Below are 144,179 nucleotides of genomic sequence, written 5' to 3'. Positions count from 1 at the left end.
TTACTGATTTCTCTGCGGCCATGAACTTTAAACTGAATGACTTCAATACGTTCAAAGGCTTCAAAGGTTTTCGCTTGCTGGACAAATAGGAATTGGCTTCGGGAGAATTTATATGATGCTGTAAGAATTCTGCAAATGAATGCAGACTATGAGAACCAAGGGATTCTCCCACGGACATGTACCTGTGACAGCATTAAGGTGCGAGGGAAGGGGAAGAGGTCATATGCATTCTCAGAAGATTTTGAAGATAAATCAGTTTAGAAGACATTGACCTCATCGTGCGAAGACATTCACTCATAGATAGGAGTTGGTTCCAGATTTGTACGAATCCACGGATCAAGTACAAGTGAGGAATCTAACTACTTTGTGAAGCATAAGTGATATTCTAGGCATATTATGAGATGCAGTATGAAGAGATCCAACTTGTGTGAACAGAAACTGCTTGTGGTAGAAAGACAAAGCTATAGGATCAAGGGGCTGTAAAAAGGAAGTTTTATTTACCACACAAAGAACTGCTAGACGGAGTTGGGGAAGAGGAGGCCGAGCAGTTCGATCGTCCGTGCCCTAACTTGGCGACGGGGGACACCTACGGCGACGGCGAGAAGACGATGTCCTGGTCGGCGTGAAGACGGCGTCGGAGAGGTTGCGGCAGCGAAGCGCTTCGTCGCCGGCGTCGTCGAGGGCTAGCGGTGGCGCTAGGGTTCGTGCGAGAGTGGAAGAAGAGATAATGACTGTGGTGAGGCGTGTATTTATAGTACAGGGGCGGCAACTGTTATTACACAGGTGCCCCTGGCGATTCACATCCAAGGGCACGTGGGCCGTCATGCAGCATAATCGAGGGTTGTTCCACGTCCCACGCACGCCTGGATTCGGGTGGTCGTTCCCACTTCTCCGGGTTTCAGGTGAAGGAATGAGCATTGAAAACGGACTTAATGTTTGTCTCTGTATCTTCTGCTGACAAGGACGCAGAGAAGACATTCGACAGTTTCAATAGAATGCATATGATTTGGAGAGATAGAGTTTGAGATAGAAAGCATAGAGAGGTTAGGGTCCGATTCACATTCACTTAGTTCAAAAGATTCAACAAGGAAGACATAGCTATAAGTGAATGCTGTAGAGGACAGAACACTAGTATTATATATAATCAACATAGTGAAGATAATCATGAAGACATGTTGAGATTGAAGCCAAACCAAATGTGAAGACATAGCAAATGTAACACCATGAGTGAACACTTCAAACAGAAAAATTTGGTGGTGGCGTTACCCACCGTATAGGAAGTATTAGACCCAGACACGGCGCACAATTATCGTGGCGCTCCGAAAGTCAAATTCCACATTAATGTATTCACACTTAGAATGTATGTCTTCATTGATTGAAGATATACTTTACTTCGTGTGTTGCACATCTAAGTCATCAATATGCATAAGTGTTAGGATGTGTGCCTGATCACAGGACATTTGAGGATTCCATGATATTTAGCTCACACCGTAACTTGCAAAACCTCTTCTCATCCAAGGGCTTGGTGAAGATATATTCCAATTGCTCTTCAGTGTTGACGTGTATGATATCAATATCTTCCTTCACAACATGATCTCTGAGAAAGTGATGACGAATTTCAATGTGCTTTGTCTTCGAGTGCTGAACTGGGTTGTTGGCAATCTTGATGGCGCTTTCGTTGTCGCAGTAGAGTGGCACTTGCTTCAGATGAATGCCATAGTCCTTGAGTGTTTGCTTCATCCACAGAAGCTGAGCGCAGCAAGATCCAGCAGCAATGTATTCAGATTCAGCAGTGGAGAGAGATACACAGTTCTGCTTCTTTGAAGACCAACATACAAGTGATCGTCCCAGAAAATGACATGTGCCTGATGTAGACTTGCGATCCACCTTGTCACCAGCATAATCAACATCCGAGAATCCAACCAGATCAAACTCTGAGCCCTTTGGATACCATAATCCTAGAGTTGGGGTGTGAGCCAAATATCGAAGAATTCGCTTCACAGCTAAGTGATGCGACTCCTTTGGTGCCGCTTGAAATCGAGCACACATGCAAACACTAAGCATAATATCTGGCCTAGATGCACATAGATAAAGCAAAGAACCAATCATGGAGCGGTATACCTTTTGATCGAACTCTTTACCATTGTCGTCGGGACCCAGATGATGTGGCTGGCATTGGCGTCGTGAAGCCTTTGCAGTCTTGCATACCGAACTTCTTCAGGCAATCTTTGAGATACTTCTCTTGAGATATGAAGATGCCGTTGCGTTGCTGTCGTATTTGGGGACCGAGGAAGAACTTCAGCTCTCCCATCATGGACATCTGATATTGCTCTTGCATCATATATCCAAACTCTTCACTGTACTTCTGATTGGTGCAGCCGAAGATAATGTCATCCACATATATTTGGCACACAAACAGTTCACCATCATATGTCTTCGTGAAGAGAGTGGGGTTAAGGGAACCAGGTATGAAGCCTTTGCTCTTCAGGAAGTATTTGAGTGTGTCATACCAGGCCCGAGGGGCTTGTTTGAGGCCATACAGTGCCTTGTTGAGCTTGTATACCATGTCAGGATGTTTTGGATCTTCAAAGCCAGGCGGTTGTGCAACATACACTTCTTCTTCAATCTTGCCATTGAGAAAGGCGCTCTTCACATCCATTTGATATAGAAGTATGTTATGATGATTTGCATAGGCCAGCAGTATGCGTATGGCTTCAAGTCTAGCCACAGGAGCAAATGTTTCATCGAAGTCAATGCCTTCCACTTGAGTATATCCTTGAGCAACGAGACGAGCTTTGTTTCTGACAACTTGACCATGCTCATCTTGCTTGTTGCGGTATATCCATTTGGTGCCTATTATGTTGTGCTTCGAGGATCAGGACGCTTAACCAGTTCCCATACATTATTCAGCTCAAACTGTTGAAGCTCTTCTTGCATAGCTTGAATCCATTCAGGTTCCATGAAGGCTTCTTCAACTTTCTTGGGTTCTGTTATTGAGACGAATGCGAAGTGCCCACAGAAATTTGCTAGCTGAGTTGCCCTTGACGAGTGAGCGGACCAGGGGCATTGATGCTATCAATTATTCTCTCAATCTGCACTTCATTGGCAACACGAGGATGTACAGGGCGAAGGTTTTGCTCTTGCTGATCATTGTCATTGTTAGTGGGATTGTCTTCAGGCTGAGCATTGTCTTCAGGTTGATCAGGTGCGGTGAGATGATAAGTTCCTCTTCAGGTTGAGCTTCAGAGGGTATGATTTCTCCAGTTCCCATTAGCTTGATTGATTCGCTGGATGGAACTTCATCTAGAACATTTTGGGAGGTGCTCTCTTTGTGAACCGTTAGTCTCATCAAAACCGCACATCCACTGTTTCAACCACTTTATAATGAAAGAGATTGAAGACTCTGTAGGAGTGCGAATCCTTTCCATATCCAAGCATAAAACCCTCATGTGCTTTTGGTGCAAATTTTGAAGTGTGATGTGGATCCTTGATCCAGCACCTGGCTCCAAATACTCTGAAGTAACTGACATTTGGCTTCTTGCCAGTAAGGAGCTCATAAGATGTCTTGTTCAGAAGCTTGTGAAGATAAACACGATTGATTGTATGGCATGCAGTATCAATGGCTTCAGGCTAGAATTTTCTTGGAGTCTTGTATTCATCAAGCATCGTTCGGGCCATCTCAATGAGTGTTCTATTCTTGCGTTCGACGACGCCATTCTGCTGTGGCGTGTACGGGGCTGAGAATTCATGTGTGATGCCCAAGGTATCAAGATATGTATCAAGGCCAGTGTTCTTGAATTCAGTGCCATTGTCACTTCTGATGTGCTTTATCTTGGCGCCATAGTTGTTCATTGCTCGATTGGCGAAGCGTCTGAAGACATCCTGCACTTCAGTCTTGTAGAGGATTATGTGCACCCAAGTATATCTAGAATAATCATCAACAATGACAAAGCCATAGAGACAAGCAGTAGTAGTAAGAGTTGAGTAATGAGTGGGACCGAAAAGATCCATGTGGAGCAGTTCGAAGGGTCGAGTAGTTGTCATGATTGTCTTCGAGGGATGTTTGGCCCTCGTCATCTTTCCTGCTTCACAGGCACCGCATAAGTGATCTTTCTTGAACTTGACGCCCTCGATGCCTATGACATGCTTCTTCTTTGCAAGGGTGTGGAGGTTCCTCATGCCAGCATGCCCTAGCCTCCGATGCCAGAGCCAGCATTCTGAAGCTTTTGCTAGAAGACATACGGCAAGCTGTGGTCCTGCTGAGAAATCTACCACGTACAAATCATCTTTCCGATACCCTTCAAACACTAGAGACTTGTCAGATTCCATTAGAACAAGGCAACGATATTTTCCAAATATTACGATCATGTTCAAATCGCAAAGCATTGAGACAGACATTAAGTTGAAGCCAAGGGATTCAACAAGCATGACTTTATCCATGTGTTGATCCTTTGAGATTGCAACTCTACCTAGACCCAATACCTTACTTTTACCAGTGTCAGCAAATGTGATGTGACTCTTGTCGGATGGACGTAAGGTTGAGTCCATAAGAAGGCTTCTTTTCCAGTCATGTGATTGGTACACCCACTATCAATAATCCATTCTGAAGACGCTGGTGTCGTACCCTACAGTGCAGTTAGGGGGATAGGCTTCACGAAGAGAATTGTGAAGCAAAAACATTTGACGAACCAGTGGGTTATGAAAGCTTAGATCCAGATTAGGACTAATAGGGAGAGTAGCAAGCGATTCAGGAACGAAGTACATAGTAAGACCATTCGGGCATTTGATCTTGCGCCCTACAAGATGTTTAAGGTCCCCAGCAATAGCGTCAGACGATTTTGGTTTTCTGCTGGAGACCTTTCCCTGCAAAAGAGAGTTAAGCTTTCTTAGCCACCCACATCTTCAAGGGTGGCTTAGAAGCAATAAGTCTAAGTGCAGCATCTGAGAACTTTGGCTTTGGAGCCCTAGCAAAACAGTCTTGCAGGCGGACAATAGTACTCATAAGAATAAGCAGAATAGTTCTTGGTCTTATGAACATGGCGGTTTGATGAACCACGCTCATATTCATAGGCCTGAGTATGGTTTCCCTGCAAAACATTTGCGTTAGTGCGACTCAGGTGAGTCCTCTGTCTGTATGAAGCCTTTGGACCGTATGAAGCCTGTGGTCTGGGTTTGTCTTCTTCACCTGTGGTGTCATGATGACATTCACAGGAAGATTTTCCAAACACTTTTTCGGCACCCAGATCTTCTTCATAGGCGGTCCATTCCTGCAGTTAGTACCAATATACCTGGCAAACACTTCACCATTCTGATTCTTAAACAGTTTATAGTTTGCATCAAAGGATTCATCAATGACAATGGGGTTAGCACAAGTGAAGCCAGATAGAGTGGATGGATCTGCTGAAGGTTCCTTTGCAGCAACCCATGTGGTTTTGGGGTACTGCTCAGGTTTCCAGTAAGAGCCATCAGCATTCATTTTCCTTACGAACCCAACACCCTCTTTCCTCGGTTTCGGTTCAAAATCTGCTTTTTGAGGACATCACATAGTGTCTGATGCCCTTTAAGACTTTTGTACATCCCTGTTTCAAGCAATGTCTTCAACCTAGCATTCTCATCAGCAATAGCAGTGGAATCCTCAGCAGAGGGGTTAGTTCCCACATCAACAGTTGAAGATATTGCAACAGTAGCAGTAGTAGAACATTCAGCAACAGTAGTAGCATTATCACGCTCAATGCATTTAAGACATGGTGGTTCAAATCCTTCCTGAGCGGAACTGATCTGTTTGGCGAAGTGACTCATTTTCCTTTTGAAGATCTTCATGAGCCGCTCTCAATTTCTCAAGATCTTGCTTCCTTTGAAGATAATCATAGGAAAGCTTTTCATGAGTTGTTGAGAGCGTTTCATGACGACTTTCAAGTTCCTCATACTTAACGTGAAGATTTTTTATGTCTTCAATTAAGGACTCAGATCGAGTCATTTCAGCGCCTAACAGATCATCGCTTTTGTCTAACAGTTTTTGAATATGTTCCATAGCTTTCTGTTGTTCAGTTGCAATTTTAGCAAGTGTTTTGTAGCTGGGTTGAACCACAATCAGAGTCATCTTCACTAGATGTTTGATAGTGAGTAGTGCGTGTGTTTACCTTGGCACCGCGTGCCATGAAGCAGTAGGTAGGAGCAGAGTAGTCCTTGTCATTTGCATCGTGTCGGTGATGAAGTCATTGTCTTCAAGTGTTGAAGATGGACTTGGCAACGTATGCTGTAGCCAGACTTGCGACGCCAGATCGGACTCCTCCTCAGACTCCACCTCCGCCTCCTCAGAAGCGGACTCCTCCTCTGAATCCATTTCCTTGCCAACAAACGCACGTGCCTTGCCAGATGAGCTCTTCTTGTGTGATGAAGACTTTGAGGAAGACTTGGAAGAAGACTTTGAGTATTTCTTCTTCTTCTTGTCGTCAGAGTCATATTCCTTGCTCTTCTTCTTCTTTTTGTTCTCATTGTCCCACTGCGGACACTCAGAGATGAAGTGGCCAGGTTTCTTGCACTTGTGACATGTTTTCTTCTTGTAGTCATGAGCAGAAGCTTCATCATTCCTTGAGCTTGATCGTGAAGACTTTCTGAAACCTTTCTTCTTGGTGAATTTTTGGAACTTCTTCACAAGCATAGCAAGTTCCTTCCAATGTCTTCAGGATCATCAGAACTGCTGTCAGATTCTTCTTCAGATGAGGAGACAGCTTTTGCCTTCAAGGCACGAGTTCGCCCATAGTTGGACCGTAGATATCTCTTTTCTCAGAAAGCTGAAACTCATGTGTGTTGAGCCTCTCAAGTATGTCAGACGGATCGAGTGTCTTGAAATCAGGACGTTCTTGAATCATCAGGGCTAGGGTGTCAAACGAACTATCAAGTGATTCAGTAGTGTCTTGACGACTTCATGTTTGGTGATCTCAGTAGCGCCGAGGGCTTGAAGCTCATTTGTGATGTCAGTGAGTCGGTCAAATGTGAGCTGGACATTCTCATTGTCATTTCGCTTGAAGTGGTTGAAGAGGTTGCGAAGGACATTGATTCTCTGATCTCTCTGGGTTGAGACGCCTTCATTGACCTTGGAGAGCCAGTCCCAGACCAGCTTAGATGTTTCCAAAGCACTCACACGGCCATACTGTCCTTTGGTCAGATGACCACAGATGATATTCTTGGCAGTAGAGTCCAGTTGAACGAACTTCTTGACATCAGTAGCAGTGACACCTTCTCCAGCCTTGGGAACACCGTTCTTGACGACATACCATAGGTCGACGTCAATGGCTTCAAGATGCATGCGCATCTTATTCTTCCAGTAGGGATATTCAGTTCCATCGAAGACGGGGCACGCAGCGGAGACTTTAATTATCCCTGCAGTCGACATAGCTAAAACTCCAGGTGGTTAAACCGAATCACACAGAACAAGGGAGCACCTTGCTCTGATACCAATTGAAAGTGCGTTATATCGACTAGAGGGGGGGGTGAATAGGCGATTTTTATGAAAGTCTTCAAAACGTGGAAGTTATGAAGACAAACGATAGAAATAAACCTATTACCATGCAGCGGAAGGTAGACTACACTAGGCAAACCATAGTCAAGTATTCAATGGAGTGAAAGCACAATGACTAATAGCAGCAATGTAGTAAGGATCAGGTAGGAAGATATTATGAAGCCAAACAGAACACGCAGTCACTCAGTGAAGATAAAATAGTGCAATCATACAATGACTTCACAAGGACCAACAGTAAGTAAAGGGAAGGAAAGGATGAAACCAGTGACACGTTGAAGACAATGATTTGTTGGACCAGTTCCAGTTGCTGTGACAACTGTACGTCTGGTTAGGGCGGCTAGGTATTTAAACCTGAGGACACACAGTCCCGGACACCCAGTCCTGAACACGCAGCTCAGGACACCCAGTCCTCACCGTATTCCCCTTGAGCTAAGGTCACACAGACCTCGCCCAATCACTCTGGTAAGTCTTCAAGGTAGACTCCCAAACCTTCACAGACTTCGTTCACCGGCAATCCACAATGTCTCTTGGATGCTCAGAACGTGACGCCTAACCGGCTGGAGGATTCACAGTCCTCAAGTGTAATAAGTCTTCAGATCACATAGACAAGAAGACTTAAGTGATGCCTAACACTCTTTGGCTCTGGGTGGTTAGGGCTTTATCCTCGCAAGGAATTCTCTCTCAAAGGCTTCGAGGTGGGTTGCTCTCAAACGACAAAAGCCGTACACTAACTCTGAGCAGCCAACCGTTTATGGTTGTAGGGGGTGGGCTATTTATAGCCACTAGGCAACCCGACCTGATTTGTCCGAAATGACCCTGGGTCACTAAGGAACTGACACGTGTTCCAACGGTCAGATTTCAAACTCACACGACAACTTTACTTGGGCTTCAAGCAAAGCTGACTTGCCCGACTCTGGACAAGATTCGCTCTCAAAGTCTTCACTCGAAGACATAGGTTTTGTTTAAGCATCACTTTAGTCATTCTGACTGGTTCTCTTGGACCCCACTTAACAGTACGGTGGTTCCTATGACTCAACACAGAAGAAAGAGAACTACGAAAGATCTAAGTCTTCGAGCTCCATAGGCTTCATGTGGTGTCTTCTCTTGTCATAGTCTTCAATGTGATATCTTCATATACCACCTTTGACTTCAATGTCTTCATACATTTTTAGGGGTCATCTCTGGTAGGAAAACCGAATCAATGAGGGACTTCTACCTGTGTTATCCTGCAATTCTCACAAACACATTAGTCCCTCAACTAGGTTTGTCGTCAATACTCCAAAACCAACTAGGGGTGGCACTAGATGCACTTACAGGATCCGCCGTCGTGGGTGGCTGGGAGGGCTTACTGGGAGCCGCTGTGGTGAGCGGGCGGAGAGGCGACTGGGACTGGGAGCCGCCGAGGAGAAGTACGGCACGGCGACAGGGTAGGGGAGGGGGCCCGGGAGAGCGAGGGGAAGGGGAAAGGTGGCACTCCAGCGGTCCACCCGCACGGGGGATGGGACGGTCTGGTGATGGAGACGAAACCGTCATTGTGAATTTTGACTCCGAGGGCATAATATAAGACCCCTTTTTTAAGGTCGTATTATTAGATGTTTTTTATAGCTTGCAAAAATGTCTTACTATGAACCAACATGTGGTTGAATAGTTAGGGCGACAATGGTATCCCAACCTATCAGGGATCAATTTCTAATGCTCGCACCTACGGTGACTTCGTAAATCTTAATATAAAATGTCGTGTGTGTGCGTTCATAGAGATGAGTGTATACACGTATGTATGAGCGCTTCTATTTTTACTGTGTTCAAAAGAATTGTCTTATTATAATATTAATATATGGGACGATTTCTTTTCTTGTGTGTACTACCTTTTTTCTTTAGAAAATGCATGGCTTCATCCGACTAAGAGCATCTCCAACAGCCGCGTCAAAAGACGCACGCGCGGTAAACTGAGTTTTTAGCACGCGCGGGACGTTTCGGCGCGCTCCAGCATTGGTGGGAAACTAGCGCGCGGGAATCATATGCATGCTGTCGGCGTACTAGGAACGGGGGTTGAAAGTGCGTTATATCGACTAGAGGGGGGTGAATAGGCGATTTTTTATGAAAGTCTTCAAAACGTGGAAGTTATGAAGACAAACAATAGAAATAAACCTATTACCCTGCAGCGGAAGGTAGACTACACTAGGCAAGCCATAGTCAAGTATTCAATAGAGTGAAAGCACAATGACTAATAGCAGCAATGTAGTAAGGATCAGGTAGGAAGATATTATGAAGCCAAACAGAACACGCAGTCACTCAGTGAAGATAAAAGATAGTGCAATCATACAATGACTTCACAAGGAGTAACAGTACGTAAAGAGAAGGGAAGGATGAAACCAGTGACTCGTTGAAGACAATGATGTGTTGGACCAGTTCCAGTTGCTGTGACAACTGTACGTCTGGTTAGGGCGGCTAGGTATTTAAACCTGAGGACACACAGTCCCGGACACCCAGTCCTGAACACGCAGCTCAGGACACCCAGTCCTCACCGTATTCCCCTTGAGCTAAGGTCACACAGACCTCGCCCAATCACTCTGGTAAGTCTTCAAGGTAGACTCCCAAACCTTCACAGACTTTGTTCACCGGCAATCCACAATGTCTCTTGGATGCTCAGAACGCGACGCCTAACCGGCTGGAGGATTCACAGTCCTCAAGTGTAATAAGTCTTCAGATCACACAGACAAGAAGACTTAAGTGATGCCTAATTCTCTTTGGCTCTGGGTGGTTAGGGCTTTATCCTCGCAAGGAATTCTCTCTCAAAGCTTCGAGGTGGGTTGCTCTCAAACGACAAAAGCCGTACACTCACTCTGAGCAGCCAACCATTTATGGTTGTAGGGGGTGGGCTATTTATAGCCACTAGGCAACCCGACCTGATTTGTCCGAAATGACCCTGGGTCACTAAGGAACTGACACGTGTTCCAACGGTCAGATTTCAAACTCACACGGCAACTTTACTTGGGCTACAAGCAAAGCTGACTTGTCCGACTCTGGACAAGATTCGCTCTCATAGTCTTCACTCGAAGACATAGGTTTTGGTTAAGCATCACTTCAGTCATTCTTGACTGGTTCTCTTGGACCCCACTTAACAGTACGGTGGTTCCTATGACTCAACAAAGAAGAAAAAGAACTACGAAAGATCTAAGTCTTCGAGCTCCATAGGCTTCAAGACATCTTCTCTTGTCATAGTTCAATGTGAATATCTTCATATACCACCTTTGACTTCAATGTCTTCATACATTTTTAGGGGTCATCTCTGGTAGGAAAACCGAATCAATGAGGGACTTCTACCTGTGTTATCCTGCAATTCTCACAAACACATTAGTCCCTCAACTAGGTTTGTCGTCAATACTCCAAAACCAACTAGGGGTGGCACTAGATGCACTTACAATCTCCCCCTTTTTGGTGATTGATGACAAACTAGTTGAAGTTTTCAACGGGGAATATAATATGTGAAATTGTAAAGGATAAGGAATTGTCTTCATAAGTTGCAAGGGCTCCCCCTGAAGATGTGCATATAAGTAATTTGCTTTTGGAATGCAAATGCACATGGCAGGTTGTGCTTGTGGAGATCCTCTTCAACTTATGATGACAATCCACTATGCATGTGAAGGTATGTGAAGATAATGACATGCATAATGGAAAATGGACGTCTGCAAAATGATCTAAGTGCGGAATTTATCGTCGCACATGCGGAATTTATCATCGCATCACAAAATGGCAAATAAGTAGCAGACGACCATCGAGTTTAAGTGTTACAACTCAAAGAACCAAATGTATCAAAACGAGAGTTGTAAACACGAAGCAAAATATAAAGCACCCGCCCATATGGACCCGCTTGAAGACTATCAAACTCATATGCTTCTCCCCCTTTTGTCAGTAAGGACCAAAAAGGTTTGAAGACATAGAGCATCTACTCGTTCCCATGAAGAGTAGGTGAAGCAGCAGGGTCGTTGGTGGTGTTTGGCGGTGCAGAAGAGCTTGGAGCAGAGTCGAAGCGTGCTGAAGGAGGTGGCGGTGAAGTAGCATCGTCTTCATCCTCGATCACTCTGGCATTCACAGTTGCAGCAGAGGAAGAGAACTCAGAGTCTTCAAGAGATGGAGTTCGTCGCAGCACTGCCCTTCGAGGAGGTGTGGAGTCAAACTTGAAGCGCTCAGAGAAGCCATCCTCTTGAAGATCATCTTCAGAACACATCAGCGTCAGCCCTTTCCATGTGCGGCGAGAGGTTTCATGGGCAACAAAGCATTCTTGGTGGCAAGATTGCGAATGCGATTAACATCCACCAAGAGGCTTTGCATTTGATGCTTCAGCCAGTCATGATGCCTATCCTGTTTCTGATGAAGAGCCACAAGAAGCTCTCGGTCATTGAGAACACGAGTGCGCTTCTTGGGTCGTGGAGCAGTTGTAGTGTCAGTGGCTTCAGCGAGAGCAGGATGCGGGGCACGTGTAGTGCCAGCCAAAGGATACACACGAGCGACTGCTTCAACTCCTTCAATGTTCTGAGAAAAACTCTAATGCTCTGCATTCTGAAGACTTAGAGGTTCCTTGGCAGGCTCAGGATAGATGGCTTCAATTAGACATATCCACATCAGGCAGAAAAATCCGATGATTGCGAGCAGATGGCTGATATGAGATAGTGGAGTGAAGTTTGATCAGCCGCATTACCCATGGGGCGTAGAACTTCAAGCCAAACAGATCAGAGCCTGATGCAGCAAGTTGGCGAATGAAGAAGTCCTGTGCATTGAAGCATTTTCCATGAAGAATATAGAAGACCAAAGTCTTCATTGCACCTTCCAGCTTGGCATGTGGAGAGTGCCCTTTGATGGGCCAGAGAGTTCGCCTTATGATGTGATAAATAGTCCTTGGCAGATACTCTAGGTCTTCAACAAAGAACTCTTTGGGATATGCAGCATCTTGGGGTAATGGCTTCATCATACTGAGCATCTGACTCATGTTAGGTTCAGGCCTCTGAAAGATGCTCTCCACAGCTTCACTGTGAAGTTGACAGCCAGATTCGTAGAGATCGCCGGGAGTGGGCAGACCAGTGAGCTCAATGATGTCAAAGGCTTTGGCTTCGTGATGAACGTTTCCTGTCATCCACTCCAGGACCCAAGTCTTCGGATCTCTGTTATACCCGCGGATGTGAAGTGTGGCATAGAATTGGAGCAGCAACTCTTCATTCCAATGCTCTTGGTCAGTGACGAATGGCAGCAATCCAACTTCTTTGAAGCAATCCAGAGCTTCTTCCAGACAGGGCAGACCAGCTATTGCTTCAATGTCAAGACGCTTGTGTGGGAAGATGCGACCTTGATTGTATAGAATGCAGGAGTAATAGCTTCGCTACGGATAGCTCCAGAACCGATCAGATGATATTCTTTCCCTTGAGTAGGGGTTCCTGGAGCTATTGAAGAATGTGTTGTCTGCTCTGAAGCCATTGATATTGAAGGATCCAGGTGCTGATGCAGGACCTAGGAACCTGGGCAATCTTGGGATTGGCTTCTGTACCTGAGGCCTATGCTCAACATGATAGTCGAACTGGGGACCGGCAGCAGGTGCAGGAACAGAAGCAGTGGGATCAGTGGCTTCGCTGACTTCTGGGCTTTTGTGGGTGAGGGCTCCACATTAGCTTCAGCCACGACTGCGTTAGTGGCTTCAGTGGTGTTGGTGGTGGCAGTCTCAAGATTTTCAACCTCCACTTGACGAGCTGGAGGGTCAGTCACAATCACGTTCTCCTCGAGAACAGCGTATTGGTGGGACGGGGGAGTAGGAGCTTCTGGGGTTTCTTCTTCATCGGCTGATGCAGCCAGAATGTCTTCAGCAGCTTTAGCTTCAGACTCAGAGACTGGAGGCCTTGGTCCTTTGCGAAGCCCGCGTAACGCTGACGATGCCTGTGGAGTTGGTGTTGGTTGGGCCTCAAAGTCTTCTTCCTCTTGTGGACGATTAGCCCATGAAGCATCTTGAGAAATTGGCGTCAAGGACGATAGTATGTCTATTATTCTTGGAAGACCCTTTTTGAATACTGCAGGGGCTGTTATTGATTGCACAAAGGCAATGTCACTTTTCATGTTAATGGTAATGAGCATACGGTACACTTTCCGAGGAAACAACCTCAAGTCCAGTATCAATTCTATTGGAAAATTTCAACGATTAATTGGAGGTTTTGAATTCCTCTTCCTACTGTCAAGAAATATGATATTCTTATTGTTGCATGTTGCTCCGTGCTGTTGAGGAAGGACTGCACCATCTTCTACATGGTCATGGTGACCAATGTCTTCAGCAGCGATGGGATCAGCTGCTGGAAAGTCTTCAGCTTCATGAGCCTCTGTGAAAGCAGGCTCATGGATTGTCAGTTGGCTTCAGCGTCAGGACGAACCATGGAAATGGGTTCAACAATCAAAGGCTCTGTGGGAGCAGCCCGTTCTTTCTTGGTCTTCCTCTTCTTCTTGGAGGGGGCAGTAGGAGAGGCTTCAGGATGTTTCCTCTTCCTGGCTTCAGCCTCAGCAGTCCTCGTCTTCTTCAGCTCTGAAGCGGTTGACCGGCTTTTTGGCTTCGAGCCAGTCATTCTAGTTGGGAAGACAATGGGATCTGCTTCCTGCCTTGGTGCGTCGGGTTCAGCCGTAGCGGGCTTCTTCATCTTCTTTGCAGCCATCCTGGGGTCGATGCCAGGACGCCCAAGGGCCTTGCGCTTCTCAGCCTCATTGTAGGCTTGCACACATCTGTCAGCCAGAACCTTCATACGCTCACGAGAACCCTGAGCTTCTGCATGTTTCTTAAGAAAGGCTTCCTTGAGCTCGTGCAGCATAATCTTGAAGTTCTTCACTTCTTGCACGCTGAGCTTGGCCATATGCTTCTTGAACTGAGACTTTTCATAGTCAATCTTTTGCTTCAGTTCGATGATGCGCTGAGCGAGAGCTAGCTCTAAAGCAATGGCGCCATGGAAGGCGACACTGAGGCCAATGGGTAGTTGCAGATCTTCGAAGCTTATGTTTGGCGTGTCAAACCACTCATCAATGAAGCTGTGGATGATTGTTACATCAAAGAGAGGCAGATCATTGAAGATTTCTGCTTCTTCTTTGCTCTTGATGAGTTTCTCAAGAGCGCCATCTGCAAGATCTTCATCATTTGACAGATCAATGGCATCATTGCGCAGAATGGTAGCAGCTGTTAGCTGTTGGCCGGTGTGTGGCAGAGGCATCTTGACCTTCTGGGGCTTGGAGATGCGTGACAAATCTTTAGACTGCACACTGTCTTCAGGAGGTGCAGTTGCCAGAGGCTTCGCCCATGAGATTTTTGGAGCAGAGGCAGGCTTTGAAGCTTTAGGCTGCTTCTTTGGCGTCGGCGCTGCAGGCACTTCATCTGATTCAGCGTCATCTGCAGGCTCATTCACGGCTTCCCTTGAACCAAGATATGGGTGATGAGACCTTCAAGGTTGTAGAAAGGACCGACGACATTGGGTTCTGCATCACGTGTGCCGTCAGCCCTTGGAGCAGAAGGACCAGGGTTGAAGTCTAGTCCCAATGTCTTCTTGTTCTGCTTTGCTGAGTTCTGGGCAAACTGGAAGTTGCGCTTGAACAGAATGTCGTCACGACACCATAGCATGACGATGGGTCAGCATCCGCAGGCTGTGGTCCACGGACCATGCAGGGATAGAAGCCTTGTTCAATGGCTTCATCTCTGGTCCTGGGTTGAAGATTTTTGTAGAGGATGTCTCCCCATGGTCGCTTGATGGCATTCTTTTCAGCATATTCCTTGGTCACAAATCTGTACTTGAACCACTGCTTTTCCCAATAGCGTCGAATCCATTGGATTCGTGTCTTGCGCTAATTGTAATCCTCTTCAGGATCTGTCTTGTACAGCTTTGAGAGGTCATCGGGCAGATCTCTTGATGTTTCTCCTTGACGCTTTCTGCCACCCTTCCTTGCTGATTTTTCTGAAGCCATGAACCTTAATCTGAAAGGCTTCAATACTTCAGAGGCTTCAAATGTTTTAGCTTGCTAGACAAACAGGAACTGGCTTCGGGAGAATTTATGTGATGCTGTAAGAATTCTGCAAATGAATGCAGACTATGAGAACCAAAGGATTCTCCCGCGGACATGTACTTGTGACAGCATTAAGGTGCGAGGGAAGGGGAAGAGGTCATATGTATTCTCAGAAGATTTTGAAGATAAATCAGTTTAGAAGACATTGACCTCATCGTGCAAAGACATTCACTCATAGATAAGGAGTTGGTTCTAGATTTGTACGAATGCACAGATCAGTACAAGTGAGGAATCTAACTACTTTGTGAAGCATAAGTGAATATACTAGGCATGTTATGAGATGCAGTATGAAAGGGATCCAACTTGTGTGAATAGAAACTGCTTGTGGTAGAAAGTGATAAAGCTATAGGATCAAAGGGGGCCGTAAAAAGGAGGTTTTATTTACCACACGAAGAACTGCTAGACGAAGCGGAAGAGGAGGCCGAGCAGTTTGATCTTCCGTGCCCTAACTTGGCGATGGAGGACACCTACGGCGATGGCGGAGAGGACGATGTCCGCGGTCGGCGTGAAGACGGCGTCGGAGAGGTTGCGGCAGCGAAGCGCTTCGTCGCCGGCGTCGTCGAGGCTAGCGGTGGCTAGGGTTCGTGCGAGAGTGGAAGAAGAGATAATGACCTGCTGTGAAGTGTGTATTTATAGGTACAGGGGCGGCACTGCGTTATTACACAGGTGCCCCTGGCGATTCGCATCTGAGGAACACGTGGCCATCATGCAGCATAATTTTGGGGTTTGTTCCACGTCCCACGCACGCCTGGATTGTCGGGTGGTCGTTCCCACTTCTCCGGGTTTCAGGTGGAGGAATGAGCATTGAAAACGGACTTAATGGTTGTCTCTGTATCTTCTGCTGACAAGGACGCAGAGAAGACATTCGACAGTTTCAATAGAATGCATATGATTTGGAGAGATAGAATTTGAGATAGAAAGCATAGAGAGGTTAGGGTCCGATCACATTCACTTAGTTCAAAAGATTCAACAAGAAGACATAGCTATAAGTGAATGCTGTAGAGGACAGAACACTAGTACATATATATCTTCCTTACAACATTGATATTGAAGGATCCAGGTGCTGATGCAGGACCTGGGAACTTGGGCAATCTTGGGATTGACTTCTGTACCTGAGGCCTGTGCTCAACATGATAGTCGAACAGAGGACCGGCAGCAGGCGCAGGAACAGAAGCAGTGGGATCAGTGGCTTCGCTGACTTCTGGTGCTTTTGTTGGTGAGGGCTCCACATTAGCTTCAGCCATGACAGCGTCAGTGGCTTCAGTGGTGTTGGTGGTGGCAGCCTCAAGATTTTCAACCTCCACTTGACGAGCTGGAGGGTCGGTCACAATTACGTTCTCCTCGAGAACCGCTTCTTGGTGGGACAGGGGAGTTGCAGCTTGTGGGACTTCTTCATCGGCTGATGCAGCCGGAATGTCTTCAGAAGCTTCAGCTTTAGACGCAGAGACTGGAGGCCTTGGTCCTTTGCGAAGCCTGCGCAACGCAGGCGACGCCTGTGTAGTTGGAGTTGGCTGGGCCTCAAAGTCTTCTTCCTCTTGTGGGCGATCAGCCCATGAAGCATCCTGAGCAATTGGCGTCAGAGGACGACCAATGCTGATGAGTTCACTGTGCTCGAGCTGAGGAAGGACTGCACCATCTTCTACATGGTCATGGTGACCAATATCTTCAGCAGCGATGGGATCAGCTGCTGGAAAGTCTTCAGCTTCATGAGCCTTTTTGAAACTAGGCTCATGGATTGTCAGTTGGCGTTCAGCGTCAGGACGAACCATGGAAATGGGTTCAACAATCAAAGGCTCTGTGGGAGCAGCCCGTTCTTTCTTGGTCTTCCTCTTCTTCTTGGAGGGGGCAGTAGGAGAGGCTTCAGGATGTTTCCTCTTCCTGGCTTCAGCCTCAGCAGTCCTGTCTTCTTCAGCTCTGAAGCGGTTGACCGGGCTTTTGGCTTCGAGCCAGTCATGCTAGTTGGGAAGACAATGGGGATCTGCCTCCTGCCTTGGTGCTTCAGGTTCAGCCGTAGCGGGCTTCTTCTTCTTCTTTGCAGCCATCCTGGGGTCGATGCCAGGACGCCCAAGGGCCTTGCGCTTCTCAGCCTCATTGTAGGCTTGCACACACCTATCAGCCAGAACCTTCATGCGCTCACGAGAACCCTGAGCTTCTGCACGTTTCATGAGAAAGGCTTCCTTGAGCTCGTGCAGCATAATCTTGAAGTTCTTCACCTCTTGCACGCTGAGCTTTGCCATATGCTTCTGGAACTGAGATTCCTCAAAGTCAATCATCTGCTTCAGTTCAACAATGCACTGGGCGATAGCTAACTCTGAAGCAATGGCGCCATGGAAGGCGACACTGAGGCCAATGGGTAGTTGCAGATCTTCGAAGCTGATGTTTGGCGTGTCAAACCACTCATCAATGAAGTTGTGGATGATTGTTACATCAAAGAGAGGCAGATCATTGAAGATTTCTGCTTCTTCTTTGCTCTTGATGAGTTGCTCAAGAGCGTCATCTGCAAGATCTTCATCACTTGACAGATCAATGGCATCATTGCGCAGAATGGCAGCAGCTGTTAGCTCTTGGCCGGTGTGTGGCAGAGGCATCTTGACCTTCTGGGGCTTGGAGATGCGTGAAATCTTCAGACTGCACACTGTCTTCAGGAGGTGCAGTGCCAGTGGCTTCGCCCGTGAGATTTTTGGTGCAGAGGCAGGCTTTGAAGCTTTTGGCTGCTTCAGCTTTGGCTTCGGTGCTGCAGGCGCTTCATCTGATTCAGCGTCATCTGCAGGCTCATTCACGGCTGTCCCTTGAACCAAGATATGGGTGATGAGACCTTCAAGGTTGTAGAAAGGACCGATGACATTGGGTTCTGCATCACGTGTGCTGTCAGCCCTTGGAGCAGAAGGACCAGGGTTGAAGTCTAGTCCCAATGTCTTCTTGTTCTGCTTTGCTGAGTTCTGGGCAAACTGGAAGTTGCGCTTGAACAGATGTCGTCACGACACCATAGCAGTGACGATGGGTCAGCATCCGCAGGCTGTGGTCCACGGACCATGCAGGGATAGAAGCCTTGTTCAATGGCTTCATCTCTGGTCCTGGGTTGAAGATTTTTGTAGAGGATGTCTCCCCATGGTCGCTTGATGGCATTCTTTTCAGCATATTCCTTGGTCACAAATCTGTACTTGAACCACTGTTCTGCCCAATAGCGTCGAATCCATTGGATTCGTGTCTTGCGCTGATTGTAATCCTCTTCAGGATCTGTCTTGTACAGCTCTGAGAGGTCATCGGGCAGATCTCTTGATGTTTCTCCTCGACGCTTTCTGCCACCCTTCCTTGCTGATTTCTCTGAAGCCATGAACTTTAAACTGAAAGGCTTCAATACGTTCAAAGGCTTCAAAGGTTTTCGCTTGCTGGACAAACAGGAACTGGCTTCGGGAGAATTTATATGATGCTGTAAGAATTCTGCAAATGAATGCAGACTATGAGAACCAAGGGATTCTCCCACGGACATGTACCTGTGACAGCATTAAGGTGCGAGGGAAGGGGAAGAGGTCATATGCATTCTCAGAAGATTTTGAAGATAAATCAGTTTAGAAGACATTGACCTCATCGTGCGAAGACATTCACTCATAGATAAGGAGTTGGTTCCAGATTTGTACGAATCCACAGATCAGTACAAGTGAGGAATCTAACTACTTTGTGAAGCATAAGTGAATATACTAGGCATGTTATGAGATGCAGTATGAAAGAGATCCAACTTGTGTGAATAGAAACTGCTTGTGGTAGAAAGTGATAAAGCTATAGGATCAAAGAGGCCGTAAAAAGGAGGTTTTATTTACCACACGAAGAACTGCTAGACGGAGTGGAAGAGGAGGCCGAGCAGTTCGATCGTCCATGCCCTAACTTGGCGACAGAGGACACCTACGGCGACGGCGGAGAAGGCGATGTCCGCGGTCGGCGTGAAGACGGCGTCGGAGAGGTTGCGGCAGCGAAGCGCTTCGTCGCGGCGTCATCGAGGGCTAGCGGTGGCGCTAGGGTTCGTGCGAGAGTGGAAGAAGAGATAATGACTGCTGTGGGCGATCAGCCCATGAAGCATCCTGAGCAATTGGCGTCAGAGGACGACCAATGCTGATGAGTTCACTGTGCTCGAGCTGAGGAAGGACTGCACCATCTTCTACATGGTCATGGTGACCAATATCTTCAGCAGCGATGGGATCAGCTGCTGGAAAGTCTTCAGCTTCATGAGCCTCTGTGAAAGTAGGCTCATGGATTGTCAGTTGGCGTTCAGCGTCAGGACGAACCATGGAAATGGGTTCAACAATCAAAGGCTCTGTGGGAGCAGCCCGTTCTTTCTTGGTCTTCCTCTTCTTCTTGGAGGGGGCCGTAAAAAGTGGTAGAAAGTGACAAAGCTATAGGATCAACGGGCCGTAAAAAGGAAGTTTTATTTACCACACGAAGAACTGCTAGACGGAGTGGAAGAGGAGGCCGAGCAGTTCGATGTCCGTGCCCTAACTTGGCGACGGAGGACACCTACGGCGACGGCGGAGAGGACGATGTCCGCGGTCGGCGTGAAGACGGCGTCGGAGAGGTTGCGGCAGCGAAGCGCTTCGTCGCCGGCGTCGTCGAGGGCTAGCGGTGGCGCTAGGGTTCGTGCGAGAGTGGAAGAAGAGATAATGACTGTGGTGAGGCGTGTATTTATAGGTACAGGGGCGGCACTGCGTTATTACACAGGTGCCCCTGGCGATTCACATCTGATGGGCACGTGGCCGTCATGCAGCATATCGGGGGTTGTTCCACGTCCCACGCACGCCTGGATTGTCGGGTGGTCGTTCCCACTTCTCCGGGTTTCAGGTGAAGGAATGAGCATTGAAAATGGACTTAATGTTTGTCTCTGTATCTTCTGCTGACAAGGACGCAGAGAAGACATTCGACAGTTTCAATAGAATGCATATGATTTGGAGAGATAGAGTTTGAGATAGAAAGCATAGAGAGGTTAGGGTCCGATCACATTCACTTAGTTCAAAAGATTCAACAAGAAGACATAGCTATAAGTGAATGTTGTAGAGGACAGAACACTAGTATATATATATAATCAACATAGTGAAGATAATCATGAAGACATGTTGAGATTGAAGCCAAACCAAATGTGAAGACATAGCAAATGTAACGCCATGAGTGAAACACTTCAAACAGAAATTTGGTGGTGGCGTTACCCACCGTATAGGAAGTATTAGACCCAGACACGCGCACAATTATCGTGGCGCTCCGAAGTCAAATTCCACATTAATGTATTCACACTTAGAATGTATGTCTTCATTGATTGAAGATATACTTTACTTCGTGTGTTGCACATCTAAGTCATCAATATGCATAAGTGTTAAGAGAGTGTCTGATCACAGGACATTTGAGGATTCCAAGATATTTAGCTCACACCGTAACTTGCAAAATCTCTTCTCATCCAAGGGCTTGGTGAAGATATCTGCCAATTGCTCTTCAGTGTTGACGTGTATGATATCAATATCTCTGAGAAAGTGATGACGAATTTCAATGTGCTTTGTCTTCGAGTGCTGAACTGGGTTGTTGGCAATCTTGATGGCTCTTTCGTTGTCGCAGTAGAGTGGCACTTGCTTCAGATGAATGCCATAGTCCTTGAGTGTTTGCTTCATCCACAGAAGCTGAGCGCAGCAAGATCCAGCAGCAATGTATTCAGATTCAGCAGTGGAGAGAGATACACAGTTCTGCTTCTTTGAAGACCAACATACAAGTGATCGTCCCAGAAAGTGACATGTGCCTGATGTAGACTTGCAATCAACTTTGTCACCAGCATAATCAGCATCCGAGAATCCAACCAAATCAAACTCTGAGCCCTTTGGATACCATAATCCTAGAGTTGGGGTGTGAGCCAAATATCGAAGAATTCGCTTCACAGCTAAGTGATGCGACTCCTTTGGTGCCGCTTGAAATCGAGCACACATGCAAACACTAAGCATAATATCTGGCCTAGATGCACATAGATAAAGCAAAGAACCAATCATGGAGCGGTATACCTTTTGATCGAACTCTTTACCATTGTCGTCGGACCCAGATGATGTTTGGCTGGCATTGGCGTCGTGAAGCCTTTGCAGTCTTGCATACCGAACTTCTTCAGGCAATCTTTGAGATACTTCTCTTGAGATATGAAGATGTCGTTGCGTTGCTGTCGTATTTGAAGACCGAGGAAGAACTTCAGCTCTCCCATCATGGACATCTGATATTGCTCTTGCATCATATATCCAAACTCTTCACTGTACTTCTGATTGGTGCAGCCGAAGATAATGTCATCCACATATATTTGGCACACAAACAGTTCACCATCATATGTCTTCGTGAAGAGAGTGGGGTCGAGGGAACCAGGTATGAAGCCTTTGCTCTTCAGGAAGTATTTGAGTGTGTCATACCAAGCCCGAGGGGCTTGTTTGAGGCCATACAGTGCCTTGTTGAGCTTGTATACCATGTCAGGATGTTTTGGATCTTCAAAGCCAGGCGGTTGTGCAACATACACTTCTTCTTCAATCTTGCCATTGAGAAAAGCGCTCTTCACATCCATTTGATATAGAAGTATGTTATGATGATTTGCATAGGCCAGCAGTATGCGTATGGCTTCAAGTCTAGCCACAGGAGCAAATGTTTCATCGAAGTCAATCCCTTCACTTGAGTATATCCTTGAGCAACGAGACGAGCTTTGTTTCTGACAACTTGACCATGCTCATCTTGCTTGTTGCGGTATATCCATTTGGTGCCTATTATATTGTGCTTGAGGATCAGGATGCTTAACCAGTTCCCATACATTATTCAGCTCAAACTGTTGAAGCTCTTCTTGCATAGCTTGAATCCATTCAGGTTCCATGAAGGCTTCTTCAACTTTCTTGGGTTCTGTTATTGAGACGAATGCGAAGTGCCCACAGAAATTTGCTAGCTGAGTTGCCCTTGAACGAGTGAGCGGACCAGGTGCATTGATGCTATCAATTATTCTCTCAATCTGCACTTCATTGGCAACACGAGGATGTACAGGGCGAAGATTTTGCTCTTGCTGATCATTGTCATTGTTAGGATTGTCTTCAGGCTGAGCATTGTCTTCAGGTTGATCAGGTGCGGAGATGATAAGTTCCTCTTCAGGTTGAGCTTCAGAGGGTATGATTTCTCCAGTTCCCATAAGTTTGATTGATTCACTGGATGGAACTTCATCTAGCACATTTGGCAGGTGCTCTCTTTGTGAACCATTAGTCTCATCGAACCGCACATCCACTGTTTCAACCACTTTATAATGAAAGAGATTGAAGACTCTGTAGGAGTGCGAATCCTTTCCATATCCAAGCATAAAACCCTCATGTGCTTTTGGTGCAAATTTTGAAGTGTGATGTGGATCCTTGATCCAGCACCTGGCGCCAAATACTCTGAAGTAACTGACATTTGGCTTCTTGCCAGTAAGGAGCTCATAAGATGTCTTGTTCAGAAGCTTGTGAAGATAAACACGATTGATTGTACGGCATGCAGTATCAATGGCTTCAGGCCAGAATTTTCTTGGAGTCTTGTATTCATCTAGCATCGTTCGGGCCATCTCAATGAGTGTTCTGTTCTTGCGTTCGACGACGCCATTCTGCTGTGGCGTGTATGGAGCTGAGAATTCTTGTGTGATGCCCAAAGTATCAAGATATGTATCAAGGCCAGCGTTCTTGAATTCAGTGCCATTGTCACTTCTGATGTGCTTTATCTTGGCGCCATAGTTGTTCATTGCTCGATTGGCGAAGCGTTTGAAGACATCCTACACTTCAGTCTTGTAGAGGATTATGTGCACCCAAGTATATCTAGAATAATCATCAACAATGACAAAGCCATAGAGACAAGCAGTAGTAGTAAGAGTTGAGTAATGAGTGGGACCGAAAAGATCCATGTGGAGCAGTTCGAAGGGTCGAGTGGTTTTCATGATTGTCTTTGAGGGATGTTTAGCCCTCGTCATCTTTCCTGCTTCACAGGCACCGCATAAGTGATCTTTCTTGAACTTGACGCCCTCGATGCCTATGACATGCTTCTTCTTTGCATGGGTGTGGAGGTTCCTCATGCCAGCATGCCCTAGCCTCCGATGCCAGAGCCAACATTCTGAAGCTTTTGCTAGAAGACATACGGCAAGCTGTGGTCCTGCTAAGAAATCTACCACGTACAAATCATCTTTCCGATACCCTTCAAACACTAGAGACTTGTCAGATTCCATTAGAACAAGGCAGCGATATTTTCCAAACATTACGATCATGTTCAAATCGCAAAGCATTGAGACAGACATTAAGTTGAAGCCAAGGGATTCAACAAGCATGACTTTATCCATGTGTTGATCCTTTGAGATTGCAACTCTACCTAGACCCAATACCTTACTTTTACCAGTGTCAGCAAATGTGATGTGACTCTTGTCGGATGGACGTAAGGTTGAGTCCATAAGAAGGCTTCTTTTGCCAGTCATGTGATTGGTACACCCACTATCAATAATCCATTCTGAAGACGCTGGTGTCATACCCTACAGTGCAGTTAGGGGGATAGGCTTCACAAAGAGAATTGTGAAGCAAAAACATTTGACGAACCAGTGGGTTATGAAAGCTTAGATCCAGATTAGGACTGATAGGGAGAGTAGCAAGCGATTCAGGAACGAAGTACATAATAAGACCATTCGGGCATTTGATCTTGCGCCCTACAAGATGTTTAAGGTCCCCAGCAATAGCATCAGATGATTTTGGTTTTCTGCTGGAGACCTTTCCCTGCAAAAGAGAGTTAAGCTTTCTTAGCCACCCACATCTTCAAGGGTGGCTTAGAAGCAATAAGTCTAAGTGCAGCGTCTGAGAACTTTGGCTTTGGAGCCCTAGCAAAAAGTCTTGCAGGCGGACAATAGTACTCATAAGAATAAGCAGAATAGTTCTTGGTCTTATGAACATGGCGGTTCGATGAACCGCGCTCATATTCATAGGCCTGAGTATGGTTTCCCTGCAAAACATTTGCGTTAGTGTGACTCAGGTGAGTCCTCTGTCTGTATGAAGCCTTTGGACCGTATGAAGCATGTGGTCTGGGGTTTGTCTTCTTCACTTGTGGTGTCATGATGACATTCACAGGAAGATTCTCCAAACACTTTTTCGGCACCCAGATCTTCTTCATAGGCGGCCCATTCCTGCAGTTAGTACCAATATACCTGGCAAACAATTCACCATTCTAATTCTTAAACAGTTTATAGTTTGCATCAAAGGATTCATCAATGACAATGGAGTTAGCACAAGTGAAGCCAGATAGATTGGATGGATCTGCTGAAGGTTCCTTTGCAGCAACCCATGTGGTTTTGGGGTACTTCTCAGGTTTCCAGTAAGAGCCATCATCATTCATTTTCCTTATGAACCCAACACCCTCTTTCCTAAGGTTTCGGTTCAGGATCTGCCTTTTGAGGACATCACATAGTGTCTGATGCCCTTTGAGACTTTTGTACATCCCTGTTTCAAGCATTGTCTTCAACCTAGCATTCTCATCAGCAATAGCAGTGGTATCCTCAGCAGAGGGGTTAGTTACCACATCAACAGTTGAAGATATTGCAACAGTAGCAGCAGTAGAACACTCAGCAACAGAAGTAGCGTTGTCACGCTCGATGCATTTAAGACATGGTGGTTCAAATCCTTCCTGAGCGGAACTGATCTGTTTGGCGCGAAGTGACTCGTTTTCCTTTTGAAGATCTTCATGAGCCGCTCTCAATTTCTCAAGATCTTGCTTCCTTTGAACATAATCATAGGAAAGCTTTTCATGAGTTGTTGAGAGCGTTTCATGACGACTTTCAAGTTCCTCATACTTAACGTGAAGATTTTTTATGTCTTCAATTAAGGACTCAGATCGAGTCATTTCAGCGCCTAATAGATCATCGCTTTTGTCTAACAGTTTTTGAATATGTTCCGTGGCTTTCTATTGTTCAGTTGCAATTTTAGCAAGTGTTTTGTAGCTGGGTCTTGAACCACAATCAGAGTCATCGCCACTAGATGTTTGATAGTTAGTAGTGCGTGTGTTTACCTTGGCACCGCGTGCCATGAAGCAGTAGGTAGGAGCAGAGTAGTCCTTGTCATTTGCATCGGTGTCGGTGGTGAAGTCATTGCCTTCAGTGTTGAAGATGGACTTGGCAACGTATGCTGTAGCCAGACTTGTAACGCCAGAATAGGACTCCTCCTCAGACTCCACCTCCGCCTCCTCAAAAGCGGACTCCTCCTCTGAATCCATTTCCTTGCCAACAAACGCATGTGCCTTGCCAGATGAGCTCTTCTTGTGTGATGAAGACTTTGAGGAAGACTTGGAAGAAGACTTTGAGTATTTCTTCTCCTTCTTGTCGTCAGAGTCATATTCCTTGCTCTTCTTCTTCTTTTTGTTCTCATTGTCCCACTACGGACACTCAGAGATGAAGTGGCCAGGTTTCTTGCACTTGTGACATGTTTTCTTCTTGTAGTCATGAGCAGAAGCTTCATCATTCCTTGAGCTTGATTGTGAAGACTTTCTGAAACCTTTCTTCTTGGTGAATTTTTGGAACTTCTTCACAAGCATAGCAAGTTCCCTTCCAATGTCTTCAGGATCATCAGAACAGCTGTTAGATTCTTCTTCAGATGAGGAGACAGCTTTTGCCTTCAAGGCACGAGTTCGCCCATAGTTTGGACCGTAGATATCTCTTTTCTCAGAAAGCTGAAACTCATGTGTGTTGACCCTCTCAAGTATGTCAGACGAATCGAGTGTCTTGAAATCAGGACGTTCTTGAATCATCAAGGCTAGGGTGTCAAACGAACTGTCAAGTGATCTCAGTAGTGTCTTGACGACTTCATGCTTGGTAATCTCAGTAGCGCCGAGGGCTTGAAGCTCATTTTTGATGTCAGTGAGTCAATCAAACATGAGATGGACATTCTCATTGTCATTTTGCTTGAAGCGGTTGAATAGGTTGCGAAGAACACTGATTCTCTGATCTCTCTGGGTTGAGACGCCTTCGTTGACCTTGGAGAGCCAGTCCCAGACTAGCTTAGATGTTTCCAAAGCACTCACACGGCCATACTGTCCTTTGGTCAGGTGACCACAGATGATATTCTTGGCAGTAGAGTCCAGTTGAACGAACTTCTTGACATCAGCAGTAGTGACACCTTCTCCAGCCTTGGGAACGCCGTTCTTGATGACATACCATAGGTCGACGTCAATGGCTTCAAGATGCACGCGCATCTTATTCTTCCAGTAGGGATATTCAGTTCCATCGAAGACGGGGCACGCAACGGAGACTTTAATTATCCCTGCAGTCGACATAGCTAAAACTCCAGGTGGTTAAACCGAATCACACAGAACAAGGGAGTACCTTGCTCTGATACCAATTGAAAGTGCGTTATATCGACTAGAGGGGGGGTGAATAGGCAATTTTTATGAAACTCTTCAAAACGTGGAAGTTTCGAAGACAAACGATAGAAATAAACCTATTACCATGCAGCGGAAGGTAGACTACACTAGGCAAACCATAGTCAAGTATTCAATGGAGTGAGAGCACAATGACTAATAGCAGCAATGTAGTAAGGATCACGTAGGAAGATATTATGAAGCCAAACAGAACACACAGTCACTCAGTGAAGACAAAAGATAGTGCAATCATACAATGACTTCACAAGGAGTAACAGTAAGTAAAGGGACGGGAAGGATGAAACCAGTGACTCGTTGAAGACAATGATTTGTTGGACCAGTTCCAGTTGCTGTGACAACTGTACATCTAGTTGGGGCGGCTAGGTATTTAAACCTGAGGACACACAGTCCCGGACACCCAGTCCTGAACACGCAGCTCAGGACACCCAGTCCTCACCGTATTCCCCTTGAGCTAAGGTCACACAGACCTCGCCCAATCACTCTGGTAAGTCTTCAAGGTAGACTCCCATACCTTCACAGATTTCGTTCACCGACGATCCACAATGTCTCTTGGATGCTCAGAACGCGACGCCTAACCGGCTGGAGGATTCACAGTCCTCAAGTGTAATAAGTCTTCAGATCACACAGACAAGAAGACTTAAGTGATGCCTAACACTCTTTGGCTCTGGGTGGTTAGGGCTTTATCCTCGCAAGGAATTCTCTCTCAAAGGCTTCGAGGTGGGTTGCTCTCAAACGACAAAAGCCGTACTCTAACTCTGAGCAGCCAACCGTTTATGGTTGTAGGGGGTGGGCTATTTATAGCCACGAGGCAACCCGACCTGATTTGTCCGAAATGACCCTGGGTCACTAAGGAACTGACACGTGTTCCAACGGTCAGATTTCAAACTCACGCGACAGCTTTACTTGGGCTACAAGCAAAGCTGGCTTGTCCGACTCTGGACAAGATTCGCTCTCATAGTCTTCACTCGAAGACATAGGTTTTGGTTAAGCATCACTTCAGTCATTCTGACTGGTTCTCTTGGACCCCACTTAACAGTATGGTGATTCCTATGACTCAACAAAGAAGAAACAGAACTACAAAAGATCTAAGTCTTCGAGCTCCATAGGCTTCATGCGATGTCTTCTCTTGTCATAGTCTTCAATGAGAATATCTTCATATACCACCTTTGACATCAACGTCTTCATACATTTTTAGGGGTCATCTCTGGTAGGAAAACCGAATCAATGAGGGACTTCTACCTGTGTTATCCTGCAATTCTCACAAACACATTAGTCCCTCAACTAGGTTTGTCATCAATACTCCAAAACCAACTAGGGGTGGCACTAGATGCACTTACAAGTGCGCAAGGCAAATGGGAAGTGGAGGCTATGTATTGATTACACAGATATTTATAAGGCTTGTCCCAAAGACCCCTTCCCGTTGCCGCGCATCGACCAGATTGTTGACTCCACAGCTGGGTGTGATATGTTGTCATTCCTCGATGCCTACTCCGCTACCACCAGATCTTCATGACAAGGGAAGATGAAGAGAAAACGGCATTCATCACCCCATGTGGTACGTATTGCTTTATACGGTTGCCTTTCGGGTTGAAGAGTACTGGTTCAACCTTTGCAAGGGTGGTCTAGATTGGTTTTGAACCCCAGCTCCATAGAAATATGGAAGCTTATATGGATGATATAGTGGTCAAAACCAAGAACAGGGCAACCCTCATATCAGATTTACATGAAACATTTGCAAACCTACGCAAGATCAATCTCAAGCTGAACCTTGAGAAGTGCATCTTCGGCGTCCCGTCTGGCAAGCTTCTCGGGTTCTTTGTGTCACAGCGTGGGATAGAGGCCAATCCGGACAAGATCAAAGCTATAGAGCAGATTGAAGCGCCCAAGCGAGTCAAGGATGTGCATTGGCTTGCTGGTTGCGTTGCCACCATGAGCAGGTTCATTTCCAAGTCCGCCGAGCACGCCCTTCCCTTTTTCAAAATTTTGAAAAAGGCGGGCCCGATGGAGTGGACGCCAGAAGTCGAAGCAGCATTGCAAGATTTGAAGAGGTACCTCTCCTCCGCGCCAATACTAGTTGCGCCTAGGCCACAGGAACCGTTGCTGCTGTACATGGCGGCAACGAACCAGGTGGTCAGTGCCGCACTAGTGGTGCGGAGAGAAATTGATGATGAGGTAATAGCAGCGACGGAGCCCGATGCCGAGACGACGCAGCCAATTGAAGTGCCGCCGAAGAAGAAAATGTTGCAGCACCCGATCTACTTTGTTAGTTCCCTCCTGCAGGGGGCTAGATCGAGGTACTCCGGTGTGCAGAAACTGCTCTTTGGCCTTCTTATGGCCTCGAGGAAGCTGCGTCACTACTTCTAGGAGCACGAAATCACTGTCGTCAGTCGCCTCCCTCTGCAACGGATATTGCACAATCCAGATGCAACGGGAAGGATCGTAGAGTGGGCACTAGAACTGTCCAGCTTTGGCCTCAAGTTTGAGAGTACCTTGACGATTCAAAGCCAAGTCCTGGTGGAGTACATTGCAGAATGGACCGCGACACTTGACGAAGAAACCCAAGAGACTGCTCTCCCTGGCAAGGAGGCAAGTTGCGACTGGATCATGTACTTTGATGGAGCTTTCTCCTTATAGGGCGTTGGGGCTGGCGTACTGCTTGTCGCACCCACCGGAGAGCACCTCAAGTACGTGACCGAGATGCACTTCCCCAGGGAGGTGTCAACAAACAATACGGCTATGTACGAAGGGCTGCTTGCCGGTCTTAGGATCGTGGCGGACCTCAGAATCAAGAAACTCGTCGTCAGAGGCGACTCGCAACTTGTCGTCAAGTAAGTCAACAAGGATTACCAGAGCCCGTTGATGAAGGTCTACGTCGATGAAGTGAGAAAGCTGGAAGAGCGTTTTGACGGTATACAGGCAGAATACGTTCCCAGAGCGGAGAATGATATCGCCGATTACCTATCAAAACGCGCTGCCCTCAAGCTACCTGTGGATCCAGGTACCTTTGTGCTTCGGCTAACTCAGCCATCCGTTGACCCATCAACAGAGCAGAACAAGAGTAGAAAATCAGGGCCCGACATGTACTTTCCCGCCGAGCTCCCCGAAGCCGCCGGCAAGGATGTTGCCGGAGACACTGAGCCTGCCATGGGACGGCTAGCTCCGACAGACCATCAAGCTCTTGCCATGGGGACAGCCGCTCCGATAGCGGAGGAAATGCCTTTAGTCCTTGCCGTCGAGCCCCAGGCTCCAGCATGGGCACAACATACCGTCCGATTCCTCCAAACAGGGGAACTTCCTGAGGAGCAGGAAGAAGCGGAAAAAGTAGCCCGTCGCTCTACTATGTACCAGTTCGTCGATGACGTCCTATACAGAAAGAGGCCAAACGGCGTGAAATTGAAGTGTATCCCTTGAGAGGAAGGACTGGGGCTGTTGGCGGAGATACATGGAGGCATATGTGGATCCCACATCGGGTCATGGGCCCTTGCCGGCAAAGCGTTTCGGCAAGGCTTCTTCTGGCCCACCGCCCTCTAGGATGCGACGACACTAGTCACCAGGTGTGAAGCGTGTCAGTTCCATTCAAAGAAGCTTCATCAGCCAGCTCAAGCCCTTCAAACCATTCCTCTCTCCTGGCCTTTCTCGGTCTGGGAGCTCGACATACTGGGCCCTTTCCCCCGCGCTGTCGGGGGCTTTGAGTACTTGTATGTTGCAATCGACAAGTTCACAAAGTGGCCAGAAGTGGAAGCAGTGAGGAAGGTCACAACACAGTCAGCCGTCAAGTTCTTCAAAGGACTGGTGTGCCGTTTTGGTGTACCCAATAGGGTTATAACCGACAACGGCACACAGTTCACAAGCCACACCTTCATGCAATATATTCAAGACCTCGGCAGCAAGGTCTGTTTCGCTTCTGTTGCTCATCCACGAAGCAATGGTCAACCTGAGAGGGAAAATGCTGAAGTACTGCGAGGCCTGAGGACAAAGACCTTTGACAGACTGCACAAGAGTGGAAGGCGCTGGATTGATGAATTGCCGGTGTTTCTTTGGTCAATCAGAACGACACCAAATCGAGCCACCGGCCAGACACCCTTTGCCCTAGTATACGGGGCAGAAGCAGTTCTCCCCATGGAACTCATATACGGGTCACCTCGAGTACTCGCTTATGACGAGCTTGAGCAAGAGCAATTGAGGCAAGATGACGCAACGCTCCTTGAGGAAGATCATCTTCGGGCGGTTGTGAGAGCAGCGCGCTACCAGCAAGCCTTGCGCCGCTACCATAGCCGCAAGGTTCATGCCCGAAGCTTTGAGGAAGGCGACCTTGTTGTTCAGCGCGTTCAATCGGCCAAGAATTCCAACAAGTTGACGCCAAAGTGGGAAGGCCCTTATCGGGTAATACAAGTCACCAGGCCCGGCACAGTCCGCCTGGAGACCGAATATGCCGTTCCGGTGAGTAACTCCTGGAACATTGAGCATCTTCGCAAGTTTTACCTGTGAGGCGCGGCTTGCCGGGCCCCCCGGCAAGCCACCTTTTGTACGAGCCTTGCCGATGACGCATGTAACCCTTTGTATAAAGCCAGGTGCAGACCCTGAGCATAAGTAAATGAAGCGCTGGTGCCCTAAGTTATAGCATGCATGCTAGGTCGAGTCTCGTCCTTGGTTAGGGTTGATAGTGCTTAGCGGCGAGTAACCCCTAGCTTAGAGGTCGAGTATGCGTCTCTTTGTCTTTCTTTTGTCTTCTTTGGTTCACAGGACACACATATATCCATGCCGAACCACTTGGGGAGAAAAAAAAGAGGAACATACCAACATCTAGCCCCCGGCAAGCCAGTATTGCCGGGGGCTGCAAGAGCAAAGATTCACTCACGGCGAACCAGGGTTGCCGGGGACTACAGCTTCAGATAAGTTCTTCATCCCTTATCATGCATTCCATTATGGACTGAGGTATGTGAAACCTCGTTTTCCCCTAAGCTATCGTGCTCCCATAACTCTAGGCCCTAGGGCTCGTTCCTGGGGCCAAGTTTGGTCGTAGTCGCGGCAGCGAAAGGATGAAACAAGGAGCCTGACCCCGCCTCATCCCTGCCTCCGCCAAAGGTGTGAGGAAGGTCGAGCGCAGTGGGGAAACGGCAAGGCCTGTTGCCGGGCAAGAAAATGTTTATCTTGAAGATATCAAGGATTTACTCCTTGTCGTGGGTTCCACCCGCAAACAAATGACCTGACAAGCATCCCTTTTTCATTAAAAAACATTCCATTCAGGTACAGTCCATAGGGAATGAAAAACATGAATGATGGGATTACAAGTTTTAAGTTCAGCAAAGGCCCGAAGGCTTACAAACTAAAAAGAGATAAGGTGCCCGTAATCCCTTTCTTGTCCCTCTCCTCAGGAGGCAGGTCAAGGAGGCGAAAAGGACAAAAGGAGCGCCTAGGCGCGCTACGGGTGGCAGAAGACACCAAGAGAACATCTTGGTGGCCATCCAAAGGCTGGATGGTGTTGGCGGCGCCAGAAGCAGAGCTCGAAGATGAGGCGGCAGGACGTCAGCATGCGTCGAAGGCATCAGTGCCTGCGTACTCCGACTTGACGGCCTTGCCGCCCGCCCTCTTCCTCTTCCGCAGCCTCCCAACGCCAGCCGCCCAAGGAGACGACCCCGAGAAGTTCAAGGAGCCAGCGACACGGATGATGGGGTCGCCGGTGCCGCACGGAGCGGCAACCGACACCTAATCAGACTCGTCATCCTGCCGCCTACTACCCTTGTCGTCGCTGCCGCTGTCCTCCTCGTCACTCTCGCCCGAGGAGGAGTCTTCACTATCAGAAGAGCTCTCCATGCAGCACCTTGCACGGGTCCCAAAGCACCCGAAGACCTTGACAGAGAGAAGGCCACCCTCCATCCGCTTAAAATGGAGAGTGAGCCCCTCCGTCAAGCGGTGGATACGAGCAAACGTCTTCCATCCCTGACGAAGATACATCACGTGAGGGGCGGGGAAGTCGATGCTGACCCGCGTGCCACTGATCCCGCAGCCCCTCATGTGTAGCCGCAACGACTCCGGCGGATCCAGCTCCATCTCCCGCGCAAATGGAGTCGGGAGACAAAGGCGACGGCACGGCGGCCGGCGCAGCCTGACGAAGAACTCACAAGGGTCATCCCCAACGTGGCCCTCCATTGGAGGAGGAGCTGCTGGCGGAGGCGAGGTCGGCGCGCCACCCCGTCCTCCTCTTCCCCGAGTGCCCCGGCCTCGCCCACGGCCTCGCCCCCTCCCCCTTCCCCTCGCGGCTGGCTCTGCCACTGCAGGCGCAGGAGAAGGAGGGACGTGTTGTCGAGCGGGGATTCTCACCGCCACTATTGAAGAACCGGGATTCCCTCTCTCCATGACGGATGGAAGGGAGGAGCAGAAGCTGAAGGAAGAAGAAGATGAAAGAATGCGGGATGCCATACCCCCTCCCACTCTTTATAAAGGATCGGGGTTGGGGCTCGGCTGCCCCGCTCGGCCAATCAAGATACGGAAGGCGCAGGGAGCCAGGACTAACCCGCCGCCCCAACCAGCGACGACCCGGTTTCCCGCCTCCACCGTTTGCCACCCCAGGCGCATGGGAGACACGTGGCGGACGTGCAGAACCGAGGGGACGGGTGAGACGACCACTCCCCACCCAGTGATCATGGGGAGTGGACGCCTTGAAGACCGCGCCTCAGCCCCATTCAGTAAATGGGCCGCGCCTCCACGCCTCCCTCCGTTTATGGGGAAGGCGCGAACCGCCCCTTTACTATGATGTGACGCATGCCTGCGGGAACCAACCCCATGCATGCCGCCCACGTCACACGCGCCTCCCCACGCCGCGCCACGTGTGGAGTCGTGGGAAGCGCAGCGAGCGAAGAATCTTACCGCGGTAAAAACCGCCCCGCCTTCCCGCGCACCGTTTTTGGGCCTAGCCCAACAACGCATTGCGCTTATGTGTGGCCCAGGCCCGGGGGCTCCTGTCAGTGTACAAAAAGAGGGGTACACTTTTTGTACCCCTATAACTGTGCATGGGCAGTCTGAGCCACGGGCACCACCACACCAAGCAAGGCAAGGGAGGTGAGCCGGGGTAAGACCGAAGCTCAAGAGAACTAGAATGACGCCAAGGCCAAGACCATGAAGAGCAAAGGGGATGAAGCGGACTCCCCCGGCAAGATCCTTGCCGGGAGACAGTTCTAGCAGCCCCGGCAAGACCCTTGCCGCGGCGACTCGTCCCGCGCCTATGGAGCAAATCACCCTTGAGTCCACTGCCCCCAAAGGGCAAGGATTCAGGAGACATCCCCGTGGCGGCATGCAGATCTTTGTGAAGACATTCAAGATCAGATACGCACTAAGGAGGCGACAACCCTTGGCGGGATCCCAGCCGAGGAAGACCACAAGACCCCCGGCAAGCGCCTTGCCGGGGATGACAGCAGGCGCCTCGGCAAGACCCTTGCCGGGGCCCCGGCAAGGCCCTTGCCAAGGACATCCGCAGGACCACCACCAGGCCCGCGCCGACTAAACCTCCACCGCCGTTCGCATGCAGCTGCCGACCCAGCCAGCTGGGCAGGCACCTGCGTGGCGGCATGCAGATCTTCGTGAAGACCCACCACTGCGCCACCTCAGCAGCCTGCCTACCTACATGGCATCGCGGGCGTCGCTGGCCAGGGCGCGTGTCGACACAAGAAGGAGTGGCGACGAACGAGACAGGTTTCTCCTGCGTCCTCGACAAAGTAAGGACACCTAAGCAAGACACATTAAATGCGCCTTGTCATGTGATGCTGTAACGCCCTCGATGCGGCTATATCTCCCACGTGTTGGAGCACGACTTAGAGGCATAACCGCATTGAAAGCAATGTCGCAAGTGAGGTAATCTTCACACAACCCAAGTAATACATAAGGGAAAGAGATACATAGCTGGCTTACAATCGCCACTTCACACAATACATGAATAAAGCATTACATCATCCAAATACAATCAAGGTCCGACTACGGAACCAAAATAAAAGAAGAACCCCAAGTGCGACAAAGGTCCCCGATCGACCCCAACCGGGCTCCACTACTGATCAACTAGAACAAAACAACACAAAGGACAAGATCTTCATCGAGCTCCTCCTGAGCTTGGTTGCGTCACCTGCTCGATAACATCGGCACCTGCAAGCTGGTTTTGGAAGTATCTGTGAGTCACGGGGACTTGGCAATCTCGCACCCTCGCGATCAAGACTATTTAAGCTTATGGGTAAGGTAAAGGTATAAAGTGGAGCTGCAGCAAGCGACTAGCATATATGGTGGCTAACATATTCGGAAAAGAGAGCGAGAAGAGAAGGCAAAAGCACGGTCGAGGAACTATGATCAAGAAGTGATCCTAAAACAACCTAAGTCAAGCATTACTCCAACACCGTGTTCACTTCCCGGACTCCGCCGGAAAGAGACCATCACGGTAACACACGCGGTTGATGTATTTTAATTAAGGTCAACTTCAGGTTTTCTACAACCGGACATTAACAAATTCCCATCTGCCCATAACCGCGGGCACGGCTTTCGAAAGTTCAAATCCCTGCAGGGGTGTCCCAACTTAGCCCATGACAAGCTCTCACGGTCAACGAAGGAATAGACCTCCTCCCGAGACATTCCGATCAGACTCGGTATCCCGGTTCTTCAAGACATCCTCGAAAATGGTAAAACAAGTCCAGCAAGACCACCCGTTGTGCCGACAAATCCTGATAGGAGCTGCACATATCTCGTTCTCAGGGCACACCGGATAAGCTAAGCGTACAGGAGCCGACATAACCCATGTTGCCAAGGGATGGCCCTGCCCGGTGCTCTGGGTTGGACCAACACTCAGAGGAGCACTGGCCCGGGGGTTTAAAATAAAGATGACCCTTGGGCTGGCCTAACCCAAGGGAAAAAGAGACTAGGTGGCAAATGGTAAAACCAATGTTGGGCCTTGCTGGAGGAGTTTTATTCAAAGCAAACTGTCAAGGGGTTCCCATTATAACCCAACCGCGTAAGGAACACGAAATCCGGGAACATAACACCAATATGACGGAAACTAGGGCGGCAAGAGTGGAACAAAACACCAGGCATAAGGCCGAGCCTTCCACCCTTTACCAAGTATATAGATGCATTAACTAAATAAGGTATATTGGGATATCCCAATAAGTAAACATGTTCCAACAAGGAACAACATCTCCATGTTCCAACAAGGAACAAACTTCGATCTTCACCTGCAACTAACAACGCTATAAGAGGGGCTGAGCAAAGCGGTAACATAGCCAATCAACGGTTTGCTGGGACAAGGTGGGTTAGAGGCTTGGTTCAACAATATAGGAGGCATGATAAGCAAGTGGTAGGTATCGCAGCATAGGCATAGCAAAAGAGCGAGCATCTAGCAAGCAAAGATAGAAGTGATTTCGAGGGTATGATCATCTTGCCTGAAATCCCGCAAGGAAGAAGAACGAGTCCATGAAGAAGACAAACGAACGTAGACGAACGGGTCCTCACAAACGCTACGTTACCGAAACCAACCCGAAGAAGCAAACACCGGAAAGAGGCACACAACATAGTAAACAACCAACACATGAACATGGTATGATATGCGGGATGCGATGCATATGCATGATTTGACAAGGAATGATTGAACCTAGCCTCAAATTGGAAATCCAAGTGTGCCACTGGAAAGGTGAGATGAAATCGCTTGAAAGCGATATAAAGATCACCAGAATCGGAGTTATGGTTTGGAAATGGCAAGCTATTCGAATATGACAACGGTCTGCGATAAACAGCAAGTAGTCATCTAAATGCAACAAGTTAAACATGCTACAACACCCAAACATGGCAACAAAATACATGGCAGGGATCCATTCATGATGCTTAACAAAAGACTAGCACTGAGCTACGGCCAATTCATCCATTAATAGGTTCAAACAAGCATGGCAAAAATGCAAACGGTAAACAGGTTTCAGACTTAGTGAAATTGACACTAGTCTGGAATTTCAGATCAGGTAGCACACTTTGGAGCATGAAAACTATATGCTACAGGGCCTGAACATGGCAAAGTAAAGCATGGCATGGAGCTACTAAAAGAGATTAACAAAAGTCCCTTAGTGACCTTGAGCCAAAAGGGATCATAAAATACAATTGCAAGCATGGTAACATGGCAAAAACATAATCAGATCACAGACTTAGTGAAAACTGGAGCATGCTGAAACCGATATCAAGTAGGCATGTTTACGAGCTCGATGCACCTCACTACAGGGCAAGGCATGACAATATAAGCATACACCCATCAAGAATACTCAAAATACAAGCTAGACATGGCAAGAACAATAACATGGCATGCACGGATCAACTACAACATCCTCAGCAAAATCGCTAACAAGTAGACAATCTGCCCAGATTCATGAAATAGCAAAAGTAGAGCTCGATCGACTCAAGCTAGGGTGCTCCATAATTGCAAAAAAACATGGATGGATAGAGCACTACAAGATTAACAAAACATCCTTACTGATCATCCTCAAAAGAGGCACGGATCACTAGGAAACAACATGAACATATGGCATATTGAGATAAACAGATCAAGGACTTAGTGGAAATGCTAAGTCCCTGAAATCAGCATTAACGAATGCACTACTTTGCAAGCTTGTGCTAGTCACCACACACATCACAAATATACATGGATAGCACCTCTGGAAATATGGCAAAACATATAACAAAACACATGTAGAGCTCATGAGCATATCATGCACACAATAATCATGGCAAAAATGACAAATAGCTATTTGATGCAGCAGATCTGACAATTAACTCAAATAGCACTCTTCCAATGGCATTTCGGGTATCAAGATGAACTCAAATGAAAATGATGCAATGAGATAAAATGATGTGCTCTCTGGGACGAACATTTTGATATCCTATACGCGCAAAACGGAGTAACAGGTGCAAAGTTACGGCATGATGAACATGGGCATATGAAACATGGAAATCTCGGGGACTTAAGGAAAATTACCACTCCGAGACAGATCTAGGGTTTTGACCCGGGTGCACGCAGATCGAGGCAGGGCTGGGCCTGCGCCGGAGTTGACACCGGAGAGCAGGGGAGGCGGTGGCCGGCTCGAGGTCGAGGAGGAGGAGGCCGAGGTCGTTGGCCGGAGCTGGTCGCGGCGCTGGCGGCCCCCGCGGCGAGGTTGGGCGGCGGACGACGGACGGAGGCGGGCCGGCTCGCGGTGGCCGGAGCTCGCGGCCGGCGAGGCGCGTGGCGTCGAGCGGAGGTGCGGCGAAGATGCGGCGGGGCTGGAGCGGTCCGGTGGCGGCGCGGGCGCCCTCAGGTGGCGGGGCAGGCGCGCGCAGATCCGGGCCCGGGCGGGCCTGCCTCGGGTCCGGCGGGCCGCGGGAGGAGGGGAGGAGAGAGAAAGGAGGCGGGGCTGAGGTGGCGCGAGGGGAGTGGCTGGCTGTGGCGGCGGAGTGACGTGGCACGCTGCCATTGGGCGGAATGAGGTGGCCGGCGGACGCGTCCGGTGCGGACGGACATGTCCGGCGGCGCGAGGAAGGGGAAGGCTAGGGTTTGGACTGCGCGAAAAATCGGGGAGAGCCACATATATATAGGTAGAGGGAGCTAGGAGAGTCCAAATGAGGTGCAGTTTTCGGCCACGCGATTGTGATCGAACGCTCTAGATGATGGAGAGGGTTTTGGGCCAAAATGGAAGGGTGTTGGGCTGCAACACACACGAGGCCTTCTCGGTCCCTCGGTTAACCGTTGGAGCATCAAACGAAGTCCAAATGGTACGAAACTTGACAGGCGGTCTACCGGTATTAAACCAAGGCCGCATGACAAGTCTCGGTCCAATCCGGAAATGTTTAATCCCGACACATGAAAAGAAGTAAGAAATGACCACCGGAGGAGATAGGAGCGCCGGATTGCAAAACGGACAACGGGAAAAATGCTCAGATGCATGAGACGAACATGTATGCAAATGAAATGCACATGATGATACGATATGCAATGCATGACACGGAAGCAATGACAAGGCAACAACAACGAATAAATGGAGGACACCTGGCACACCGGTCTCGGGGCGCTACAGATGCGAGGGATAACCTCGCAGCACTGTACCCTTTCCACCTCCTATGTGCCACTGTGGCAACCCCTTTTTCTATAAAAGGAGGCCCGAGGCGACCAGAGGAAGGATTCAGCTTTTTGGAGCTCCTCACGCCCCATAGCTAGCTCAAGAACACAGATATACAATCCACCAAAGCAGGAGTAGGGTTTTACGCATCCTCGCGGCCCGAACCTGGATAAACGAACCGTGTGCTATCTGTTTCATCCACTCTTTTCACGACCCCGCGCCCCGCTAACCACAGTAGGGATTGTTGTGATCCCATAGGTGTCGTTCCCACCGACACATGTACTTGCCAACAATTATCATTGATTACATCCAAGGACTATCTTTATCCATAAACACATAGGAAATATCATCATACATGATTGCCTCTAGGGCATATCTCCAACAATCATAATTTTCAGAAGTTTCAGCAATTTCAATTCTTTAGCTTTAGAAAGGTGTTCATCAAGAAATTCACCTAGTGGCACAGTTTCAGTAATCAATGTACTAACATCATCAACAACATCATTCATAGCAGAAGTAGAATCATCAAGTATTTGCAACATATCAGATTGCATAACAGGTGGTGGTGTTGCAAGCTTACTCAAAACAGAAGGTGAATCAAGTGCAGAGCTGGACATCAGTTCCTTACCTCCCCTCATCTTAGAGGGAACGATCTTGGTTCTGTCGTCCTTCAGACCCTTCATAGTGATCAACAGATATAAATCCCAAGTGACTCAATAAATAGAGGTATGCTCCCCGGCAATAGCGCCAGAAAAAGGTCTTGATAGCCCACAAGTATTGGGGGTCACAACAGTTTTTGAAGATAGGGTATTCAACCCAAATTTATTGATTCGACACAAGGGGAGCCAAAGAATATTCACAATTGTTAGTAGTTGAGTTGTCAATTTAACCACACCTTGAGAACTTAATATCTGCAGCAAGGTGACCAGTAGCACAATAATATAATAGTTTGATAGTAGCGATAACAGTAGCAATAGTAAGAGTAACAAAAATAGTAGCGGTTTTGTATTTATTGTAACAGCAGCAGCAGCAGCAAAAGTAGTAACTTGGCAAAGATCAATATGTGAAAAGAGTAGGCATTGGATTAGCGATGGATAATTGTGTCGGATGATATTCATCATATAACAGTCACAACCTAGAGCGACGTAAAACTAGCTCCAATCCATCAACGTAATGTAGGCATGTATTTTGTATATAGTCATACGTGCTTGTGATAAGAACTTGCTGACATCTTTTGTCCTACCCTCCCGTGGCAGTGGGGTCCTTGTGGAAACTAAGTGAAATTAATGCCTCCTTTTAATAGAGAACCGGGAGAAAGCATTAGCACATAGTGAATAAATGAACTCCTCAAACTTCGGTAATCACCAGAAAGAATCCCAACTATTGTCACTTTGGGGTATGCGGATCATAACACATAATAGGTGCATATAACTTGCAAGATAGGATCAAGAACACACATATATTCATGTCGACATAATAGGTTCAGATCTGAAATCATGGCACTTGGGCCCTAATAACAAGCATTAAGCATAGCAAAGTCATAGCAACATCAATCTCAGAACATAGTGGATACTAGGGATTAAGCCCTAACGATTTGACTCTATTACATGATAAATCTCATCCAACTCCATCACCGTCCAGCAAGCCTATGAAGGAATTACTCACTCCCATTGGTGAGCATCATGAAATTGGCGCTGTAGATGGGCTAGCGATGACGATGGCAACGAACTCCACCCTCTGGAGCCCCAAACGGACTCCAGATCAGCCCTCCCGATGAAGAACAGGAGGTGGCGGCGGCTTCGTGTCGTAAAATGCGATGAATCCTTCTCTCTAAGTTTTTTTCTTGGCGAATAGGTATATGTGGAGTTGGAGTTAGGGTTGCCGGAGGTCCAGGAGGGCCACAAGCTCACCAGGCACGCCCTTGGGGGGTGGGCGCGCCCCTTGAGCTTGTGGATCCTAGGTGGCCCCCCTTTGGTAAATCTTTCCGTCAGTGTTTTTTATATATTCCATAAAAATTCTCCGTAAATTTTTAGATCAATCTGGGAGCTTTTATTTCTGCACAAAAACAACACCATGGCAATTCTGTAGAAAACAATGTCAGTCCAGATTAGTTCCATTCAAATCATGCAAATTAGAGTCCAAAACAAGAGCGAAAGTGTTTCGAAAAGTAGATACGATTGTGACGTATCACTGTTGAGGGCCCGGATCTGTGGTTGAGAGCGCCACTGATCCACGAAGAGTGGTTGTCTAGGTCGCTACAGGGCTTTGATACAACAAGGCCGACTGCAAGTCACGCACTGTCATACGAGGTCGTGTGCGCTACAGGCGTTGAAGTCGTGCCACAGGCTCGACACTAGGAGCTGCAGAAGTGCGTGGACGCGCAGCTGAGCCGTGCCATGGTCCAGCGTCGGCCAAAGGCCGTAGTGATAACATCCATATATTTCACTGCCAGGACTGAATCGATGCCATCGCCATTGAATCGGTGTCACATGCTCGATCCGGGCGAGTAGTACATGCATAAGATGAATAGAAGATTTTTTCGATAAAGGGAATATATTAATACCAAGATGCTATCAATTACACCCAGCCTCTACAATAACATAATGTTTAGACCAAGTCTAGACATCAAGGATGCACACAGCCAAAAAAGACAGAGAAAAACTATGACCCCGCCGAAGCAATCAGAGACTTGCAACAACAAGAGCACCACCAGTGTGGCGACACCTAGACTTCGACAAAGTTTATCCAAAACGACTCCTCCAAGAAGGTAAGAGTGCACACACTCCGTCGTCGTCTGGTCTAACCAGGATGGCTAGATCCTAGGTTTTCACCCTAGAGAAGGTCTAGTCTCCAGACAATGCCTTCAACAAGGAAACGACCGGGGAGCCTCCATTGCCAGGTACAACCACCAAAAATCAAACCTAGGGTTTGCAACCCGAAAAATGAGACTGCCAAGAACTAATTCTGCTAGTGTCGTGCCCCCCCCCAACTCGCTGAGAATACTGCTGAAAAACGCCGATTGTCCAACACATATACTTCTCCCAATCCGCCGCGAGTACTCCGTGAAAACTCGTTCTTGACTTGACATGAGCATGCAAGATGTAACTTCCAGAGCCTACTCGGTCCTCTTCAATCACGACCGCCATGATCTCTCCATCAACAGCTTGGTAACTGCAACAATGGTGCAAGGGGATACAAGGTGAATTGGGGGGCGGGGCGGGGGTCACCACTAGCCAAACGAACATGGGTCTTCATATCACTGTCAAGATGGCAACACATCGGTCTGCACTCCCGTGGGGAAGGCAGAACAGGCAAAGACCCAGCGCTTTGCCCCATAGATGTTGATCCAACACCTGTAGATCCAATCACGCATGAACTCCTACTCGGAGAAGACGAAGTCACACGCGACCGCACAGAAGGCGAAGTCACACGGAGACTAAAGCTAGTGCACTTAAAACGGGTGTCTGCTCTCAACCCTAGCCGAAAACCATATTGGTAGCTCCGCCTTTGCCTGAGACACGACGGTGGCTGACAAGGCAGCTTTGTGGTAAAAAAACTCTACTATTTCTTTCGAGCCAGATGAATCTGAGGGTTGCAGTGATCAGGGTGTTTAGGCCTCTACGTCGGCTCCTCGGCGTTGATGCGACCATCGTAGGCCCCCAATCTGCTAAGGAGACAGAGCCATCAGGCGTTGTCGGAGTAATTAGCCACGGGTAGCCTCATCTGCTCCTCATGGCGTTTCAAGACATCGGGGCCAACTGTGCCCCTAAAGAATCCAAGACCAAAGCGCCGGCTTCTCGCCGCCGGCTGGTCCAGGCGGCCGGCTGCTAGAAGGCGGCCTCAAGACAAGTCGACTCCTAGCAGGCGGCCTCTGGAGAGGCCGGCTCCCAGCAGGCGGCCCCAAGCACTCTCAAAGTCTGCACCCTCATAAATACGACGAGACGGGGCATGGCTATAGCACGCCACGCCTCCCCTAGCCTAGGGCATAGCAAGGCCACAATGCACCGTACCAAGCGGGCTCCTCCGTTCGGCGCAGCACTGTTGCCACGCTGACCCTGATGTCACCCCTATCAGAGGGGGATGTGCCCCCACAACGGGCTGTCGGTACGGCCCGCAGGTGGCAGGCCCCACTTGACTACGAGAAGACCGGACGGCGGCCGTCCCTGGCCTGTCAGCTCAGTAGAAGCTGGCAGATGACCAGGTGGCCCTCCCCCTCTTGGGGACCGGTGCACCATTAACCAGATAAGATGAGGGATGGCTATAGTGAACGCCCGCCAGGCGGCGGCACTGTAGCCACGCCTCCCCCGACAAAGCACGCATCATTAGACGCATCGCTACAGTATCGGGCAGCCGGCAGGACCCGCAAGCGGCGGGTATGGCCTGTCGGCCAAGTACTGGACAGACGGCGGGACCCACTAGGCGGTAGGCCCCACCGGCCAGCGGAGAAGCCGGCGACCAGAGACACTGACGGTTCGGGCCTACACCCGGCCGGATTACTATTGTACCCCTGGGGGGTAGGCCTATATAAATGTTGGGGAACGCAGTAATTTCAAAAATTTCCTACGCACACACAAGATCATGGTGATGCATAGCAACGAGAGGGGAGAGTGTTGTCTACGTACCCACGCAGACCGACTGCGGAAGCATTGACGCAACGTAGAGGAAGTAGTCGTACGTCTTCCCGATCCGACCGATCCAAGCACCGTTACTCCGGCACCTCTGAGTTCTTAGCGCACGTACAGCTCGATGACGATCCCCGGGCTCCGATCCAGCAAAGCGTCGGGGAGGAGTTCCGTCAGCACGATGGCGTGGTGACGATCTTGATGTTCTACTGTCGCAGGGCTTTGCCTAAGCACCGCTACAATATGATCGAGGTGGAATATGGTGGCAGGGGGCACCGCACACGGCTAAGGAACGATCTCAAGGATCAACTTTGTGTGTCTAGGGGTGTCCCCTGCCTCTGTATATAAAGGAGCCAAGGGGAGGGGGCCGGCCAACCAAGGAGGGCGCGCCAAGGGAGTCCTACTCCCTCTAGGAGTAGGATTCCCCCCCCCCAATCCTAGTTGGAATAGGACTCCTTGAGGGGGGGAAAGAGAGAGAGGGGGGCCGGCCACCTCTCCTAGTCCTAATAGGACTAGGGAAGGGGGGGAGGCGCGCGGCCACCTTGGGCTGCCCCTTTCTCCTTTCCACTAAAGCCCACTAAGGCCCATATAGCTCCCGGGGGGTTCCGGTAACCTCCCAGTATTCCGGTAAAATCTCGATTTCACCCGGAACACTTCCGATATGCAAACATAGGCTTCCAATATATCAATCTTTATGTCTCGACCATTTCGAGACTCCTCGTCATGTCCGTGATCACATCCGGGACTCCGAACTAACTTTGGTACATCAAAATGCATAAACTCATAATAACTGTCATCGTAACGTTAAGCGTGCGGACCCTACGGTTCGAGAACAATGTAGACATGACCGAGACACGTCTCCGGTCAATAACCAATAGCGGGACCTGGATGCCAATATTGGCTCCTACATATTCTACGAAGATCTTTATCGGTCAGACTGCATAACAACATACATTGTTCCCTTTGTCATCGGTATGTTACTTGCCCGAGATTCGATCGTCGGTATCCAATACCTAGTTCAATCTCGTTACCGGCAAGTCTCTTTACTCGTTCCGTAATACATCATCTCACAACTAACATATTAGTTGCAATTCTTGCAAGGCTTATGTGATGTGCATTACCGAGAGGGCCCAGAGATACCACTCCGACAATCGCAGTGACAAATCCTAATCTCGAAATACGCCAACCCAACATCTACCTTTGGAGACACCTGTAGAGATCCTTTATAATCACCGAGTTACGTTGTGACGTTTGGTAGCACACAAAGCGTTCCTCCGGTAAACGGGAGTTACATAATCTCATAGTCATAGGAACATGTATAAGTCATGAAGAAAGCAATAGCAACATACTAAACGATCGGGTGCTAAGCTAATGAAATGGGTCATGTCAATCAGATCATTCAACTAATGATGTGACCTCGTTAATCAAATAACAACACCTTGTTCATGGTTAGGAAACATAACCATCTTTGATTAACGAGCTAGTCAAGTAGAGGCATACTAGTGACACTAAGTTTGTCTATGTATTCACACATGTATTATGTTTCTAGTTAATACAATTCTAGCATGAATAATAAACATTTATCATGATATAAGGAAATAAATAATAACTTTATTATTGCCTCTAGGGTATATTTCCTTCAGTCTCCTACTTGCACTAGAGTCAATAATCTAGATTACACAGTAATGATTCTAACACCCATGGAGCCTTGGTGCTGATCATGTTTTGCTCGTGTAAGAGGCTTAGTCAACGGGTCTGCAACATTCAGATCCGTATGTATCTTTGAAATCTCAATGTCTCCCACCTGGACTAGATCCCGGATGGAATTGAAGCGTCTTTTGTTGTGCTTGGTCCTCTTGTGAAATCTGGATTCCTTTGCCAAGGCAATTGCACCAGTATTGTCACAAAAGATTTTCATTGGACCCGATGCACTAGGTATGACACCTAGATCGGATATGAACTCCTTCATCCAGACTCCTTCGTTTGCTGCTTCCGAAGCAGCTATGTATTCCGCTTCACATGTAGATCCTGCTACGACGCTTTGTTTAGAACTGCACCAACTGGCAGCTCCACCGTTTAATGTAAACACATATCCGGTTTGCGATTTAGAATCGTCCGGATTAGTGTCAAAGCTTGCATCAACGTAACCTTTTACGGTGAGCTCTTTGTCACCTCCATATACGAGAAACATATCCTTAGTCCTTTTCAGGTATTTCAGGATGTTCTTGACCGCTGCCCAGTGATCCACTCCTGGATTACTTTGGTACCTCCCTGCTAAACTTATAGCAAGGCACACATCAGGTCTGGTACACAACATTTCATACATGATAGAGCCTATGGCTGAAGCATAGGGAACATCTTTCATTTTCTCTCTATCTTCTGCAGTGGTCGGGCATTGAGTCTTACTCAACTTCACACCTTGTAACACAGGCAAGAACCCTTTCTTTGCTTGATCCATTTTGAACTTCTTCAAAACTTTGTCAAGGTATGTGCTTTGTGAAAGTCCAATTAAGCGTCTTGATCTATCTCTATAGATCTTAATGCCTAATATGTAAGCAGCTTCACCGAGGTCTTTGATTGAAAAACTTTTATTCAAGTATCCCTTTATGCTATCCAGAAATTCTATATCATTTCCAATTAGTAATATGTCATCCACATATAATATCAGAAATGCTACAGAGCTCCCACTCACTTTCTTGTAAATACAGGCTTCTCCAAAAGTCTGTATAAAACCAAATGCTTTGATCACACTATCAAAGCGTTTATTCCAACTCCGAGAGGCTTGCACCAGTCCATAAATGGATCGCTGGAGCTTGCACACTTTGTTAGCTCCCTTTGGATCGACAAAACCTTCTGGTTGCATCATATACAACTCTTCTTCCAGAAATCCATTCAGGAATGCAGTTTTGACATCCATCTGCCAAATTTCATAATCATAAAATGCGGCAATTGCTAACATGATTCGGACAGACTTAAGCATCGCTACGGGTGAGAATGTCTCATCGTAGTCAATCCCTTGAACTTGCCGAAAACCTTTTGCGACAAGTCGAGCTTTGTAGACAGTAACATTACCATCAGCGTCAGTCTTCTTCTTGAAGATCCATTTATTCTCAATTGCTTGCCGATCATCGGGCAAGTCAACCAAAGTCCATACTTTGTTCTCATACATGGATCCCATCTCAGATTTCATGGCTTCAAGCCACTTTGCGGAATCTGGGCTCACCATCGCTTCTTCATAGTTCGTAGGTTCATCATGATCTAGTAGCATGATTTCCAGAACAGGATTACCGTACCACTCTGGTGCGGATCTTGCTCTGGTTGATCTACGAGGTTCAGTAGTATCTTGTCCTGAAGTTTCATGATCATCATCATTAGCTTCCTCACTAATTGGTATATGTGTCGCAGAAACAGTTTTCTATGATGTACTACTTTCCAATAAGGGAGCAGGTACAGTTACCTCGTCAAGTTCTATTTTCCTCCCACTCACTTCTTTTGAGAGAAACTCCTTCTCTAGAAAGGATCCATTCTTAGCAACGAATGTCTTGCCTTCGGATCTGTGATAGAAGGTGTACCCAAGAGTCTCCTTTGGGTATCCTATGAAGACACATTTCTCTGATTTGGGTTCGAGCTTATCAGGTTGAAGCTTTTTCACATAAGCATCGCAGCCCCAAACTTTAAGAAACGACAACTTTGGTTTCTTGCGAAACCACAGTTCATAAGGCGTCGTCTCAACGGATTTTGATGGTGCCCTATTTAACGTGAATGCGGCCGTCTCTAAAGCATAACCCCGAAATGATAGCGGTAAATTAGTAAGAGACATCATAGGTCGCACCATATCTAGTAAAGTACGATTACGACGTTCGGAAACACCATTACGCTGTGGTGTTCCGGGTGGCGTGAGTTGCGAAACTATTCCACAATTTTTCAAATGTACACCAAACTCGTAACTCAAATATTCTCCTCCACGATCAGATCGTAGAAACTTTATTTGCTTGTTACGATGATTTTCAACTTCACTCTGAAATTCTTTGAACTTTTCAAATGTTTCAGACTTATGTTTCATTAAGTAGATATACCCATATCTGCTTAAGTCATCTGTGAAGGTGAGAAAATAACGATATCCGCCATGAGCCTCAATATTCATCGGACCACATACATCTGTATGTATGATTTCCAACAAATCTGTTGCTCTCTCCATTGTACCGGAGAACGGTGTTTTAGTCATCTTGCCCATGAGGCACGGTTCGCAAGTACCAAGTGATTCATAATCAAGTGGTTCCAAAAGTCCATCAGTATGGAGTTTCTTCATGCGCTTTACACCGATATGACCTAAACGGCAGTGCCACAAATAAGTTGCACTATCATTATCAACTCTGCATCTTTTGGCTTCAACATTATGAATATGTGTATTACTACTATTGAGATTCAATAAGAATAGACCACTCTTCAAGGGTGCATGACCATAAAAGATATTACTCATATAAATAGAACAACCATTATTCTCTGATTTAAATGAATAACCGTCTCGCATTAAACAAGATCCAGATATAATGTTCATGCTCAACGCTGGCACCAAATAACAATTATTTAGGTCTAATACTAATCCCGAAGGTAGATGTAGAGGTAGCGTGCCGACCGCGATCACATCGACTTTGGAACCGTTTCCCACGCGCATCGTCACCTCGTCCTTCGCCAGTGTTCGCTTAATCCGTAGTCCCTGTTTCGAGTTGCAAATATTAGCAACAGAACCAGTATCAAATACCCAGGTGCTACTGCGAGCTCTAGTAAGGTACACATCAATAACATGTATATCACATACACCTTTGTTCACCTTGCCATCCTTCTTATCCGCCAAATACTTGGGGCAGTTCCGCTTCCAGTGACCAGTCTGCTTGCAGTAGAAGCACTCAGTTTCAGGCTTAGGTCCAGACTTGGGTTTCTTCTCCTGAGCAGCAACTTGCTTGCTGTTCTTTTTGAAGTTCCCCTTCTTCTTCCCTTTGCCCTTTTTCTTGAAACTAGTGGTCTTGTTAACCATCAACACTTGATGCTCCTTCTTGATTTCTACCTCCGCAGCTTTCAGCATTGCGAAGAGCTCGGGAATAGTCTTGTTCATCCCTTGCATATTATAGTTCATCATGAAGCTCTTGTAGCTTGGAGGCGGTGATTGGAGAATTCTGTCAATGATGCAATCATCTGGAAGATTAACTCCCATCTGAATCAAGTGATTATTATACCTAGACAGTTTGAGTATATGCTCACTGACAGAACTATTCTCCTCCATCTTGCAGCTATAGAACTTATTGGAGACTTCATATCTCTCAATCTGGGCATTTGCTTGAAATATTAACTTCAACTCCTGGAACATCTCATATGCTCCATGACGTTCAAAACGTTGTTGAAGTCCCGATTCTAAGCCGTAAAGCATGGCACACTAAACTATCGAGTAGTCATCAGCTTTGCGCTGCCAGACGTTCATAACATCTGGTGTTGCTCCAGCAGCAGGCCTGGCACCCAGCGGTGCTTCCAGGATGTAATTCTTCTGAGAAGCAATGAGGATAATCCTCAAGTTATGGACCCAGTCCGTGTAATTGCTACCATCATCTTTCAACTTTGCTTTCTCAAGGAACGCATTAAAATTCAACGGAACAACAGCACGAGCCATCTATCTACAATGAACATAAACAAGCAAGATACTATCAGGTACTAAGTTCATGATAAGTTTAAGTTCAATTAATCAAATTACTTAAGAACTCCCACTTAGATAGACATCCCTCTAATCCTCTAAGTGATCACATGATCCAAATCAACTAAACCATAACCGATCATCACGTGAGATGGAGTAGTTTTCAATGGTGAACATCGTTATGTTGATCATATCTACTATATGATTCACGCTCGACCTTTCGGTCTCTGTGTTCCGAGGCCATATCTGCATATGCTAGGCTCGTCAAGTTTAACCTGAGTATTCTGCGTGTGCAAAACTGGCTTGCACTCGTTGTAGATGGACGTAGAGCTTATCACACCCGATCATCACGTGGTGTCTGGGCACGGCGAACTTTGGCAACGGTGCATACTCAGGGAGAACACTTCTTGATAATTTAGTGAGAGATCATCTTATAATGCTACCGTCAATCAAAGCAAGATAAGATGCATAAAAAGATAAACATCACATGCAATCAATACAAGTGATATGATATGGCCATCATCATCTTGTGCTTGTGATCTCCATCTCCTGAGCACCGTCATGATCACCATCGTCATCGGCGCGACACCTTGATCTCCATCGTAGCATCGTTGTCGTCTCGCCAATCTTATGCTTCCATGACTATCGCTACCGCTTAGTGATAAAGTAAAGCATTACATCGCGATTGCATTGCATACAATAAAGCGACAACCATATGGCTCCTGGCAGTTGCCGATAACTCGGTTACAAAACATGATCATCTCATACAATAAAATTCAGCATCATGCCTTGACCATATCACATCACAACATGCCCTGCAAAAACAAGTTAGACGTCCTCTACTTTGTTGTTGCAAGTTTTACGTGGCTGCTACGGGCTTAAGCAAGAACCAATCTCACCTACGCATCAAAACCACAACGATAGTTTGTCAAATAGACTCCGTTTTAACCTTCACAAGGACCGGGCGTAGCCACACTTGGTTCAACTAAAGTTGGAGAGACTGTCGCCCGCAAGCCACCTATGTGCAAAGCATGTCGGGAGAACCGGTCTCGCGTAAGCGTACGCGTAATGTCGGTCCGGGTCGTCTCGTCCAACAATACCGCCGAACCAAAGTATGACATGCTGGTAGGCAGTATGACTTATATCGCCCACAACTCACTTGTGTTCTACTCGTGCATATAACATCAAACCATGAAACCTAGGCTCTGATACCACTGTTGGGGAACGCAGTAATTTCAAAAATTTCCTACGCACACGCAAGATCATGGTGATGCATAGCAACGAGAGGGGAGAGTGTTGTCTACGTACCCACGCAGACCGACTGCGGAAGCGTTGACGCAACGTAGAGGAAGTAGTCGTACGTCTTCCCGATCCGACCAATCCAAGCACCGTTACTCCGGCACCTCCGAGTTCTTAGCACACGTACAGCTCGATGACGATCCCCGGGCTCCGATCCAGCAAAGCGTCGGGGAGGAGTTCCGTCAGCACGACGGCGTGGTGACGATCTTGATGTTCTACTGTCGCATGGCTTCGCCTAAGCACCGCTACAATATGATCGAGGTGGAATATGGTGGCAGGGGGCACCGCACACGGCTAAGGAACGATCTCAAGGATCAACTTTGTGTGTCTAGGGGTGTCCCCTGCCTCTGTATATAAAGGAGCCAAGGGGAGGGGGCCGGCCGGCCAAGGAGGGCGCGCCAAGGGAGTCCTACTCCCTCTGGGAGTAGGATTCCCCCCCGCCAATACTAGTTGGAATAGGACTCCTTGAGGGGGGGAAAGAGAGAGGGGGGCCGGCCACCTCTCCTAGTCCTAATAGGACCAGGGAAGGGGGGAGGCGCACGGCCACCTTGGGCTGCCCCTTTCTCCTTTCCACTAAAGCCCACTAAGGCCCATATAGCTCCCGGGGGGTTCCGGTAACCTCCCGGTATTCCGGTAAAATCTTGATTTCACCCGGAACACTTCCGATATCCAAACATAGGCTTCCAATATATCAATCTTTATGTCTCGACCATTTCGAGACTCCTCGTCATGTCCGTGATCACATCCGGGACTCCGAACTAACTTCGGTACATCAAAATGCATAAACTCATAATAACTGTCATCGTAACGTTAAGCGTGCGGACCCTACGGTTCGAGAACAATGTAGACATGACCGAGACACGTCTCCGGTCAATAACCAATAGCGGGACCTGGATGCCCATATTGGCTCCTACATATTCTACGAAGATATTTATCGGTCAGACCGCATAACAACATACGTTGTTCCCTTTGTCATCGGTATGTTACTTGCCCGAGATTCGATCGTCGGTATCCAATACCTAGTTCAATCTCGTTACCGGCAAGTCTCTTTACTCGTTCCGTAATACATCATCTCACAACTAACATATTAGTTGTAATGCTTGCAAGGCTTATGTGATGTGCATTACCGAGAGGGCCCAGAGATACCTCTCCGACAATCGGAGTGACAAATCCTAATCTCGAAATACGCCAACCCAACATGTACCTTTGGAGACACCTGTAGAGCTCCTTTATAATCACCCAGTTACGTTGTGACGTTTGGTAGCACCCAAAGTGTTCCTCCGGCAAACGGGAGTTGCATAATCTCATAGTCATAGGAACATGTATAAGTCATGAAGAAAGCAATAGCAACATACTAAACGATCGGGTGCTAAGCTAATGAAATGGGTCATGCCAATCAGATCATTCAACTAATGATGTGACCTCGTTAATCAAATAACAACACCTTGTTCATGGTTAGGAAACATAACCATCTTTGATTAACGAGCTAGTCAAGTAGAGGCAAACTAGTGACACTAAGTTTGTCTATGTATTCACACATGTATTATGTTTCCGGTTAATACAATTCTAGCATGAATAATAAACATTTATCATGATATAAGGAAATAAATAATAACTTTATTATTGCCTCTAGGGCATATTTCCTTCAATAAACCCCCAGGGCACCCATGCAAAGGGTTCAGCCTCTTGTTCATCCACACACCTATATAAAGAGAGGAAGCTAAGGCTAGACTTGCTCTCCTTCCCCCTCTAGAGAAACAGCTCAAGGAGCAAGCTTGTAGCCACTATTGTTGCTTGAGTGATCATGCGGAGACCCCGTAGAGCAGGACTTGGGGTGTTATCTCCATGGAGAGCCCCGAACCTGGGTAAGATTTGCTAGCATGCATGTCGTCGCCTCATCCCGTTTCCTGGCACCGGCGACGTCTTACTAGCCCCCATCATGCTAAGCCATCCTTTGGCATATGTCGCACCAAACCCCCGACATTTCGCGCCTACCGTGGGGCTCGGTGCACCGTCGTCCGGAGATCTGTTCTAGACGGGAACCCTCTTCCTCCCTGGCGAGCGTAGCTAGCCAGGCATGCCGGATGGCGTTTGTGCCGACGCGTTGCTTGGCGCGGAGGTTGCCTGCGTGGCAAGCTGCCTCACCGACCTTGTTGGCGAGATCCGCCTCTCCGATGAGCCTGCGTCCGATACAGGCACTGATGGCCCCAAGAGCCGCCTCTTCAGCCTCCTCGACCAGCTCCACGTCGCCAACGAGTCGGCCGTCGACTTGGAGTCGGTTGGCTCCACCGACCCGATGCTCGTCGACTCCGGCACGACGTCGCTCGACGCATTCCCCACCAACATGGTGGTCGTTGATGATCCCCTCCCCCGTTCCGACAGCGGCAGCATCATCGTCGCGGAGGTGCTCGTCATCAGCCATAATGGAGTTTCCGGTGATGGTGCCCGAGACCCGCTCGAGGCATCGCTGCAAGACCTGTCTGCACCCATCACAGAAGACGCCGACGCCGAGACGCTGGAAGCACACAGTGTACAGCTCGTCGAAAGCACCAAGAAGCTAGCCAGCACGAGACACCTTTCGGGGGCTTACTAGCGCGAGATGGACCGCGCCGTTGGCGGAACGCCGGCTCCTAGCGGGCCCGGCTGCATCGGCGCGGTCCGGCAGCATGGCGTGGCCATTGCCAGCACGTTCGGGGCAGATCGCCCTGTCTACGCCACACCCAGGGATAACATACGAGCTGCCCAGGCGGCAGCAGACAAGCTGGACAACCTCGAGGTCGACGAGCGTCGCCATATGACGGAGCGCGTCTAGCGACTCATTGACGCGGCTGTCGAGCAGCAAGAAGCCGGCTGCCGCGTCAAGGAGCCCAACCGGCGGAACAATGACCCGCCTCCCAGCCGGGAGCATGGCGCGACGTACCAGACGCCAACTGGTGGCGCCCATGGACGGCGAGACAAGGAGCCGGCTACCAGCCACAGCCGGACGCATATCATCATCGAGCGCGACCAAGACGGCCGCCCACGAGCGGTGGAACGACCAGGAGACTACCAGCCTCCCCCGCACAGAGAAAGACGCGTCTCCCCGCCACCTGTTGATCATCCGACACTCGGCGACCGCCTCGGCCCCGGAGAAGGAATCGGAGAAATTGATGCCCGCCACCGGATCGATCGCCTCAACCGCTCCCTGGCGCTAGAAGAAGAAGATGCGCTGGGCCTGCCTTGTTTTGGCCCCCGCATCCGCGACGAGCCCTTCCCCAAAGGGTTCACACTCCCAAGAGATACGCCCAAGTATACCGGCTCCGTGAAGCCGGAGGACTGGCTGGTCGACTACTCCACAGCCGTCGGCATAGCAAACGGCAACAAGCATGTCGCCGTGAAGTATGTTCCGCTCATGCTCCAGGGCACCGCCCGGACATGGCTGAACAGCCTGAAGCCCTGCAGCATCAACAGGTGGGTAGATTTCACTGAAGCCTTGGTCCGCAACTTCACCAGCACGTACAAGCGGCCACCCAAGCCTCGCCGGCTCTCCTTGTGCGTCCAAGGCCCCAATGAGTCGACTCGTGACTACCTTACGCGCTGGGCCGAGCTGCGCAACTCTTGCGAAGGCGTGCACGAGGTGCAGGCTATTGGGTACTTCACAGTCGGGTATAGAGAAGGCACTCTGCTCAAGCGCAAGCTTCTCTGCGACGAGCCGGCTACCCTCGACGAGTTACTGATCATAGCGGACAAGTATGCCAGGTCCGACTCCTCCATGAAGGCGGAGATTCAAGTTGATGCATCCGGCAAAGTGGCTCCTTAGGCTCCTCGGACCCCGGCTAGCGACTCCAGTCGGCGCCAGCAGCACACTAACCGACAAGTGGCAACAGTTGAAGATCAGCAGCTAGAAGGGCAGCCCCAACCCATGCGTTAGAGAGGCGGCAAGCTGAATTGGCTGCCCGCCTTCTCCTATGAGCAAACCCTCGATGCTCCCTGCAAGTTCCATCACTACAAAAAAAATACACTTCCGTGATAATACGTGTTTGTCACATTAGGTCGCGTTTTTTGTCATGCATGTACATCCATCACAAATTTATGATAGAATCAAGATAGTCATACTTGTGCTGTCGTAGAAGTGTTCCATGACATTACCAAAATTATCATCACGGAAGTGTCCACTTCCATGACGATAAATCGCGCGTCACAGTAGTGATTTCGTCAAGGGTGACCGACACATGGCATCCACTGTAATGGAATGCCGTTAAGCTATCGGGTCGAGTTTTGGATCCGATAACCCATTAACAGCACTGACCAATGGGGATTTTCCATGTGTTAAATCATCATTGGCTGGAGGAAACACGTGTCGGCTCATCGTTGGGACAGATGTCATCCACTCATTGGACAGAAGGCGCCTATGATACGTTGACACGTGGCACGACCCAATAGAGGCCCATTCCTGGGAAAAGGCCGGCCCGTTTGACTTGGTCAAAAGGTGGCGGGCCGGCCCATGGAAAGCCTGTTAACGACTTGTTCGCATATAGCCCATTTACAGCCCACTAACCCAAGGCCCGTTACGCCCTATCCAAATTAGGCTCAGTAGCATCATCTGGGCCATCCAATATGATTCTAGCCCGTTTTCACTTCTGGCCCATGTATGGCACATGACGTCTTTTGGCCCATATGAGGCCCTATGTAACTCTTGGCCTATTAATGGCCCGTGGTGAAACTGGCCCGTAATGAACAGTGTATCACTTTACACCCATTAACGGCCCGTTGTGAAACTGGCCCGTAATGAACAGTGTATCACTTTATACCCATTAATGGCCTGTTATTTCATTGGGCCGTTTCCAGCCCATGTTATCTATCGGCCTTCTCAGAGCCCATTTATTCTTGGGCTCATTTCCAGCATTCGTTTACTTACGGCCCGTTACTGTCATTTTCTGCTTGTGGGCCAAATTCAGCCCATGGTTATAGTCGGCCCATTTTTGGTCCGTTAATACGTTGGGCCGTTTTCATAGCGTCATCAAATACGGCCTATTAACGATGGCCCGTTATGGTCGGCCCATGAACAGACGATTCCAACTCTAGCCCGTTTACGGCCATAATGCGGTCTGTTTGGCCCATGTTTGGCCAATCGATCATACGGCCCGTATAAGGCCCATTGATGATACGACCCGCAGAAGGCCCATTGTTTCTATGGCCCGTAGAAGGCCCATTGTTTCTACGGCCCATAGAAGGCCCAATGTTTCTACGGCCAGTAGGAGGCCTAGTGTCCCTACAGTAAATATTAGCCTATGGTTATTCTGGCCTAGTTTTAAAAAATAGGTTATTGCAGCCACTAGCTAACCGCGGAAAAAGAACTGCAATGACTACAAGCAAACAAATAAACAAGACAACAAGGAAATAAATAAGCAAGCAACTAACGCTGGGCTATCACGGCTATTACACATATTACATCCACTGGGCATCAAAGTTCGCCACCGGTGCAAATATAGGGAACGAAGCAGCATATCATATACACTGGTTGTCAAAGTTTGCGACCAGCGCAAATAAACACCGCAGCAAAACAAATCCAGAACTGAAACCACTTCAAAAGATCGCAAGAAACAATATCCTGGGTACCCATAATGCTGGCAAGATGCTTAGCAAGCTTATTAACTTTCTCTTGTTTGGCGCTTAAATCCTCCATCGCTTGCTGTTGCACCAGAAAATATGCATCTGAATTCTGCAGGGACTTCCTCAGTCCTTCAGCTTCCTGTCGCAGCACATCTGATCGATGTCTTTCAACTTGAAGTTGAGACTCAAGAAGACGAACTGATTCGGGCAGCAAGTTCGAAGAGCTTGTGCCAGCAGTAGTGGCCAGTAACTCGAACTCTACATGAAGACAGGACTTTTGGGTTCCCTCACTGTCGTTAAGATAGTTTTTATCAGCTTTCTTGGAGACCAACAAGGATGTCTCACTATCTTCAACCTTATCTGCATTACTTCCTTTACCATTAGATAACGCGGTACTGTTCTCCAATATTTTGTCCGCATTCTAAAAGAGAAACAAGCAGACACATCACATGTTTACCATGTTGTATATGAAACTCGTTTTGGTAAATGAGTTCAGTAGTAAAGTGGACAGGATAACAGCATGAAACAAACATATATCTATGTACCATGGTCACTTTATGGTCTATATCATTCTAGTTTTTGTTGCCAAATCAAGATAGAGACACAGTTAAAATAATATTTGTTCAAGACAAAGCAGAATAGACATAATATAAGTGTGGGTAACTATAGAGCAATAACAACACTTGTAATGTGCATGACATGAGAACATAACTGTTTATTCAATTGAAACTGAAATCAACATAGAGCAGGTTACAACAGCAAACCAGTTAAAGAAACAGGTTTAAAACATACCTGTTGCGCCATTGGAGTTTCAATTCCATCCTTCAAATTTGAAAATAGTTGGTATGAGTAAATACAGTAATGCAAGAGCAAAGGAGTATGAACCATAGCTATAGAACCTGACCTGAGAACAAATCTTCTTCTCCTTTAAGCGTTGAGTTGGGATTCGGAGTGGTGGTCCTCGTGCTTTCGGCACTGCAGTTCCCTTACTAACTGCTCGTGTTTGGGTGCTCTGTGGTGGAGACGGTGCTGTGTCAACTGGAACTAGGTTACTATCTGCTGGGGTTGGGGTTAGAAGGGGTGTAGCTGGTTCTCTGTCCAACTGGGTAGGGGTACAATCTGCGAGAGTCTGGGTTATGTGTGGTGGATGTGGTCCTTGGGCAAGTACAACCATGGTTCTATCTGCATCAACTGGTAACACTATGTTTTGTGAAGACCGTGTTATTACTCCCTTAGATACTGCCATCACGCTCTCCAATTCAAATGGCTGATAAACAAGAAAAGTAATTGAAAGTATAGACATTGTATGATAGACAGGTGCAATGGATAGTGGGGAATAAAAGAGGGCATGAAATAATTCATATTTATGTTGTCTAACCAAACAGGATAGCATGACACAATTTCACATATATGATGGCTAACTAAACAGGATAGCATGACACAATTTCACATTATGATGGCTAACTAAAAAAGATGGAAAGACATAGTTCAAAATATGAGACTATGTAAACAGGATGACATGACATAACTATATAATGTGTTTATTAAATAGGTTGGCATGCCATAATTCACATACATTCACAGATAGAATGCCATAATTCAACATATGATGACTGTAAACACTAAACAGGATGAGATGATATAACTATATGATGTATTTATTAAATGGGTTGCCATGCCATAATTCAGATAGATGATGTGTATGTACTATGTAAATATGATGGCATGATATAATTAAAATATATGATTTATATAGTAAGCAAGTAAGCAGATGGCAATCCATATATGATGTAAAATCTAAGCAATGCAAGACAACATGCATGACATGGGTAATATAACCCTGCCAAGTTTGAGCATAGACCTCAGGGGGGAAATAGGACTGGTCATCATGTTGGAAATATGCCCTAGAGGCAATAATAAAAGCATTATTATTATAATTCCTTGTTCATGATAATTGGACATGGTTTCCTGACTATGGACATTGGATGTCATTGATAACGGGATCACATCATTAGGAGAATGATGTGATGGACAAGACCCAATCCTAAACATAGCACAAGATTGTATAGTTCGTTTGCTAGAGTTTTCCAATGTCAAGTATCTTTTCCTTAGACCATGAGATCGTGTAACTCCCGGATACCGTAGGAGTGCTTTGGGTGTGCCAAACGTCACAACGTAAATGGGTGACTATAAAGGTATACTACGGGTATCTCCGAAAGTGTCTGTTGGGTTGACACGGATCAAGACTGGGATTTGTCACTCCGTATGACGGAGAGGTATCACTGGGCCCACTCGGTAATGCATCATCATAATGAGCTCAAAGTGACCAAGTGTCTGGTCACGGGATCATGCATTACGGTATGAGTAAAGTGACTTGCCGGTAACGAGATTGAACGAGGTATTGGGATACCGACGATCGAATCTCGGGCGAGTAACATACCGATTGACAAAGGGAATTGTATACGGGGTTGCTTGAATCCTCGACATCGTGGTTCATCCGATGAGATCATCAAGGAGCATGTGGGAGCCGACATGGGTATCCAGATCCCGTTGTTGGTTATTGACCGGAGAGCGATCTCGGTCATGTCTACATGTCTCCCGAACCGATAGGGTCTACACACTTAAGGTTCGGTGACGCTAGGGTTGTAGGGATATGAATATGCAGTAACCCGAATGTTGTTCGGAGTCCCGGATGAGATCCCGGATGTCACGAGGAGTTCCGGAATGGTCCGGAGGTAAAGATTTATATATGGGAAGTCCTGTTTCGGCCATCGGGACAAGTTTCGGGGTCATCGGTATTGTACCGGGACCACCGGAAGGGTCCCGGGGGTCCACCGGGTGGGGCCACCTGTCCCGGGGGGCCACATGGGCTGTAGCGGGTGCGCCTTGGCCTACATGGGCCAAGGGCACCAGCCCCAAGAGGCCCATGTGCCTAGGGTTTCAAGGAGGAAGAGTCCTAGGAGGGGAAGGCACCTCCTAGGTGCCTTGGGGAGGAGGGATTCCTCCCCTTGGCCGCACCACCCTAGGAGATTAGATCTCCTAGGGCCGGCGCCCCCCCTTGGACCTCCTATATATAGTGGGGAGATGGAGGACTTCTTACCTTGATCTTTGGTGCCTCCCTCTCCCTCTCCAACACCTCCTCCTCCTCCATAGTGCTTGGCGAAGCCCTGCCGGAGTACTGCAGCTCCATCACCACCACGCCGTCGTGCTGCTGCTGGAGCCATCTTCCTCAACCTCTCCTTCCCTCTTGATGGATCAAGAAGAAGGAGACGTCACGCTGACCGTACGTGTGCGGAGGTGCCGTCCGTTCGGTGCTAGGATCTTCGGTGATTCGAATCACGTCGAGTACGACTCCCTCATCCCCGTTCTTTGAACGCTTCCGCTCGCGATCTACAAGGTACGTAGATGCATCTAATCACTCGTTGCTAGATGAACTCCTAGATGGATCTTGGTGAAACCATAGGAAATTTTTTGTTTTCTGCAACGTTCCCCAATAGTGGCATCATGAGCTAGGTCTATGCGTAGTTCTCTTGCACGAGTAGAACACAATTTGTTGTGGGCGTTGATGTTGTCAACTTTCTTGCCGCTACTAGTCTTATCTTGCTTCAACGGTATTGTTGGATGAAGCAGCCCGGACCAACCTTACACGTACGCTTACGTGAGACCGGTTCCACCGACTAACATGCACAAGTTGCATAAGGTGGCTGGCGGGTGTCTGTCTCTCCTACTTTAGTTGGAGCGGATTCGATGAAAAGGGTCCTTATGAAGGGTAAATAGAAGTTGACAAATCACGTTGTGGCTTTCACGTAGGTAAGAAAACGTTCTTGCTAGAACCCTACTTCAGCCACGTAAAACTTGCAACAACAATTAGAGGACGTCTAACTTGTTTTTGCAGCAAGTGCTTTGTGATATGATATGGCCAAAGTTGTGATGAATGATGAATGATCTATATGTGATGTATGAGATGTTCATGCTATTGTAATAGGAATCACGACTTGCATGTCGATGAGTATGACAACCGGCAGGAGCCATAGGAGTTGTCTATATTTTTGTATGACCTGCGTGTCATTGAGAAACGCCATGTAAATTACTTTACTTTATTGCTAAACGCGTTAGCCATAGTAGTAGAAGTAATAGTTGGCGAGCAACTTCATGGAGACACAATGATGGAGATCATGGTGTCATGCCGGTGACAAGATGATCATGGAGCCCCAAGATGGAGATCAAAGGAGCTATGTGATATTGGCCATATCATGTCACTATTATTATTTGATTGCATGTGATGTTTATCATGTTTTTCATCTTGTTTGCTTAGAACGACGGTAGTAAATAAGATGATCCCTCATAATAATTTCAAGAAAGTGTTCCCCCTAACTGTGCACCGTTGCGAAAGTTTGTTGTTTCGAAGCACCATGTGATGATCGGGTGTGATAGATTCTAACGTTCACATACAACGGGTGTAAGATAGATTTACACATGCAAACACTTAGGTTGACTTGACGAGCCTAGCATGTGTACAGACATGGCCTCGGAACACAGAAGACCAAAAGGTCGAGCATGAGTCGTATAGAAGATACGATCAACATGAAGATGTTCACCGACGTTGACTAGTCCGTCTCACGTGATGATCGGACACGGCCTAGTTAACTCGGATCATGTTATACTTAGATGACAGGAGGGATGTCTATCTAAGTGGGATTTCATTGAATAATTTGATTAGATGAACTTAATTATCATGAACTTAGTCTAAAATCTTTACAATATGTCTTGTAGATCAAATGGCCAACGTAGTCCTCAACTTCAACGCGTTCCTAGAGAAAACCAAGCAGAAAGACGATGGCAGCAACTACACGGACTGGGTCCGGAACCTGAGGATCATCCTCATAGCTGCCAAGAAAGATTATGTCCTACAAGCACCGCTAGGTGATGCACCTGTTCTCCCTGCAGAACAAGACGTTATGAACGCTTGGCAGGCACGTACCGATGACTACTCCCTCGTTCAGTGAGGCATGCTTTACAGCTTAGAGCCGGGGCTCCAAAAGCGTTTTGAGAGACATGGAGCATATGAGATGTTCGAAGAGCTGAAAATGGTTTTTCAAGCTCATGCCCCGGTCGAGAGATATGAAGTCTCTGACAAATTCTTCAGCTGTAAGATGGAGGAAAATAGTTCTGTCACTGAGCACATACTCACTATGTCTGGGTTACATAACCGCTTGACTCAGCTGGGAGTTAATCTCCCGGATGACGCGGTCATTGACAGAATCCTCCAGTCGCTTCCACCAAGCTATAAGAGCTTTGTGATGAACTTCAATATGCAGGGGATGGAGAAGACCATTCCTGAAGTATTTGCAATGCTGAAATCAGCAGAGGTAGAAGTCAAAAAGGAACATCAAGTGTTGATGGTGAATAAAACCACTAAGTTCAAGAAAGGCAAGGGTAAGAAAACCTTCAAGAAAGATGGCAAGGGAGTTGCCGCGCTCGGCAAGCAAGCTGCCGGGAAGAAGCCAAAGAATGGACCCAAGCCCGAGACTGAGTGCTTTTATTGCAAGGAAAGTGGTCACTGGAAGCGGAACTGCCCCAAATACTTAGCGGACAAGAAGGCCGGCAAAACGAAAGGTATATGTGATATACATGTAATTGACGTGTACCCTACCAGTACTCGTAGTAGCTCCTGGGTATTTGATACCGGTGCGGTTGCTCACATTTGTAACTCAAAACAGGAGCTGCGGAATAAGCGGAGACTGGCAAAGGACGAGGTGACGATGCGCGCCGGGAATGGTTCCGAAGTCGATGTGATCGCCGTCGGCACGCTACCTCTACATTTACCTACGGGATTAGTTTTGAACCTCAATAATTGTTATTTAGTGCCAAGTTTGAGCATGAACATTGTATCAGGATCTCGTTTAATATGAGATGGCTACTCATTTAAATTCGAGAATAATGGTTGTTCTATTTATATGAGAGATATGTTTTATGGTCATGCTCCGATGGTAAATGGTTTATTCTTAATGAATCTCGAGTGTAATGCTACACATATTCATAGTGTGAGTACCAAAAGATGTAAGGTTGATAATGATAGTCCCACGTACTTGTGGCACTGCCGCCTTGGTCACATAGGTGTCAAACTCATGAAGAAGCTCCATGCTGATGGACTTTTAGAGTCTCTTGATTACGAATCATTTGACACATGTGAACCATGCCTCATGGGTAAAATGACCAAGACTCCGTTCTCAGGAACAATGGAGCGAGCAACCAACTTATTGGAAATCATACATACTGATGTGTGCGGTCCAATGAGTGTTGAGGCTCGCGGTGGCTATCGTTATGTTCTCACCCTCACTGATGACTTAAGTAGATATGGGTATGTCTACTTAATGAAACACAAGTCTGAGACCTTTGAAAAGTTCAAGGAATTTCAGAGTGAGGTTGAGAATCAATGTGACAGGAAAATCAAGTTCCTGCGATCAGATCGTGGAGGAGAATACTTGAGTCACGAGTTTGGCACACACTTAAGAAAATGTGGAATAGTTTCACAGCTAACGCCGCCTGGAACACCTCAGCGTAATGGTGTGTCCGAACGTCGTAATCGCACTCTATTAGATATGGTACAATCTATGATGTCTCTTGCCGATTTACCGTTATCTTTTTGGGGGTATGCTTTAGAGACTGCCGCATTCACTTTAAATAGGGCTCCGTCGAAATCCGTTGAGACGACACCATTTGAATTATGGTTTGGGAAGAAACCTAAGCTGTTGTTTCTAAAAGTTTGGGGATGCGATGCTTATGTCAAGAAACTTCAACCTGAAAATCTCGAACCCAAATCGGAAAAATGCGTCTTCATAGGATACCCTAAACAAACTATTGGGTATACCTTCTACCTCAGATCCGAAGGCAAGATCTTTGTTGCCAGAAATGGATCCTTTCTAGAGAAGGAGTTTCTCTCGAAAGAAGTAAGTGGGAGGAAAGTAGACCTTGATGAATTATTACCTCTTGAACCGGAAAATGGCGCAACTCAAGAAAATGTTCCTGAGGTGCCTGCACCGACAAGAGAGGAAGTTAATGATGATGATCAAGATACTTCTGATCAAGCTCCTACTGAAATTTGAAGGTCCACAAGGACACGTTCCGCACCAGAGTGGTACGGCAACCCTGTCTTGGAAATCATGTTGTTAGACAACGGTGAACCTTCGAACTATGAAGAAGCGATGGCGGGCCCGGATTCCGACAAATGGCTAGAAGCCATGACATCCGAGATAGGATCCATGTATGAAAACGAAGTATGGACTTTGAATGACTTGCCCGTTGAGCGGCGAGCCATAGAAAATAAATGGATCTTTAAGAAGAAGACAGACGCGGATGGTAATGTGACCATCTATAAAGCTCGCCTTGTCGCTAAGGGTTATCGACAAGTTTAAGGGGTTGACTACGATGAGACTTTCTCACCGGTAGCGAAGCTGAAGTCCGTCCGAATCATGTTAGCAATTGCCGCATTTTATGATTATGAAATATGGCAGATGGACGTCAAAACGGCATTCCTTAATGGTTTCCTTAAGGAAGAATTGTATATGATGCAGCCGGAAGGTTTTGTCGATCCTAAGAATGCTGACAAGGTGTGCAAGCTCCAACGCTCGATTTATGGGCTGGTGCAAGCATCTCGGAGTTGGAACATTCGCTTTGATGAGATGATCAAAGCGTTTGGGTTTACGCAGACTTATGGAGAAGCCTGCGTTTACAAGAAAGTGAGTGGGAGCTCTGTAGCATTTCTCATATTATATGTAGATGACATACTTTTGATGGGAAATGATATAGAACTCTTGGACAGCATCAAGGCCTACTTTAATAAAAGTTTTTCAATGAAGGACCTTGGAGAAGCTGCTTATATATTAGGCATCAAGATCTACAGAGATAGATCAAGACGCCTCATAGGTCTTTCACAAAGCACATACCTTGATTAGATATTGAAGAAGTTCAATATGGATCAGTCTAAGAAGGGGTTCTTGCCTGTGTTGCAAGGTGTGAAATTGAGCTCAGCTTAGTGTCCGACCACGGCAGAAGATATAGAAGAGATGAGTGTCATCCCCTATGCCTCAGCCATAGGTTCTATTATGTATGCCATGCTGTGTACCAGACCTGATGTAAACCTTGCCGTAAGTTTGGTAGGAAGGTACCAAAGTAATCCCGGCAAGGAACACTGGACAGCAGTCAAGAATATCCTGAAGTACCTGAAAAGGACTAAGGAAATTTTTCTCGTCTATGGAGGTGACGAAGAGCTCGTCGTAAAGGGTTACGTCAACGCTAGCTTCGACACAGATCTGGATGACTCTAAGTCACAAACCGGATACGTGTATATTTTGAATGGTGGGGCAGTAAGCTGGTGTAGTTGCAAGCAGAGCGTCGTGGCGGGATCTACATGTGAAGCGGAGTACATGGCAGCCTCGGAGGCAGCGCATGAAGCAATTTGGATGAAGGAGTTCATCACCGACCAAGGAGTCATACCCAATGCGTCGGGGCCAATCAAACTCTTCTGTGACAACACTGGAGCTATTGCTCTTGCCAAGGAGCCCAGGTTTCACAAGAAGACAAGGCACATCAAGTGTCGCTTCAACTCCATTCGTGAAAATGTTCAAGATGGAGACATAGATATTTGTAAAGTACACACGGACCTGAATGTAGCAGATCCGTTGACTAAACCTCTCCCTAGAGCAAAACATGATCAACACCAGAATTCCATGGGTGTTCGATTCATCACAATGTAACTAGATTATTGACTCTAGTGCAAGTGGGAGACTGTTGGAAATATGCCCTAGAGGCAATAATAAAAGCATTATTATTATATTTCCTTGTTGATGATAATTGTCTTTATTCATGCTATAATTGTGTTATCCGGAAATCGTAATACATGTGTGAATAATAGACACCAACATGTCCCTACTAAGCCTCTAGTTGACTAGCTCGTTGATCAACAGATAGTCATGGTTTCCTGACTATGGACATTGGATGTCGTTGATAACGGGATCACATCATTAGGAGAATGATGTGATGGACAAGACCCAATCCTAAACATAGCACAAGATTGTATAGTTCGTTTGCTAGAGTTTTCCAATGTCAAGTATCTTTTCCTTAGACCATGAGATCGTGTAACTCCCGGATACCGTAGGAGTGCTTTGGGTGTGCCAAACGTCACAACGTAAATGGGTGACTATAAAGGTATACTACGGGTATCTCCGAAAGTGTCTGTTGGGTTGACACGGATCAAGACTGGGATTTGTCACTCCGTATGACGGAGAGGTATCACTGGGCCCACTCGGTAATGCATCATCATAATGAGCTCAAAGTGACCAAGTGTCTGGTCACGGGATCATGCATTACGGTACGAGTAAAGTGACTTGCCGGTAACGAGATTGAACAAGGTATTGGGATACCGACGATCGAATCTCGGGCGAGTAACATACTGATTGACAAAGGGAATTGTATACGGGGTTGCTTGAATCCTCGACATCGTGGTTCATCCGATGAGATCATCAAGGAGAATGTGGGAGCCGACATGGGTATCCAGATCCCGTTGTTGGTTATTGACCGGAGAGCGATCTCGGTCATGTCTACATGTTTCCCGAACCCGTAGGGTCTACACACTTAAGGTTTGGTGACGCTAGGGTTGTAGGGATATGAATATGCAGTAACTCGAATGTTGTTCGGAGTCCCGGATGAGATCCCGGACGTCACGAGGAGTTCCGGAATGGTCCGGAGGTAAAGATTTATATATGGGATGTCCTGTTTCGGCCATCGGGACAAGTTTCGGGGTCATCGGTATTGTACCGGGACCACCGGAAGGGTCCCGGGGGTCGACCGGGTGGGGCCACCTGTCCCGGGGGCCACATGGGCTGTAGGGGTGCGCCTTGGCCTACATGGGCCAAGGGCACCAGCCCCAAGAGGCCCATGCGCCTAGGGTTTCAAGGAGGAAGTGTCCTAGGAGGGGAAGGCACCTCCTAGGTGCCTTGGGGAGGAGGGATTCCTCCCCTTGGCCGCACCACCCTAGGAGATTAGATCTCCTAGGGCTGGAGCCCCCCCCTTGGCCCTCCTATATATAGTGGGGAGATGGAGGACTTCTTACCATGATCTTTGGTGCCTCCCTCTCCCTCTCCAACACCTCCTCCTCCTCCATAGTGCTTGGCGAAGCCCTGCCGGAGTACTGCAGCTCCATCACCACCACGCCGTCGTGCTGCTGCTGGAGCCATCTTCCTCAACCTCTCCTTCCCTCTTGCTGGATCAAGAAGAAGGAGACGTCACGCTGACCGTACGTGTGCGGAGGTGCCGTCCGTTCGGTGCTAGGATCTTCGGTGATTCGAATCACGTCGAGTACGACTCCCTCATCCCCGTTCTTTGAACGCTTCCGCTCGCGATCTACAAGGTACGTAGATGCATCTAATCACTCGTTGCTAGATGAACTCCTAGATGGTTCTTGGTGAAACCGTAGGAAATTTTTTGTTTTCTGCAACATTCCCCAACACATCAGTCTCTGAATCCTCCTCTGAGGAGCTCTCTGTAACCAGCAAGATGTCTGCTTCAGCAGGTAGCATTGTCTGCTCTGAATACCTTGTTTTCACTCCAGATACTTCCATCACCGCTTCAAATGGCTGATGCACAGGAAGAGTAGTTGAATATACAAACGTTGTCGACAAATGGAACACGTAATACAAAAAATGATACACTACAAAAAAATACACTTCCGTGATGATACGTCTTTGTCACAGTAGGTTGCTTTTTTTGTCATGCATGTACATCCATGACAAATTTATGACAGAATCAAGATAGTCATACCTGTGCTGTCGTAGAACTGTTCCATGACATTACCAAAATTATCATCACGGAAGTGTCCACTTCCATGATGATAAATCGTGCGTCACAGAAGTGCTTTCGTCAAGGGTGACCGACACGTGGCATCCACCATAACGGAACGCCGTTAAGCTATCGGGTCGGGTTTTGGATCCGATAACCCGTTAACAGCCCGACCAATGGGGATTTTCCATGTGTAAAATCATCATTGGTAGAGGAAACACGTGTCGGCTCATCGTCGGGACAGATGTCATCCACTCACTGGACATAAGGCGCCTATGATATGTCGACACGTGGCACGGCCCAACAGTGGCCCATTCCTATGAAAAGGCCGGCCTGTTTGACTTGCTCAAAAGCTGGCGGGCTAGCCCGTTTGACTTGGTCAAAAGCTGGCGGGCCGGCCCATGGAAAGTCTGTTAACGACCTGTTCGCATATAGCCCATTTACAGCCCGCTAACCCAAGGCCCGTTACGCCCTATTCGAATTAGGCCCAGTAGCGTCATCTGGGCCGTCCACTATGATTCCAGCCCGTTTTCACTTCTGGCCCATGTATAGCCCATGACGTCTTTTGGCCCGTATGAGGCCCTTTGTAACTCTTGGCCCATTAGCAGCCCGTGCTGAAACTGTCCCGTAATGAACAGTGTATTACTTTACACCCATTAACGTCCCGTGGTGAAACTGGCCCGTAATGTATAGTGTATCACTTTATACCCATTAATGGCCCGTTATTCCGTTGGGCCGTTTCCAGCCCAAGTTAACTTTCGGCCTTTTGAGGGCCCATTTATTCTTGGGCTCATTTGCAGCATTAGGTTACTTAAGGCCCGTTACTGTCATTTTCTGGTTGTGGGCCAAATTCAGCCTGTCGTTACAGTCGGCCCATTTGTGGACCGTTAGTCCGTTGGGCCATTTTCATAGCATCACCAAATACGGCCTATTAACGGCCCATTATGGTCAGCCCATAAAACGTACAATTTCCATTAAAGGCCCGTCTACGGCCCATTAAAGGCCCGTACAAGACCCATAAATGAGCCGGCGGCCCATGGATCCTATGAGACGTACAAGGCCCATGGATCCTACGAGACGTACAAGGCCCATGGATCCTACGAGACGTAGAAGGCCCATGGATCCGACGGCCCGTGAAGGGCCATGGTCGGGCGAATTGGCCCCCGTTTGAACGATATAGCATATTCAAAGAATTATCCTACTCAATACTATCACCTCTAAAAAGACTACACTATTACAACAAAGAGATCAAGGCATAGAAAGGTAGAATAATCCTACACTATACAATAAAGAAATTACAGCCGATTATACCCACTAGGCATTATGGTTTGGCACAGGTGATAATAAAGATACACAACCAGCAAATTACATACACTGGGCAAATACAGCTCATACATCATGGACGTGCATCAACTTAACTCCATTTGAACTATAATCTCTTCAGAAAATAGGATTGGCCGGATTCAGATAGGACAAATTTCAGTCTGCAAAATCTCCAATTCCTTCATGGTTACCTCACTGTCTTGTTTCATTTTTTTGATTCCTGCATCTAATACCTGCATGTCTAGTCTCAACTTATTGATTATATGTTGACAATCATGTACACGTTGTCTTGCCACCTCTAGTTGATGCTCGAGAACATCAGCACATTCCAATTCCAATCCATAATCATTCGGTAACGGCCATGCCGCACTGCTCGCAGATCTTTGTGTTGATGTCACTTCATCCTGAAATGTTTCTGTAAGTACACATGACTAGGGCAAAAATATAGTTACAACAATGAAGCGAACAAGACACTATTTTGTACTACATGGCAAAACAGGACTAACAATAATGTTACACGTCACTTTCAAAAAAAATGTTACACGTCATGAAGCATAAGCAGGTGATATTTTAAAAATTATAAAAAAGATAGTCTGTGCAGCCTGCATATAGAACTCCCTCTTAGCGCACCAAAGGAGCATGATGTTGGGGCCCAATCGAAAACACAGACAAGTTACAAATTTAGACAGCACGTTGCGTATAAGTAAGCAAGCAGTTGGCCATTCTGTTCCTCAATTAAAGTCTTAGGGAGCATAATGAACAGCAGAGTGTTTCATACAAACATACTACAGCAGGAAAAACTATGCAATCATTAGCGTAGTATAAACTAGATTGTGAGACTCATGCAATAATAGTTGGTTAATAGACTTCAAAGCTTCAGGCACACTTCGGCAGAGTAATTAAATGGTAAGGCCTTTAATTATGACAACTAATAGTGATACAAGTACCGAACATCAAGCATGATTATTTGGGCATCTCATTAACTGAGGATAAATAAAGCAATTGAAAAGAGAAAATTAACTATGCCTGAAACAAACAAGGAATTGAACTGTTGAGTTGCATAAAGTGACTTACCTTAGCAGGTTGAAGAGGCTCAGCGCAGCTCCTACTTCTCTTGCAAGGCTCCTTCCTAACATCTTGTACTTGGAAATCCTCAATCTTATCTTCATTGCACCCCCTCTGCAAGGTGACACAAACTAGTTACTCGTCTCCTTGGAAGATAAATATGCATCTTTTCCTCTCTGTGAACACAAAAGGATGAGATTATAACAAAACAACACCACATAATGAAACATGCCGCATCTCTTGCACTTGCACACAATGAAATGAGCATTTACTATGTCTCCACTATGTAAAAACTAGGCATACCTTCGAACTGGATCTCCAGGTACTCTTGGAGAGCCTACTGTAGTGTACAGCCAAACCTTTATGTCACCTATGAGTTAGACAAGGCCCCACTACAGTAGCCCTTAGTGTTTAAAACATTGACAAGCTCTGTTAGAGTGTTAGGTCAAGAACAGCAAGTAATCAAAGCAAACAGCCCTAGTATGGCTGGCTGATGCAAACAAGCAATTGAACAGATGTGTGAGCAAATCTTACATATCAAGAAAAGAAGCAAAGAAGGAGGCTTGAAGACCATCACTTGACTGACCAGATTTAAGGTGCATTTAAACATCATGTGCAACGTATGAACTAACATAAACATTGCATATTCCAGATTCTACAATGGAATGCACATGTATTAGGTTATGCCATGTATGATGATGCCTAAATGTACAGATAGCAGGCAGGAGTGATTCATCATTGCACACATAATTGAATTGTAGGTTAAGGGCCAGTTTGATTCCGCATTTTCAGGGCATATTGTCAAAATAAGCCATAAAAGATGTAAAGAAGTCATTTTTGAGTTATGGGCTTGGGCTTATCATTTTTTTGCTTTGGAGGGGGTGTTTCGGGTAGAACCTCACAAAAAATTGAAGGGAAGGGGAATAGTGAAATGACTCTGTTGTCTACCTATATTACACTCAAAATGCAACTGCTAACACCTATGTCACACCTGACCCTCAAGTAAAATCAAACACGCAAGCATTCATTGCCCTGCCCTCTTGCATCTCCTCTCCCCTTTCCCTCTACCTCGATCCCCTGCCTGCAGCACTAGGGTTCCTCCAGCGAGCCGTCGCCACTGGTCTCATCTGGCCTTGTCCTCGACGATGCTATGTCCAGCTAGGCTACATGGCCGGCGGGTAGGGGTAAATCTCCCTGGCTTCTCCCTCTGGCGCCGCCCCTCATTCTCATGGTCTCCAGCAGCTGCTCCACTGTGGTTTGTCCAACGCACTACTCCGGCGGGCGCTACACAACTATGGCTGATGCCACACTGCGGCAGAAGGCACCTTATTCCCCCTCCCCTCCTCCCAGGCCATGGCCTTGAGGTGCTGTTGAAGGATGAGCTCATCCAACAAGGTGAGGATCTCCTCTGATTTTTTGCCAAATTTTCATTCTGATCCACTATACGATGAATTGCTATGAGCTGCTTCTGCTGCTGCTATATGATGCATAGCTATGAGCTGGTCCTGCTGCTGCTATATGATGAATTGCTATGAGCTGCTACTGCTGTATGATGAGTTGCTATGAGCTGCTGCTATATGATGAATTGCTATGAGCTGCTGCTGCTATATGATGAGTTGCTACAAGCTGCTCCTGCAACTGCTATATGATGAGTTGCTACAAGCTGCTCCTCCTGCTGCTATATGATGAATTGCTATGAGCTGCTCCTGCTGCTGCTATATGATGAATTGCTATGAGTTGCTCCTGCTGCTGCTATATGATGAATTTCTATGAGCTGCTGCTGGTATATGATGAATTGCAGACTGCTGCTGCTGTATGATGAGTTGCTATGAGCTGCTGCTGCTATATGATGCTTTCAGGTGGTGCTGCTATACGATAACAACCAGCCACTTGGACCATCGAATTTCAATAAATAATTGTTCTTCATTTAAATGTGGGTCATGCGTTCTTCGTTTAAATTAGGCAATTTGATCTCTATGGAAAACATTGACCAAAGTAGATTGTGCCAAGTAGATGGTATCTTTGTATTTGCATTTTGAGCAAATAGTGATGGTCTGTTTTCCTATCATATTAATTACTGCACTGGTTCAATTTGTGATGTTTGCAAGTCAAATTAATTTCCATATGGGCAGCAAAATGAAAAAATATAATGCAATCTAGACTTTCCACTGATCATACCAAAGATAAGCTGAAAACGCAATGAAAAGAACTGGTTGGCTTATTACATGGAGCTTATATTCAAAGGTGCTTACACTACAAAAAAATACACTTCCGTGATGATAGGTGTTTGTCACAGTAGGTCGCTTTTTTTGTCATGCATGTACATCCATGACAACTTTATGACAGAACCAAGATAGTCATACCTGTGCTGTCGTAGAAGTGTTCCATGACATTACCAAAATTATCATCACGGAAGTGTCCACTTCCATGACGATAAATCGCGCGTCATAGAAGTGCTTTCGTCAAGGGTGACCGACACGTGGCATCCACCGTAACGTAACATCGTTAAGCTATCGATTCGGGTTTTGGATCCGATAACCCGTTAACAGCCCTGACCAATGGGAAATTTCCATGTGTAAAATTCTTATTGGCCGAACGAAACATGTGTCAGCTCGTTAGTGGGTCAGATAGGCGCCTATGATACGTCGACACGTGGCACGGCCCAACAGAGGCCCATTCCTGTGAAAAGGCCGGCCCGTTTGACTTGGTCAAAAGCTGACGGGCCGGCCCATGGAAAGCCTGTTAACGGCCTGTTCGCATATGGCCCATTTACAGCCCGCTAACCCAAGGCCCGTTACGCCCTATCCGAATTAGGCCCAGTAGCATCATCTGGGCCATCCAATATGATTCCAGCCCGTTTTCACTTCTGGCCCATGTATGGCCCATGACGTCTTTCGGCCCATATGAGGCCCTATGTAACTCTTGGCCTATTAACGGCCCGTGGTGAAACTGGCCCGTAATGAACAGTGTATCACTTTATACCCATTAACGGCCCGTTATTCCGTTGGGCCGTTTCCAGCCCATGTTATCTTTCGGCCTTCTCAGATCCCATTTATTCTTGGGCTCATTTCTAGCATTCGTTTACTTACGGCCCGTTACTGTCATTTTCTGCTTGTGGACCAAATTCAGCCCGTGGTTATAGTCGGCCCGTTTGTGGTCAGTTAATATGTTGGGCCGTTTTCATAGCGTCGTTAAATACGACCTATTAACGATGGCCCGTTACGGTCGGCCCATGAACGGACGATTCCAACTCTAGACCGTTTACGGCCATAATTTGCCCTGTTATTGGCCCATGTTTGGCCAATCGATCATACGGCCCGTATAAGGCCAATTGATGATACGGCCCGTACAAGGCCCATTGTTTCTATGGCCCGTAGAAGGCCTACTGTTTCTACGGCCCGTAAAAGGCCCACTGTTTCTATGGCCCGTAGGAGGACCAGTGTCACTATAGTAAATATTAGCCCATGGTTATTGTGGCCTAGTTTTAAAAAATAGGTTATTGCAGCCACTAGTTAACTGCGGAAAAAGAACTACAATGACTACAAGCAAACAAATAAACAAGACAACAAGGAAATAAATAAGCAAGCAACTAACGCTAGGCTATCACGGCTATTACACATATTACATCCACTGGGCATCAAAGTTCGCCACCAGTGCAAATATAGGGAACAAAGCAGCATAACATATACACCGGCCGTCAAAATTGGCCACTAGTGCAAATAAACGTGGCAGCAAAACAAGAGCATAACTGAAAAAACTTCAGAAGAGCTCAAGAAACGTTATCCTGGGTATCCACCATGCTGGCAATAAGCTTAGCAAGCTGATTAGCTTTGTCCTGTTTGGCGCTAAAATCCTCCAACGCTTGCTATTGCACCAGAAAGTATGCATCTGAATGCTCTAGGGACTTCCGCAGTCCTTCCGCTTCTTGTCGCAGCACAGCTGATTGATGTCTTTCAGCTTGTAGTTGAGACTCAACAAACCGAACTGATTCACACAATGAGTTTGAATAGCTTATGCAAGCGGTAGTGGCCAGTAACTCCAACACTAAACCAAGACAGGATGTGTCACTATCCTGAACCTTATCTGCATTACCTCCTTTACCGTTGCTTAATAAGGCACTCTTCCCCAATATTCTGTAAGCATTCTAAAAGAAGAAACAAGCAGACACATAACAAGTTCAGCATGTACTAGTATATGAAACTCATTTCGGTGAACCAGTTCATTAGTAAGGTGGACAGGATTAAACTACCAAGTCTTCTATTGCCATGTACTAGTACATAATAGAAGCATCAAACAAACATATATCTATGTCCTATGGTAGCAATGGAATCTTAAATTAGAACAGTTGTTCTTCAGGTTTAGGCACTTATTCTACATGAACAGAGTATAGTAAGACGCAAGAATATAATACTTAAAAATAGAAAATGAGCTCACAGACCTTACCACATTCTTGGTTCGGGACCAGTACAGAATAAGGCGTTCCCAGTCATCGTCCAGTAAATGTGTCTCAGGAGAACGTAAGGGAATTTGATGAGTTTCTTTGCCGGTGAAGTATGTTTTCTTCAAGTAATTCGGATACTGCCACCAAGCATTCTTGAAGATAGCAGAGGTATTAGCACAGGTTACCTCATCCTGAGTTTCCAAATCGGTCCTTCTCTATAGAGAGAAATTGTAAAATTTGCTGTATTATAACCATCAAGGAGGTAGGATGTATGGGACAAAGCAAAGTAATTGCCATGAATAACATTACTTACACATAACTCCTGGACAAACACCTGCAACTGGCATTTTCCTTCATCTTCAGTATAATATTTCCAAGATGGGAAGATACGCACATACGATTTAACAACATCAAATGCGATAGATGCTAAAATACCACTAGCTGGTCGTGCTTCCTCCACAGGAATAGGCGTACTAACTGGTGGAGTTGGGGTTCGCTGTGATAGTACTGGCCCTTTGGGCACTGGAGCCGCCTTACTAACTGCTCTTGTTTGGGAGCTCTGTGGTGGAGATGGTGCTGTGTCAACAGGAACTGGGTTACTATCGGCTGTGGTTGGGGTTAGATTGGGTGAAGCTGGTTCTCTGTCCATCGTAGTAGGGGTACAATTTGTGAGAGTTTGGGTTATGTGTGGTAGGGCTAGTTCTTGTGCATGTACAACCGTGGTGCTATCTCCACCAAGAGGTAGCACTGTTTTATTTGAAGACCATGTTTTTAGTCCGCTAGATACTGGCATCACCCGCTGCAATTCAAATGGCTGATAAACAGGAAACATAGTTGAATGTACAGACATTGTATGAGAGACAGATGCAATAGATAGTCTGGAAAAAAGAGGGCATGAAATAGTTGACATGTATATTGTTTAACTAAAATGGATAGCATGACATAATTTCACATATATGATGTCTATCTAAACTGGATAGCATAGCATAACATAATTCAAAGATATGATGAATAACTAAATAGGATCGCCTGACATAATTCACCTACATGTTATCTAAGTAATCAGGATCGCATCATTTAATTCACATATATGATTTATATGCTAAACAGAGGGCATTCGATATGATGTCTGAACTAAGAACATGGTGTTGAATATTGTGTATATGATGTCTAAACTATCCAATGCAAGACACCGTATGCATGATATGAGTAGTATAACTGTGCCAAGTTAGAGCATACACCTCAGTGGGGGAATAGGACTGGTCATCTGTCTCTGAATCCATCTCTGAGGAGCTATCGGGACCCAAGAAGAGATCTGCTTCGACAGGTAGCACTGTCTGCTCTGAAGGCCTTGTTTTCACTCCAGATTTTTCCATCTCCCACCTAAATGGCTGATTCACAGGAAGAGTAGTTTAATGTACAAACATTGTCGACAAATGGAAATGTAATGAAGAAAAGGATGGGCAATGTCGGTGTCAAAACCGGCGGATCTCGGGTAGGGGGTCCCGAACTGTGCCTCTAGGCCGGATGGTAACAGGAGGCAAGGGACACGAAGTTTTACCCAGGTTCAGGCACACTTGATGGAGGAAAACCCTACGTCCTGCTTGATTAATATTGATGATATGGGTAGTACAAGAGTAGATCTACCACGAGATCGGAGAGGCTAAACCCTAGAAGCTAGCCTATGGTATGATTGTTGTTGTGTATGTTGTCCTACGGACTAAAAACCCTCCTGTTTATATAGACACCGGAGAGGGTTAGGGTTACACAAAGTCGGTTACAATGGTAGGAGATCTGTATATCCGTATCACCAAGCTTGCCTTCCACGCCAAGGAAAGTCCCTTCCGGACACGGGACGAAGTCTTCAATCTTGTATCTTCATAGTCCAGGAGTCCGGCTGAAGGTATAGTCCGGCTATCCGAACACCCCCTAATCCAGGACTCCCTCAGTAGCCCCTGAACCAGGCTTCAATGGTGACGAGTCCAGCGCATAGATTGTCTTCGGCATTGCAAGGCGGGTTCCTCCTCCAAGTACTTCATAGAATATTTTGAACACAAAGATAGTGTCCGGCTCTGCAAAATAAGTTTCCACATATTTCCATAGAGAGAATAATATTTACACAAATCTAATCTGCTGACACATTCCGTAGTGTGACACATCATGACCAAGCCTCTATCCGAGTCGTTTCATTATCCCACCTCAGTGCGTCATGCGAGGCAGTTTCCTTGGCACGTCTTGTTAAAGCAGAGATCGCGTCCCCTTATTCTGGGATTCTCATCAATACGGGCGTGGGTAACCCAAGCGCGCCATTGATTACGGCGCTTGGAAATAAGCGAGTTTTACCAGGCTGGTGGGGACACGTAGTTGCGTCCACCCATATAAGGGGATAAGGATCCACCTTTTCACCTATGCCTTCTTCCTCCCTTGCTTATCCATTCTCGCGCACTCGAGCTCCAGCGCCCAAGTCCGCACTCCCCACCTCAACCTTCTCCAGCCATGTCCGGAGCGGGAGGCAAGTGGATGGTCTCCTCCGTCATGGAGGGACACATCAAAAAACTGAGGAGGGCCGGATACTTGTGTAACGACATTGCGTACCGGCTTCCCGAAAAGGGGCAGCTCATCCCCACCCCTAGGCCCCATGAGAGGGTAGTGTTCCTTCCCCACTTCCTCCGCGGACTGGGCTTTCCGATCCACCCATTCGTCCGGGGACTCATGTTCTACTATGGCCTGGATTTCCATGATCTGTCCCCGAACTTCATCCTGAACATCTCGGCGTTTATCGTCCTGTGCGAGGCTTTCCTCTGCATCCGCCCCCATTTCGGCCTATGGCTTAAGACTTTCAATGTCAAGCCGAAGGTGGTGCGCGGCAACCAGGCGGAGTGCGGAGGCGCCATGGTGGGCAAGATGCCCAACGTCTTATGGCTCGAGGGCTCCTTTGTGGAGACCCTGAAGGGGTGGCAATCGGGGTGGTTTTACATCACCGAGCCGCGCGACCCTGAGTGGGTCGCAGCCCCTGAGTTTCGGTCCGGACCCCCAACGCGGCTCACGTCCTGGAAAGAGACGGACCTGTCGTGGGGCAGCAAAGGAGAGGTGACTGGACTGCAAACATGCCTCCAATCCATGGAGGACAAGCAGCTCAAGCTTGTCAACGTAGTCCAGGTTATGCTCATCCGCCTGATCCTCCCATGTCAACAACGGGCCTTCAATCTGTGGGAGTTCAATCCGGCACAGCACTGAACTTTGAGCAGGCTCTTCGACACGACGTACGAAGATGCCTGGAAGGTGCTCTTCAAGGGCACCGAGGCTCCCGCATCCGCTACCGAGGATCGCGGATTCAGCGCACAGCGTCATGCTAGCACGGTAAGTTGTTTGTTCCTCTTACAGGGTATTAGTTTTTCATAGTTTGACTCTATGCAGGATCTAAGCTCCCTTACCTTTGACAGGCTTGGCAGGCGCAGTCTGGACAGATCAACTGTCTGACTCCTTTGCCCGAAGACCCAGCCGATGCCCGCTTGGCGAAGCTGCTGGTTCCGGCACCCTATGTGGTGCCGGAGAAGAAGGCCACGAAGAAGGCCACGGGGACTCGAAAGAGTGCCCGGTGCCAGGAGGTGTCGGATTCATCATCCGACGGCCCCAAGGCGCATTCCTCCCGTGAAGACGAGGAGAGAAGAAAAGGAAGGCCGCCCTCTCTGAGGAAGCCGGTGGGTCCAAGAAGGGGAAAACCCTTCCTCCGGACTACTCCACCAACGCCGACGACGACGGAGAGGAGTGGCCGCTCGGGGCCAAGCCCCTGGCGAAATCGTAAGTATCCGGATACCAAAGTAATTCATAGTATTCCTTTATTGCACAACTTTCCCTTATGTCGAATATGATTATGCAGACCACCCAAAGACCGGCTCGACGCATCGTCGAGCGGTTCACTGGACTCGTCGGATGTGAATTCGCTTCCGACGGCTTCCTCCCCCCGCCCTACGGACGACGCCGAAGTGTTGTCTCAACAGGTTCCAAGCCGGGAGGAGGTGGTCCTGGAGGCGCCGCAAGGCGACCTCCCGGACTCCAAGAGTAAAGGGGATAAATCCCCCCAGGGCTCCAAGTCCGGCTCAAGGCCGGACACCGCTCCAGAACCTTCAAAGGTTCCGGAGTCCGGCGGGCGACCTCCTTCCAAGAGGAGCAAGCCCACTGTGCCGGTGACCCCCGTCCAACCGGAGGCGCCGGACAATCTATTGGAGGCGCTCCAAGGCGCCTGCATCGACGAGGAGCACCGCACCATTATGAGTGCGGTGCTCCAGAAGGTTCAGTCCGCCAAGAGCGGACTGACTGAAGCTTGTACTAGCCTTTTAACAGGCTTTGAGGTAAGTAAAGAATGTTTAAATAATATTACTGCATAGACAGTAGCCCCTGATGCTCTGTTTAGCGTTCGGGAAGAAAAGCCGAATAGAGGATCAAATAAAATTCGCAGGAGTCTAACAAAAAGGAGTCAATATGCGTATGCAGGCTTCTCTGCTTGCGTCCGCCGCACTAACTACGGAAGTGGACATGCTAAAGCAGAACCTCGAGCGGTCCGAGCTAGAGCTCGGGCATGCCAAGAAGCAGCTCGAGGATAATGAAGGTAAGAAATACATTGTTTAAATATATATAAAAAGGTGCAATTGCAAAAAATGACAGGGTTATCGTGGCTATTGTAGGGGCCACGTCTGAGGTGGCGACCCTTAAGCATGCGCTGGTCGAGGCCGAGAAGAGGGCGACCACGGAGCGCACCGAGCGGGAGAAGTACGAGGCCCAAGTTGGCAAGGTACAGCAAGAGCTCCAGGTTCTCATGAAAAACATGAGAGTTTGGAGCTTGACTCAAAGACGCGAGCGTCCGAGCTCGCGGTGGCTATTAAAAATGCCAAGTCTGCCAAGGCTGAATCCCAGAAGACCCTCTAGGAGTTGGATGAGGTGAACAAGATAGCGGCGGGTAAGGCATTCTTTATGCAAAGCAAACACATAAACATGAGTTACTTGTTACTTACCCGAATCCGGAGCTCTCCAGGAGCGTTTGCAGATCTTCCCCGGAGTGTGTCCGATGCCGCCGCATTCTATCGAGCCAAGGAGGACAGCTCGACAGAGAACGTGTTCTGGTCTCAGTACGTTGAGGCCGGACACCCCGTGCCCCTGAGTGACCAGCTGAAGCAACTGGTCGAGCTCCACAAGGTAGCCGAACAGGCCATGAAGGGCCTCATAGTTCGGCTGTGGCCTGGAGAGGCTCTGCCTGGGAGCTATTTCGGGCTGGTGCGGCGGCTGGTGGGGGCCTGTCCGAGGCTCGAAGACATCAAGCGCTCCATCTGCATTGAAGGTGCCCGTAGGGCCCTTGCCCGTGCTAAGGTGCACTAGGGTAAGCTGGATGCTGAGAAGCTTGCGAAGGACGGGCCACCGCCGGGGAAAGAGCATCGCAAGCCCGAGAATTATTATAAGGATGTTCTGAAGGGTGCCTACCTTGTGGCGTATGAATGTTCCAAGGATGTATTTTTTGAGTAAAACTCGCTTGTTTTGTCATGTGCGCTGAAAACTTGTTCATATGCGCTAAGCGATGCTGTTGGAATTTAAAATATTACCTTCTGTGCGGCTGTTTATCAATACTGAGATATGGCGAGTCGTCGGCTTCTGCCCCCGTGCCGCTAGTGCTGGGGTGTTCGGGGATAAACCTGGGCGCTCTTTTTCCCATGTTTGGGTCCTTTGAGGGAGGCGCTCAGCCCAACGAACAAGGCAATCGGACTATAATGCATGAACACTCTCACTTAGCCATAGAATTCTATAATTTTAAATTTCGGCGAAGCCCTTAGTATTCGGAAGACCGAGTTCGGGGCGCTATTCACGCCTTCGCCGGACAGAGCCGACTCCTCGCTCTAAGCGGCATAAGTCTTTAGGGACTCGAAAAACCTCTCGAACAGCGACCAGCTCTCGCTTCATCATGACAGTCAGTTTTAGCTTTCTCCACTGAGGTGCTCGACCCAGCTCAACTGGGGCACAATCGTAGTGGTTCTCCTAGTGCTACCTTAGCCGATATAGCGGAACGTAAGGCACCAAAACATAGGAGCCGGGCAAAACCCAACTATTGACCCAAGACATGATTCGGAGCCGATGCATATAATGTTATAAGTTTGGGGTGCCGCACTTGTTAAAGTGTTCGAACTTCTCACACCATATTGAGGGGTACTAAAGCCCCTGGCGTATTTTGGCCGTACCAAAGTGTACGGGTGCAACATGTCGTTAAGGAACATATATTTATAGAAAAAGAGTAATGCAGAAATAGACAAAAGCTATGCGTTGTTTATTAAAAAGGGCTGCGATCAAAGCAGAATGATACAAATAATTCGATAAGCAAAAGGTTGGACTATTTAACATGTCCGTTCCAGGGGCAGGCTATGGAATGGTATGCGAAACAGGTATACTGCTCGTGATAGAGACCACCTGGGAGTTCCGTAATGCGGCATGGCTTGTCTGCTTCCTTGGTTCTTGCATCGTTTGTGCGGCAATTGAACTGCCGAACAGGCCTTCCGAAGAATGGAGTCCTGAAAGTAAGAGAAAATTAAAAAATCGGCAGCCCCTGGTGTGGTTTAAGCCGTGTTTCAGGCGTGCCGTGATGGTTCCCCTCCCCCTGTACCCATGGTATTTCTAGAGCGTATTTATGTGCGTGAAGCACTGGTGTCGCATTTTTGCGAGGGCTGGGGTTGGGGCCGCATTGCTACGCCTACTCGGAATGTGCCAAGCGGTCTTGTTGTAGGTTACTCCAGGCGTGCTTGACGGTGTCCGGACGTTTAATGACCGGACTGGAGGACTGCCTGGAGAGGCTGCTTTGTACTTCCGCTGCAAGGGACACCGTGTGCTCCTCCGTTCGGAGGGAGCGTTCGGTGTTTCCATTGACTGTAATTACTCCTCGAGGGCCTGGTATCTTGAGCTTAAGGTATGCGTAGTGCGGTACCGCATTGAACTTGGCAAATGTGGTTCGTCCGAGCAGTGTGTGATAGCCACTTCGGAATGGGACTATGTTGAATATTAACTCCTCGCTTCGGAAATTATCCGGAGATCCGAAGACCACTTCAAGTGTGACTGAGCCTGTACAGTTGGCCTCTACACCTGGTATTACGCCTTTAAAGGTCGTTTTGGTGGGCTTAATCCTCGAGGGATCTATGCCCATTTTCCGCACTGTATCCTGGTAAAGCAGGTTCAGGCTACTGCCGCCGTCCATAAGGACTCTAGTGAGATGAAATCCGTCAATAATTGGGATTAGAACCAATGCGGCGAATCCTCCATGACGGGTGCTAGTGGGATGGTCCCTTCGATCAAAGGTGATCGGGCAGGAGGACCATGGGTTGAACTTTGGGGCGACTGGCTCTATCGCGTATACATCCCTTAATGCGCGCTTCCGCTCCCTCTAGGCGATGTGGGTTGCGTATATCATGTTCACCGTCCGCACTTGTGGGGGAAAACCCTTCTGTCCACTATTGTTCGGTGGCCGGGGCTCTTCGTCGTTGTCGCTATGCAGCCCCTTGTCTGTATTTTCGGCATTTAACTTGCCTGCCTGCTTGAACACCCAACAATCCCTGTTGGTGTGATTGGCCGGCTTTTCGGGGGTGCCATGTATCTGGCACAAGCGGTCGAGTATTCGGTCCAAACTAGACAGGCCCCTAGGATTTCTTTTGAATGGCTTTTTCCGCTGACCGGATTTATAACCTCTGAATCCGTCATTAACTGTCGTATCCTCAGCGTTGTCGCCGTTAATGCGGCGCTTCTGCTTGTTGCGACGCGACCTGCCACTACTATCCCTGGTATCCGAATTACCGGGGTTCTTGGTCATGTTGTTGCTACGAGCAAGCCAGCTTCTTCTCCTGCGCAAAAGAGGGTCATGAGTGTCGTGAGTGCTTCCATAGATTTTGGCTTTTCCTGTTCGAGGTGCCGGGCAAACCACTTGTCACGGATATTGTGCTTGAAGGCTGCTAGGGCCTCAGCGTCCGGACATTCGACTATTTGATTTTTCTTTGTTAGGAACCGTGTCCAAAATTGCCTGGCCGATTCCTCTGGCTGCTGAATTACGTGACTTAGGTCAGCGGCGTCTGGGGGTCGCACATAAGTGCCCTGGAAATTGTCGAGGAATGCGGCTTCCAGGTCCTCCCAACAACTGATTGATCCTGTTGGCAAGCTGTTAAGCCAATGCCGAGCTGGTCCTTTAAGCTTGAGTGGGAGGTATTTGCACTACAGGAATCAGGTAATTTGCCGTCTGTGGATCACAGACGGCAAAGGCCTAAATACAGACGGCAAAGATTTTGCCGTCAGGAAGCAGACGACAAAGATTAGCCGGCAAAGAATATTTGCCGTCAGCATTTCATCGAACAGACGGCAAAGATTTTGCCGTCAGCCAACTACAGATTTGCCGTCTGTTGAAAAAATAATAGACAACAAAACCCTGTTCTTTGCCATAAGTCAAAACTTGTTCTTTGCTGTCATCTAGACTAAAGTACATACGGCAAAGATTGTTTTTCATTTAAAAAAGGTGACGTCAGAGAAGAGCATCTCGCCCAGGTTCAGCTCAAGTAGATTTTGGATTCGACATGGGGTGCTGCCTTTCATTCATCGTAGGTGGAGTTACACAGAATATACAAAGTTGTCCTGAAAATTTACACAAAGGACCCTAGAAAGTAAAAAAATAAAAGAAATCAAGTCCTTCTCCATTGCAGGAACAGGGACTTGACCGCCGGCCGTCCTTCTACTGGCCGGGGATCCACTGCAGCCTTGCCCTGCTCGCCTTGCCGCGCCACCTCACAGCCGCCCGACCATCCTCTGCACCGGCGCCCGGCCATGCTCACCGCGTAGACGCACGGCCCAGCTCGCCCACGCCCTGCTAGCGCCGACCGCCCGCGCGTCGCTTGCAGGGCCCTCCCGCGCTGGCTGCCCTGCCAGCACCGGCCCGCAGCACATGCCCATGCTCGCCGCGTAGCCGCATGGCCCTGCTCGCGTGCGCCCTACTCGCCTGCCTAGGGCAACGGGGCCGGTGACGCCTGTGGCGAAGGGGGAAGGGCGACAGGGATGGCAGAAGATGTCGTGGTGGATCCCTGCGGAGGCCGGGGGCGACGGAGGAAGTGGCCAGGGACGGCGCGAGAGGTGGTGGCCGACGGGCGAGGTGATGGCCGGCGGGCGACGTGGTGGCCGGCGGGCGAGGTGGTGGCCGGACGCCGGCGGAGCTTCGGGCGCGCCAGGGCCTTGGCTGGGGGCGACGGGGACGGGGCCGAGGCCGGGGGCGAAGGGAGAAGTGGTCGGGGCTGGCGGGAGAGGTGGTGGTCGATGCGAGAGGTGGTGACTGGTGACCGGTGACGGCGTGTGGATAAGGGAGTGAAACCAGAGAGAGATCGTGGTGGGGGAGAGGATAAGGGAGAGAGTGCTGCACGTGGGGGTGTGAGGTGAGGCGTGGGCACGGGGTGTGTTTGGGCACGAGGGGATGTGTGGCTGAGATCCTGCCATGTCATCAATCCATGTGATCGATCCGCGTGATGTGTTTCTTTCTTTGCCGTTTTCATTTTCTATTCCAGACGGCAAAGATCTTTGCCATCTACTTTTTCTATTACATACGGCAAAGTACGTTCTTTGCCGTCTGTGTTTTTTTCGCAAACAGCAAAGTTTATTTTACCGACAGTTTTTCTTTGTCGTCTACTGATGACGGCAAAACCTTTCTTTGCCGTCTGCCCGATGAGAAGCTGACGGCAAGGACGTCCCCTGACGGCAAATTAGCTGTTTCCCGTAGTGTTGATGGCGTGGAAATCATCGCCGCGGGTCATGTGGATATGAAGGAGATAATCCTCGATCCATACCGCAGGATCTGTTGTGCCATCATATGATTCGATATTTACGGGTTTGAAACCCTCGGGGATTTGATGATCCATTATTTCGTCTGTGAAGCATAGTGGGTGTGCGGTGCCTCTGTACTGGGCTATATCACGACGTAGCTCCAATGAGCTTTGTCTATTGTGTTCAGCCCTGCCAAATTTGTGGCCGGCGTGACGGTTACCGTCTCGAGTCGTGGGGCGCCCACGCGATCTGTAGATCGATCTTGTTTGCCTTGCCTTGTCCTCCAACATATCTCACAGGTCCGGCGCATTTTCCCGTGCCTTGGTACGGGGTGCGGCTTGAGTGGAGGGCCGAGAGGCCTCGCTGTTGCGGCAACGAGGTGGCCGATCGGCCGTATCGAGTGCAGGTGATGCAGGTTTAAGTGCTTCTTCCTCTAGTCGGGGTAGCAACCTGCGCTTTGGGTAGCTCTTGGAGGGGCGTTCGAGTTTATGCTCTTCGGCCGCAAGGACTTCAGTCCATCTGTCGACTAGCAAATCTTGATCAGCTGAAAGCTCTTGCTGTTTTTTCTTAAGGCTTCTTGCCATGGCCATAAGCCTGCGTTGAAAACGCTCTTGCTCGACAGGATCCTCTGGCACGACAAATTCATCGTCGTCGAGGCTTGCCTTGTCTTCGGAGGGAGGCATATAATTGTCGTCCTCGACCTCTATGTCTGCCGCTCTCTCACTAGGGCTGGCTTCTCCATCCTCCTGAGCTAAATCTTGCTGGAGGGGGTTTTCTTCGGCGCTCTCCAGAGTATTATTATCTCCCGTGCTGGAGTCACCGTATTTGTTTTGGCGGGATTTTGAGCAGCGCCGCTGACGCCGGCGCTTAGGCTGTTTCTTGGAGGGGTCATCCTCCATTGTTCCATCACCATCTCCTTCTTTTGGGGTGTCCACCATGTATATGTCATATGACGAGGTGGCTTTCTAGGGCCGATAGGCGCTGCCTCTTCATCGTCTCCTGCATCGGCGTCCATACCATCGATGTCTTCGGAGTCGAAGTCGAGCATGTCGGTTAGATCGTCGATAGTGGCTACAAAGTGGGTGGTGGGTGGGCTTTGAATTTCTTCATCGTCCGTATCCCAACCTTGCTGACCATGGTCCGGCTAGGGCTCTCCTGATAAAGAGAGAGACTTTAGTGTCTTCAAAATATCACCGAAAGGCGAGTGCTGAAAGATGTCTGCGGCAGTAAACTCCATGATCGGCGCCTGATCGGATTCGATCGGCAGGGGCGTGAGGGGTTCGGAGTTCGGAGAGTAGTTCGGCTCCTTGGAGTCATGTGTCTCGCGGACTGCGGGGCTGGTGTTCGGCTCAATCGCCGTTGGGATCGCAGCCCCCGAGGTGGTGTCCAACCACCCATCCTCGATCGGTGCCGTTGGCTCTGAATTTAGGGTTGAAGCCGATGCGGGTGCGGCCTCCAGGGCACTGTTCGGCGACAGAGCTAGATCATGCTTGTCGTGACAGTGCGGCGTGCTCGGCAGTGGCTCGAATCCGTCGAAGATCAAGTCCCCGTGGATGTCAGCCGTGTAGTTTAAACTTCCAAATCTGACGTGACGGCCAGGGGCATAGCTTTCGATCTGCTCCAGATGGCCAAGTGAATTGGCCCGCAGTGCGAAGCCGCCGAAGACGAAGATCTGTCCGGTGAGGAAGGTCTCACCCTGGACTGCATCGCTATTGATGATCGTAGGAGCCATCGGGCCTGACGGCGACCACACAGAGGAACTCTCAAAGAAAGCACCAATGTCGGTGTCAAAACCGGCGGATCTCGGATAGGGGGTCCCGAACTGTGCGTCTAGGCCGGATGGTAACAGGAGGCAAGGGACACGAAGTTTTACCCAGGTTCGGGCCCTCTCGATGGAGGTAAAACCCTACGTCCTGCTTGATTAATATTGATGATATGGGTAGTACAAGAGTAGATCTACCACGAGATCGGAGAGGCTAAACCCTAGAAGCTAGCCTATGGTATGATTGTTGTTGTGTATGTTGTCCTACGGACTAAAAACCCTCCGATTTATATAGACACCGGAGAGGGTTAGGGTTACACAAAGTCGGTTACAATGGGAGGAGATCTGTATATCCGTATCACCAAGCTTGCCTTCCACGCCAAGGAAAGTCCCTTCTGGACACGGGACGAAGTCTTCAATCTTGTATCTTCATAGTCCAGGAGTCCGGCTGAAGGTATAGTCCGGCTATTCCAACACCCCCTAATCTAGGACTCCCTCAGGCAAGATATCATTCAAATATATGATGCCTGGTTAAACAGGATGGCATTGCACATTTCACATATATTATGGTTGGCTAAAAGACATGAGACTGCGTAATTCCCATATATGATATAGAAACTAAACAAGTGGCATTACAGAACATGTCTAAACTAAGCATATGACATATATGATTTCAAAAGTAGGCACTGCAAGGCAACATATGCATGATATGACAAACATCATCATGCCATGGTAGAGCAAACACCTTGGGGGGTAAATAGGAGTGGTCAGCAGCGTCTGAATACGCCTCAGAACAGATATCTTCCTCTGGTTTACAATCTGGAGAGGGGTGGGGAGGGTTTGCCATTGAACCCACCATGGAGCGATGTCTGCATGACATTGTATTGCCACACAAAACTCTTCTCTTTTTCTCTACATGTTTAGCATGACTGTGTACAATATCTGACATGAATACGAAAAAAATATGGTGAGATTATGTAAGGAGAGCATGCAGAAATTTAGAGTGATGGTAACAACCAGTGGATCGATGTTTTTCCGTTGATCCAAAATAGCCCTAATGGATCGACGTGAATGTATAGTAATAAGTGATGCAACAAGTGTACAGCCTCTTTGCCGTATCCATGTCGACCTCAGCATCACTGGGTTGGTCGCTGAAGCAGTTGAGGCAGAGGTGGCTGTCGGAGGTGTGGAGGAAGATCTGAGGAATCTGTAGACGGCGTCCAGGGCACTGCTCTGTTGTGATGGATCGTTCTGTCATTGGAGCAGCTCCGGTGAGCCGTAAGACGTCAAGGCTGAAGTAGCACAAGACAGACATCGTCAATCTCAAGTGGGATTCTAATAGCATTTCCAATAGATGATGTATAATGGATGTAAAATCAACATCACCAAAAACCACCTGACTACAACAGATGAGGTAAAAACTGTTGACTCTGAACTTAACTATCCAAATTGAAATTTACTGTGGAATCTGAATGCTACTGTCGAAACTGAACGCAATGGTAGCAGAGAGGCACTTGACACGTAGTTTAGGGAGGGCCTGCAGTTCATCTTTAACCTGCACCCCCCTGAGCCGCCAGCCACCACCGGTCGAACCGCCGGCCCCAGCGCTGCCTCGCCGCCCCGAAACAACTCGCCACCGCCGCCCCGGCCAGCCCTCTAGGCCCCCCGCCCCCCACCATGAACCCTAAGATAGATAGTGGGGTACCTCTCCGGCGAGCCCCCATCCCCGCTGCGGGTGGTTCTTCCTTAACTCCGGCGAGCCCCCCCAACCCCTGAAAATCGACTGACCCAAAAGTCGATTCAGTCGACTGAAGTGTGGCTTAATCGGAGCAGAGCAGTAGCATGAGCGAGGGGGAGAGCAGTAGCAGCAGCTGGGCGAGCGAGCGATCGAGTGAGAGCCGGAGCAGCAGCAGCAGATCCGGCTAGTATGGACGCTGTCACCGAAGGGGCCTCGCACTGCAGGAGAGCCGCCGTGGAGATGTCGCCTGCGGTGCCGGCTTCAAGGTAGCCGCTCCATGGGGGTGCGGGCTGGAGCACCGTCGGCGCCGGGAGGTCGAGTTAAGGAGAAGGTGCGATGCGATGACTGTACAACCTCTTTGGTGGCGCCTTGTAGGCCTTGGCTTCGTCCGAGGAGTCGATGAGGATGCTGCGGTTCCGGTGGAGCAGGTTAAGGCAGCGCTGTGGGGATGGAGCAGCCATGATAGACGAGGCGATCGTCGGAGCAGCTCCTTGGAGGTGGAGGACGGGGCGGCTGAACCGGCGGGCCGGCGAGATGGACAACAGATCCTCATCTGGGGAGGTGGACGAGGAACGTCGAGCTATTGCGGTGGATGACATCGTCGGGGAAGAGGCTCCGGCTGGGCAGCGGTGACGTGGCGGACAGAGGAGGGTGGGGTTTCGCGGCTGGAGCGGAGAGGTTATGGCGGCCTAGGATTTCGAATGGCGAAAAGGGGGTGATGGGAGGGGGTGAAGCATGACTTAGCAACACGCTTGTCCAAAATGTAGGGTGTGTTACAAAAGTACCCCCCACCGATTTGAACTAGCGGCGCTTGCAGCTCATGGTTAGAAGGGGGATTTCGTGTGTCGGGATTTCGTAGCTGGAGGGAGTTTTCGCGCACGTTGTAATTTCGGGATAGCAAGGCGCGGGTTGTGAAGGCGCCAGTTTTGGGAGCACGATATCTGAATTTTTGGGATATAACAAGACGCGGGTTGAATTTCAGGGACAAGCCTAACGTGTCGAAATATTGTACTTGTACGTACCAAATCAATTCGTACTTCCCTCAACCAAAAAGAAAACGAAAAAAATAAAACTATTCACACCACACAAAGAGAGAGTCTTGCCCCGTTTTACTATACAAATGCTATTCAAAGCTACTCCCTCCTTCCATCTATATAGGGCATAATTCATTTTTCGATGCTAACTTTGACCAAATCTTAGAGCAATGATATATGACATGCAACTTACACAAAGCACACCGTTAAATTCTCCTGTGAAAGGTTCTTTCAATGATATAATTTTCACATTGTGCATGTCATGTACTATTAATCTTGTCAATAGTCAAAGGTGGTCTTAAAAATCTCATTATGCCCTATGTAGATGGAAGGAGGGAGTATGAATCCATGTTATGTCCGATTAAAAAAAATTCGCTTGCTGTATAATGCATGTAACCTACTCGTACCAACATTTTAGTGCATTCCAAATGTCTATACTACCACAGCAATTCGAACTAAATGTGAATTCGTTTCTCTATTTCAATAAGAATCTACAATCATGATTGTTGCCAACTTCAAGCATCAAAGTTTCCTTGCTATCCGCCAGATATAAATCAGACGGCCTATAATGCAGGATGGCAGGCACACCATCATCAAATGTATAACAGTAGAGATAAAATATATTAAATGTAGTATACCATGTTCATAAAATATATTAAATGTAGTATACCATGTTCATAATGACACCATGTTTATCACCGTTATATATATTCACGCATCCGTCGGTTTGAAACACTATGATAAATTCTTCAAATATCTGAATTCGCTTTTTATAATGAAGTATATATGATCTCTATTCGTCTTTTACACCCACACAACCCTCTTATCTTTGTAGCTAGAACTAACTTTCTCGTGTGCATGCACACGCCCGCATCCCTCTCACCCTCCCTCAGCATTCTCTAGCTCCATCACGCAAATTCGTCTTTTCACTTTAGGTCGTTCACCCACGGTATGTGTAGGCCCCCCAGCTCCTTCTTTACGGCACACATCGATCGATATGCCTCTCTAGCCAGGTGTGCCTAGCACAAACACAAGCTTCCCCTCTTCTCTTGTCACCGTCCTTGCATGCCTCACTCCCACCACTCTTTTCATCATTCTCGTACTCGCACACTCCTCCCCCTCGATATAGTATGCCTCTCGTACCACCTCCTACATGCATCCCTCTCTCTATCCTTCTCCTCGTGCCTCATGTGCTTCTAACACACACATGCATGTATACCGATCGATCTCCCAACATATACCTAGATCGACTTTAACTACCCCCCCATCGATCGATGTACCTCACAAGTTATGTCTCTCCTTTCTCTTACAAAGGACGATTGATCTTCCTATGTTGTTACGTCTGCTTACCACAGCCACATCGTCCCCCTCATCATTCATGCATGCCTCCTGACCCGTCTCTCACACGCACGTGCACAGACAACAAGCATCCATCTCCTCTCTTATTGATATTGCGGGCGTGCCCTCCGTTTGTCTAGCAAGCCTATCCCACCATTTGTCAGAAGCAACTCCACTACAACCCCCTCCAACACTCTAGCTCTGTCTCTCTCCCAACCTTATTCATCTCATGCACATATGCATGGATGCCGATCGATCTCCCTTAATACATGAGGCAGATCGATCTCCTTAATACATGAGGTAGGCCTCTCTCCTCCTCCACACATATACCAGCCATTGTACCTCTATAGTTAATTGGGCCTCCCTCTTCCCCCAGCCACACCCGTGCGGGTACACGGTGGAGCTCATTTCTTTACGAAATGGCAGCCCACGTGCTAATTTGAATGCCTGTAGCGGTTGTTTACCTAGGGAGGTCGTGTACCATGTGTGCACGAAACAAAGTTCGACTTGACGCGTTGCCGCGTTATTTTTAAATAAAGTTATAGCACTCAATGGCACGTACACAGAATATAAAACGATTTTTATGGAGGAAAAGGTAGTCCGCTCTTCAGAGTATCTCACGCAAGGCTCCGGTGGCCTCTCTCTCTCTCACCGTTGGTCACTGATCCGGCCGCATCCCGTCCGCCGGGGGAAAGGGAGTGCGATGGCCTCTCTCTCTCACTGTTGGTCACTGATCCGGCCGCATCCCGTCCGCCAAGGGAAAGGGAGTGCGGTGGCCTCTCTCTTCACCGTTGGTCACTGATCCGGTCGCATCCCGTCCGCCGGGGGAAAGGGAGTGCGGTGGCCTCTCTCTCTCTCACCGTTGGTCACTGATCCGGCCGCATCCCGTCCGCTGGGTGAAAGGGAGTGCGGTGGCCTCTCTCTCTCTCTCACCGTTGGTCACTGATTCGGCCGCATCCCGTCCGCCGGGGGAAAGGAAGGAAGTGCATCGTTTCTCCGTTCGACGGCGCCGAGGCAGCATGTCCCGATCTGCGGTACACGCCGTTCTCTCTGACCAAGCTCTAGCGCGGCAGGGCCTACGCCACCTGCTCGCAGATTCCGCCCGCCGCCGCTCACCTAGTTACATCCCGACGACCTCCAGGTATCCCCTCCGGCCTTGCTCCACTGCCCGTTTTCCCACGTCGCTGCATGTGGATCTTCCATAGTTCTTTGCCCAAAACGTAGCTCGTCCGGCGTACTTTCCATATTGCATTCTTGTCCTCACACTGTTTTAGACAAACACAACTTTGTTGTTATCTTCCCTTAGGACAAGGAATATGCTTCTTTTTTGTCGTTGCATGTGTCATCAAGTGTTATTGGCCAATAATTGTTTCCTTTTTACCTCTTTTTTGCAAACAGGGCTATCCATTTCACCTCGTTGCTATTGCGACCTTTTGGTGAACTGCACAAATCACTTTTTTCTTAAGAGTGTTTTGTGCAGTTGTACTAAAATGTCACACGGGCAACGTCTCTACATTTCAGTGCGACTGCACAAAGGGAGATTGGTTTTGCTCTATCCTCCTCATCCAACTCTAAGCCTAATCTTCTCCAACTAGTTAGTCTTAAGAGAGACCGCAAAGGTGACCGGCTTCTATTTGTGTGTTTATTGTTTCATCAGCGGTCCTCTATTATCGTAATCACACTTGATATCTTTGGAATAGGGACGCTCAGCTCTATTTTAGTGGAACTGCACAAAATGATCGGAATGTTGCATGCTCCAGACAGCTACTTTTATTCCCAACATGGCTTCTTGATTTAGACAAAGCTGGGGGGACGTTGCTGCCAATGAAAGCATGGATCAATTTTAATTTAACACCTTCTCACAACTTTGCCTTCAGTTGTGATGTAATTATTAGCTCTGATCTACTAATAATTGACATGCATTAGCAAGGAAGTTAGTTTTTTATTGTTTCTGAAAGAGCATCGATGGCAAGACACGCGAAACAAAAGCTGAAAGCTCACACCATTGTACAATTTCATGTCGCTGGAAAATTATTTGTATAGTACGTCAATTATGTAAACAAATGATGGAAGCTTGATAGCATTGCCAGAAGCCCCTTCATCATCCGGGTCCATGTGCCATGCACGAAATTATACTCCTTCGTTCCTAAATATTTGTCTTTTTACAAATTTCAAACGGGCATATTTTAGAGTGTAGATTCACTCATTTTGCTTGTTATGTGTACTCCCTCCGTTCCTAAATATTCTATTCGTCTTAACAGAGATTTCAACATATTTTAGAAAGACAAATACTCTGGAGTTTATTTAAGAACCGAGGGCGTAGTGCACAACCGCATGGGAGACTCAGCCCGGTCGTTGCGCCGCATTAATAGTGAGTAATGAGCAGTCAAATCATAAGCCCCACCTTTCCCACTGTAAGTTGCTCTGAAGAAGCAACCATCAATACGCTCTTCTTTGAATCCGCTCATACTACTCCATCCATCACTGTTTATACAGCGCGCTTCAGAAAAAAGAAAAGAAAATCTATGGGACCAAGGCGACTAGCGATCGGCCTGAAAAATAGCATTGGTAGTTATAGCACGGCGTCTATTACTAGAGGGAATAATGCGTACACACATGCATGCAGTGCTTCCACCCCGGGTAAACACATGCATGCACTCCATAGTAGTACAGTACATGGAGAGAAAATTGTGGACTTGATTGCGGTTACCACGCCCTAATTAATTGAGCATTAAACCAAACGCGTCTAAAGTCTCTCTAGTGGTGGAAATGCATTGAGAGAAATGCATCATAATGAAGCGTGCCCTGTAAACTGTGATGGAGGGTGGAGTAGTACTCCCTCCATCTAGCTGAGTAAGTCACCTTATGAAATCCAGATTTTCCCAAAACCATAAGGCGTGTAACATTGAATTCTCCTCGACCCCCTCCTAGGCTCATTCACGAGCGCTCTCTTTCCTCCTCATTTCCCTCCGCTGCCTCGTTCTCCTCCCCGTGGAAACCACTGCATGCATTGCGGCTGTGCGTTGATTAGGGAAAAGATTGAAGACAGTTTTGCATGCATGCGTTGATTAGGGAGTACGTGGGCCTGCATGGAGAGCTGAAAAGGCATGGGATTAAATGCTGATTTTGCTTTCCTTTGTCCCGGTGCTGTGATTGGAAGTTTAGGTCATCTCGGTGCTCCTCATCGCCCAATCTAAATCCACCTAGGTCACACTGCTACTCCTAAGGCGACTTACTCACCTAGACGGAGGGAGTATGAAGGTGAAAAACCAAGTACGCGTACTAGTACTGCGCTTGGCTCTTCGCCCCTTTGTGAAGTCGAACAATGATGGTACTCCGCATGTTGGGTACTATAGTGTATGCCTCTGACAATCTGACACCGAATGGACTGATGCATGTCCACCGAGGGTAGGTTGCATTAGTCAAAAGGCGTAAGAGAGCTTCACCTTGTCCTGCAAGCTTCTCCTTGTTCTACGAGTTGACGGGACACGCCAAAAAGTAGTGCTAGTCCATACTCCCTTCTTTCCGGTTAATATGGCTTAATCTTTTTTGCTGGTAAATGAGAGAGCTTTATTCATATATAAGCATTCTTAGGACGATCAGCCAAGACACTGGTCACTAGGAAGCCAAAAAAAGTAGGAAGCGAGGGTTTCATCAAGCCAGCTCTCGGCCACATTCAAAGTGCAGCAAGCACGGTTCGCACGAAGATGCGCCGCAAGGTTTGCTGACCTGTTTACATGCTGAATAACAAAAAAAGAGGAAATATTACTGAGTGCTACTATTTGTAACAGGATATGAGCCAGAATTAAGCGAGAATTGTGGCGAGTGTTCCATGCAATCAACTTCCATTATCACAGGCGAGAACCCTCGAAGAGAACCAAATGTGTTGAACATTGCTTTATCACATTTCAAAATTATAATAAGAGTGCAGACGCTCCTCCATCCGGTTCCTAGTAGTATAGTGTAGTATGCTTCTGGCAATCTGACACCGAATTAACTGTTGCACGTCCACCGCCTGAGCGAGGGAGAGCTTGCATTAGTCAAAAGTTTCTCCTTGTCCTGCGAGCCACCGCGTGCAAGCTTCTCCCGTCCTGCAACCTTCTCCTCGTTCGGCAAGTTGACGGGACACAACAAAGTAATGCTAGTCCATGCTGCCTCCTCTCCGGTTAACATGGCTTAATTTCAAACGAGATAAATACACTATCTGTCACTGTATATTTGTAAAAATACGGTCATTGGACTTCATAATACGCTCATTGCGCTCAATATATATATATATATATATTCCGGTGTTCGTACGGTCACTAGCTCACCCTGACTAAGTATGTGTATCCATGCACGTGTAGGTTGAGCACTTGAGCGTCACCGTGGGTGTTCCGTCTTGTGCTCGGACATGCATGCATTAGGCACGCGCGTTTTTGCGTCCATGTGTACGTGTGACTGTTGCATACACGTAGGGGGAGTACGTGTAGGGGCCACTAAGGAGCAGTCAAATCACACAGTAAGTTAGTCGGAAGAAGCAACCATCATTTCACTCTTGAATGACACGTACACAATATAAAATGGTTGATATGGAGAGAAAAAGAAAACCACTATACTATACACTAGCAGGGTGCGTGTGAGAGACGGGTCAGGAGGTGAATGACACGTGGCCCTAGGGGGTAGCTGGCCCACCTATCATACAGCCAAAGGCAGGTGTAGTAGAGGGCCGAGGAGTAGTACGAAATCCTACGCACCTACGCACGCTAACCAAGGGCTGAGTGATCACTTGAATCGCAAGATCAGTTGACTAGAAGCTACGCTAGACCCATGGAGGCGATGAGCGCGAGCATCAGCCGGCTGTGCCAGATGGTCCATGACGCCGGCCTGCGGCCCGGCAGGTAGTATTGCTTGAGGCATCCAGGGCGAGGGGCCGCTTGGACGACAGCTTCGCATCCTTGTTCGACGAGGTCCTCGTCAGTTTCCTCGACAAGTTCACCGTCGTCAAGAAGCTTGCGGACGACTTTGACGTAAGCCTCCAGCTGACGCGCCCAGGCTCTGCAATGCCCGCCACCCTCAACAGCCACTATGGTAACAACCTCTTCGACACACTGGTGGCCCTGCGACTGCCCGCCGTCGCGCCGGAGAATGTCCACCTCGAGGTCGCGCTCGCCGCGCAGCGCCTGGCACAGCAAGACACCATCGACATAATCACCCAAGTCTAAGCGCAAATCGTCCACAAGGACTAGTACATGCAAGAGGAGGACAATAGGATGTTGGCCTTCTTGGAGCACAGGGCAACCTTGGATGGCACTGTTCAGAAGCACGTTGAGCTCGCCGCCAATGCCGCTGCTCCTCACATGTCGGTTGGTGACCCGGCGCACTAGGGCGTGAGGATGTCGTTGAATGTTGATGGATATGTATGTATTTTTATCCTTCCGTCAAATTCATGTAGTAGTATATGATACTACAGTAATTATCTTACCTTTCGCATCAACTTCATAATTATCGTACGTACTCCATGCATGAATGGCGCCAGAAGCAAACTTCTCATTACTCTAGGCAAAATCGTTATTTTTTATCTATCGGTCGCGCCATGGAGTAGAACCAAATTTTACAGGTTACAAGTTGAAAAGGAAAAGCCTGCCGTGTTTGCATCGCAACCCCACACGGTTGGTCCGGCACGCCGCTCAAGCGGGAATGCGTGTGGTGTTGCATTTTCACTTACAAGTGGGACCGCAGTTGAGCAAACCGACTATCGGCAAACCCCCACCCTGCCCACCGCGCGATGGCTGAGAAAAGAGGACAGGAGGGAGAAGAGATGGATGTAGCACGGACTCCAAGAAAATTGGTGTTGGATGGGACTCGTGTGAGTGGCGTGTGTCGTACTGCTAGATGCGAATGCTAGTTATGGCCCATGCCGCCCCACTATATCGAGCCTATATCGAGGTACGTAGAACAAATGTCCTGCAGTCCGTGCTCAGCCCTCCTCTATCTCTCTTCTTAGCCAGCCAGCGGACGCGTGGATCCCATCGTCTGTTTGCTCACATGCAGCCCCACATGTCAGTGAAAACGCAAGAGGACCCACTGAACCTACACATCTTTCACCTCGACGTGCTGGTGATGAAAAACAAATCCAATAAAGATCTTTGGTGGCCGCTTTTGGAGTTACTCAAGAGTAGTAAGATTCTATTTACAGTTTAACCCAAGATGCACATCTCGTGGCTTCAACTACCACTCTATTTTCTTTCATGACATGACTTGGATGCTGGATGTCCCACGTGTCGGCAAAAGGAGGAAGAACCCGACCAAATCTTCGGTTCTTCTCTCGGATTAGACTTGTTGTGCTAACTTAAAATTTTTATTGTGTACTCCCTCCGTTCCAAAATACTTGACTTCCATTTGTCCAAAAATGGATGTACCTATATACTAAGACATGTCTAGATACATATATATTTTGGCAAATAGAAGGCATGTAGTATTGTGCAACGGAGGGAGTAGAATGGATGCAAGTTTTTGTATTGGGAAGAAGAGTACATCCATATATTGATAGAGCACAGTTTAGTAGATGTTCTATCACTTTTAGCTAGTATAGAATAGAGGCTAGACATGAGACTAGATGCGAGGAAGCAACGTCTACTTCTTTACACTCGAAGAAGAAAGAAGCACGCAAGATCGAGCCTCCGCATGTGAAGCTAGTACAAATAGTGTACTACTATTGTTGATTGGCCTCATCCGATAACCTGTTGCAATGCACGTACAATTATGTATTCGGAAAATATTTTTTGCCTCGTCGCACCACTCACTCAGAGAAGCGACTCGAAAGCCATTCATAAATTTAGTAAGTTTATCACATGCATATCATTTTATTACATAGAACAACATGTCATCAACCCACATCGACAACGATGATACATTATAAATACTAAAGTTTTCACCACACAACAAATAACAAGCCATGAAATGAACTTCAACTCAACCATTCCACGGCGTTGGAAACGCTTGCTTTGAACCACAAGTGATTCTCTGGGACGGGCCATCCTTTGTCGATCTAGAGACCAACGCAGGACTGATCATCCAGGCTGAAGCGGCCTACTATATCAGTACCATGGTAGGGAACCACCCAAATGTCTGAGGTATAGACACAGTTGCTTCTCATAAATGTGTCAACAACAGTTGGACCGCCTTTCACCATCATCAGATAGTTTTGTCCAAGGAAGAGCGAGTTTTCTCCAAGACTAACAATTCTGTGCCAGGGAGAAGGAATTGGCGCTAGCACCCTAGTATCCACCCCGAATACCATGCAACGGGTGTTGGAATAGGTCCGGTGAGTGCGACCATGGGAGACTACACCTGCTTCCTTAGCAGTAACATCATCAGTGGGCTGTATACACACAAGAAGAGGTGATCCATCGGAATTAGTTGCCAGGCGCCACACAGTATATCGGTGCTGCTCGTCCTCATGCTCGTGATCATCACCATCGTCATCTCCCCCTTGGTTATAAAAATCTTCAAGTACAGGTGGTGGGATGTTCACAGGACCTTGGAAACACAAGAAGAAGGTTAATTGGTAAAGGGAAACTTGCTAACCCGCATGCATGTGGATGAAACAATTATAATTACGATGGAAGACAAACATACCAAAACAACGAGGATGCCATGCATAAAGAGTGCCACGAGTGGTGGCAGCAAACACAAGGCCCTCGTATTGAATTGCATCACAGTACTCCTTCATGCACAGAAACTGATTTTTGAGCAATATCCATCGAGTGAAACCATCAAGGACGGCAACAAGCTTGTCGAAGATAGTACAACATCATAGTTTTTGTAATTCCAAGAGCGGTCAGGAACTCGACAAATTGCTATCTTCCGTAGGCGATAGTCACCATGATCATATTTGAACGTGCGTACATTACCAGTGTGCTCAACCTCTGGGCAGTGTGCTGAGATTTTTGGAAGTGGAACCCGGTGACGAGTGTACACATTCACAAGTTCCCACTCGCAGTTGGACCCAATGTAAACAACCCAATCTCCATTCGCGCCAGCCCAAGCCTTACCCTCAAGCGATGGCATCTTAACATCACACGTATCATTATCAAGCGGCGTCAACTTGCACAGGGCGAGGCCTCCGTCGTGCCGGCACCAGTCATCAGGGTCACGTCGAAGAAGATAGGGGAGATCAAACCTCTCCTTGACCCTTGGGTTCCTTGCAATGATGTTATTAGTTGAGTCGAGAATGGGCTGGAACGAACCTGCCATGCTAGCCGAGGTGATGACGTTGCACCGATCAATGAGTTCCTGCACCACGTCATCTTTCAGATCGGGGCAAGAATAACGAGGTCGTTTCCGGCCTGTTCCCTCCATGGAGAAGATGATCGAACAATGGCAGAAGAAAGGGTGAAGGGCTGAAGAAAAATGGAGGAGGGAGAGGAAGAGCGTGCGGCAGCAGTTCCAAATCGAGAGGGAAAGGCGAAGAGTCGATGGACGGTTGCGAGTTTGCCACGGTTCACGAAGAGGCGCCCCGGCCTGCACGTCCGTTCGGAAATACTCCTACTACTCGCCATCGTCTCACTGATATGTTGGAACGGGACCACATGTCAACGAAACATGGTGTGTAATTTCTCGTGCAAAATGTGATCTGGCCGCGTTGGCCCGAGGTGCCGCATTAGTTATCGACCTTTATTTTTTTAATGGCATGCCGATCAGTTTTGAAGCACGACTAACTGGTACTGTACACAGAGAAAATATAAACTACTCTACCACTACCCCACCTCCAGTACTAGTAGTATAAAAAAGATATATATAGGCTGGAGCTTCAGCGCTTTCTTGCTAAGGGATGCCCACTTGCTTCTCACACTACCACCCTCTCTCCAGATCTAAAAAAGACGGCCCCTCTCTCCCTCCTCACCGGTGGTCACAGATCCGCCGGGGAAGAAAAGGACGTGCAGTGTTGGCGCACTCATCGTCGGCGAGCGAGGTCATGCACTGACGACAAGGCCGTCCTCTCAGATCTAGCGCCCGCGCGGGATGGCCTCCATCCCCAAGCTCGCTGCCGTAGTGTGTGCGGAGGACGACGACCATGAGCGAAGCCACTTCTCGCCGACCCTCAGGTATGCTAACTCTTTTCGAGCCATAACCTTGTTCTATTGCCCCATCTGCTACGTCGTTGCATGTGGATCTTTTTCCACTCCACAATCTTCCCAATTTGCTATCCTCTACTCTGCTGGCCATGCAGACGAAAACCATAATTTGCATTATTAAAGGAAACCCTACTTCATGCAGACTAATCCATGTCTGGGTTCAATAAGGAAAGGAAGGGAGACTGTACTGTCCAAGAGAGTAGGCATCGAACCCGCATCTAGGTTGAAAAGGGGAAAATCAGTAGCTAAGGAACGAGTCTCGTGTCTCTTGGTTGAAGAAGGGTAGAAAGGCATGACAACACAATAGAGAATGACTAGTTCGATCAGTTTGTTGTCCTCGCATATGAAAAAGGTGGCTAAAGAGAACAAAAATGGGACCATAATCCACATATGCTGCCTGGATATTTGTTGCTCTGGGCAACCATACCTCCCTCACCACTCTGCGTACGTGGAGGTACATCGTACTGGTGCCTCCCATGCTCTTATTGCCACTTTTTTTGTTGTTAGTATAACGCCAGCAGTCAAGTCAAGCAATGCTACTGCTAAAGTGATGCCACATTTAACTAATGCCGCTCTCAGTCTAATGCCACCCATAAATTTAAGCAATGCCATTTAATGTCATTGGATTATTTCAGGGTTAGCTGTTGATTGTGGATGTATTAAAGATTTTTCAGCTATAAGGCATTCTAATGCTGTTGCACAGCCAGTATACCAACGATGAAACTTGTTACTCCCGTCAGATTTTTGCACTGTTAGTGCTTATAGATTACATACCTCACTTTCATGTGATAAGTTAATTTTTTTGTATAGTGTCACCAAAATGCCAAGGCGCTGATGTCATTTTATTTTAGTTAAACTGCACAGACAATTATGAAGACAAGAGGAAAGGTCAAGAGTGGGCACCTCCTCCTCCGGCTGTTCTCTTGAGGAGGTCTGTATGTTTGTCTCTAATGCCTGTCGACTACATACCTGACATCATGATGTAATGTTAAGTCATTCCCTTTTGTACAGTGTCACTGAATTGTCAAGGCGGTGATGGCACTTTATTTTAGTAGAACTGCACAAAATTTGCTTAAAAGAAGAGGAAAGGTCAGGAATGGCTCACTTTTCTAGAAAAAACTATGTATGCCTTCCTCACATTAGCCGTTGTTGCTTTATTTATTCCTTCAAACAGGTGGTTAGAAACAGTCTTGCTACCTTTTCCCATTAAGAAATTGGAATGCTTATATTTGTGAGTCTATGCTTCAACTAGTGCCACTTTTAGAGTAATCACACTTTCGATATCTATGCAAACAGGGATGCTTGATTTTAGTGGAACTGCACAAAAAGTCCAACTGGTTCAACATTAGGAGCATGTTTTTTCCCAACCTTTATATCCAATTGGTGGCACTATGAGCTGTTCATTACGAAGGTACATGGTTTGCTACTATCTTGCTACTCTTTTTGTACTGTCATTAGATAGTAATACTAGTGGTTTGCATGTGAATTTATTGGCAGGGTGGACCTACATTGGAGGTGCAGGACAGGATTCAATGATTGGATGCTCAATTTTGGTTGTATCGATTTCACCTCTTCCATCACTGCGAACATGGATATCCTTGGTCCAATGAAGAATAGGCGCTATATTTCTGCTCTGAACCAGCAAATCTATTCAGTATGAAATTGTCCAGGGCAAAACATAACTGTATCAGATTGTCCAGTGCAGAACATGACAGATGCTAAGCGGAAGAGACATGTTTAAACCGAAAATACAAGGCGTGGTATATGTTTACTAGCTGCTTGATATTTGTGTAGACAGAGATGTCTGCCCGTTGCTATTTGGCAAACCAACAAAGTGCCCGCAATTTTGGTTGAACTGCACAAGAGAATAGTATAGTCACTGCATGCAGTGCCATTTGAAAATAGACATAGAAAGATTGGATAGTCACTTCATGGACTGCAGAAAAGTAGTACTGTACTATTTATTGGCCAACACTAGGTGCTTCATTTCTTTGGTCTGATTATACAATGGACATCATTTTGCCTAAGTTAAAGTTTGTATTCCGAAAATAGTCTCGCAGTGTGATCGAGGGAAGACCAAATCATATTGCAGTGCATGTTCCTCCATCATGTCTGGTTCATTCTCATGGTTCCAGCTGTTGGTGAAACCACTTATGTTTGCAAGAGGAACTATAGACTTCACAAACATATTTGTCTTTCAGTCTGTACTGAATGTTGGCCAATAGAAGCATCCATGTTAGTAGGAAGAACAGATGTTTTTTCTAGATCTTTGCTTTTGGAGCTACATATTTGTATATGATCTGTGAGTCATTGAGATGCATTAACATGTTGATCTTATGTATGGGAATCGTACTAGTTAGTTTTAGTTGCGACGCAAGATCCGAAGTGGCTGATCTTTGCTTTTGGAGCTACATATTTGTATATGATCTGTGAATCATTGAGATGCATTAACAGTTACTTATTTCTATTCGCTCAGTGTTTACAAGTTTCTGATTGATCACTAGCTAGCCTACAATGCGCTCCTGGCAGTTTTATTTGCGACGCAAGATGCGAAGTGGCAGTTTTTTGAATAAAAATGCCTACCTCTGAAGAAACTGACAAGCTCGTACGCAAGCAAGTGCCTCCTTATTTCAAGCCCATAGAAATAATGGCTCCTCATAGTGGATTTCTGACATCTGGGTCCCATGCCATTGTCAACGTAGTCAATAAACGAGAGAATTGCACAACGAGCGGCTGACACCAGGGACCCAGCAGCTCGCCCAGTTATTCTTGTTTTGGGTTAATTTGATAAATGCAACTCCAAATCTGGTGTATCCGAGAAATGCCACTGCAATTTCCAAACTTTGAAAAATGCCATTTCATGCCATTTCTAGTGGCATTTTTCGAAGTCTGGAGTGGCATTTTTCAAAGTTTGCAAACTGCAGTGGCGTTTTTCAAAGTTTGCAAAAATTGCAGTGGCATTTTTCAAAGTTTGGAAATTGCAGTGCCATTTTTACGAATCGCCATAATTGGAGTGGCATTTATCTAATTTGTTTTTGAGACAGAAGCAGGGTGTCAACTGGGCAGTGTGGGACACTCTGGCCTGTCTAGACATCCTTTTCTTTTATGTTTACCACAGACCAGCCCAGTAGCTTTTTTTCTTTCTGAAAATGGCTAGCCCAGTTTTTTTGTGATTTGTCAAGTAAGTCGCTTTATCAGGCCTGTTGGGCTGCAAATCTTTCAAGACGAGGAGAGTGGCCTATTATTAGAAATGGGTTGTACATTTTTAAAACACATCAAACCGGCAATTATTTTCAAATATCTTTTTTTCATTTCGAGATTTTAAATTGCATCGATTTTTATGCGTGAACAATTTATTGGATTTTATATTGATATACATTTATTTTTAAAATCAGCCTGAATGTGACTTGAAATTTCGGGATTAAAAACAGTTCAGACCGCACCGACATATGCAAAATTTTGTATAATTTTTTAACCGTGGCCACAATATGGGATGTAATGCTAACATAAAGAATATGGGCTCCAAAAAAACCCGTAAGAATTAGCAAATGGGCTGTAAATTATTTGAAATAATGGCAGATGGGTTGTATGCTGTTTTCCACAGATTTGAGGCTTTCCACAGATGGCCTGTATACTGTTGGATGTCCATCCAACGGCCGTCGTGCTTCTTCAATCTCTGCTCTTCCTGCTCCAGCCACTCAAACAAGCGCCGGCGGGACTGCCTGCGCCCTCCTCCCCGCGGCCGACTGTGCTGCCGCGCAGGCCTCACTGCCCCACAATACTCCCATCGCTGGCCCACAACCCTCTACTCACCACACCTTCTGTTATTCTCCAGCGACGGCAGACGAACCAGTAAACCCTCATACAGTCGTACTCCCCTTCGCGTGGGAAACAAAAACAACGGCCGAGTCTTCCCTGCCTTCGTGTCATTCCCTTCCTAGGCCTCACCGTCGTCCACCGCCCTCGTGCTCTCGGCGTGGCGTGGTTAGCATGGTCAACGACCTACATGCAGCTGAAGTGGACTGTACGTGGAGAGGCTGACAGCTGGGTCCATGGCCGCACACAAGGAAACGCCTCCTTATTACGCGCAAAATAACGATTTCCTCCACCTGACATATGGGACCCACTGAAACGGCCTCTATATTTCGCGAAAAAATGTTACCGCCGCTGACAGCTTGGTCCCACCAGCTATATCTTCGCACGCAAGGAAGTGCTTCCTTATTACGCACAAAAAAATGAATACTCCCCCTGCTAGCTGGGACCCAATATAGTGGGCCTACTAAGTTGACGGGGACGAAGGGCTTTGTCAACTTAGTCAATATGCACGATTCTAGCTTGACTGACCGTACGATGTCCATCCAACGGTAGTAGTGCTTCTTCAACCTCTGGTCTTCTTGCTCTAGCCGCCCAAACCAGCGCCGGTCGTGCCGCCTGCTCCTGCCTCCCATGGCCGGCTGTGCTGCCGCTGAATCCTCACCGCCCCCATACTACTCCCACCGCTGGCCAGGCCATCCCTCCACTCCACTCACCCACACCCCCTGTTATTTTGCGGCGACAGCAACGCAGCAGAACCAGTGAACCCTCGTACTCCTCTCCGCGTGGGCATCCACTGCCGCGTCTTCCCCGGCTCCGCGTCATCCCCTTCCTAGGCCTCGCCTCGTCCACCACGGTGGTGCTGTCAGCGCGCCGTGGTCAATGTGGTCAACGACCAAATTCCATCGAAAGAATACTGTACGTGGAGAGGCTGACAGCTGGGTCCACGGCAGCCGCAAGGAAGTGCCACCTTATTATGCGAAAAATAATTATTCCTCCACCTGACAGTAGGGACCCACCAGACGGGCCACCAGTATTTTGTGAAAAAAATTGTTTCCCCCTGACTGCTGGGACCCATCGGACGGGCCACCGTATTTTGCGAAAAAAGGTTACCCCGCTGTCAGCTCGGACCCACCGGAAGTGCCTCCTTATTACGCACAAAAAAATGAATACTCCCTCGGCTAGCTGGGACCCACCTTGGTGGGAGGCTGACTTGTGGGCCTACTAAGTTGACGGGGACGAAGGGCTTTGTCAACTTAGTCAATATGAACGATTCTAGCTCCACTGACCGTACGATGTCCATCCAACGACCGTAGTGCTTCTTCAACCTCTGGTCTTCTTGCTCCAGCCGCCCAAAGCAGTGTCGGTCATGCCACATGCTCCTGCCTCCCGTGGCCGGTTGTGCTGCCGAGGAGGCCTCACCGCCCCCTACTATTCCCACCGCTGGCCAGGCCCTGCGAAGACGGCAGCCTCACACCGCAGCCAAACCAGTGAACCCTCATACTCTTCTTCGCGCACGCGCGGGCTTCCACTACCGCGTCTTCCCCGGCTCCCCGTCGTTCCCTTCCTAGGCCTCGCCGTCGTCCACCGCTCTGGTGCTCTCGGCACGGCGTGGTCAATGTGGTCAAGGAACGACTTCCATCGGACGTGAACTGTACGTGGAGAGGCCGACAACTGGGTCCATGGCCGCAGCAAGGAAGTGCCTCCTTATTACGTGCAAAATAATTATTCCTCCATCAGACAACAGGGACCCACCAGACGGGCAACCATATTTTGCCCCCTGACTGCTGGGACTCACCAGCTACATCTTCGCAGGCAAGGAAGTGCCTGACAGTCGGGACCCACCTGGTCGAACCGTACGTAGCGTTGTCATTTTGGTCGCGAACGTGTACGTACATATATACTGGTGGATGTAGAGGCGCGCACGTGTCGTAGTAGAGGCGGCCAGGGTGCAAGAAAGAAAATACAGCCACGTATGTGTACATACGGGCGGGGTCTCGAACGCCTACTCGCGCATACGTATGGCGAGGGCTCGTGTACATGGCTGGGTCGGAACGGAGAAACAGCGTCGTCGTCGTGTTCATGGGTCAGAATGGAATGCGTGGTCGTGTTCATCGGGAGGGCTTGGACGGAAGAGGCGATGGAAACGAGGCCTGGCATATCGCACAACAGAGGAAACGGACCTCCTACGGTCGAAATGGGGGTCCTGTTGATCGGGAGGGGTGTGGCGTACCGCACAACGGAGGAAACGGACCTCCTATGTTCGGAACGGGGTCCTGTTGATCGGGAGGGGTCTGGCGTACCTCAAAACAGAGGAAACGGTCCTCCTACGGTCAAAACGGGGGTCCTGTTGATCGGGAGGGGTGTGGCGTACCGCAAAACGGAGGAAACGGACTTGTGTTGGAGCGCTACGGTTGAAACGGGGGTCCTGTTCATCGGGAGGGGTGTGGCGTACCGCAAAATGGGACTCCAGGGATACTATTCATCTCCACCATCGACCCCCTCCAGCCTCCACGAGCTACTGTTCATCCACCGTCGACCTCCTCCAGCCTCCACCGCGCGCTACTCCACCGGCTACTGTTCAACCACCCCTCCACCATCTACTGTTCATCCAGCCCTCCACACCACGGGGTCCTGTTCAATCACCCCTCCACGGGCACCCCTCCACCGTCTACTGTTCATCCAGCCCTCCACGGGGTGGTCCTGTTCATCTATCCCTCCATGGGGTCCTGTTCATCCAACCCCAACCGGCTCGATCGATTGGGGTCCTGTTCATCCAGAGGCAACACCACGGGGTCCTGTTCGTCCACCCCCACCGGGAACTGTACGTCCAAACCCCCCGCAACGCTCACTATTCATCCAGAGGCAGCATCGATCGGCTTCAGTTAGCAGCAGTAGCGAAGGAATCGCTCGATCGGGTTCAGTTAAGAGCCATCGATCGATTGCTCGGGTTCAGTAACGCGTAGCCTGCAGTGCAATCGCTCGGGTTCAGTTAGAGCCCAATGCCTCGCTCGGGTTCAGTTTGAGCCAACGCCTCGCACACACGCGCGTACGTGTACGAGAGAAACACGCATCGCTCGGCCCCCGACCTCCCACCGTAACCGGGAACTCCCCGAAATTTTCCTCCCCCTCGCTTCTACCATGGTTTTTGACGTCATGGACGGACCAAAGAATGTCATGCAACTGCGTCTCCGGCCCGCCCAGGACGAAAAGCCCATTTTCTATCATGATTTTTTGTCATAGAAGTAGGAGCCCACCACATCTATGATGATACCGGGTTTTGTCACAATTATCATCATAGATGTGTCTTTTTTTTGTAGTGATAGCATGATATAATTCACAGACATGATGATTGGCTAAACATCATGGAATTGCATAATTCACATATATAATACCTTTGCAACAAGATAGCATCGTACAGTTCACATATATAATGTCTTGCAACAAGATGGCAATGCATAATTCACATATATGGTAATTAGACACTGAACAGGTGGCATTCACACAAAGCATGTCTAAACTAATCAAATGACATAGCAATGCGAGACACCATACACACGATATGAGCAACATAACCTTGCCAAGTTAGAGCATACACCTCGGGGGGGGATAGGACTGGTCATCTGTCTCTGAATCCTCCTCAAAGGAGCTATCCGTAACCAGCGAGATATGCGCTTCGTCAGATAGCATAGTCTGCTCTGAAGACCTTATTTTCACTCCAGAATTTGCCATCACCGTGTCAAATGGCTGATGCACACGAAGAGCAGTTGAATGTACTAACATTGTTGACAAATGTAATATGTAACGAAAAAAAGGATGGCCTGATATAATTTACATATAAGATGACTGGCTAAGCAGGATGGCATTGCAAAATTCACATATATGATGCCTGGCTAAACAAGATGGCGTTGCATAATCCACATAAACGATGAATAAACTAAACAGATGGCATTCGCACAAAGGATGTCTAAACTAAGCATATGACATATTTGATGTATAAAGTAAGCAATGCAAGACACCATATGCATGATATAACCAACATCAGCATGCCAAGTTAGAGCGAAGACCTCATGGGGTAAATAAGAGTTGTCTTCTCCTTTTGAATCCCCCTCAGAACAAATATCTTCCTCTCGATTACAATCCGAAATGCATGGAGGGGGGCTGCCTTTGCGCCTACCATGGAGCGACGTCTGCATGAAATTTTATTGCCATGCAAGGCTCGTCTATTTTGCTCTACAAGTTCAGTTCCATTGTTTACAATAACTGTCATGCATAGAACATAGTGAGATTATGGAAGGAGTGCATGCAGAAATCAAGAGTGATGGTAGCAACCTGTGGATAGACCCAAAACCAATAATAGCAGGCAGATAATGGCTTCTGTTAAAAAATACAGATAATGGCTTCTTTACTGTTTGTTTCCCGCCCAACATGAAACTCATAGTAGACACCGGAGATTAACCAGATACTAGATAAATACTATTGATGGCGACCCCGATATGTACCCCACAACCATTTAAAAACTCAAGTTTGACCATTAGTTTGGAGCTGACTCAGAGTCTAATCGGTGAACATGACAATAAAGCAGCATGTAATATTAAGCGATGCATAACGTAAGCAGACACGAAAGAGTGCGACCTCTCTTGCGGACCTGTGTAGTCCTCTAGGCCATCAGCTCGTTGATGATGGTAATGCAGTTTTCATGGCTGCCAGCGGCGGGGAAGAACATCTGAGGCAGTGAAAGACAGTCTGGAGGCCGGATCCCTGTTGTGCTGGACCCTTCTGTCATTGGAGCAGCTAAGTTGGGGTGGACGACGGCGCAGCAGGAGCGGGACAAACCACGCAAGGATTTCTTTGACAACTATCTGTAAGAGAAGTAATTCTGTAAGGGTCGTTTGAATTGGAGGATTCCAACAATGCAGGGATAGGAAATAGACAGGAATAGTATAGGAATGCACGTGCAAAACAGAGAATTTAAAAACACAGGATTTCTACCAATTTGGGTGTTTGATTCACAACAACTGGAAGATCACAGGATGCAAAGAATCATGGTGAGATTAAGTCAAACCACAAGAAAATGTACGGTTATAATGCTATTATGCTACTATCTCTTAGTCTTGTGCTTCATGAATAGGAATTTGAAAAGGAGGACAAGTGAAAATTAAAATTCCTACGTTTTTTCTTTGAAGGAGACACTAAAGGAACAAATCCGTGTGCTCAGTGGACAATATATATAACATGTAGAGTAAAAAAGAGATGCAACAAGTGTACAACCTCTTTGGCGAAGCCATGTCGATCTCAGCGTGATTGGGTTGGCCGGTGAGGATGCTCCGGCTGACTTTGCTGTCGGAGGAGGGGAAGAAGATCTTAGGCGTCTGGAGATGGAGCCCGAGGTACTGCTCCGCTGTGATGGAGGGTTTCGTCGTTGGAGCAGCTCCGTTGAGTTGTACGACGCCGAGGCTGAAGCAGGACAAGAGACACAACGAACAACGTTAACCTGAGTGGAATTCTAATAGCATCTCCTATACATGACGTAAAATACATAACCACAAAGTGCTAGATGTAAAATACATCAGCCGCTCATCTCTGAACTTAACTGTCGAAACTGAACTTAACTGTCGAAACTGAACTTAACCGTCAAAACTGAATTTTGCTGTCGAAACTGAATTTTGCTGTCAAAACTGACTTTTTCATCTCTGGTCAGTCGATTTTGTAGCCGTTGGATACAAAATCAAGGGCCTGCAGTTCATCTTCAACCTCCACCCCCCTGAGCCGCCAGCCACCACCGGCCAAACAGCAGCCCCCCGCCGCCCGCGGCCGGCGGTGCGCCGCCCCGCCCGCCCCGTAAACACTCCCCACCGCCGGTCCGCCGCCGCCCCGGCCATCCCTCTAGGCCCCCTGTGCCGAGCTTTTTCTCTGGCGATCCCCACGCCACCGCCCCGCCAACGCCCCGCCACCGCCGGCGACCACCGCCCCCATCCTGAACCCTAAGATAGATAGTGGGGTACCTCTCCGGCGAGCCCCCCTCCCCACTGCGGCTAGTTCTTCCTTCACCCCGGCGAGCCCCCCCCCCGCCCCACCCCCTGAAAATCGACTGACCCAAAAGTCGATTCAGTCGACTAAAGTGTAGCTAAATTGGAGCAGCATTGCTAGCAAGAGCAAGAGCGAGAGCAGCAGCGCGAGCAAGAGCAATAGCAAGAGCAGACCAGGCAGGGGATCGAGAGCAAGAGCAAAGCAGCAGCACGAGCAAGAGCTAAAGCAGCAGCAGCTCCTACTAATGTGGACGTCGCCGCCGAGGGAGCGACGCCGTGGAGGAAGTGGCCGGTGACGCCGCCGTGGATGGAGCCGCGCCGTGTCGGCTCGGGACCGAGCGCCGACAGCACCGTTAGATCGAATCAAGAAGAAAATGCGGCGATTAGTGTACTACCTCTTTGGTGGCGCCGATTAGGCCGCAGCTTCATCTGAGGAAACGGTGATGATGATGCTCTTCCGGTGGTGCAGGTGAAGACGGTGGTGTGGGAATGGAGGTGGCGCGAAAGACGAGCGAAACATCAGGGCAGCTCCTTGGAGGAGGAGGACAGGGTGGCTGAACCGGCGTGTCGGATTTCGGGTTCCGGCAGACCCTTGAGGTTCGAACACTGGGGTGCACGCGGAGATTTCGCCTCCTACCTACCTGCACTCCTCTGCCCTGCTAGGATCTAAACTAAGGAAAGAACAAAACAAGAGACACAGGGTTTATACTGGTTCGGGCCACCGTTGTGGTGTAATACCCTACTCCAGTGTGTGGTGTGGTGGATTACCTCTTGGGCTGATGATGATGAACAATACAAGGAAGAACAGCCTCGCGAGGGTCTGTTCTTGGCTGGGGCGATGAACTGCTGGGGGGAGTTCAGTCACCTTTCTCTCTCTCTCTTTCTGATCGAAACCCCTCTCTAAAGAGCCTCCTTCCTCGAACCCTCTCTCTCCTTCTCTTCTTCTTCGGACCTTCGAACCTCTGAACCCCTGAACCTCCCTTTGCTCTGTGGGTGGCTGGTCCTATTTATAGAGGCCCTGGTCCTCTTCCCAAATATCGAGCGGGAAGGGAGACAACAATGGCGGGCTAATTTGAAGGGGGACAGCTAGTACTAGCTACCCTGACAAAAGTAGTCTTCGCCTGCACAAAGCTCTGGTGATGACGCCGTCTCGGGCTCCACGATGACCTCCGTCTTGCAGTCCTCATGGTCTTGGTCTCGTTGCACCGAAATGGCAACCTTTGCCTGATGCCTCGGTACTCCGTGGCTGCGCTTGCCCCCTTTGCACCAAAGAGGAAAGGAGGACACTGCGCGGGCTGGCACCCGCCTGGCGCCCTTGGTCGTCATGGCTTGCGTCACAGGCACCTTGTGAGGTACCCCGCCTTGGTCTCCCTGCCTCCTCGTGAGCCAGCCTGACGAGGCCGTGCCTGAGGAAGCTCTGCGTCGTCCGCCCCGCGAGGCTTGGCCCCTCGCGAGGGTCTTGGGTTTGTGTTGGTGAAGATGGGCCGCGCTGGGCCCCCCTTTGAGCCACACTGCAGGCCGCAGGCAGGCAAGTCTAGAGACCCCCATTCCCAGAATGCCGACAGTAGCCCCCAGGCCCAAGGCGTGCCCGGACTTGGCCGTGCAGGGAGGCGGAAGGGCAAGAGCAAAGCGCCGCGGGCCCTAACAGCCGGCGGCCTTGGGCGCCGCGTGGTGGTTGATTGGACGTGGGCGCCTCCACTTCCCCATGGCGCCTCGGCAACTGCACGGATTGGACAAGTCCCTGCATGCAAAGCGGGTCATAATTACCTGCGATCGTGGGGGCCGTTGGTTGGCCTTCGCCAGCTATAAGTACGGACCGGCGCGCGCCCTTCTAGTTCATCCCCCCTTGCTTCTCCTTTTTCTTCATGGCCCCGTCGAGGAGGTTCTCGGCCGCAGAGAAGGGGCAGGCTCGCCAGGTTGAGCCCGCCTCTCCCCCGCCCAAGCGCGGCCGAGGGCACCCTCACAAACATCCTGTGGCCACCACGGTGGCTCCCCACGGCCGTGGAGGCGATCTTCAGCACAACGACGACCGGATTGCTGCGGCCGGGGGCGCGCTCCGGCTACGCGTCCCCCTAGGCCGCGCTTTCGTGCTGCTGAAGTGCTGTCGGAGTTCGTCGTGTGGTCGGCGGAGCCGACTAGCACCCGGCTTCCACTTCCTCGCTTCCTCCTTGGCGAGTTCCCGGCCGGCGCCCCGGGCGGCCTCTGGCTCCAGGACGACGGCTGCTGCAGCCAGGCCTCATGGGTCTCACTGGAGGAATCCGCGGCCGGGAGCCTGTCCCTGTCCCGCGGTTGGCAGACGTTTGCCCGCGCGCGTGGCCTGAGCCGTCGGTGCACCCTACACTTCAAGTTCGACGGTGATGCCACCCTCTATGTGAGGGTGTTTGGGGAAGATGGTCGCCGCGCAGGGTGTTGCCCCGAGGGTGACGACCGCGGCTGGGAACCCAGCTCCGGTGATGATGGAGAGGGCAGGGCTCGCGCGGCTGGCGGCACTCAGGGTTCCTCAAGCTTCTCCGGTTCTTCTTCAGGCGGCGACTCTTCTAGCGGTGGCCGCGGTCAGCCTCCACGCCGCCGTATCTGCTTGGGAGGTGGCAACGTGTCTGCCCGCCGTCGCGCCCTGGTGAGGCCGAGAGGGAGTCCGCCTGAGCTCCAGAGGCAGCTCGGGCCTTCCCTGCGGGCCGGTTGTGAGGCGAGCTGCACCAGATTTGTTCTTTCTTTTCCTTTTTCCTGCATAACAAAGATAGTAGTGTGGAGCCCCGCGGGGGCGTGTTTGGGTTATTGCTGTTAATCATCATTTTGCTTTCGTTATCGTACCTTCCAGCTACGTGCCCGAGCATGGATAGTTCCCGGCCCCGGCCGCGGGGGGCGACCGACCCAGGCCCTTTGTTTGTGTCGCGGTGCCTGTGGGGCACGGACTGGAGGAGTGCTCCTGTAATGGGCCTAGGTCGCGAACTCTTTGAAGGACTAGGATACGAACACTCGCGAGGGCGCTCAGCTGCCCCCCTCGCGAGGCCTTGCACAAGAGAAATCGAGGAAGGAGAGTGAAAAGTTGAAGAATCACAAGCCAAAGACGGCAACAACTTCAATAAAACTTCGAATGAGAAGGAACAAGCCAACTGCGGAAAGCAAATGAAAAGCCGCGTCCGGCACCTAATCTAGTCTTCGACGTCTTCTCACCAGCGCGGAGCTAAGTGCTGCCACTGGGCGTGGGAGGGAGCCCCAGGTCCTGAGGCCGGCGCTCCTGAGACTCCGGGGCGTGTACAGCCCCAACTCATTATTACGTGAGAGTGTCACGGGCGGCGAGCTTCACAGGCGTTGGCCTTCTTCACAGGCTCCGGGCCTTTTCCAAAACGCGATAGCTTCATAGGCATTCGCCTTCTTCATAGGCTCTGGGCCTTTCCCAAAACGCGATAGCTTCACAGGCATTCGCCTTCTTCACAGGCTCTGGGCCTTTTCCGAAACGCGATAGCTTCACAGGCATTCGCCTTCTTCACAGGCTCTGGGCCTTTTCCAAAACGCGATAGCTTCACAGGCATTCGCCTTCTTCACAGGCTCTGGGCCTTTTCCGAAACGCGATAGCTTCACAGGCATTCGCCTTCTTCACAGGCTCTGGGCCTTTTCCAAAACGCGATAGCTTCACAGGCTCTGGGCCTTTTTAGGGGTAGAACCTCCGGAGGTGCTGGATGTTCCATGCATTCTGGATTGGCACCCCCTCCTGAGTCTCCAAGCGTGCGGAACCGGGCCTGGAAACATGAACAACTTTGAATGGGCCCTCCCACATGGGAGAGAGCTTGTGCAGCACCTCCCTGGAGAGAACCCGCCTGAGCATGAGGTCTCCTACCTCGAGAGTTCGGGGGCGGGTGTTGCAGCAGTGATATTGCCGCAGTGCTTGTTGGTACCTCGCCGCTCATAGCGCGGCTTCTCGGCGACGTTCCTCCCCCAGCACGAGGTCCATCCCCCGCATGGCGTCCTGCTGTGCCTCGTCGAACGCCAGGACCCGCGCGGAGCGACATCTGACCTCGTGAGGGAGGAGCGCTTCGGCTCCGTAGACCAGGAAGAACGGGGTCTCTCCAGTCAGCTTGGCTGCGGTTGTGCGGATGGACAACAACACGGACTGAAGCTCGTCGTACCAACCTCTACCGCATGCCTCCATCTTCTTCTTGAACGTCCTGGTCTTGAGGCCCCTCAGGACCTCCGCGTTGGCTCGCTCGGCCTGGCCGTTGCTTCGGGGTGCGCCACCGAAGCGTAGCATATCTGTGTTCCAAGGTTAGCACAGTATGTTTTGAAGAGGTTACTGGTGAACTGCGAACCGTTGTCCGTGATGATGCGATTCAGCACCCCGAACCGGCTCACGATGCCCTTCATGAACTTGACCGCGGAACCCGCGGGAATGGTGCGGACAGCCTCTACTTCAGCCCACTTGGTGAACTTGTCCATGGCGATGTAGAGGTAGCGGTAGCCCCCGGGCGCCCGAGGAAACAGGCCCAAGATGTCCAGTCCCCAGACTGCGAATGGCCACGAAAGGGGTATAGTCTGCAAGCCTCCTGCTGGCTGATGGACCTGCTTGGTGTGGAACTGGCAGGCCTCACAAGCTTTCACTAGTTCGACGACGTCATTGAGCGCGGTGGGCCAATAAAACCCACTGCGGAACACCTTGCCGACGAGGGTCCGTGATGATGAATGATGTCCATAGTCTCCGCCGTCTATATCTTCCAGCAGTTCCTTCCCTTGCTCCCTGGAGATGCAGTGCAGGGATACATCGTTTAGCCGCTTCTGGTAGAGCTCTCCATCCTTGATGCAGTATGCCGTGGCCTGGCGTGCCACTCGCTCCGCTTCCTCCTCCTTCTCCGGCAGGGTCCTTGTGTTAGGTAACTCCAGAACTCCGTGATCCAACATCCCTCCTGAGGTTCCATCGTCAGGAGCAGGCGTGCTCCTGAGGCCGGGCCACAGGCCGGAGCCCCTAAGGCAGGTGGCTGGGGGAGCTCCTCCCGGGGCTGAGCCGTGTTCGATAATGACGGCAGGGCTGATGGCTTGAAGAGCCGTTCCTCGAAAATGCCAGGCTCCTGAGGTAACCGCCTGGACGCCCGTTTGGCGATGTCATCGGCCTCCTGATTGGTGCCACGGGGCACATGCTGCAACTCCAACCCCCAGAACTGCTTCTCCATCCTGTGGACCTCCACTAGGTAGGCTTCCATGTGCTCATCCTTCGGCTCGTACACCTTGTTGGAGAAATTGACAAGGAGCTGCGAATCGCCCTTGATGGTGAGGCGTTTCACCCCCAGGGCAGCCGCGGCCTTCAAGCCCGCTATTAAACCTTCATACTCCGCTATGTTGTTGGAGACCTTTTCACCTTGCTGGAAACAGAGGTGCACGGCGTAATAGAGCTTGTCCTGAGTGGGCGATATAAGCACCGCCCCAGCCCCTGCGCCATGCCTGGAGAACGCCCCATCGAAGTACATGACCCAGCCTTCTGGCGCCTCGCTTCCCGGGGACAGGGACCGATCCTCGTCGGCCTTCAGGCCTGGCGCCTCCGTCCATTCTGCCACAAAATCCGCCAACGCTGCTCCCTTGATGACTCTGGTCGTGCTGAATTCGAGCTGAAACGCTTGCAGTTCTATGTTCCACTTAGCGACCCTTCCAGCTGAATTAGGGCTCCTGAGCACTCTCTCCAGGGGGTATGACGAGGCGACCTTGATGGGGTGACCCTGAAAATAGTGCCACAGCTTGCGCGAGGCCACCAGTAGCGCGAGGAGGAGTTTCTGAGGCATGGGGTACCATGCCCTTGCATCCCGCAACACCGTGCTGACGAAGTACACTGGGTGCTCAAAGAGGTGGAGTGCGTCAGTGCTGGTGGCTCCCTTCAGAGACCATGGCGCCTCTTGAGGCAATGAGGCCTCCTGAGACTGGCCATCTGGGAAAGGGGCCTCTTCCGCCTCCGGTGCGCCCCTCTGCGGCGGCTGATCCTCCTTAGCCACGGTGGCAGTTTCTGTGGGCCTTCCTTGTCCCTGTTTTGCCTTGTCCCGGGCTGCTGCCGTGGTTTTGATTCGGCGCTCCTCTCTGACTGCCACCAAGGCTGCGCTGGCGGAGTAGGGAGTGGCGGCGAGGTAAAGCACCAGGGGCTCTTGAGGGCGCGGAGCCACCATGACCGGTGGGCTGGTCAGGTATCTCTTGAGATCCTGGAACGCCTTGTCGGCCTCTTCAGTCCACTCGAAGGGCCCCTTTTTCTTCATTAGCTGGAAGAAGGGCAGTGCTCGTTCCCCCAACTTGGAGATGAAGCGCCCTAGCGCGGTCACGCGCCCCGTGAGCTTCTGCATTTCTCTGAGGGTCTTTGGCGGGCTCATGTCTTCCACTGCCTTGACCTTCTCCGTGTTAGCCTCGATGCCTCGGTGGGACACGAGGAAACCCAAGAGCTTGCCCGAGAGGACTCCGAACACACATTTCTCCGGGTTGAGCCGTAGGTTCACTGCGTTGAGGCTCGCGAAGGTTTCCTCCAGGTCTTGTATCAAGGTCCTGGCCTCCCGAGACTTTACCACAATGTCATCGACGTAAGATTCAACATTCTTCCCGAGCTGCGGGCCCAAGGTGATGTGCATCAGCCGCTGAAAGGTCGCCCCTGCGTTACACAGCCCGAATGGCATGCATGTGTAGCAGTACACCCCACACAGGGTTAGGAAGGCTATCTTCTCGACGTCTTCTACCGCCATCTTGATCAGGTGATACCTAGAGAAGGCATCCCAGAAGCATTACAGGTCGCATTCTGCAGTGGAATCGACGATCTGGTCGATGCGGGGGAGTGGGAATGGATCTTGCGGGCATGCTTTGTTGGTATTGGTGAAGTCGACACACATGCGCTCCTTCCCTCCCTTCTTTGGCACAACGACAGGGTTGGCCAACCAATCCGGATATCGGACCTCGCGAATGACCCCAGCGGCTTCTAATTTGCGGGTCTCTTGGACGATGAAGGCCTGCTTTTCTGTGGACTGCCGCCTGGCCTTCTGCTTCACAGGGCGCACGTTGGGGCACATGTTGAGGCGATTCTCGATTACATTCCTGGGGATCCCTGCCAACTGGTCAGGCTCCCAAGCGAATACCTTCTTGTTTGCGCGTAGGAACCCGACGAGGGCCTTCTCCAGCTCGGGTTTGAGGTGGGCGCCTATGGTGAAATTGGAGTTGGTGGACCCATCCTCATCGACGGGTATCTGCTTGGTTTCTGCCTTGTCTTGGGTGAACAACTGTTTCTTCTTGGCGGGTGCAGCCCCCTTGGGCTCGGGGGTCTCCAAGTCGGCGGGTTGTGCTGACGCCGCCGTCTTGAAGGCGAGCTTAGGCACCCTTAGTGCGTCCCCGGTGTCCCCGTGCACAGTGAGGACACCGCTGCTCCCGAGCATCTTCATGAGGTTGTACGCCGGGTGCGTCGCGGCCATGAACTGGGCCAGCGCTGGGTAGCCAAGGATGGCGTTGTAGGGGAGGCCGATGGGGGCGATGTCAAAGTCGACCAGCTCCGTGCGGAAGTTGTCGTAGGTGCTGAAGGTTACTGGGAGCCGGATCTGTCCCAAGGAGCTGGACGACTCACCCCCAACGCCTGAGAAGGGCCGGCTGGGTTGCAGCCGTTCCAGGGGTATGCAGAGGAGGTTGAAGGCCTCGACCGAGAGCATGCTGAGGCCCGCGCCGCCATCAATGAGGGTTCTGGTGACGGCCACCTGGCAGATGGTGGGGGTGCACAGCATGGGGAGCGCACCCGAGCAGGCCAAGTTGGAGGGGTGGTCCTCCGAGGTGAAGGTCAGGCCGGTCTCGGGCGCCGCCCGGTCTAGGGGAGCCCCCTGCCGCGCGGAAGCGGCGCTGACCCGGTGGATGAACGGCTTGAAGTGGTGACTTGTAGGAGGTGCCTGCGAGCCGCCCAAGAGGGCCGCGACGACCGGGGGTGTTGGTGCAGCGCGATGGGCGGGGGAGAGGTTGTGGGGCTCCATGGGCGCGCGGAGCACGCGGGACGAAGAACCAGCTGGGTGAGCGAGGGAGTTGCGGTGCGGCCGTCTTGCCGCACGGACAGATGCTGGGACAATGCTTGCTGCTCGTCCCCCGCCGGGCCGGTGGCGGTGTTGATGGCAGGTGACGGGGAACGGCGAGGACGCCCGCCGACAGGGGCCGTCTGGGCGATGCGGGAAGAGAGTGCGGCCCGGCGCTCGGCGCGAGCCCGACGAGCGTCAGACATGGGCGTGATGGTCGGGGGAGAACGGGGTGGTGGAAGACGAATCCCGGCGCACCCCTACCTGGCACGCCAAATGTTGGATTTCGGATTTCGGCAGACCCTTGAGGTTCGAACACTGGGGTGCGCGCGGAGATTTCGCCTCCTACCTACCTGCACTCCTCCGCCCTGCTACGATCTAAACTAAGGAAAGAACAACACAAGAGACACAGGGTTTATACTGGTTCGGGCCACCGTTGTGGTGTAATACCCTACTCCAGTGTGTGGTGTGGTGGATTGCCTCTTGGGCTGATGATGATGAACAATACAAAGAAGAACAGCCTCGCGAGGGTCTGTTCTGGGCTGGGGCGATGAACTGCTGGGAGGAGTTCAGTCACCTTTCTCTCTCTCTCTCTTTCTGATTGAAACCCCTCTCTAAAGAGCCTCCTTCCTCGAACCCTCTCTCTCCTTCTCTTCTTCTTCGGACCTCCGAACTTCTGAACCCCTGAACCTCCCTTTGCTCTGTGGGTGGCCGGTCCTATTTATAGAGGCCCTGGTCCTCTTCCCAAATATCGAGCGGGAAGGGAGCCAACAATGGCGGGCTAATTTGAAGGGGGACAGCTAGTACTAGCTACCCTGACAAAAGTAGTCTTCGCCTGCACAAAGCTCTGGTGATGACGCCGTCTCGGGCTCCACGATGACCTCCGTCTTGCAGTCCTCATGGTCTTGGTCTCGTTGCACCGAAATGGCAACCTTTGCCTGATGCCTCGGTACTCCGCGGTTGCGCTTGCCCCCTTTGCACCAAAGAGGAATGTAGGACACTGCGTGGGCTGGCACCCGCCTGGCGCCCTTGGTCGTCATGGCTTGCGTCACGGGCACCTCGTGAGGTACCCCGCCTTGGTCTCTCCGCCTCCTCGTGAGCCAGCCTGACGAGGCCGTGCCTGAGGAAGCTCTCCGTCGTACGCCCCGCGAGGCTTGGCCCCTCGCGAGGGTCTTGGGTTTGTGTTGGTGAAGATGGGCCGCGCTGGGCCCCCCTTTGAGCCACGCCGCAGGCCGCAGGCAGGCAAGTCTGGGGACCCCCGTTCCCAGAAGCCGACACGGCGGTACGATGAGATCGACGACGGATCCTCATCTGGTACGGTGGATGAGGGACGTCGAGGTGTTGTTGTGGACGACGTCGTCGGGGAAGAGGCTCTGGCTGGGTGGCGAACGGAGCAGGGTGTGGGGTTTTGTCGCGGGTTTTCGCGGCCTCGGTGAACGAATGGGTGGGCGGATGGGATGGCAGTGGGGAACCATGGCTTAGAGACGCGCTTGTCCGAAATGTGGGGTAAGTTACGAAAGTACCCCCACCGATTTGAGGCGGTTCTTTCGGTTCAGGGGTACCACGGGCATTTCGTGTGTCGGAATTTCACAGGAGGTGGGAGTTTTCACGTGCGTTGTAATTTTGGAATAGCAAGGCGCGGGTTGATACGGAGGGATTTGTCGGAGCACAACGAGACAAAGATATATCTTAAATATTTCGGGCTAACAAGGCGCGGGTTGAAATTTCCGGACAAGCCTAACGTGTATTGTACCAAATCAATGCGCACTACAAATGTCATTCAAAACTTTGAATTCATGTTATGTTCAATTAAAATATTTCGCTATGTATATAATGCATGCAACCTACTACTCAAATGAACGTTTTAGTGCATTCCAAACGTATATACTACCGCTTCAATATGAACTAAATTTGAATTTGTTTCTCTATTTGAATAAGATCTACAGTAATGATTGTTGTGAAGTCAAAGCATTTGAATTCGTTTCTCTGTTTTAATAAGATCTACAATCATCATTATTCTCAAGTTAAACCATCGTTTGTGTATTATCTTCACAGCACACCACATGGTTAGTCTCGAGTTACATATGAACTATGTGTACTATATGAACTCGAACTAGATTTTCTGAATCCACTTTATTTGATTTCAAATCACATTACATTTCTAGCTCTAGCTAGATCTTCATAATCTAAACCATGTCTCATATGTATAATGTGTTTATCACATTATGTATGGTGCCCCGCCCCCTATGCCTACAATTATTTAGATGTGAGTTGCAAACACCACACATTACCAAAAATTCAAATAAATGTGAGAATGTTCGATATATAGTATTGCTTAGATTGTTCGATATTTAGTTGTAAGGTTAAAACTCCACACATTATCACAAATTCAAATAAAATGTGAGATTGTTTGATGTATAGTATGGTTCAGATTGTTCGGCATTTAGCTGTGAGTTGCAAACGATGCATTATCACATTATGGTATAACATGTGCACAGCACGTGTATCCCCGCTATTTTCATGCATGCAATGTTTAAAACACTATGATCTCCTATTCAAATATATGAATCTACTTTCATATCAAATTATGATCTTTGTTAGTCTCTTACACCCACACAATTCTCTAACCTTTGTAGCTACCACTAACTCTCTCTCGTGCATGCACACGCCCTCCTCGCCCTCCCACTCCCTCGGCATTCTATCCACCGGGCACATTCATTTTTTTTCTTTAGGTCGTTCTCCCAGAGTCTCCACAACTCCTTTCCGACACACACCGATCGATAAACCTCGCCAGTGATGCCTACCTACAACATACACACACACCTTCAATCTCCTCCTTTATGTGTTCTTGCCTCGTGTCTCTCATACGGTCAGACACACGTGTAAACTCTCGCCCCTCTTTTCATCAATCTCACAACCGCACACTCCTCCCCCTATCTAGCTAGTAGTTGGGCCTCTCGCACCACCTCCTAGCTCCATTCTCTCTGTCTATCCGTCTCGCTGGGCCTTATTTGCCTCTAACAAATGGACGTACACTGACTGATCTCTCGCTATACATATATCTAGCTAGGTCCTTATAACTCGTTTTTACCCATACGTCAATCGATCTACCTCATTAGTTGTCTCTCTCCCTTCCTCCGACAAACAACAATTGATCTACCGATCTAGTTAGGTTTGCTTACCAAACACATGGTTCCCCTTCATCATCCATGGATGCGTCCCGACAGATCTATCACGCACAGGCACACACAGAAACACATCCCCACTCTTATTGATAACATTGCAGTTCCACCCTCAGTTTGTCTAGTAGGTCTCTCCCACCATCTTTGAGAAGAAACTCCATCACCCATCCAGTACTCTACCCCTCTCCCTCCCTCTCCCTCCCTCTCTCTCTCTTATCTCTCTCTCTCTCTGTCCCATCATATTTCACGTCCTTCAGTTATGTATGGATGTCGACCGATCTCCCTCAAGACATAGCTGGGTCTCTCCTTCTCAACACATATACGAGTCATTCTACCTCTATAGTTAGGCCTCTACCTACCCCTCCCCCCACCCCCCTCCCCCCCACACACACCGATACATCGAGCGATCCAGTCATGTATCCCTGCCACACACAAACTTGACATGTGCCCTCTAACATTCCGATAGGCCAGTCGCCCTATATCTTTGACTTACACACCAACACAATTTCGATGGCTCTCTTCATCGATCTCGCACCCACCCACTTGATCCTCTCTTCGACTCTATCGATAGCTATGACCCCTCCCTCTCTTCTCATGGATTGCCTGACCCTCTATGTATGATATGGATAGGCCTCCATTTCACACACATTGCATGCAAAAATTTGTTTGAGATGTCATGGACACATATTCCCACAAATAATTCACGAAATCAACCCCCACCCCACCCCCACCCCAAAACAAAAAACACTCACGAACACGGTTTGTATCTCTCACACACACCCACATAGGTGGGGGACGTGCACGAAGAGAAGAGGTGGATGCACGGCGCATGTACTCCCGTCTCTTTCCCAACCACACCCGCACGGGTACACGATGGAGCTCATTTCTGTACGAAAAAGGCAGCCCACGTGGTAATTTGGCGTGTGTACTGGTTGTCCACTTGGTGGAGGGAGGATCTTCTACCACGGATGAACAAACAAATCGCGACTTGATGTGTTATGTTAAAAAAAGAGGCAAACCATGTGGGGCCTACCTTAGAGGCAAGGCTCTATACACTGGAGTACTTTTGATGTGTCCCGTCAACTCGCAGAACGAGGAGAAGCTTGCTTAGTACGCCGTCTCCCCCGCCCACGGGCGCGGTGGCTCGCAGGATGAGGTGAAGCTTGCTCGGCCTTACGCCCGCTCCCTCGCCCATGCGCGCGGTGGCTCGCAGGAGGAGAAAAATTTACTACTCCCTCTGTTTACTCCTCGTCCCTACTACCTTGGTTATAGAGATTATATCATATTGTTTGGAATATATATGTCCTTTAGTAGATTTCAATATGAACTACTAGTACATACTCCAAACACTGATGTATATAGACGTATTTTAGAGTGTAGATTCACTCATTTTGCTCCGTATGTAGCACTCTCCCTCGCCCCTCGACCCTCGCCCACGTGGTGGACGTGCAGCAATTCATTCGGTCTCATATAGCCAGAACGATATATACTGCACTACCATTATTGCTCGACTTCCCGAAGAGGCGAATATTTTGGAGATGCCAAGCGCAAGGTTATAGGAGAATGAGTAGTAGGTGCCACGTCATTTATAAATAAAGTTTTTTTTCTTTAGTGGCACGTACGCAATATGAGAGGTTCATATGGAGAGAAAAGGAAACAACTCCACTATATACATAGTCAGGACGGGCCAGCCTACACGGTTGCTTGCTGGGGTTGGTCTCTTCACACTCTCTCGCACAAAATGACTGTGGCCACATCTCTAACATCCCAGTGGATCACGTTCGCTTGGGGAAGGGGTGGATGCTTAGTGTAGATGCGGTGGCCGTCGCCGACGGCGAAAACCCACTGTCGGCACGTCCCGATCAGGGGTCCCCGCCGTTCTCTCTCAAAAAGCCGGTGAGGTTGCCTTGGTCCCTTGCTCACTACCGCGACGTGGGCAGTTGCCGCCTCCCGCCGCCCTCCTCAAGGTTGACCTACGTCCCTTAGGTACAACTCCCTTTACAGCCGGCTTGCACCACTGCTCCAGCTGCCCACATCACTCCCTGTGGATATTTCTCTACTTCTTTGCCCCACACATACCTCTACTGTCTTCTACGTACTGCATTTGTGATGAGTTTATGTCTCATCAACTAGTCCCAGTAATCTTATTCTAATCATGCTTCTTCAATTTCTTTGCCACAGGGATGCTCATCTCGATTTTGGTGAAAATGCACAAAATGATCCGATGGTCAAAAGGTTGCAAACTTCATTTATTAGGAAGCTCGAACATTGCCAGCAAATTGAAGCCTGGTCAGGGTTTACGGTTCAAGGGCTAGGGACTGCATGGATCGTTTTTTTTTAGCTGCCTCTGTTCCAAAGTAAGTGTCAACCTTAGTAGTAGTACAACTTTGTACTAAAGTTTGCACAAACTTGAGACACTTATTTTGGAATGGAGGGAGTACATATTCGCTATGATCTGTCAATCATTGAGATGCAGTAGCATGCATGTTAGTCCCCTTCGTATTTGATGAAATGTTGCAACGGGCAACCTTGGACGCAAGATACATGTAACAGAAGCTGGAAGCTTCATAGCATTGTACAAATTTATCTCACTGATAAATTACATTACGTACTATACTAGTACTTCCTCCATTCCTAAATATAAGTCTTTGTAGAGATTTCACCATGAACCACATGCGGATGTATATAGATGCATTTTAAGTGTAGATTCATTCATTTTGTTCCGTATGTAGTGGAATCTCTACACAGACTTATCTACTAGTAATAGCTAGCCCCCACTACTAGGAATTCTCTATCCTCACCTTGAGCCACATCATCAAAATTGATGTAGCCGTTAGATGAAATAAATCAGTCCATAATAGCCGTCTGATCTAGACATTGAGAGTCTCCGCACTAAGCCACATGCAAGCATGCAGAAATACCGTGGCACATGCATGTGAGTGGGTTTTAAATCACATCAACATGTCTGCATGCAAGCATGCACCGGTACCATGCATGTAAGTGAGCTTTTAAGTCCCATTAACATGTAAAAAAGAAAAATATAATTCCATTATGCAGTAGGAGTTGGCTGATCTTTTTTCCTTACGTGGGATGATCTAAATGATGGAGTTTATTTAGTTTGGCTACCACATTTGTCATGCGGTTAGAGATTTTTTTTAGTTCTATGAAATCGATAATTTTGCGCAGAGAGATATACCGTTGTTCCGCGGCAACGCGCGGGGACTCATCTAGTAATATTTAGGAACGGAGGGAGTACTATGTAAAGAGTTAGGTGTCGAACGGTGATAGTGTGAGGTGGGCCATGTAATCACTGAGCCTGCGTGTTTTCACTGCTCTTGCATGCCTCCGCTGTAAGAATGGAGAAAATTGTAATCTAGTAGTAGTACCTCCTTTCGCTGAAAGTGTCGGACATCCAACAGTCCTACCACCTCAGTAATAAAGACCAATGAGCTGTCAAATCACATAGACCCAGCAGTAAGTTGGACGGACGAAGCAACCATCACTCTTGCGCCAGTGAGCGGTCGCGTCCGCTCTGCCTGGGCATGAATGCGGCACCGATTCTTTGGAGCGGCGCTGACCGTTTCGGGTGGGAAGCGCGCGCGGGTGATGGAGGGGCTTTGGGTGGGCCAGGCTGGTCAGGAGCGGGCGTGGCAGCTGTCCGCATGTCCCTACCGGACACGCCCGGAAACGAGAGGATGCACCGACTCTCGCGGCTAAAATCGTACACTACACAACATCTATCTGTAGGAGTAGGTCGATCTGTCGCTCTCTCTAACACACACATGCTGTTAAACACACACACACACACACATGCACACACACGCACGCACCTTGGTCCCGTTGCACCTTCTAACGTGACTTATTACACCTAGACGGAGGGAGTAGTAAGTATACGAGATACGGTGGCACATTGACTTAAGTCGAATACAAGTGCCCAAAATTTGTGTGCATGTTATAATAAGGATTCACTTAAAATAGTACGTGAGCGAACAGAGGGATCAATTGGACAGTGTTCCCGAGCAGTAGCGCGATGTGTGAGGTAAGATACACCGCTAGTGCTTTTAATTTTTCTTATTAATTTGTTTGTTTCACCCTCTGACTGGTGGGACCCAAAGTACTACGTGGAGAGAGGTAAGGTGACTAAGGCTGCATTATTTCTGCACCACTGTGGATAGTCTAACCACCAAAGCCACATGACACGATTATGATTGAAATCCCAATGACTCCGACACACACACACAAAAACACGGCATGCTTGTCACACGAATGCAGGAATGTATAAAAGGTTATTTCCCTCTTGTTGAACATAACGGGAGGGTTGTGTAGTTGGTTAGCCTGTTCGCTCATGAAACTTGAGGTCTCGGGTTCGATAACTACACTTGAGCATAATTTGTGCCAGGAAGATTCTTTGACTGGTTAAAATGTTTTCTAGGGTTTGCATGCTTCACACTCTCTCTCCAGTATATATATACACACGCTGGAGCCTCAGCGCTTGTAGTTGCTCTCTTCACACTCTCTCACCCTCTCCCGCTGGAGCCTCAGCGCTTATAGTTGCTCTCTTCACACTTTCTCGCCCTCTCCAGATCTAAACAAGACTTGGCCTCTCTCTCCCCTCACTGCTGCTCAAAGAGCCGGCAGGATCCGTCCGCCGGGAAGGGAAGGAGGCTTAACGCTGTCGCTGTCGGCGAGGGACTACAGGCGCAGCTGTTCACTTTCCACCCAGCGGCGGTGCGGGAGGGCCTCTGACCCCTTCTTCTTCGCCGTCATCCCGTCGCCCACCAACCACGCCGCAAGAACCTTAAGGTATAATTTACTTACTCCACATGCATTGCTCTAGCTGCATGTATACCATGAATCTAGGACGTGGTTCAAAGAGGAAAGGAGTGGGGGAAAGTAGTGGGAAAACTTGTATATAGCATGAATCTAGGACGTGGTTCAAAGAGGAAATGAAGGGGGAAAGTTGTATAGCATGAATCTAGGACGTGGTTCAAAGAGGAAAGGAATGGGGGAAAGTAGTGGGGAAAGTTGTATCGCATAAATCTAGGACGTGGTTCAAAGAGGAAAGGAAGGGGCGAAAGTACTAGCTCAAAAAGGAAAGGAAGGGACAAGGCTGTAGAGTTTGAGCAGGACTAGATTTGCTACGCTCACATAGCGAAAGGTGTCTAAAGATGACAAAATTGGGACCAACACAAATATGCTCCTTGGTTGTTTGTTCTTTGTTGCAACAGACTGTGCATGACCATAGTACATCGGTAGATGCACATGGTGCTGGTGCGTCCACTGTCCCATGCAACTCATTAGCTGTTGTTAATCTAAGGCCCTGTGTGGTTAAAAACTCCCTAGTCCCTACCTGCTTGGTTCCAGGGACTAAACATGGACCAGAGGTTATTAAATGACATGCTAAAAGACCATGTTACCCCTAGTAATGAACTAATTGAGACTAGGTGCGATGCGTGGCAGGGGCAACTATTGGAAAAAGTCCCAAAAAGACTCCCTTGGGTTCTTCTTTCTTTAGTCCCAAATGTCCACTTTTAGTCCCTAAAAGTCCCTCCTGTTTGGTTTAGATGGTCCTGACACGGAGTTTTTTTAGTCCCTACACCAAAATGTCCCTGTAAATAAACACCCTCTAATAATGCTGCTGGAAAATTGATGCAATGCCACAGTTAAAACCAAATTACATGTTTAACGAATTTTATTGTTAATATAATCTCTATGTTAATATTAATCAATGCCACCGTTTGAGAAATGCTACTGTCTTGCTTTCTTTCCCATTTAGATAAGGTAGATGCTTCTTTTTGTTGGCTTCTGTGTCATCCACCGTTATTGACCACTAATTGTTTCCTTTGCACCTCTGTGTAAATAGGGTTATTTACTTCACCTCTTTGCAATTCTGACCTTTTGTTGCACTTCACAAAACACTTTTGTTTTAAGTGTTTTGTGCAGTTCAACCAAAATGTCACACCGACAACGTTGCTTGATTGCTTGATCTTAGTGGAACTGCACAAGAGGAGATCTTACTTCCTATCCGTTAAGGCGAATTTGGTTCAGATCTTCTTCTTGTGAGTTGTTTCAATTCCACATCATGAGAGGTCAGTACTAGCCTTCTTTCACATGATTCTGAAGTGTGCTTTCATATGTTGTGCTACTTGTACGATAATGTTGCTTGACTTTAGTGAACTGCACAAATGGAGACAAGACTTCCAATCTGTATGTGCACCGTAATATCCCATTGAGGTAAGATAAGGATATTTCACAACTGCTGGCCTGTATTTTGCCACTTTCATCAGAAAATTAAGTTTAGTACTATACTTGTGCTCCCTAATTGACATGCCAAATCTTACATTGAAGGCGAAGCTTGTCTGTTATTGAACCAAGTGATGAAGGGGAAGAACAAGCAGAAGAAAAACAAAAATCAACTCCCGGTGCTGTAATGAAGCACTGGAACTATGATGACACAAGTAATGATATAGTTTTGCATGTTAATTTATTGCTATGGCTGGAACGAGCAATTGTTTTTCCACTGATTTGATGCCACTCTTAATGTAATATGTAATTATCTCTACTTGTGCAAACAGGGATCTTCTTTGAAGATACCATATATTTTAGTGGAACTGCACAAGAAGATGTTGGAAACATTAAACTAATCGAGGAGTATATAGTAAGCATGGCCACCACCGTAGATAGCAACAGATAGTTTCGAAGAAGTGCTTCATCTGTATGCTCTACACAATAAACCTCCTGACAAAGGTTGGTACTCGCCCACTGATTTCATCCATATGATTGAGCTTTGTCATCTCTATTGGTATTGTGCTACTGTTTAGATACTGTCATGAAAAAGTGGTATTGTCCTTGAGAAGTGCTTCATCTGTGTTGTTTTAAATATTTCCTTTCCTTTTTTTCGAGCAAACAGGGATGGTAGCATTTAGTAGTCCTCTTGTCTTTGCACAACAGGATCATATTCCTCTAAAGAAGAATATGGAGTACATGAAGTGACTAGTTCCGATTATGCCAGGATGAAGAAGCCCTGTCTATCTTCTCATTAGAAGGAGCAGTTGAAGGATGGTTACATTACTCCCCACAAGACCAAACTAACTTAAGCTCATAAGGACTGACAAATCTCCATTTTTTTGTTGTGATGCGCGAGTACAATGTTGTTCTAGGATTATTTCTGGTGAGTTCCATTTTTCTAAAAGTGTGCTCTACATGGACCATGTATGTGCCTGTTGAAACTGTCAAATCATAGTACAGTTTGATTTATACTAATCACTTTTTTGTATTTGTGCAAACAGGGGTGCTCAGCTTGATTTCAATGGGAACTGCACAAAATTTTCATGAATACATCGAATCATTCATTTCCACTACAAGAAAGGAGGTGCCGATAAGTTCAAGGCGTTGCAACATATAAGGGCGAAATCATACAAGTTACGCGCGAATTTGGTTGATTTTGGTGGAACTGCACAAAAAGAACAACTGGTTTATTTAGCATGAGGTGCCATGTCAATGTCCGAACTGATGGCAAACCCTGCCCATTCCACAATCGTAGGCATTTGATATTTTGGAATGGGACAACCTTGTCAAATTTTGCTCATTGATTTTAGCAAGACATGCGTTTGATATTTTTGAATGGGACACCCTTTGCTGTCAGCAACGTCGAACATTTTTTTTTCTTTATTCTTTAGTTGTGAAGTAAATATTGCCTCTGACATGTGAATCGCTGAGATGCATAATCATCGATTGTTTTGAATGTTCTCTATGAATTGCCAGGCCTGTGTGTTTGATTGCAATGTACAGAAACACTAAAAAGCTTCTCAAAATCTTTGTACTCCTTCTGTTCCTTTTTACATCGCACATTGTGAAAGTGCATACTTTTTTGTATAAGATTGGTCAAAGTAGAGATACTTTGACTGCAGACAAAACTTGTATGCAGACTAGAAAGGACCAGAGGGAGTTCATGTGAAACTGCTGCAAACGAGGTGATCACCCTGGGAATAATGCTAGTACATATTGTTTTGCATGTTCATCCAATGCCAGTGATATAGGAATTTGAACTAATCGAAATAAATTCATTCATAGATGGTCGGATTTCATATAAACATGCCGGATTTCATTACATTTCATACATTCTTCAACTAAAAAGGGGTGCGCTGGAGGTATAATTAATTAACCGAAGCTACCCACCTGTGTCCCGCTGAGCCGAACAGAAGCTTCAGTGACTTAACTGCAGGTGCAGTTGCGTAACTGACATGTGGCCTGTTGGGCCCACGTGTCAGTCAGCCAATGATACGTCTCCGTCGTATCTACTTTTCCAAACACGTTTGCCCTTGTTTTGGACTCTAACTTGTATGATTTGAATGGAACTAACCCGGACTGACGCTGTTTTCAACAGAATTGCCATGATGTTGTTTTATGTGCAGATAACAAAAGTTCTCAGAATGACCTGAAACTCCACGGGATGTCTTATAAAAAATAATAAAAAATCCTAGCCAAAGATGAAGACCAGGGGGCCCACACCCTGTCCACGAGGGTGGGTGGGCGCCCCCCCTCCTAGGGCGCGCCCCCTACCTCGTGGGCCCCCTGGAGACCCTCCGACGCCAACTCCAACTCTATATATTGGCTTTCTGGGAGAGAAAAATCAGAGAGAAGAAATAATCGCGTTTTACGATACAGAGCCGCCGCCAAGCCCTAAAACCTCTCGGGAGGGCTGATCTAGAGTCTGTTCGGGGCTCCGGAGAGGGGGATTCGTCGTCGTCGTCATCATCAACCATCCTCCATCACCAATTTCATGATGCTCACCGCCGTGCGTGAGTAATTCCATCGTAGGCTTGCTGGATGGTGATGGGTTGGATGATATTTTGTTAGGGAACGTAGCAGAAATTCAAAATTTTCTACGCATCACCAAGGTCAATCTCTGGAGAATTCTACCAACGAGGGAAGGAGAGTGCATCTACATACCCTTGTAGATCGCTACGCGGAAGCGTTCAAGTGAACAGGGTTGATGGAGTCGTACTCGTCATGATCCAAATCACTGATGATCCTAGTGCCGAACGGACGACACCTCCGTGTTCAACACACGTACAGCCCGGTGACGTCTCCTATGCCTTGATCTAGCAAGGGGAGAAGAAGAGGTTGGGGAAGACTCCATCCAGCAGCAGCACGACGGCGTGGTGGTGGTGGAGGAGCGTGGTACTCCAGCAGGGCTTCGCCAAGCACCGCAAGAGACGAGGAGGGAGAGGGGTAGGGCTGCGCCAAGAAGGAGAGGAACTCATCCGTTGGCAGCCCCAAGTCCTCAAGTATATATAGGGGAGAGGGAGGGGTGCGCCCCACCTAGGGTTCCACCCTAGGGGCGGCGGCCAGCCCCAATCCCATCTAGGGTGGCGGCCAAGTGGAGGGGGAGAGGGAGGCGCACCAGGCATGGGCCTTAAGGCCCATCTGCCCTTAGGGTTTGCCCCCTCTTCCCCTTAGGCGCATGGGCCTTGGTGGGGAGGCGCCCCAGCCCACTTAGGGGCTGGTCCCTTCCCACTATTGGCCCATGTAGGCCTCCGGGGCTGGTGGTCCCACCTGGTGGACCCCCGGAGCCCTCCGGTGGCGGCCAAGTGGAGAGAGGGGCGCAAGAGGGAGAGCGCACGGCATGGGCCTTAAGGCCCATCTGCCCTTAGGGTTTGCCCCTTCCCCTTAGGCGCATGGGCCTTGGTGGGGAGGCGCCCCAGCCCACTTTAGGGGCTGGTCCCTTCCCACTATTGGCCCATGTAGGCCTCCGGGGCTGGTGGTCCCACCTGGTGGACCCCCGGAGCCCTCCGGTGGTCCCGGTACACTACCGGTGATGCCCGGAACACTTCCGGTGGCCAAAACCATACTTCCTATATATTAATCTTTACCTCCGGACCATTCCGGAACTCCTCGTGACGTCTGGGATCTCACCCGGGACTCCGAACAATATTCGGTAACCACGTATATCTATTCCCTATAACCCTAGCGTCATCGAACCTTAAGTGTGTAGACCCTACGGGTTCGGGAGTCATGCAAACATGGCCGAGGTAACTCTCCGGCCAATAACCAACAGCGGGATCTTGATACCCATGTTGGCTCCCACATGTTCGACGATGATCTCATTGGATGAACCACGATGTCGAGGATTCAATCAATCCTGTATACAATTCGCTTTGTCTAGTGGTACGATACTTGCCCGAGATTCGATCGTCGGTATCCCGATACCTTGTTCAATCTCGTTACCGGCAAGTCTCATTACTCGTTCCGTTACACATCATGTAGTGATCAACTCCTTGGTCACATTGTGCACATTATGATGATGTCCTACCGAGTGGGCCAGAGATACCTCTCCGTTTACACGGAGTGACAAATCCCAGTCTCGATTCATGCCAACCCAACAGACACTTTCGGAGATACCTGTAGTGTACCTTTAGAGCCACCCAGTTACGTTGTGACGTTTGGCACACCCAAAGTATTCCTATGGTATCCGGGAGTTGCACAATCTCATGGTCTAAGGAAATGATACTTGACATTAGAAAAGCTTTAGCATACGAACTACACGATCTTTGTGCTAGGCTTAGGATTGGGTCTTGTCCATCACATCATTCTCCTAATGATGTGATCCCGTTATCAACGACATCCAATGTCCATGGTCAGGAAACCGTAACCATCTATTGATCAACGAGCTAGTCAACTAGAGGCCTACTCGGGACATGGTGTTGTCTATGTATCCACACATGTATCTGAGTTTCCTATCAATACAATTCTAGCATGGATAATAAACGATTATCATGAACAAGGAAATATAATAATAATCAATTTATTATTGCCTCTAGGGCACATTTCCAACAGTCTCCCACTTGCACTAGAGTCAATAATCTAGTTCACATTGCCATGTGATCACAGGTCACATCGCCATGTGACTAACATCCAAAGAGTTTACTAGAGTCTAGTTGACATCACTATGTGATTAACACTTAATGAGTTCTTGGTTTGATCATGTTATGCTTGTGAGAGAGGTTGTAGTCAACGGGTCTGCAACATTCAGATCCCTATGTATTTCGCAAAACTTTATGTCATATCGTAGATGCTGCTACCACGTTCCACTTGGAGCTATTCCAAATGGTTGCTCCACTATACATATCCGGTTTGCTATTCAGAGTCATTCGGATAGGTGTTAAGGCTTGCATCGACGTAACCATTTACGCCGAACTCTTTATCACCTCCATAATCAAGAAACATGTCCTTATTTTCTCCAAGGGCAATTTTGACCACTGTCTGGTGATCCACTCCTTGATCACCTTTGTAACCTCTTGCCAGACATGTGGCAAGGCACACATTCGGTGCGGTACACAACATAGCATACTATGGAGCCTATGTCTAAGCATAGGGGACGACCTTCATCCTTTCTCTCTATTCTGCCGTGGTCGAGCTTTAAGTCTTAACTTCATACCTTACAACTCAGGCAAGAACTCCTTCTTTGACTGATCCATCTTGAACACCTTCAAGATCATGTCAAGGTATGTGCTCATTTGAAAGTACCATTAAGCGTTTTGATATATCCTTATAGATCTTGATGCTCAATGTTCAAGTGGCTTAATCCAGGTTTTCCATTGAAAAACACTTTTCAAATAACCCTATATGCTTTCCAGAAATTCTGCATCATTTCTGATCAACAATATGTCAACAACATATACTCATCAGAAATTTTATAGTGCTCCCACTCACTTCTTTGGAAATACAAGTTTCTCATAAACTATCTATAAACCCAAAATCTTTGATCATCTCATCAAAGCGTACATTCCAACTCCGAGATGCTTACTCCAGTCCTTAGAAGGATTGCTGGAGCTTTACATACTTTTTAGCATTTTCCAGGATTGACAAAACCTTCTGGTTGTATCTCATACAACCTTTCCTCAAGAAAATCGTCGAGAAACAATGTTTTGACATCCTATCTGCATGATTTCATAAATAATGCAGTAACTGCCAACATAATTCCAACAGACTTTTAGCATCGCTACGTGTGAGAAAGTCTCATCGTAGTCAACTCCTTGAACTTGTCGGGAAACATCTTAACGACAAGTCGAGCTTTCTCAATGGTGACATTTACCATCATTGTCTGTCTTCCTTTTAAAATCCATCTACACCCAACAGCCTTACGACTATCAAGTAGTTCTTCCAAGGTTTACACTTTGTTTTCATACATGGATTCTCTCTCAGATTTTATGGCCTCGAGCCATTTTTTTGGAATTCGGGCCCACCATCGCTTCTCCATAGCTCATAGGTTCATTGTTATTTAGCAACATGACTTCCAAGACAGGATTACGTACCACTCTGAAGTAGTACGCATCCTTGTCATCCTACGAGGTTTCGTAGTGACTTGATCCGAAGTTTCATGATCAATATCATAAGCTTCCACTTCAATTGGTGTAGGTGCCACAGGAACAACTCCCTGTGCCCTGCTACACACTAGTTGAAGTGATGGTTCAATAACCTCATCAAGTCTCCACCATCCTCCCACTCAATTCTTTCGAGAGAAACCTTTTTCTCAAGAAAGGACCCGATTTCAGAAACAATCCCTATTGCTTTCGGATCTGAGACAGGAGGTATACCCAACTGTTTTGGGTGTCCTATGAAGATGCATTTATCCGCTTTGGGTTCGAGCTTATCAGCCTAAAACTTTTTCACGTAAGCGTTGCAGCCCCAAACTTTTAAGAAATGACAGCTTAGGTTTCTCTAAACCATAGTTCATACGGTGTCATCTCATCGGAATTACATGGTGCCCTATTTAAAGTGAATGTGGTTGTCTCTAATGCCTAACCCATAAACTATCATGGTAATTCGATAAGAGACATCATGGTATGCATCATATCCAATAGGGTGCAGTTATGATGTTCGGACACACCATCACACTATGGTGTTCCAGGCTGTATTAGTTGTGAAACAATTTCCACAATGTCTTAATTCTGTGCCAAACTCGTAATTCAGATATTCATCTCTACGATCATATCATAGACATTTTATCCTCTTGTCACGATGATGTTCAACTTCACTCTGAAATTACTTGAACCTTTCAATAATTCAGACTTATGTTTCATCAAGTAAATATACTCAGTATCTACTCAAATCATCTGTGAAGTAAGAACATAACGATATCCACTACATGCCTCAGCACTCATTGGACCGCCCACATCAAGATGTATTACTTCCAACAAGTTGCTTTCTTGTTCCATCTTACTGAAAACGAGGCTTTTTAGTCATCTTGCCCATGTGGTATGATTTGCATGTCTCAAGTGATTCAAAATCAAGTGAGTCCAAACGATCCATCTGTATAGAGTTTCTTCATGCATATCTACCAACAAACATGGTTCGCATGTTTCAATCCTTTCAAAAATGAGTGAGTCCAAAGATCCATCAACATGGAGCTTCTTCATGCATTTTATACCAATATGACTCAAATTGCAGTGCCACATTTGTGTGGTACTATCATTACTATCTTATACCTTTGGCATGAAAATGTGTATCACTACGATCGGGATGGTATTATTCAAATAAACAGAGTAACCATTATTCTCCTTAAATGAATAACCGTATCACGATAGACATAATCCAATCATGTCTATGCTCAACGCAAACACCAAATAACAATTATTTAGGTTTTAATACCAATCTCGATGGTAGAGGGAGCGTACGATATTTGATCAACCTTGGAAATACTTCCAACACATATCGTCATCTCAGCTTTTAGCTAGTCTCCGTTTATTCCGTAGCCTTTTGTTTCGAGTTACTAACACTTAGCAACCGAACCGGTATCTAATACCCTGGTGCTACTAGGAGTACTAGTAAAGTACACATTATAATGCATATCCAATATACTTCTGTCGACCTTGCCAGCCTTCTCATCTACCAAGTATCTAGGGTGGTTCTGCTTCAGTGACTGTTCCCCTTATTACAGAAGCACTTAGTCTCGGGCTTGGGTTCAACTTTGGGTTTCTTCACTAGAACAGCAATTGATTTGTTGTTCCATGAAGTATCCCTTTCTTGCCCTTGCCTGTCTTGAAACTAGTGGTTTTACTAACCATCAACGACTGATGCTCCCTTTTGATTTCTACTTTCGCGGTGTCGCGAATAGCTCAAGGATCATATCTATCCCTGATATGTTATAGTTCATCACGAAGCTCTAGTAGCTTGGTGGCAATGACTTTGGAGAACCATCACTATTTCATCTGGAAGATCAACTTCCAGTCGATTCAAGCGATTGTTGTACTCAGACAATCTGAGCACAAGCTCAAGATTGAGCTTTTCTCCCTTATTATGCAGGCTAAGAAAATCGTCGGAGGTCTTATGCCTATTGACGTGGGCACGAGCCTGAAATCCCAATTTCAGTCCTTGGGACATCTCATATGTTCTCCGATGTTTCAAAAACGTCTTTGGTGCCTCAATTCTAAACCATTTAGCATTACGCACTGAACTATCATGTAGTCATCAAAACGTGTATGTCAGATGTTCGCAACATCCACAGACGATGTTCGAGGTTCAGCACACTGAGCGGTGCATTAAGGACATAAGCCTTCTACTGTCTGCATAATTGCTACTATCAACTTTCAACTAATTTTTCTCTAGGAACTTATCTAAACAGTAGAACTGAAGCGCGAGCTACGACATAATTTGCGAAGACCTTTTGACTATGTTCAGGATAATTAAGTTCATCTTATGAACTCCCACTCAGATAGACATCCCTCTAGTCATCTAAGTGATACATGATCCGAATCAACTAGGCCGTGTCCGATCATCACGTGAGACGGACTAGTCATCATCGGTGAACATCTCATGTTGATCGCATCTTCTATACGACTCATGTTCGACCTTTCGGTCCTCCGTGTTCCGAGGCCATGTCTGTACATGCTAGGCTCGTCAACATCCGTTGTATTCGAACGTAAGAATCTATCACACCCGATCATCACGTGGTGCTTCGAAACGACGAACTTTCGCAATGGTGCATAGTTAGGGAGAACACTTCTCTTGAAATTTTAGTGAGGGATCATCTTATTTAAGCTACCATCGTTCTAAGCAAATAAGATGTATAAACATGATAAACATCACATGCAATCAAATAGTGACATGATATGGCCAATATCATATTGCTCCTTTTGATCTCCATCTTCGGGGCTCCATGATCATCATCGTCACCGGCATGACACCATGATCTCCATCATCATGATCTCCATCATTGTGTCTCCATGATAAACGTTGTCTCGCCAACTTATTACTTCTACTACTATGGCTACCGGTTAGCAATAAAGTAAAGTAATTACATGGCATTGTTCAATGACACGCAGGTCATACAATAAATAAAGACAACTCCTATGGCTCCTGCCGGTTGTCATACTCATCGACATGAAAGTCGTGATTCCTATTACAAGAACATGATCAATCTCATATGTCACATATGATTCATCACATTCTTCTTGGCCATATCACATCACATAGCATACCCTGCAAAAACAAGTTAGACATCCTCTAATTGTTGTTTGCATGTTTTACGTGGCTTCTATGGGTTTCTAGCAAGAACGTTTCTTACCTACGCAAAAACCACAACGTGATATGCCAATTGCTATTTACACTTCATAAGGACCCTTTTCATCGAATCCGATCCGACTAAAGTGGGAGAGACAGACACCCGCTAGCCACCTTATGCAACTAGTGCATGTTAGTCGGTGGAACCAGTCTCACGTAAGAGTACGTGTAAGGTCGGTCCGGGCCGCTTCATCCCACAATGCCGCCGAATCAAGATTGGACTAGTAATGGTAAGCATATTGAACAAAATCAACGCCCACAACTAGTTTGTGTTCTACTCGTGCATAGAAACTACGCATAGACCTAGCTCATGATGCCACTGTTGGGGAACGTAGCAGAAATTCAAAATTTTCTACGCATCACCAAGATCAATCTATGGAGAAGTCTACCAACGAGGGAAGGAGAGTGCATCTACATACCCTTGTAGATCGCTACGCGGAAGCGTTCAAGTGAACGGGGTTGATGGAGTCGTACTCGTCGTGATCCAAATCACTGATGATCCTAGTGCCGAACGGACAGCACCTCCGTGTTCAACACACGTACAGCCCGGTGACGTCTCCTATGCCTTGATCCAGCAAGGGGAGAAGGAGAGGTTTGGGAAGACTCCATCCAGCAGCAGCACGACGGCGTGGTGGTGGTGGAGGAGTGTGGTACTCCAGCAGGGCTTCGCCAAGCACCGCAAGAGACGAGGAGGGAGAGGGGTAGGGCTGCGCCAAGAAGGAGAGGAACTCATCCGTTGGCAGCCCCAAGTCCTCAAGTATATATAGGGGAGAGGGAGGGGTGCGCCCCACCTAGGGTTCCACCCTAGGGGCGGCGGCCAGCCCCAATCCCATCTAGGGTGGCGGCCAAGTGGAGGGGGAGAGGGAGGCGCACCAGGCATGGGCCTTAAGGCCCATCTGCCCTTAGGGTTTGCCCCATCTTCCCCTTAGGCGCATGGGCCTTGGTGGGGAGGCACCCCAGCCCACTTCGGGGCTGGTCCCTTCCCACTATTGGCCCATGTAGGCCTCCGGGGCTGGTGGTCCCACCTGGTTGACCCCCGGACCCCTCCGGTGGTCCCGGTACACTACCGGTTATGCCCGGAACACTTCCGGTGGCCAAAACCATACTTCCTATATATTAATCTTTACCTCTGGACCATTCGGGAACTCCTCGTGACGTCCGGGATCTCATCCGGGACTCCGAACAATATTCGGTAACCACGTATATCTATTCCCTATAACCCTAGCGTCATCGAACCTTAAGTGTGTAGACCCTACGGGTTCGGGAGTCATGCAAACATGGCCGAGATAACTCTCCGGCCAATAACCAACAGCGGAATCTTGATACCCATGTTGGCTCCCACATGTTCGACGATGATCTCATCGGATGAACCACGATGTCGAGGATTCAATCAATCCCGTATACAATTCGCTTTGTCTAGTGGTACGATACTTGCCCGAGATTCGACCGTGGGTATCCCGATACCTTGTTCAATCTTGTTACCGGCAAGTCTCTTTACTCGTTCCATAACACATCATCCCGTGATCAACTCCTTGGTCACATTGTGCACATTATGATGATGTCCTACCGAGTGGGCCCAAATATACCTCTCCGTTTACATGGAGTGACAAATCCTAGTCCCGATTCATGCCAACCCAACAGACACTTTCGGAGATACCTGTAGTGTACCTTTATAGCCACCCAGTTACGTTGTGACGTTTGGCACACCCAAAGTATTCCTACGGTATCCGGGAGTTGCACAATCTCATGGTCTAAGGAAATGATACTTGACATTAGAAAAGCTTTAGCGTACGAACTACATGATCTTTGTGCTAGGCTTAGGATTGGGTCTTGTCCATCACATCATTCTCCTAATGATGTGATCCCGTTATCAACGACATCCAATGTCCATGGTCAGGAAACCATAACCATCTATTGATCAACGAGCTAGTCAACTAGAGGCCTACTAGGGACATGGTGTTGTCTATGTATCCACGCATGTATCTGAGTTTCCTATCAATACAATTCTAGCATGGATAATAAACGATTATCATGAAAAAGGAAATATAATAATAATCAATTTATTATTTCCTCTAGGGCATATTCTGGTTCTCTATTAAAAGGAGGCCTTAATATCCCTTAGTTTCCAATAGGACCCCGCTGCCATGGGAGGGTAGGACAAAAGATGTCATGCAAGTTCTTTTCCATAAGCACGTATGACTATATACGGAATACATGCCTACATTACATTGATGAATTGGAGCTAGTTCTGTGTCACCCTATGTTATGACTGTTACATGATGAACCGCATCCGGCATAATTATCCATCACTGATCCGGTGCCTACGAGCTTTCCATATACTGGTTCTCGCTTATTTACTTTTTTGTTGCTACTGTTACAATCACTACAAAATACCAAAAACATTACTTTTGCGTCCTTTACTTTTGTTGCCGTTACCACCACTATCATATTACTTTGCTACTAAACACTTTGCTGCAGATACTAAGTTTCCAGGTATGGTTGAATTGACAACTTAGCTGCTAATACTTGAGAATATTCTCTGGCTCCCCTTGTGTCGAATCAATAAATTTGGGTTGAATACTCTACCCACGGAAACTGTTGCGATCCCCTATACTTGTGGGTTATGAAGACCTTTTTCTGGCGCCGTTGCCGGGGAGCATAGCTCGATTCTTTGAGTCACTTGGGATTTATATCTGCTGGACACTATGAAGAACTTGAAATACGCTAAGACAACAATTTATCCCTCAACTATGAGGGGTGGTAAGGAACTTCCATCTAGCTCTGCACTTGATTCACCTTCTGTTATGAGTAAGCTAGTGACACCTAAACCTGCTTCTGCTATTCATTCCGATATGTCGCATGTTATTGATGATGCCACTTCTGCTATGCATGATACTTATGATGAAACTGCTTCTATGCCTGATACTATTGTGCCCCTTAGTGAATTTCTTGATGAACAAATTGCTAGGGCTAGAGAGAAAGAAATTATTGAATCTGAATATAATGATGAAAGTGATGATGAATATATGCCTGTTATTCCTGAGGGTTATGTTTTTGATATGGAATCTTCTGCCGCTATTTTAGCTTGCAAAGATAGATATGAGCTCAAGAGGTTATTAGCTAAGTGGAACAAAGAACCACTTAGAGATAAAATGAAACCTGACCCTGCTTTTGCTACTTCACCCATCTGTGTTCCTGATAAGGATTATGAATTCTCTGTTGATCCTGATATAATTACTTTGGTTGAATCTGATCCTTTCCATGGTTATGAATCTGAAACTGTTGTGGCACATCTCACTAAATTTAATGATATAGCCACCCTTTTTACTAATGATGAGAGATCGCGCTACTTTTATATCATCAAAATATTTCCGTTCTCATTAAAGGGTGATGCTAAGATATGGTTTAATTCTCTTGATCCTGGTTGTGTGCGTAGTCCCCAGGATATGATTTATTACTTCTCTGCTAAATATTTCCCTGCTCATAAGAAACAAGCTGCTTTAAAGGAAATATACGAGTTTGTGCAAATTAAAGAAGAGAGTCTCCCACAAGCTTGGGGGAGGCTTCTCAAGTTACTTAATGCTTTGCCTGATCATCCGCTTAAGAAACATGAAATACTTGATATCTTTTATAACGGACTAACCGATGCTTCCAGAGATTACCTGGATAGTTGTGCTGGTTCTCTTTTCCGGGAAAGAACACCGGATGAAGCTGAAATTCTATTGAATAATATGTTGAAAAATGAAAATAGTTGGGCACCTCCTGAGCCAGCTCCTGCTCCAATTACTGAGCCTATTCCTAAACCAACTCCGAAGAAGAGAGGTGTTCTATTTCTCAGTCCCGAAGATATGCAAGAGGCAAAGAAATCTATGAAAGAAAAAGGTATTAAAGCTGAAGATGTTAAGAATTTACCTCCTATTGAAGAAATACATGGTCTTAATTTACCGCCTGTTGAAGAAACATATGATCTTAATCCTTTATTTATTGAAGAACCTCCTGATTCCGATATCCCGACACAGGTAGTAAAGGTAAATTCTCTCTATAGATATGATAAGGCTGAAGTCCTCCTACTAAAATTGCTAGTCAGTGCTTGGATGAGTTTGATGACTTTATGTTTAAGGAAGATGACTTCAATGCTTATTTTGGTAGACAATTAAAACAAAATGCTTATATGATTAGACGCTTGGGTGATTATATGGCTAATATTACAGGTGAACTTAAACTTGTTAGCAAACATGCTTCTATGGTTACCACTCAAGTAGAACAAGTACTTAAAGCACAAAAAGAAGTGCTTGATGAAATGAATAGTAAGAAAAATGATTATGTTGTTAGAGTGGCTACTAGAACTAGTAGAATGACTTAGGAACCTTTGTATCCTAAAGGCCACCCTAAGAGAATCGAGCAAGATTCTCAGATAAATAATATTGATGCACCTAGTTCTTCCAAGAAGAAGAAAAAGAAAAATGATAGAACCATGCAAACTTCTAGTGAACCTATTGCTGAACCACCTGATAATCCAAATGATATATCTATGTCTGATGCTGAAACACAATCTGGTAATGAACATGAACCTAGAGAGAATATTAATGATGATGTTCATGATGATGCTCAACCTAGTAATGATAATGATGTAGAAATTGAACCTGCTGTGGATCTTGATAACCCACAATCATAGAATCAACATTATGATAAGAGAGACTTTGTTGCTAGGAAACATGGAAAAGAAAGAGAACCTTGGGTTCAGAAACCCATGCCTTTTCCTCCCAAACCATCCAAGAAGAAGGATGATGAGGATTTTGAGCGCTTTGCTGAAATGATTAGACATATCTTTTTGCGTATGCGATTGACTGATGTGCTCAAAAACGAATCCTTATGCTAAATATATGAAATATATCATTACTAATAAAAGAAAGATATCGGAAGCTGAAATTTCCACCATGCTTGCTAATTATACTTTTAAGGGTGGAATATCAAAGAAACTTGGAGATCCCGGAGTACCTACTATACCTTGCTCCATTAAAAGAAATTATATTAAAGCTGCTTTATGTGATCTAAAGCTGCTTTATGTGATCTTGGATCCGGTGTTAGCGTTATGCCTCTTTCCTTATATCGTAGACTTGACTTGAATAAGTTGACACCTACTGAAATATCTTTGCAAATGGCTGATAAATCAACTGCTATACCTGTCGGTATTTGTGAGGATGTGCCTGTTGTGGTTGCAAACATTACTATTTTAACGGACTTTTTTATGCTTGATATTCCCGAGGATGATAGTATGTCTATTATTCTTGGAAGACCTTTTCTTAACACTGCAGGGGCTGTTATTGATTGCAACAAAGGCAATGTCACTTTTCATGTTAATGGTAATGAGCATACGGTACACTTTCCGAGGAAACAACCTCAAGTTCATAGTATCAACTCTATTGGAAAAATTCCATCGATTATATTTGGAGGTTTTGAATTTCCTCTTCCTACCGTCAAAAAGAAATATGATATACTTATTATTAGGGATGTGCATATCCCCGTTGAGGTAACTTAGTGTTATTCGAAATTTCTCCTGTTTCATGATTATCAGAATGAGTTCGTTAACAAGACTTGATCAACCTTGTTAGTGGATTCTTTTTGATGATCATGAGATGGATGAAACTAGAAGCACAACCTTTTGTACCCTCTCTATATTTTCTATAGTTTAGTAGAAATAAAGTAAAAATGGTATTTTTCTGTCTGTTCCTTGGTTTATCCGTGCAATATAATAATATCCCGAAAATGAAAGTCCTCAGAATGACATGCCAATTTAATATGATTTTTTCAGGAATATTTGAGGATTTACTGTGCAAAAATTATCGCGGGGGGGAGCTGCCACCTGGCCACGAGGGTGGAGGACGCGCCCCCTGCCTCGTGGGCCCATGGTGGCTCTCCTCCACTTATCCCAGCACCCACCTTCTTCCTCTGCCTCACACAAACCCGAAAAACCAACTTAAGCACAAGTTCCATCCACTTTTGCTGTGATTTTCGATCTCCTTGCTCAAAGCACCTCTCGCAAAACTGCTTGGGGAGATTGTTCCTTGGTATGTGACTCCTCCATTGGTCCAATTAGTTTTTGTTCTAGTGCTCTATTCTTTGCAAATTTGTGCTGCATAGGTGACCATGTTCTTGAGCTGGCATGTCAAATTTATATGGTTCCAAGTAGTTCTAATGCTTGATTTAGGCTCTAGGCACTTGTAGGGGTAGTTGCTATCAGTTTTATTGAAGTTGGTTTACTTTTGTTTGAAATTACTAAAAATTTCAGAAATTTTTCAGAGAAAAGCAATATGTTTAGGAAGATGTTCCAGGGTGGTTCTTCTAAGAAGCAAGGACCCAAAATTGCTATGTGTGATGCTGACGAGGAACCACCAAGAGACGCTCCAGTGCGGCCTTGCGAATGGCCATCAGAAAATTTTATGGATCATGCAGGGATTAAAGAAGAATTTAAAGCATATTTGTGCAATGCCGGTCTTGAGGATTTTGAGGCTGACAAATGGCACCAATATCATGATCTCACAAGTTCATTTGTGAGGAGGTTTGAGTATTCATCTTCGCGTAATTCTCCTTCAGTCATGTTTGATCTCTATGACAAATCTTATATCATGGACTTAGAGGATTTCACTTTTGCTTGCAAACTTCCATCATGGGGCAGTGTTAGGGATCCCCCTAAATCTGAATTTAGAAACATTCTTGCTAGTATAACTGTAGGGGAATCTAGAGATATAATGCAAGCTACCATAGGGAGCATTCACTTTCCTGCTATACATTATTTTGCTCTCTTTATTGGTAGATACATAAATGCTAAGGATGAAGCATGTCACATGTGTGTCTCTGACCTTAGCATTCTTTGGAGTGCTGTGTTAGGAGACCAATCTTATCATATGGGAGCCATTGTAGCTCGTAGGTTGCATCATAATAGATATAATGGAGATTTCTTTGGAGGAATTTATGCAACCCGCTTAGCTAATTTTCTTGAGATAGACATTCGTGAGGGTGATACGGAGTTGCCTCCTGCATATTTAGATTATAACTCTATGGCTTTGCACCAGTTTGTCGAGAGGCCTGAATCACCTCTCTTATATCGTTTAATTTTTAACAAACGGCATGTTGTCCGTATTACTCTCCCTGCTCCTGCCTTCTTTGATTCTCAGACAAAACGAAGATATACTATTACCAGAGAGGAGGCAGATGAGTACGAGAGGGGAGCAGAAGCAGCCCGACTCCACGCTGCAGCTCAGCAGGCGATAACTGTTGCATCACAGTACGACCTCAGCTACACCTACGGGTATCCGCCAGGTCATCCCTGGCAATATACCAACTTAGGCCAAAAGCCTAAGCTTGGGGGAGTACGTATTTCTCACCGACATTACATTTATGTTCACACACACTCATTGCTAGATGTCGGTGCTCATACTCTTTCACTGTAATATCCATGCTAGTTTATTTTCTTTTTCCTGCTTTCTTCTTGTGTGTTTGTTAAACCTTAAGAAAAACCAAAAAAATAGTAGTAGTTTACTTTCTTGTTGTAGTAGTAATTAAAAAGCAAACCCAAAAATATTTCATGTTCTTCTTTTGCTTGTTGGGAGCTTACCCGTGTAAATAGTTTTTATTTCTTTTCTTTTATTTGGGGGTCAGTAGGAGAAGACCATAATTAAACTGTTGAAGTGGCTCTTATATGCATTATTGTTGATTTAACCAAGAGCCCATATTGCCTTGTCTTCTCCTGTTTATTGAATGCTCGTAGATTCCAGCTTAGCCCAATGCACGTGCACTCTTATTATTATTCACATCGTTCGGTCGTGCAAGTGAAAGGCAATTATGATGATATATGATGGACTGACTGAGATGGGAAAAGCTGGTATGAACTCAACCTCTTTTGTTTTTGTAAATATGATGAGCCTGTCGTTCTTGATTCAGCTTATTATGAATAAACATGTTTGCAATGACAAGTAGAGATCATAGTTGCCTGTGCCATGCTTGATTAGCTATGAGTTATAATGATTTACCTTGCGTGCCAACATGCTATTGAGATGGTTATGATGTGGTATCATGGGGTGGTATCCTCCTTTGAATGATTTAAGTGACTTGACTTGGCACATGTTTACGCATGTAGTTGAAACAAATCAACATAGCATTCACGATATTTATGTTCATGGTGGATTATATCCTACTCATGCTTGCATCCAATGTTTATTAATTTTAATGCATGTACATGGCTGTTGTCGCTCTCTAGTTGGTCGCTTCCCAGTCTTTTGCTAGCCTTCACTTGTACTAAGCGGGAATACTGCTTGTGCATCCAATCCCTTAAACCCCAAAGTTATTGCAGATGAGTCCACTATACCTTCCTATATGCGGTATCTACCTGCCGTTCCAAGTAAATTTGTATGTGCCAAACTCTAAACCTTCAAATAAACATGTTGTTTTGTATGCTCGCATAGCTCATGTATCAACCAAGGCTGACCTTATCTTCCATGTTAGGCGGGTTATTCTCAAGAGGAGTGGACTCCGCTCCTCACTCACGAGAAAATGGCTGGTCACTGGGATGCCCAGTCCCATGCTTTATGCAAACTAAATCAAAATTAATTGCAAACAAAACTCCCCCTGGGACCTGATGTATGTTGGAGGCACTCGTTGTTTCGAGAAAGCCATGGATTGATGCTTGTTGGTGGAGGGGGAGTATAATCTTTACCATTCTGTTTGGGAACCGCCTATAATGTGTGTGACATGGAAGATATCGTCATCTCTTAGTTGCTATGTTGACAATGAAAGTATACCGCTCAAAATATAATTT

Source organism: Triticum urartu, chromosome 1 (assembly GCF_003073215.2).
Source record: "Triticum urartu cultivar G1812 chromosome 1, Tu2.1, whole genome shotgun sequence".
In the NCBI taxonomy this organism is placed as follows: domain Eukaryota; kingdom Viridiplantae; phylum Streptophyta; class Magnoliopsida; order Poales; family Poaceae; genus Triticum; species Triticum urartu.
The sequence above is the reverse complement of the archived record's forward strand: the minus strand, read 5'-3'. Positions refer to the sequence as shown.